We start from the raw sequence: 123004 nt of genomic DNA on the forward strand, positions 1-123004 counted from the left end.
CTCGGGGAAATGAGGAGGATTGTGGGATGAAATGTTAAGCACTCGGAATGGGTGCTAGAACTTTCGAGCACTCTAAATGGGTGCTAGAGCTCTCAAACTGGAGGCAGTGAGCAGGCTATTGACGCATTGAAATGGACTAATGCAACATTGAGATGGAAGTTGTAAAGTGAGGAACATTATGCAACATAGCAACATTATTCAAATTGGATGGAAATCTCAAAAATGAAATTTTCAAGCTTCAAAACATTGCAACCTTATGCAAACTGGATTGAATTTGCAAGAATGAAATTTTCATGCATAGAGAATTTTTGAAAATTTGTATGTCAGTCCTAAATTCAAGCCATGCATGGAAAATTTGAAACTTTGCACATTATTCCAATCCAATGCATGGATGGATTTTTAGAAAAATTTTGAAAACTTTTCAACTTCTTTCCAATGCATAGGAAATTCTCAAACTTTTGAACTTCAATCCATTCTAATGCAAGGAGGGAAAAATTGAAATTGCATATCATCTTAAATGCATGGAAATTATTTTTTATTTTTTATTTAAAAAAAAAAAAAAAACTTTGCAATATCTAATGCATGGAAAAAAAAATGCCAACTTTCAGAACATCGCACAAAGCATGGGTGGATGTAAGAAAATTTTCAAACCTTTGCAACATCACACAATGCATGAATGAAATTTCTGGAGAAAAATTTTTAAACTTGCAAATTCATTCCATTCCAATGCATGGGAAATTGTGAAAGTTTTGTTTTGAAACCTTGCAATTTTTCAACTTTTTAAACATCTCAAATGCATGAAGAATTTTGAGAAAATTTTCAAACTTTTTAGTAAAAATGAGAAAATATGCACATTAGTCGCATTTGAAAAATCAAATGAAATTGCTAGAAAGCGATGGAGACTTCCGGGAATGAAAATTAGAGTTGAGAAGGTCTAAGAAAAATCAAACTTTTGGCTTTTCTAAACCGTTTCCCAGAAATTTTTTTTTTTTTTTTTTTTTTTTAAGGCACGAGCAATTTCAAAGAGAAGGAAGCTTGGAACATCGAAAGAATTTATTCCCTTGCTTTGCTAAATTTAATGTCGATAGCTAGACCAAGCTAGAGCAGGCACTAATCCTCATAAATTGGATCCGTCAAGAGGACTTCCTCAACTTTTCGGGTTAGAATTGTGCCGTCAATGCAAGGCTTAAGCCTTTGGCCATTTACCTTGAAGAGTGATCCACTTGCAGGATCATGAAGTTCGATTGCTCCATGAGAAAAGACGGTAGTGACAATGTATGGACCATCCCATCTTGACCGGAGTTTACCGGGAAAGAGTTTCAAGCGGGAATTGAAAAGCCAGACCTTTTGTCCCGGGGCAAAAGACTTTTTGACGATGTGTTTGTCATGAAAAGTTTTAGTCTTTGCCTTGTAAATTTTTGCGTTTTCATACGCGTCATTACGCAATTCCTCAAGTTCATTTAATTGCAACGCACGATTAGAGCCGGCTTGTTTGAGATCAAAATTGAACCTTTTTATGGCCCAATAAGCACGGTGCTCTAATTCTGCCGGGAGATGACATGCTTTGCCAAAGACAAGTCGATATGGTGACATGCCAATGGGTGTCTTATAAGCTGTCCGGTAAGCCCAAAGTGCATCGTTTAGCCTTAATGACCAATCTTTGCGGTCCGGTCTAACCGTTTTTTCTAAAATGTGCTTAATCTCCCTGTTAGAAATCTCTACTTGACCACTCGTTTGAGGGTGGTAAGGTGTAGCAACCTTATGAATGACTGAGTACTTAGCAAGGACGGATTTGAGATAACGATTTCGGAAATGAGATCCGCCATCACTAATGATTGCTCGGGGCGTACCAAAATGACTAAAGATGTGAGATTGAATGAAATGGATCACGACTTTATGATCATCGGTTTTGGTAGCCGCGGCTTCAACCCATTTAGACACATAATCCACCGCTACAAGGATGTACTCATAGCCATAAGAAGATGGAAATGGTCCCATGAAGTCAATCCCCCACACATCAAAAATTTCAACAATTAAAATGTTGGTGAGGGGCATCATGTCTCTTCGGGACATGGATCCAAGTTTTTGACATCGTTCACACGATTTGCAAAAATTGTATGCATCCCAGAACAAGGTAGGCCAAAAGAATCCGCTTTGAAGGATTTTGTTAGCAGTCTTTTTGGCACTGAAATGGCCTCCACAAGCAAGAGTATGGCAAAAATTTAAAATGCTTGTGGCCTCGGTTTCAGGAATACATCGCCGGATGATTTGGTCCGGGCAATACTTGAATAGTTCCGGATCTTCCCAAAAGAAATGCTTGACTTGGGAGAAAAACCGGTCCCTCTCTTGTTTGGACCAATGAGCTGGAATTTTGCCAACCGCAAGATAATTGACAATATCCGCAAACCATGGAAGAGTAGAATGTGAAACTTGAAGAAGTTGCTCATCCGGAAAGGAATCACGGATGGCTGCAAATTCTGAAGATTTCTCAATAAATAAGCGAGAGAGATGATCGGCGACAACATTGTCGGTCCTTTTTTTGTCCCGGATGTCAATGTCAAACTCTTGAAGTAAGAGGATCCATCGAATTAAGCGGGGTTTTGTCTCTTTTTTCGCTAACAAATGCCTAAGAGCGGCATGATCTGAAAAGACGATGACCTTGGAGCCAAGAAGATAGGAGCGAAATTTATCCAAGGCGTACACCACAGCTAGCAATTCTTTTTCAGTGGTGGTGTAGTTCAATTGGGCATCGCAGAGAGTTTTGCTAGCATAATAAATGACATGCGGAAGTTTATCCACACGTTGGCCCAAAACCGCCCCTAATGCATAGTCGGATGCATCACACATGATCTCAAAGGGAAGAGACCAATTAGGGGGTTTCATGATCGGGGCAGAGGAGAGGAGAATGCGAAGTTTGATGAAAGCTTCCATGCAAGCGTCATCAAAATTGAACGGAACATCCTTGGCTAAGAGATTACACAAGGGCCGTGAGATTTTGCTAAAATCTTTGATGAAGCGACGATAGAATCCGGCATGGCCAAGAAAAGAACGGATTTGACGGACGGAATTCGGAGGAGGAAGATTAGAGATTAACTCAACTTTGGCCTTGTCTACCTCGATTCCCCACTTAGAAATGACATGTCCTAAAACAATGCCTTCTTGGACCATAAAGTGGCTTTTCTCCCAACTTAGAATGAGATTCGTCTCTTTGCATCTTTGGAGCACAAGAGATAAATTTTTGAGACACGAGTCAAAGGAGGAGCCAAATACGGAAAAATCATCCATGAAAACTTCCAAGAACCTTTCAACCATATCGGAGAATATGGACATCATGCACCTTTGGAACGTTGCCGGTGCATTGCATAGACCAAAAGGCATGCGTCGATAGGCAAAAGTACCAAAGGGACATGTGAATGTTGTTTTCTCTTGATCTTGGGGGGCGATGGCCACTTGGTTATAGCCGGAATAACCATCAAGAAAATAATAGAAGCTTTGGCCGGCTAACCTTTCTAGGATTTGATCAATAAATGGGAGTGGGAAATGATCCTTCCTAGTTGATGAGTTGAGTTTACGATAGTCAATGCACACACGCCACCCGGTGGTGGTTCGTTGTGGCACGAGCTCGCCCGCTGAATTTTCAACAACGGTGAGCCCAGATTTCTTGGGGACAACTTGTGTGGGGCTCACCCACTTGCTATCAGAGATAGGATAGATGATTCCCGCATCTAGCAATTTGATCACCTCTTTCATGACCACTTCCTTCATGTTTGGATTTAAACGGCGCTGGACCTCTCTAGTAGGCTTTGCGTCATCCTCCATATGAATGCGGTGCATACAAATGGAGGGGTCAATTCCTTTCAAATCCGCCACTGTCCAACCAATAGCTTCTTTATGCTCTTGGAGCACCGCTAAAAGGTTGGTCTCTTGGTCTTTTTGAAGGTCCGAGGCAATAATGACCGGAAGGGTTTGCTTTGGACCAAAGAACACATACTTGAGATGGGCCGGGAGCGGCTTAAGCTCAAGTTGTGGCGGAGATAACAATGATGGGACCGGAGGAGTGGTGGAAAGTTGGGGAAATGGTTCTTTTGGAATTTTCCAAGGAGGTACATCCATGATAGCATTAATATCAAGCAAGGAATTGACTTCTTGAATGGCTTGATCAACATCAAAGTTTGAGAAGTCAAAATGGGACATGCAAGTTTTAAGGGGATCTTTGCTTAGGATGAAGGGGAGAGATTCTTCGACCACTTCATCAATGACATCCACAAGAAAACAATCATCCTCATTGGAGGGATGTTGAGTTGCATGAAAGATGTGGAGTTTGACTTGCATGTTTCCAAAAGCAATGTCCATCACCCCGGTTCGGCAATTAATTGATGCATTAGCCGTGGCTAAAAATGGCCTACCAAGGATCACGGGAATGTGCTTTTTTGGGTCATGGACTGGTTCCGTATCAAGAACCACAAAATCTACCGGGAAGTAGAATTTGTCCACTTTGATGATAACGTCCTCAAGAATACCTCGTGGATGCTTGACCGATCTATCGGCAAGTTGCAAAACCACGAAAGTCGGCTTAAGATCTCCCAAACCAAGTTGTAGGTAGACCGAGTATGGAATTAAATTCACACTAGCTCCTAAGTCAAGGAGGGCCCTCTCGATTTTGCTGTCACCAATGACGCACGAGATTGTGGGGGCACCCGGATCCTTATACTTCGGGGGAGTGCTGTGCTGAATGATAGCACTAACATTTTCAGTCAACCTTACTTTTTTTGGCAAATGATTTTTAGAAGTGCGCTTTTGAGTGCACAAATCTTTGAGAAATTTTGCATAGGGAGGGATTTGCTTGATAGCATCCAACAGGGGCAAGTTAATCTTCACTTGCTTGAAAACTTCCCACATGTCTTGAATTTTACAATTCTTGTTCCCAAAATGTGTCGACTCTTGAAGACGTTGAGGAAACGGAGCTTTTGGCTCATAAGTAGTTTCCACATTTGGGGAGACATGTGTGGGATTTCCGTGAATGGTATTGGGACAAGAATTTGGATTAGAAGAGCTTGAATTTGGATTTTTCAACGGAGAAACTTCCTCACTTTTGTCTCCATCGACCTTGTTGTCAACCACTCTACCACTCCGAAGGGTGGTGATAGCTTGAACTTGTTCATGAGTCGGCCCATTCGGAGGAGGGATTTCGTCAATCACAAGCATTCCTCTAGGATTTTCAAAAGGTTGAGAGGGAAGCTTGCCCTTGTCCTTTTGAAGCAATTGATTCACCGAGTTAGCTATTTGGCCCACTTGATTTTTGAGATTAGCTATGGATTGAGTATGAGAGTGAACCATTTGGAGAGTAGGCTGCAAGGATGTCAAGAGTTGCTTGTTGGCATCCATTATTTGCTTATTTAATGATTCCATCATTTGCTTGTTTGCAGCTACTATCTCGTCAGTTGGACACACAGGAGGTTGATTGGAGACATTTGGATTGTAAGGAGGACGGTAGCTTGAAGAGGCTTGGAAATGTCTACCTTGATATTGAGAAGAGGGCTGATTTTGCCGCCCTTGGTTTTGGAATTGGGAATTCTGTGGGGCTTGTTGCCGCCACGAGAAATTCGGATGATCTCGCCAACCCGGATTGTAGGTGTTGGAATATGGATTGTTCCCGGGCCGTGAGAACATGGCATTAGCTTGCTCTTAGTTGGGACTAGGAAATTGCTCCGGTGTGGGGCAATCTTCCGAGAGATGGAATGGACTAGTACAGGAAGCACAAACTGAACTTGCCGAATTTTGAGACAATGAAGGAGGAAGATGTGGTGCCATCAATTAGTAGAATTTATGAGCGATGGCATCCACTTGAGATGATTCCTCCCGTATTGACTTTGGTTGACAAGGGTTGGTGTTGTTTGGAGTGGTTGCGGTCGGAGCCCTACGAGAATTGTGTTGAAGTGAATTTTCACTCAAATTCTCAAGTAAGGTCTAAGCCTCATCCGCATTCTTGGACATGAACATCCCACCACAAGAAGAATCAACCATGAATCTATGGGTTTCGGTCAAGCCAGCATAGAAAGCTTGCACTAATTGCCATTTTGGGATCAAATGATGAGGACATTTTCGAAGAAGATCTTGTAGCCTTTCCCAAGTCTCGTGGAGTTGTTCTCCATCAACTTGAGAAAAGCTTAGAATGGAACGCCTCATTTGGTTGGTTTTACTCACCGGATAGTACTTCTTAAGAAATTCTTGTTGCAATTGAGCCCAAGAAGTAATAGAGTTGGGAGCGAGGGAGTTCAACCAATATTTTGCCCTATCCTTTAGGGAGAATGGGAAAAGATGAAGATGAAGTGCATTGTCCGGAAAACCTCTCAACCGGATGGTCGAACAGATTTCAAGGAACTCATCAAGATGCTTATATGGATCTTCATTATCAAAGCCATGAAATGATGGAAGCATTTGAATGGTACTAGACTTGATCTCATATTGAGCTGCATCGATGTTTGGCATCACTATACAAGAAGGAGAAGCATAGGTGGTAGGAATGAAATGATCTCTAAGAGTCATTGGTTCTACATTAGGAATTTCAACGCGTTCATTCCCCGGATTTCCTACGTTATCCCTAATTATATTGAATTCAGTTTCAAGGTCCCTTGTAAGAGTGGGTTCCCTAAGGTTCCGTCTAAGAGTTCTTTCAAGTGAATTTATATCAATAGGCGAGTCAAGTGTGGGAAGAGAGAGTGACCTACGGCCAAACATCAACAATTCACAACAACAGCATCACAACAAATCTTTATCATCAACTCCACATACGATGTTCCCTTTCTCCTCAATTATCAAGACAGAAAATAAATGGCCACGACAAGGACCGATGCTTGAACACAAAATTAAAACAATAATATAGCCTCAACAAGGGCTTGCAAATAAATTAACTACTTCTAAGCTTAACACATGCACAAAATATAACCATGCGAAACTAAAAGGGTCAAGAAGCTTACCTAGGGTCCTCTAGACTTACACTTTGCTAGCGTTCCCACGGCGAGAGTCAAGTCCCTAGAATCTTACAACATAAAAATGGTTAAACCACACGAGAAATATGCACAAAACACAATATTAACAATCACACTAAGTTTAACCCTAGAACTTTGGTCGCTAAACCGTTTGCAGTCCCCGGCAACGGCGCCAAAAATTGATCGGTTGGTCAATCATACATCAACCTTCGCAATAGCACGAATCATTGTAAAATAGGGCTATTGGTCGGGTAAGTCGAACCACTGGGACTGCGCTAGTCTATGGCAACCTAAGTGTCTAGAATTGTTCTTAGAATGATAATGGGTTTATAGAGGGTTTTGGTTGTTTGTCACTTAAACTTAGAACTTAGAATGCATAAAATAGTAGTGCTAGTAAATGAGAGTTAGAGATAATAAAAGGGGAAACTAGAGAAGTGAATCCACCTACGCCCTAAATACATGCTAAATCAAGACTAAATTGGGGATAAACACTATATAAGCAATGATCGAGAATTATGTAGCAACACATAGTTGCTTCATAACCAATAAAAAGTTCATGAGATTAAAACAAGAATGGTCTATCAAAAGACAACACATTTGGACTACCTAGACTAGGGTGTAGTATCAAATACATTAACTTAAGCAAAAGACCATCAAGCATTCAATCAAATGATGAAGCACATGAAAGTAAGAATCAAGCATAGTCCATCAAAGGAGGTACCTAAGCAATGGAATATCAAGTTTCAAAATTAACATGCCTTGAAAACCATTCATAGTTAATATCTTCATTGTCACTATGAAAATAAAAGCAATAAGACTAATGTAAGAATCATCAAGACAAGCTAAATAACTCACATCAATCATTTAAACATGAATGTTCATTACAAGAAGTAATAAGCTCTTAAACTATGAAAAGACCAAAGTTTATACATTATAATCCCCAAAATAGAACCTAATCTAGAACATGAACAAAAGGGGAGGCTTCATCACCTCCCTAGATGAGGTTTAGTTACCCATGAGTGAGCTAGGAGAAGGAAGAAACTTGCCCTTTTCCTCCATTTTCGAGCTCCCTTCCTTTTGCTCCAAAAACCCTCTTCTTCTTGCTCTCTTCTCTCTCCTCTATCTTGCTAAAAAAATGAAGCTCTCTAATGTGTGGCCCTTGGGTAGCTTTTTATGCTCCAACAACACCCTCTCTCCTCCAAGGAACACCTCCAACCACTTCATAAAGAAGGAAGATGGCATTGAGGAAACCAATGTGCAAGTGGGCTGAAATGAGCCATTTCCGAAGGGCATTCTGCCTGATTTTCGAGCACTCGCTTGGTGATCTCGAGCACTCTAACTTAGTGCAATGTGCAACATGCTCCTCTTGCTCAGCGCTGACCTATTTTGGTAAAACTGCTATAACTTTGTGCCCCGAACTCCGAATGATGATCTGTTTGAAGATTTGGAGAGCTGATTCAGTGCTTTAAAAACTTCATGTTTTGATGAAGACCCAATTCTCAAGTCTGTTTGGTCGAAAATGGGGAGAAAGGCAGTACATCAGTGCTGCCAGGCAGTTCTGCGCACCTCTGTTATGAAGATCATAACTCTCTGCTCCGAACTCCGAATGATGAACCACTTGAATATTTGGAAAGCTGATTCAGAGATCTAAATCTTTCATGTTATGATGGAAGTCTAGTTCTTGAGTTTGCTAGGTCGAAAATGGCGACAAAAGTCAGGATCACCGCTGCCAGAAAATCAGAAATGGCATCCTTTTTGTTCAAAATTCCACAAGGCCTCATTTTTGCTTCCTTTTTGCACTTCAACCTGAAAATGCATAAAAAACATGCAAATGGAGTTAATCTACATAAAATAATTAATAACTGAACTTTGTTAATGTAATTTAGGGCGCTTGAATATACAATATTCGGCGCTTATCAAGACCCCCGGATCGACAAGGGGGCACACCTCTGTGCTTTACCCCAAGTTCTGCTCTGATACCATTTGTCACGGGCTTAGAGATTTGGCGCAGCGGCACGGCCCATGCGGTACCAAGGCGTTGCTTCAGCTCGCGCAAGCGCACTGGTCAGCCACCACGACCTGCCCTCCCAAGGATACATGTTGACTGGTTTCGGCCTGCCTTAGCCTCGTCAGGGGAATGGCTCCAGCTCCCGACCAGTTTGTGCAAGGATGGCCAACTCCCTTCTTCATAGTCAAGTTCACGACTAGCGACAAGCACCTCGAACTAAACCGAGTCGACTTGCCTGAACTCTGAAGAGGTACCATCTTGTGGTCCTGCACGCCCCTTTCCTGGAACCATTCCTAGTTAATGAATGTTCTTAGCCAACTAGCATGCGTGTCTTCTATGCTCATGGCGTCGTTAGGAATCAGAACGTGACTCATTACTGTATTTTGTGTGGAATTGTTGTATGCTTGACTTGAGTGGTGGGCCTGTAGGTTTTGATGTTCTCCTGCTTAGGTTCTGTTTGGGTTGGTGTTTTGAGCCTATTCTTTATTTAAGGCTTTTCGGCCTAGGCCGTTTTGTCTTGTTAGGCTCCATTTCTCTCTTAATTACTAGGCTATTTCCCTTGCATTTTTGTTATTTTTCTCCTCTTCAATAATATTTTTATTTATTGTAAAAATGCCAATTGATCAAAGAAAATTGATACTCTCTTCGTTTCAAAATAAATGTTCACTTTAAAAATTGTGACTCACAAAATATTTAGAAAATTGTGACTCACAAGGAAACATCTATTTTAAAATAGAGGAAAAACACATCTTTCGAATTCGAAGTATGTATCATTACTTTCGATAAAAATAAATAAGAAGTTTGACAATAAGTTAAATTCAATAGGATATATTTTATAATCGTGAAGTTCCCGGAGAATATTGTAGTCACTCATTAATTATTAAAACGCTCTGCCTTTTTTAATAAAGTGTATCTAGTATTTTAGATATAATACATGTGGTGCTTGAGGGATTATTATTATTATTTTTTTTCTTTTATAGAGTCCTATTATCACAACTGTGCTTTTAGAGTGGTGCATTTCAATGACTAAAAAGTAGAGTAAAATAGTACGAAGGTGTTATGAAATTTGTACCAAATAATCAAAGTTTTGAAGAGTCTTCAAGCTTATCCACAAATGTCTAATTTTGAAAGGTCTGATTGAAAATTTTAAAGAATTCCATCAACAACAAAATAAGTAACCAATCATATAATCACATTTTGATTTATAGACCATGCTTTCTACTCTCCTTGGCAAACTTCAATACGATTCCGTTGTACACGTATTCTTCACTCAATAATGTGAGTTGTACTTATCCTGAATCATAGTCACACTTTCATTTCACTTTACAAATTCTTGATTTTGAGTGTCTGACCATTACATATATTACCGAGGGTTGAAATTTCAATTAGGATATTACAGTAATACCTATTTATCTAAGAGTTGACTTCGGTCCGTATATATTTTGTTCGTCCAATAATAAATATTTTTAAAAAAAAATTTAATTTTTTTATATAATTATTTTTTATTATATTAATATTTAATGAATTATTAAATTTATTTTTAATAGGTCCTTAGTAATGTGATGGTTTATTTTTTTTAAGTTTAACATAAGAAAATTAAATTGATAATATTAAAAATATATATTAATACATATAAATATTATTTAAAAAATAAAAAAGTGAGTACTTAGATTGTAACTTAGTAATGCTTTCTTGCCTTTCAACCTGGCACGGTGATATTGTACTACTGCTATTGATTGAGTTTAAGGAATCAATCAATATTTGATCTAGTATCAATTTTAGAAAATCTTTATAGCTAATTTGGTTCTAATTTAGCATTCAAAATTGAATTATACAAAAGTGTGTTTGTCCTAATGTGAAGACCATAAATTGTATCTAGTTACTAAAATACCCTTGAACATTTAGAGCTGTCCATTGATAAATGGGGAGTATATATGTAAATCTCTAGTGTGAACAGAGAGCCTAGTCACGGGATACCTTTTTGATGGTGACGTGCGCTCGGATATCTCCACCAGATTCGGATAGATATAAATATTAAATTGATAATATTAAAAATATATATTAATACATATAAATATTATTTAAAAAATAAAAAAGTGAGTACTTAGATTGTAACTTAGTAATGCTTTCTTGCCTTTCAACCTGGCACGGTGATATTGTACTACTGCTATTGATTGAGTTTAAGGAATCAATCAATATTTGATCTAGTATCAATTTTAGAAAATCTTTATAGCTAATTTGGTTCTAATTTAGCATTCAAAATTGAATTATACAAAAGTGTGTTTGTCCTAATGTGAAGACCATAAATTGTATCTAGTTACTAAAATACCCTTGAACATTTAGAGCTGTCCATTGATAAATGGGGAGTATATATGTAAATCTCTAGTGTGAACAGAGAGCCTAGTCACGGGATACCTTTTTGATGGTGACGTGCGCTCGGATATCTCCACCAGATTCGGATAGACACGAGGTCGCCACACGCCAGTACACGCAGATCAATCTGGACCGTCAACGTTGCGATCATCCAACGGTTCATAATGAATCGTGTGCCACCCAGACTCTTGGGCCACCTCTATATCTATAGCTCTAATTCCAACTACTAGTCCTCACAGACCTGACAGGCTCAAACCTTCATTACCATTTTCTTCATCATTTTGCTCAATTCAATCTCCATTTTTCTAAACCTTCTATCTCATATATAAATAAATAAATAAATAAATATATAACAATGTTTGTGAAAGCATTGTCAGCTGTTTCTCTTCCTACAATGCAAGGAGGGGCTAGTCCTGGCCACTTGTTGAGCTCAACATCCTCTGTTTTCCCATGTCCAAGCATGAACTCATTATCATCATCTTCTTCCTTTGGTCTGGCGATTGTGCCAAAAAGACGAGGTAACGGGTTGGTGGTTTCGGCTTCACTGGAAAATTATGTGAATTCGCCGCTGACCGGGGTGGTGTTCCAGCCATTTGAAGAGGTGAAGAGAGAGGCCTTTATGGTGCCAATCTCTCCCCAACATTCGCTTGCTCGTCAAAACTATGCAGATGAGTGTGAAGCAGGAGTCAACGAGCAGATCAAGTGAGTTCTTTTTCACGCTTCAAATTTGTGTAGACTTACACAAATTTGTGTAGACTTGCACGATTTGTTACAGTGAATTACCTAACTAAAAATTTATGATTGATTATTCATGCACAATACAAATAAGTGGTAAGTGGAGGATCTCATTTTTTTTATTTGTTGCATCAAATGAACTAATTAAAATAAATAAATTTGGTAATTCATTGTAACAAATTAGTTTAATAGTTATTTTTCAATTGTTCATTGTAATTTTTAACTAATTTTATGTCTTATGAAAAGTTTAAGCAGCTACCTTGGGATCTGATGCGTAAAGTGCAATAAAAACCTTTCTATATAAAAAATATGTAAAAAACACGTATAAATTCTTTAAAATATATACAAAAGGTCAATTTTGACGATTTTTTTATAAAAGTTCCAAAATATCCTTAATAATTAATTTTATTTTTTATATTTTTAAATTTTATTATTATTATTTTTTTTTGTCTTAAAAGGACATTTTAGTTATTTTAGTTTTTAAATTGAAAAAATGTCCATATTTATTCAATTTTAAGAATACAGGGATTATTTAACACCAGGAATATTTGCACATTCCTTATATAACAGGGTTTTTTTTTTAGCACTTCACCCTTAAAGAAGATATTCAACTATAGTTCTCTTGTTTTTGGAACTCAGCCTAGGATCGCTAATGAATAGAGTTACTAGTTTGTAAATCAGGTTGTGCTACTAAGTACTAATGGAGTCATAAAACATATTGTTTTAATAAATTTTTTAATTTTTCAGATTTTAATACATTTTTATTAGTAAATTAAAATATATATTTTTAACTTATAAAAAGAAACATATTAGACGTGTTCACAAATCAAAAGAGTAAGTCATCTGTTACTCAAGTTTGACAAACTCAGTTTTGATTTGATTATTTAAGGAACTAGTCTTGAACTGGAATCAGGATTCCCTGATCCTATGCCTTCATCTTATGCCTCGGTCTTGGTCTTGTATAGCTAGTTCAACACATTATATCACAGTGTAATAGCTTCATGGCAAATTGTACCGCCATAAAATAATGATAATGATGTATAATGTGAATTATTGCATAAGCGATGTAAAAGATGTAAAAGATTCAGGTTTCTTGAACTTAACCTCCAACAATGAGTCAAACATGATGGTAAGTATAAACTATCACGTGAGCCCTATTTCCTTATTGACTGAGTGATGAGGTAGTCGAACTCCCAATGCCGAACAGAAGATGGGGTGATGGGTCCCATCAGCATTGCTACTTGGAATTTGGGAGTAAAGACCCAAAGCCAATAGGAGAAAGCAAGACTAAGGAGCATTTAAAACTTTTATCATGGCAGTGAGCCACATACATGAAGTTACATAAATTACTAATTTAACTTTAATTTTGAAAACAATAGATAAATATCACAAAATAGGACCGTGGAGAAGCTCTCGTTTCATTTTTCACAGTTGTCTTACAAAATTGGATTGTGAATGAGCCAATTGCTTCTTCTTTTTCAGTTTTTATTTTTATTTTTTATGAATGAACCATTTGTTTTAAAAATAATTTGGAAAACTTCTTTTGATAGAATTTCTTAAAAATAAACATTCGGAAAAAATGTGAAAAACATTAGAATTATTTGATTTTGAGAGTTTCATTTATGTCACACTCCAAGCCTCCAATTCTATACATTTCACTATTTGTTTTCTACTGCAATATGGTATGTATTTAAGTGTTCGGATTCTTTGAGAAAACAGTATGTATGCCCGTAGGTATTCAGGTTCTTTTTTATGAACATGAGTAGTCTTGATTTTCTCTAAAACTGTGTTTCTTTGTTGAATTGCAGTGTGGAGTACAATGTGTCGTATGTGTATCACTCCTTGTATGCCTACTTTGACAGAGACAATGTTGCTCTCAAGGGCCTTGCCAAGTAATCACAAAACAACCCCAAACCATCCTTTATTTATTTATTTTTAAAGTAATTTCTATGAGTTGATTTATAATCTAATCTCTTTGCATTCAGATTTTTCAAAGAGTCAAGTGAAGAAGAAAGAGAACATGCTGAGAAATTTATGGAATACCAGGTATTTCCCAAATATCATATGTTCCCCTTTTCTCTTTTTTACCTCACAACATTTATTTTTATATAATTACTTGTCTTTGACTTAAACATCATATCTTTTCTTTTTCTCTTTTTTCTTTTTTTCGGATGACTATTTAAAAGAACAAACGAGGAGGAAGAGTGAAGCTACACTCAATACTGATGCCCCCTTCAGAATTTGATCATGTTGAGAAGGGTGATGCATTGTATGGTAAGTTTATTCATTATCTTCTAAATTCTGTAAGGTTACATACCAGAGGTAGATAGATGCCCGAGTGTTACATATGGTTTGTGCTCATCTTTTTTCTTTAGTGTGTTTTAATTAATCCAAAATCCGATCTCTAGTAATCTTGTATCACATTATGTCTTGGTTAAATCTCAAATTCAATTACTACCAAGCGGCATGTTTGTGCTTTGGTTTTAACTTTTTAACAGTGATTTCCACTAACGATTGCATAACTAGCTCGATCTGATTGTTTATGATCTCTCGATGTAGCAATGGAACTAGCATTGTCGTTGGAGAAGTTAACAAATGAAAAGCTTCTGTGCTTGCACAAAGTAAAACATCTTTTCCCTCTATACCTGATTTCTTTATTTTGATTTCATTCTCTGAAATGGAGAAATATTCACTAGTGTGATGATCCAAACATTTATTCAATCAACTATAGTTTGATGAATTTGCATCCCCTATCAAATGTATTAATTTGTGGTTTGACATGTTCGGTTTGATGGACAATAGGTGGCCTGTCAGAATAATGATCCTCAAATGGCAGATTTTATCGAGACTGAATTCTTAACTGAGCAGGTAAACTAAGAACATCTTTCCCAAGTCATTTTGGTTTGCACTAGAAAAGAGCATTTGAAGAGGCTTTGTGATACAAATTCCACTTAAAATATGTGCTTCTTGGCTTGATCTTGTCACATTCTGAAACATTTTAGTTCCAAAAATACACATTCAATGAAAAGCACACATTTATTTATTTATTGTTTTTATCGTTTGAAAAAAGTAAAATATGTTCTTCAAAAAGTGACAAGGGCCTAGGGTTAACAGACAACACATGGAAAACACATGAATTGAATGTGTATTTTTGGCTTTAAACTGTTGCTATTTTTACCCTTTGCTAGGTAGATGCCATTAAGAAAATCGCAGACTATGTCACGCAATTGAGACGCGTTGGAAAAGGACATGGTATGAATCAAATTTAAAGTCAAATCTTTCCCCTCATATATATATATGTACATACATACATACATATATATATATATATATATATATATATAGATGCATATTAAATTTATTTTAGCTATTGGCGCTATGACTAATTGGTGGTTGCATCTACAGGAGTGTGGCACTTTGATCAGATGCTCCTACATGAGGGAGATGGAACATTTTGAAGCTTTTCACTGTTTGTTTTATTTCTTTACCGGCCTGTGTTCTTTGTGGCATAAGATAAGAGGTGGTGTTATGTAGCAAATGTGTGTATTATTATTATGAGAATAAACCTAGGATCAGTGGTCATTGTTATTTAGAGAATGCATGTACTATTGTGACGATAATAAAAATGGGCTTATACCCAGAAATATGGAAGTTTGTTCTGCTGAAAACAAAATAATTCTTACATTAGACATGGCTTTTAACAATATTGCTTTCATGGATTATAGCTGGAAGCTATTCTCTCTCACGATTACCTAGGGACGACACTTTTGAACTTGCAACAATCATCAACCATATCTAGGTTTTTATTTTAGGAATCAACTTGACATTACTTGTACATTTAGGATTTATGATAAAGAAGTTAAATCCTCTTGAAATTGGACAAATTTTAAGTTCAAATTTTAAATTGAATTTTCTCCATCTCTAGTTCTAAGGTGCCAATTTGGTTCTTCTAAATGCAGCATAAATATCATCGATTGCAAAGTATCCTTACACCTTGAAGTAGGGAAATTGGGACTTAGTTTTCGATGAAGACTGCATAAAGAGAGTATTACCTTAATGAATCAGAGAAATCTTCTGTATATAATAGTTTATACACTCAGCTGCTTATATTTACTTCATTATAGAGGAGGAATATAGAAGGGAAGTGAGACATTACTAATTGAAGCCAGAAGAATGACAAAAAAATAAAAAAATAAAAAAAACAAAAAACAAAAAAAAGGTGTATCAAACCCATCTAAATTCAGATAATTTGAAAAGGAACAAAAAAAGTTTAGGTTGGCCTAAAACAGAATCTCCTCCATTGAGAAGGCCTCTTACTGCTTCTCTTCTTGTGGGCATTAGGAGGACATGAAGAATGAATCATCTCCCACATCACTTGTATATCTGCATATCCTGCACAAGCTTCCATGTCCTTGTAAAGACTCACCAGCCCCTGCCTATTCTCTGCCATCATTACCACCACAATTTAGAAGAAACGCACTTCAAAATACATTATTAATTCATGCACTACATTTGACCATTTTCTTCTTATGGTACCAAATTCGTGTTCGAATGCAATAAATTGAATTCATATCATATTGTTTACTCTGAAATTTTGTGTGTGGTGTGTGTGTGTGTGTGGACTTAAATCATACCTTTGGCCTTGTTTATGAGGCATGAAGTAACCTTCACTAGTATGCCTTTTGTTGGAAAGAGAGGTGAGCTTTTGAAGTTGATGCAGAGCCAACCCTTCCACCTCCCCATCTACAACATTGCTCTTCCACAGCCTTTACTTCTTTTTATATTTTCTCACTCACTCACTCACTCATGCCCTAGTAAACTAATGCTGCAAACACTAAACAACAAAAAGCATCCAACATAGCAGAAAGCAACATTCATGGAGATGAAAAAAAAAAGGCTTCATATACAGCATTTACACTTTGGTTCGAAAGTAAATGGTCCGTCAACAATAAGAAATCAAAGAGAATAATCTAGATCTTTTAGTGGGATAATTCCAATACACCAATAATCAGCTCCTTGATCAAGTTTAATAATATTCACAAGTATGTCCAAGTCTATGATATCATAAAAATTACCCATTTTTAACCTAAAGTTAAAACTATACTATTAGATCAATTTTGTTTTATAAGGACATATTTTGCATACAGAGATAGTGGGGACAATTGAATTATATACTACCTCTGTCTCAAAAATAGTGTCATGTTTCAGGAATCATGTCAATTCAATTTATGAGAGTCACGGTTCTTCAAAAGTGACACTTTTTATGAGAATTCAAAAACACAGAAATGGACATTGAGCAGGCAGAGTTGCTTTGGACTGGAATGAGAGAGAAGCTTACGAGAAAAATAAAAAAAATTAGAATAAAAAGTGGTCTCATGACCATTTTAAGTGCATGTAGGTCCCACCCAATTTCTTTTTTCTTTTCCCTTTTTCTTTTTGTTTTAAATTACACCACACACACAAATATATACACATATGCACACACACACACACACACATATATATATATATATATATATAGACACAGACATTACATTCTCCCCAACTTTCAAAAGATTTCGTCTCCGAAATCAAGCCATACCTGGGGAAAAAAACAACTCTGGATACTTGGAGCGAACCTCCTGTTCGAGCTCCCAAGTAGCCTCCTCGACTCCGTGGTGTCTCCAAAGGACTTTCACCATTGGTATCGTCTTGTTCCTCAACACTTTTTGTTGTGTGTCAAGAATCTGAACTGGTCCTTCCTCGTAGGAAACATCCTCATCAATGTCTACATCAACCTAACTCAAAATGTGAGATGGATCTGGCTCGTACTTCCGTAACATCGATACATGGAAAACATTGTGGACCCTATCCAACTGTGGTAGCAAAGCAAGTCTGTAGGCAACCTCTCCTACACAGTCCAAAATCTCAAATGGTCCAATGAATCGTGGCGACAACTTGCCACTTTTCCCGAATCTCATCAATCCCTTCCGTGGAGAAACCCGAAGAAAAACGTGGTCTCCCACCTCAAAGGATAACGACCGTCTCCGCTTATCCGCATAACTCTTCTGTCGGCTCTGAGCTGTAAATAACCTCTGTCTTATCAACTTAATCTTCTTAGTAGTCTCGAGCACAATGTCAGGTCCTAAGGCGGCTGTCTCGCCTACCTCAGTCCAACAAATAGGAGACCTACAAGGTCTACCATACAACGCCTCAAATGGAGCCATATGAATGCTCGCCTGATAACTGTTGTTGTAGGCAAATTCAATAAGTGGAAGATGATCCTCCCAACTACCACCCAAGTCAAGCACATATGCCCGAAGCATATCTTCCAAAATCTGGATAGTACGCTCCGACTGACCGTCAGTCTGTGGATGGAATGCCGTACTCAGGTGCAACGCTGAGCCAAACGCTGCTTGAAGTCCTTTCCAGAACCTCGAAGTGAACTTAGCATCCCTATCTGAAACAATGGTTACTGGAACTCCATGCAACCTTACAATCTCCTTCACATAAAAAACACCAAGCTTCTCTGCATCATCTGTTGCCTTAATAGGCAAAAAGTGAGCCGTTTTGGTCAATCTGTCAATGATGACCCATACGGACTCATTGCCCCTTCATGACCTTGGAAGACCTGTCACAAAATCCATAGCAATATGCTCCCATTTCCATTGCGCTACAGGTAATGGTTGCAACAAACCGGCTGGTCTCTGATGCTCGGCCTTCACCTGCTGACAGGTAAGGCATTTAGCCACAAACTGTGCAACATCTTTCTTCATCCCGTTCCACCAATACTGACGTCTCAAATTGTGATACATCTTGGTACCACCTGGATGAACTGCAAAGCGGGAAGTGTGAAACTCCAGTAAGACGTCCTCACGACAAACCGTAAGAACCACCAACAAACCCCTGAACCGTAGACCCCTATCTGCATATAAGGCCCAATTTTTCACTGTCTCACTACTGGAGACCAAAGCGTGAATGGCATCTAAATCCGGGTCCTGTCTCTGTGACTCAATCACTCGTACAACAAGAGTAGGCTGAGCCACAAGACTAAACAAAAATGCTGGCTCACTATCAACATCGTTATCAAAATAATACAATCCTATCTCTGCCAAATCCTTAAGCATCTTCCACTTCCAAATAGCCAGATAGGCCAAAGTTCCACGAGATTTTCGGCTTAAGGCATCTGCTACCACATTTGCCTTACCCGGATGATACTGCAAGTCAAAATTATAATCTTCCAAGAATTCAACCCATCTTCTCTGTCTATTGTTCAAGTCCTTTTGGGAGAAAAGGTACTTGAGACTTTTATGATTCGAGTACACCTCGAATTTTTCACCATATAAGTAGTGTCTCCAACACTTCAAAGCAAATACAACTGCCGCCAACTCCAGATCATGAGTAGGGTAGTTGTACTCATGAGTCTTCAATTATCGAGACCCATAAGCCACTACTCTACCATCCTGTATCAACACACACCCTAAACCATCACGTAAAGCATCATAATAGATCACATAACCCAAGCCACGCTCAGGTATCACCAACACTGGAGCTGTAGTCAATCTTGTCTTCAATTCCTGGAAAGATGACTCACAGGCTTCATTCCATGCAAACTTAATCCCTTTCCGGGTTAAACGGGTTATAGACTTTGCTAAACGGGAGAAACTTTCACAAATCTCCGGTAGTAAACCGCTAGACCAAGAAAACTACGGATCTCAAACACATTCTTGGGTTACTCCCAATTCAAAACAGTTTCAATCTCTGATGGATCAACTGACACTCCGCCTTCTGAAACAACATGTCCCAAAAAATTCACCTTTTATAGCCAAAACTCACATTTCTCATATTTGGCATACAACCGGTGCTCCCGCAAAATCTGTAAAACAATACTTAAATGGATCTCGTGCTCCTCCCGAGATCGTGAATACACAAGAATGTCATCCACGAAAACTACCACAAACTGGTCCAAGTAATCGTGAAAGACGCGGTTCATAAAGTCCATGAATGCCGCTGGAGCATTAATCAAGCCAAAAGGCATAACAAGGAACTCATAGTGTCCATACCGTGTACGGAATGCTGTCTTCGGGATATCCTCATCCCTAACCCACAACTGATAATAGCCAGACCTCAAGTCAATCTTGGAAAAACAACTGGCTCCCCTCAACTGATCAAATAAATCATCTATCATTGGCAAAGGATACTTGTTCTTGATGGTGGCGCGATTCAACTTCCGATAATCGATGCACAACCTCAAAGAACTATCTTTCTTCTTAGCAAACAAGACCGGTGCGCCTCATGGTGACACACTCGGTCGGATGAATCCTTTCATCCTCAAATCATCAAGCTGTCTTTTTAATTCCTCCAATTCAACTGGTGCCATATGATACGGTGCCATAGAAATCGGCGCGGTACCGGGCATCAAGTCAATAGTAAACTCCACTTCTCGGTGTGGAGGCAACTCTGTCAAATCCTCCGGAAACACATTCAGAAAATCACGAACAACTGCAGGATAATATTCTTCCACAACATCATCCTCTTCGGCTATAAGGCTAGCCAAAAAGTAATCACCACGACTCTGTTTATGAATCCCATAAAACGATGAAATGTGGGAATCACTCCAATCTCCCACAAAAAAGAAACAGTCTCCCTTGGGAGTACAAACTGTAACCCTTCCTCTGTAACAGTCGATCGTGGCATGAAAGGAAACTAACCAATCCATCCCGAGAATGACATCAAAGCTAGTCATCTCCAGGAGGATAAGGTCAAACACAAAAGTCCGCCTGACTATTACAATGGAATAGTCCCTCACGACTCGGCTCAAAGACACTGAAACTCCAACTGGCGTATCAACACACAATGCCCGATCCATAAAACTAACCTTTAACCTCGATGCAAGTGCAAATGATGATGAAATGAAAGAATGAGATACACCAGAATCAAACAAAACATGGGCCCAAGAACCAAACACTGGAAATATACCTCGGAGAACTGAAGATCCAGGAGATGCATCAGTTGGTGCAAGGGCAAAGACACGCCCCTGCGGTGTCTGTGCCTGTGAACTACTAATCTGAACACCAGACTGTTATGCCGACACAGTAGGAGTATCCCTCCTAGCTGGTCGTGAACCCTGAGAAGACAAGGCAGGCTGTGGTGGTGGCGGCGGCGGTGGTCTGAAACCTGATTGAACCGTAGCCGACTGTGACGGCCTCTGTCGTGTCCCTCTGCCACTAGTGGTGCCTGCTCCCTGACTCGGACAGTCCCGAATCAAATGGCCCTGCTGGCCACACCCATAACAAGCCTTCGGAGCTGAAGAAACTAAAGTCAATCTCATGGGACAACTGGACTTGTAATGCCCAGGCTGCTGACATTGAAAGCAAACAACTGCACTCCTATCAGACCCAGCTGGCAACGGAGTGGGAGGAGCAGATCGTGCAGACTGCTGTCCCTGAAACTGAGATGGACCGCCCATGTTCCTTTTCCAAAAAGATCATTCTGAAGATGGCCCTGCACCCCTCTTTTGCTTCAATTGCTCTCTTCTTACATCCTTCTTTTTATTATCAGCTTCCAGCATCAAAGCCCTTTCCACTGCTTCAGAGTAAACCTTAATGAATTGTGCTGTGATCAACGGCCTCATCCGATCATTAAGACCAGAAACAAACTTCCGAGTCTTGTTAACTTCATCTTTCACCATTTCTGGAGCAAAGCGAGAAAGTAAAGTGAACTTGTTTTCATATTCTGCCACTGACATGCTCCCTTGGATAAGGTTATGAAACTGGTCTTGTAACTCCCATCTTTTGGAAAGCAGAAAGTACTTTTCATAAAACAATTCCTTAAACTTGTCCCAACTCATCTCTTCTACCTTGTACCGGCTCGTAACCGACTTCCACCATAATTTGGCATCCTTAACAAACTTATAAGTAGCTAGGATGATCTTCAAATGATCCTCCGTCACATCCATAGAAGTCAATTGAGTTTCAACTTGCTCCATGTAGTCATCTGCTATCATTGGACCCGCACCGCCCTCAAACATAACCGGCATCAGGTGAGAAAACCCCTTAATAATCTTGAGACGCTTCTGAGCTGGCGTCTCCTCAACTTGAACTGTAGGTTGTAGTGCTGACTATGACTGAGCAGCAATCGTTGCCCTCACGACATTTTGCAACAAACGATTAAACTCCAGTACCACAGAACCTTCACCCACTTTTACGGGTGCTTCAACATTATCCCTCCTTGTGGGGACAACTCTCGGGGGAATCAAGTCCCTAAGAAGTGTGTCCTCATCATTTAGCTCCTCCGGATTGGAGCTGGAGCTCTCGCCAACATCACCCCTAGTCGGTCTAGGGCCAACTTTCCTGATTTCCTCACGCCGTGACATCGTTCTATAAAAGAAAGGAAACAATTTAATAACGATAACACTAAGGTCCAACCGTGAACAACCCAACGCAAAAAGATACTGTATAAACATTTAGCATGTAATACTATGCAATGAACACATTAATATAAGCATATAAGCACATAAGCACGTAAGCAAGTAAGCAGTTAAGCATGCTTTTTCAAATAGCATAACACTTTTCCAAACAAGGAAATAACAATACAAATGACTTCCCAGATAACCCTAGGTAAGCCTCTACCCGTCGTCCTAATGGTATTCGAACCATTGCTCTGATACCAAATTTGTAACGACCCTAGCTGATGCTAAAATTTAAAAAAAAAAATTCGGCATAACCTCCCCTAAAAATGGGCCTTCAACAACATGTCCCAATACACAAAACACATAATATCATCCAGCATCCCATTCATCCGTTCATTATACCTTAACATAGTTCCTCTCATGGTGGAACATCCACACACCAATTAATCTAAATTATCATAATTACAGTCCCGAAATACAAGATTAATATTTAAAGTCCTTGTCTTACAACGTTACATGATACAGTTGCATGGAAACATATACCATAATTCCATTAGTTTCATTTACATCAAACAAAAGATAAGTTCGTTCTTAAGTTACAAGGCCATGAATACTAACTTAGTTACATTTCCACAACTACGAATATACATAGAACGGTCAAAATACAAAATAGCAAACAACCTTCTAACAACTTTTAAGCTTGAGGTGGATTGTCGTCCACCAGTTCATTTCCAAGATCTGAAAAAAATAATATAAATAGTACGGTGAGCAAATATGCTCAGTAGGTGACGCTTAAGACACTTTTCTTATGTCCTCGTGAATCCATACAAAGAATAGGCCAATAGGAAATGAGGATCATACAATGTCGGGAAATAATACAACATTCCAACTAAACTCAAGTACAACCCACACGATGCCATGAAATGCAAATGCATGCCAATGTCACTCCCCATTTTCTGTTCTCAAACATCACTTTCAAACTGTTAATATAATCCGCCCTTTGGCGACCCCGCAGCGACACGAGAAGAAGTTTGGCTAGTGTCCCTGACCCTTGGCACCCCTGCGGCGTCATTATGGGGCCCAGCTAGCTCAACCACGCTAGGGCAACTCCTTAGTCCCCTCTAGGCTATATTAACCCTCCAGCCCTTTGGTACCCCCGCGGCGACCGGATTTTTTTCAAAACCATTTCATCAAATCATTTTTCCCAAAATCTCATTTTTCATTTCAAACTCATTCTTCCCGTTTCATGCCCAATGTAAGTGCATGAGTGCATCAATACCATGAATTTAATCATCATTTCACATTCAACTCTATTTAAGTAAGCAAGACATAATTTCGCAAGAATTTCTCAAGGGATTCTAACATGCTCTTGTACAACGATGCATCTAGTACAACGAACATATATAAATCATCACATAAGTAAGAATTTTCACACAAAACATTTAAAACAAGTTCTCACATAACCACATACACATGCTATAATTTCTTTAAACTACAACTAGCATAAGTAAACATGTCTAGCATCAAATTAGAAGATGTAATTCATATAGGAGCAAGAAACTTGTGGATTAAGAGCCCCTACCTCAAATTTGCACAAAATCCTTAAAAGTAGGTCTTGAATTTTGAAATCCAAAGGGTGTACAAAAAATGAAATTGATGGTATGGATGCGTAGAGTTCGTCGTGGGCTTCGTTTTGCCTCAAACGGCACTTTAAAATACTAAGAGATGAGGGAGCAATCAAGCCTTGAAGATTGAAACCATAAAAAGAAAAAAAAAAAAAAAAAAAAAAAAAAAAACAGAGAGCTTCTGGAATGAGAGAGAAGCTTACGGGAAAAATTAAAAAAATTAGAACAAAAAGTGGTCTCATGACCATTTTAAGTGCATATGGGTCCCACCCAATTTCCTTTTTCTTTTCCCTTTTTCTTTTTGTTTTAAATTACACCACATACACAAATATATACATATATGCACATATATATATATATATATATATATATATATATATATATATATTGACACAGACATTACACATGTTCCTTGGTTAATTAATTTTGTTTTGTTCGTTTGATATAGATTTTCTGTTAACAAGCACTGTTGGGTGTTCTAAATCTTTATCATCTTGGTGACTCTTGTTATTCCTTGTTTTGATTTTTCCAGATCTGATTTCCTTTCTTTGGTATATTTAGTTCCTTGTTTTGATTTTTCTAGATCTGACTTGTTTTGATTTTTCCTGATCTGAATTCCTTTCTTCGGTATATTTAGTTTTTACTTTGGGTTCAGATATAATATTGTTTTGGAGATATATTATCGTAGTAAGTTAAATGATAAGATTTAAGTTTGTTTTATGCTCAATCCATGGAAACCAATCCGGTCCGATCTGTGAAGTAACGGATCGGTTTGGTTCGGTTTGAAGGCTTCCACGGATCGGTTCGATTTCAATTTTTACCAATCTGTGGGGAACGGTTCGGCTTGAACTTTATCCCCAAACTGATCTGATCCAAACCGTGATCAAGCCTAGATATGTAGAGGTACTTTTATAATAGACATCTGATGTTTATTTATTACTCCCTATTATTTTTTGAGATATCCAGTAATAGAAATTTATTGTGGCTTATTTCACACAATCACATTATAAAGATTTTGTGAACTGAGAGAATACATCAAACTAAATTATAATAGTTGGGGTGAGCTAGCTAGTTAGTCCAGTCGATAGAGTCACTTCCTAAGCCCTTCATTGCCAAGTTAAAAAAAAAAACACTAAATTATAATCGTTCAATGTTACTCTTGAAATTAATCTTAAACAAAAACATTAATATAATATAATGTTAAAACCAGTGAAACCTTAATCAACAAGTGTATTTTCAATTTAGAGTGGTTAGCCCAAAAGGATTGCCTTCACAAAATGATGAAAATCAATATTATATATATAGGATAAAGTGTAAAAAAACCCTCCTGAACTATGGGGAAACTTGCAACTAACCCCCTGAACTATCAAAAATGAAACTAACTTCCTGAACTATACAAAAAAGTTGCAGATCACCCCATCCGGCCTTTAGGTGAATTTTTTTAAAAGACGATACTACCCTTAGAAGCATGAAAGGACAAGAGTACCCTTAATTTTCAAGGGTTAAGACCCCAATATCCCATTCAACAACAAAGTCAAACATGGCCTTAACCAAATTTCCCCAAATCATGAACTCTGCAAACATGAAATAGCATCATCACTTTGGATGAACATCATCTTAGAAAAAGAAAAAAAAAAGGTGGTGGGTCACAAATCACGAACTTTGCAAACATGGAATAATATCATCGCTTTAGATGAACATCATCTTAGAAAAAGAAAGAGGTAGTGGGTCACATTAATATAAAGATGGATCAACAAATTCAGAAAACATGTTTGAATAAAACTGAGTATTTGAAACCCCAATTTGGTATAAAAAATAAAAATACACCACACCACAACTCTTGAGCGAGACTAATAATAATAATAATAATGATAATAATTTAACAAAATCAATGGCAGACACATTGAAGCAGAGACTCAGAAACCCAGTTTCTCATCGGATTCTTCTCTACACCGCCACTGCACCACCCGCCCATTCCAAATGCCGAGCTCGCCGCTGAGCCTCCACGGCTGTCGCCGCCGCCACAACAGCACCATCAAATCCTTAGAACCCTAACCCAATTTCAGAAAAATCCTAAATAATTTTCCAAATCAACTATATACCTCTCAATTGCTCTCAATATCTAAACTGATTTCTGCAATATTTGCATCAATGATACCTAATTTACTTTTCAATTGGTTGAAAATTATACATTGAATTTGTGATGGGATGAGAGCATGCAAGTCGTCTTCTTTAAGGGTCAGTTCACGTCATCTCTCGAGTTGAATCCTCTCACTGCTGCAATCGACTGTTTGAAGCACTATTGAATTAATCACTTCCGATCCCAGCATCTCTGGAACCCATCTCGAACTAAGTAAAGGCTTTTCTTATTCATTGATTGATTGTCTGGTTCGTCTTTCCTATAACCCTCACTCGGTTCTCTCTGGAATTGTTGTTTATTCTTTTCTTTTTTCTTTTTTTTTGCTTTATTTAGTTTTTGGTTTTTTTAATTGTTTGATGCCAAAAGGAGATGACCACATTAGTTAACAAATTATTATTGGTCCATGAGATTACACTATCCACGTCATCCTCCACATCATACTCTTAAGTTTAAACTTATTGAAACTACGTAGTTTTAACAAGGTTAAATATGTCTTTTTTCTTTTCCGGTGGCCTGAGTGGGCAAATTGCAACAAATTGAAAGTTCAGGGAAGTTTTTTGTAGTTCTGGAGGGTTAGTTGCAAAACCCCCATAATTCAGGGGGGTTTTTTGCACTTTACCCTATATATATATATATATATATATATATATATATATATATATATGGGGTAATAACACTTACCTCCCCTGGTGTTAGGGGTAATTACAGGCGATACCCCTTACGTTTAAAAAATTACACCGTCCTCCCTCGAGGTTTGCTCCGTCATAACACTTCGCCCCCTCCGATGAAAGTCACTGCCTGTATCAGCTATTTTTAAACCTTTAATACCACATTTGCTCTTACTATATTTGTAAAGACATTTTAACCCTTATTTTTAAATTGACAATTACTCATATATCCTCAATCATTGGAAAAACAATCACTTTTTATTTTTATGTCAATGGGAAAACAATCTCAATCAACGGAATCGCGCCGGAATCCATGGAAGGCCCATGTTGCCAGAATCCATGGATCCACATAATCGTCGATGATGCAAGTGTGGAGACGATGACAACATTGAATAAGTGAAGATTATATTACCGACAAACCCATGTATATATCCAAAACCACCTATTTTCAAAATTCCTGCAAAAAAACACACTGGTGTTTGTTAAATCATTGAATCGGAAGTAAGTACAAGTAGAATTTGGTTAACTCATTGAAGGATTTATACCCACCACGAACCATATATATGTGCAAAGATGGTATCAATTCCAATTGATTGCGATAATGATTCTAATTGTGAAATCGTTAAAAGAATTGACACAAAAGCTTCAAACAAGAACCCAAATAACAAATTATAAAATCAAATACACTAAAATGGCTTTTATTTAAATGTACTCAGTACCCACCAAGACTGCTAATACTCATTCACTTCCAATTGATTGCAACAATGATTCTAATCATGAAATTGTTAAAGAATTAACACAAAAGCTTTAAACAAAGACCCATATAAAATACCATAACAAATAAAAAATTCAAATATACTAAAAAAAACATCTTTCTCATCGTATTTGGAACTCTATTCAAAATGAAACTCTGTTTAATTGTTGCAATCAACGTGTAAAGGAATCAAGAAATGTATTGCATAAAGCGATCGCAAATGACTTGGGGTTAAAATTTCTTTCTCTCTGCTGGCAGTTGGGTACAAAAGCTTTTACGGTTTGGTCACCGTTCTCAAACTCACCCGTCGGATGAAGGAAACCGCCAGAACTAAAGCACACAGGAACTGAGGTTAAACCGAGAAGAATTGAAACTCACAATTTGGGTATCTAAAGACAGGGAATATTTCTCGAGGTAGTCGATGTAAAGGACGAGGAAGGTTGAGAGGCACGCCGGAGAAGAATTTCTAGATGGCCACGAGTGAGTCGACAAAGGGTGTGAAGGCACGGTGGACCCAGAGGACGAAATCACCGTTGCTGGGGCAGGCGTTGGCGATCTCGGCAGTGAGGAGGGCCTCCAGGATAGACCAGATGAAGGGGAAGAAGAGGAAGCCGAGGATGGTTAGGAGAGGGGCAGCGATTTGGACGGCAGGTTCTTTGCCTGAAAGTTTAGAGGGGGGTAAAAGAGAGAAAAGAGACCCGGTGCTCCACAAGAGGAGGAAAAAGATAGGTTGAGGCAAAGAAGATCAAAGGGTAAGACTGTCATTTGGCAAAATAATTTGTTAATATTTTATATCAATATAACAATAAAGGGTATATTAGTACTTTCATATGGATTTTTACTCAACTTAACGCCGGCCACATTTGGAAGGAGGTCAGTGTAATATTTAAAACATTAGGGGTACTGTCTGTAATTAGACCTAACCTCGAGGGAGGTAAGTGTAATTACCCCATGTATATATATATATAATTTTTCATATTTGGCAAACACGGGTACTTTGTCAATGTTTTTAGTAGCAGGGCATGAAATGCAAGACCAAAGAATATCAATGCCTCCCAGCGCATCATGTACTTGGTATTACTGAGATATTTCAATGTGAAACAGGGCTGTGGCTAGTATATATATTATATATAACTATATATGGTTTATAAAGAAAAAATGAGTTGAATTGTTAGTATATAGGAGTGTATAGTTAATGGAGTTGCGTGCACGATGTTGGTAATAGAGGCCTGAACTTCTGGTGTGTACGAGATGAATGATAATGAAAGAAACAGGAGAGAATTTGGAATGAGCAGAGAAGGCATGGCCATTTCTCAGAAATATCTGCATCAACAACAGTCCGTGTTAGAATTTGACTTAATTTCAAGGGTTGCAAAAACAATGGGCCCTCATTTCATATATGGACACAATGACATTTTATTGTCAATCAATTGCGCCAATGGTGCCAGCCTTTGTCTTTGTGAAAATGAGATTACAGGCTTTTGAAGATTGGAGGAATCTCTGCAAGGTGGCTTGTGGATACCACGCGACCATCGGACTACATTGGCTTTGAAGATAGATGCTGAAAGATGGATCGTGGACACCATACGTTCATGACAACATTATGTCCTCTTGCTTTTTTATTGAATTAAAAGGCAGTGTCCTATTGTCGTGCTAGTGTTATAATGCTGTGACAACCGCTTTTACAGTAAATGCTACCAAACATGTTTCTGTATTTTACTTTGTTACAGTACACTGTTAATAGCTAAAAACAAACACACACACACACAAAAGCAGAAGTGATTACTAATCAGAACCTTAGTTTACCAATTCAATTACTAGTGTTATAACTTTTGATGATATCAGTCTACAACTACTGATGTAAGTATATATATAGTCAAAAAAAGGACTAATTGACTAGCAGGTATGGTAGGAGCTAGTGAATACTATGAACTCCCAACTTTGATAGAAGACGATCTTCCAAGGAGTTTGTGGTCTTTGCATCTTCATATTGGATGGTTCTCGTTCACATGATGATTGAAGCTAGCTTCAATATGCAAGAAAGGGCAGGTACACCCAATTACTACAATTTACAACTAGCAATTATTAATGTTGTTATAGTCTAGTGATGAAATGGTAAAAGTACTTGAGAAAACCCAAATATCTATATATAAATAGTTGCTTCCACTCTTTATATCCTGTTTTTGAGCATCATTTGAGAGGGGAAAATACAAATAAAATAGTATGAACATGTTATATAACTTTGTCCCAACATATATATTCTTCAAGAATCTTCTAACTACTCCAGACACACTAATTTAGTTTAAGAAAAACCCAAAAATTCATTCCATCAATCGACTCATCTCAAGTTCCTTAATTAGTCGGAAAAACCTAAGACTCTGAGCTGGTTCTGGAGTATTTTTGTAAAGAACCACTATTTCTGTAGTTTGGCTGATCGAATGGGCTGCTTTGAAAACAATAAAGGTTACCTTGTCAGTATTTTTACTTGCAAGCTTGTGTGTGTGTGTGTGTGTGGTTTTTTTTTTTTTTTTTTTTTTCATTATGGAACAAGTTGTGACTAGATAATTAATTACTTGTTTGCACTATGGTCTGACCATTCAGTCAGTAGCTATAAAGATCATTAGTTAATGTGATTTTTGTGTTTGTAGGATGTTAGCAACGCAATATAGTATATATTAGGATTTGCAAGCGGATGTTTCTTTCTTTCCAAATTGGGACGGCAATACTACAACATAAATTGTTCAATTAGTACTTCACTTATTAATAATAATAATATTGTGATTTTGATAGTTGAAGATAGGTTTTGAAGGTGGCTTGTGGACAACACGGCTACTTAATTAATGACCACATGATGTTTGACAACAATGCACTCTACTACTAAGATATTCTCAGGCTTTATTCTATATCCTCTGCTATTACATTTTGAAAGCCAAAGTCATGATATGATGTTAATGATAATGCTAGTGATAAAATTGATGTGTTGTGAGTTTTATTTTTATTTATTTATTTATTTATATTGTGTACAAGGACATGCACTCTCAGTCTACCACTATGGCTTGTGGATAACACACTACCTCCTAACCACGCGTCGTTATTTGGCCTCATTCCCCTCTCCCTCTCTCTATGAATGTGAGATCTCCCCTCTTTTGACATGATTTTAGTGAAGGAAGTGTTTCTCATTTTTATTCTCTTTAAAATTTAAAATTTTGTGATGTAGAACGAATTGCAAATAATCTTATAAATCGATTCAATTGCTGAGAGTTTAGAACAATTATGACGATCAAATTTGATCTAGAAAGTTTCATTTCCGATCAGAAATGAGCCTACTTGTAAAAATGGTGGGCTCTTTTACATTGCTTTTGTGCTGAATTTGGTCTTGACTTTGAAATATGCATTTTAAGATTGTTGAATATTTTGAGATTTTTTATTTGTGGTCTAAACAATTTCTATATCTTTTGATTTTTTTTTTCTTTATTTAAATTACAACACTGCCCTTAATGACTATTACTCTATATAAATTTAATATCTTAACAAACAAGATCAAATATTACCTCCTCATTTCTCTTCTATCCAATTAAATGGAGAGGGGAAAAAATATTATTTATTTTCTGAGGTGAATCACTTCTTTTCTCGCTTTCATAAAATTTTATTCCTTTCTAACAAAACCGAAAAAAATAAAAAAAAATTAAAATGACTACACGTTGGTTCCATGACATTATCTTACGGTTTTTTTAATGAATAAATTTGTTCCCCACAAATGATCTTAAATACAAAGTTAGATAAAAAAGAAAAAAAAAATTCAAATTTTTTCTGCCTTAATTAATTTACTTTGATAAATAAGTAAAATTAGTCCACTCAATTAAAAATATAAAAAGGCACATTCAAGAAAAAGAAAAAGAAAAAGAAAAAGTGTATCACACTAACAAAACACTCAAAACAGTTGTGAAATAGAACCAAATTAATTTTTTAAACAAATGTTGAACTGTCCTGATCCAAAAAGAGAAATGAAAAGATCCACACAGTGAATCCTCTACTTGACTCTCCCTCCCTCCCTCTCTGTCTCTGGTATATACGTAAATTGTATGTCCCTTTCTCTCTGTAGATTTTACATATAATAATTCTTGTATATGGCGACAACCCAATTCCTTTCACTCCGAAAGCGATCTCCAAACCCCAATTATCCACTCCCCTTTTTAAACCCCAACCCATTATTCCATATTCCTATTCTTCCACCACAATGGCAACCACCACCTCCGACGCCGATTTCCGAGACTTCCACCCCGAAATCTCCGTATCCCAGTCGCCATCCCACGACGGCCTTGAATTCTGGCAGTTCATGATCGCCGGCTCCATCGCCGGCTCCGTCGAACACATGGCCATGTTCCCAGTTGACACCCTCAAAACCCGCATGCAGGCAATTGGGCCTTCTTCCTGCCCATCTTCATCCCTCACCCTCCGCCAATCCCTCGGCTCCATTCTCAAGCTCGAAGGCCCCGCCGTCCTTTATCGCGGCATCGCCGCCATGGGTCTCGGCGCTGGACCTGCCCACGCCGTCTACTTCTCAGTATACGAATATTCCAAGAAGTTCCTCAGCACGGAGAATCGGAATAACTCGGCCGCGCACGCGGTTTCTGGTGTGTGCGCCACGGTGGTGAGCGACGCCGTGATTACGCCGATGGATATGGTGAAGCAGAGACTGCAATTGAAGAGTAGTCCTTACAAGGGTTTGGGTGATTGTGTGAGGAGGGTGTTGGTGGAGGAGGGAATTGGAGCTTTCTATAAGTCGTATCGGACGACGGTGGTGATGAACGCACCGTTCACGGCGGTTCATTTCGCGACGTATGAGGCGGCGAAGAGGGGGTTGATGGAAGTGTCACCAGAGAGCGCGAGTGAGGATGAGACGCTAGTTGTCCATGCCACTGCTGGTGCTGTTGCTGGGGCATTGGCTGCAGCTGTGACGACTCCACTTGATGTTGTGAAAACTCAGTTGCAGTGTCAGGTATTTGTTTTGAATGAAGTTATTTTATAGTTTGTACTTAGATTATAATATTCTGCTCCTATAGCCAACATAACTTTACCATCTTGTTTGTGTTAGATCGATCACTGAAGCTAAAATAATTCGAAGCATGTCTTCATTGTTTTGAGGTGATGTGGCCTATGATTCAATGGTGGATCTCTAATTTAGACCAAAATGTTGAAGCCAACCTCATTAGTTTGGCGCCGTTATAGTTAATATGTACGTTTAGATGTTTTGCAAAAGATTTCCTTAAAAAAGAACAATCTACCCATATGATTAGTTTTGCAAAATAGTGGCTTGGATTTGGGATTTTGTTGTAGATATTACTTACTATATATATTTAATTTAACACTGCCATTATTAATTCTTATTATATCTTCAATTACACAGGGAGTATGTGGATGTGATCGATTTTCTAGTAGTTCAATCGGCGATGTTGTTCGAAGCATTGTCCAAAAAGATGGATATGGTGGGCTCATGAGGGGCTGGATCCCCAGGATGCTCTTTCATGCACCTGCTGCCGCAATCTGCTGGTCTACCTATGAGGCAGCCAAAACCTTCTTTCAAGAACTCAATGCCAAAAATAGGCCGTTTGAGTAAAACAAGGATACGGAGGTCTTCATCGAATCCGCAGGCATCTCAACCTGGTTGACCAACTTCCAAAAATTGTTTCTGCCATTGTTACTGTAACTGAATCACACGGTAGCATAATTTTCCTAGACCTGGCCACTGTTTATTCTAGTGGTGCTGGTTAGTTCAGGCAGAAATTCTTGGAATATACTATGCAAATTGTGGTGGTAGATCGGGCGTGACCGGTCTCCATATTTTGTACATGTTTATGCACTTTGGTTACTTCGAAATCTGTGTCATTGATGATTTTGAGTTCCTTATACTGAAATTTAAATTCTAGAGCAGTACAACTGGACTTCTTGTCCCTTGCTGCATTTACCACCAATTCTAACATCCATTTCAACTTTTCAACCAAAAAAAAAATTGAATCTTGAAGTAAATCAGTTAACAAGAAGATATGCATGAATACGTTAGTGAGATGATATAGAGAGAGAATCATCCCCGAACACAAAGAAACTTCAAGGAGCTATATGGAGTTTTGTTGAAAAATACACATTACTGAAAAATGGACGCATGCATACAAGTGAGAAGCAAAATTTGTATAATGTTGTGTGTTTTCAGTTCAACATGTTCAATCTAGTTTGAATCTTTCATACTTCCTTGATTTTCTATATTTATCATTTAGGCTTTGTTTGGATGGATGAAATTGGAAGGAAAATACACGAAAATATACAATCCTATCCTTTCTTTTCTTTTCTTTTCTTTTCTCTCTCGTCTATCCAACAGAAGCCTTAAAGTTCCGGGAATTGGTTGACACAAGCTGATAAGCTGCTACATACAGTTTTCTGCAAAATTACCTCTCATTTATCATTCCGTATGCCCTGGACCTCCTGGTCTGGCTCGGTGATTATCTGTCTGAAAACTGAAAACATAGAACCCGGAATTAAGACAATGTTAATATAAAATACAAATAATCCAGGCAACTTGAGAATACCATATGGAACACCAATTTTTAAAATACAAGAATCATAACTACAGGAAGCACAAAGGGTCCAGAAGATCTTAAAAGTCAGTTAGCTACTGCTTATAACAATATAATCAAGCAAGCCATTTCGACCATTCAGAACTTATCAACCGTAAATCCATCTCTAAGAACCTCATAAGCCTCCCTACTTCTACTTTTCTTCAACCCAGCAGCAAATTGAAGCTTTGATCCTTCAGATGATATGGAGGTCACTTTCACCCAAATCATCACCTTCGTTTTGATTCCCTCTATATCAGCTAGCTTTCCTTTCTCCAGATAGCCAGTTACAGTGGTGGAAAAACGCAAGACTGATGAGTCCTTGTACCCCACTTCACAAATTGAGGGTATGAAAACCGTAAGCTTTCCGGTCTCTGCATTAAATTCATAGTTGGTAGCATCACGGGGGAAGATACCTACTGCCATGTCGTACTCCTTTAATAACTCTGGCAATGCCTTCTGCATTTTCCCTGTAAACAGACACATTCAATTGATGAGAGTTCAAGAATTATCTACTACCTTTGTAACACCTAAAAAAATTGTTTGGGGATATCTGCATTTTGTTAATGCAAGGTAAAACTTTCAGAAAAGGATAATGAACTAAACATGCTTTCAACTAAAAAATATCTGCATTTTGTTATTATTTTTATTTATTTCTTATCAAAAAAAATAAAAAATAAAAAAATAATTTATTTATTGTCCAATTAGAGGATTTAACTAGGAATCATACTCATGCTTCCATCAGCAGTCTGATAATAATTTTTCATATGGAATTTTTTTCTTTTTCTTTTTTTTTTTTTTTTCTTTTTGTGGTCATGTTTTATATCTCTTGAAAGTCATCAGTACAAGGCTAAGCGAACTCTTTAAACCCCAGACAGATTAAAAGTTTAGTTTGAGTTGAAGGGAGTCATAATGGTTACAATTTGAGGAAATAAATAGCTGCATTTACAAGCTTTGCTATAATATGCTGCCAATAAACATTGGTCAATTTCTAGCAAACTATAAGAGGACCAAAAAGCTTACGATCACCAATTACCAAGACAGTGAGTAACAAGTGATGATTTAAAAATAATAATACATACGAGCATATGATATATCAGTTTAACATCCAAAGTCAGAGAAAGGGAAGGGTGTGACAGATTATCCAAAAAAAAAACTAACCTTTGATTTTGTTAACCAACCACTTGCTTCCTCCTTCAATACTGTTTGACAAGGACTATTCATTGAAAGAAAAGGGTCAGTAGTAACATGTTGCATAACTCATGCAAAACAAAGCAGTGCAGGCATAGCAAAATATCAATGAGCTGCCACATGTTCACATGCATTGACACATTAAATATGAGAACTGAATAAATAAGGGGTTCATGAGAACTGCCGAAGACGTGAAATGATTCCATAGTTTTTTATTACACGTGATTTCAACTTCAATTAAATTGATACAATTTTCAAGAATGCTTCAAGTGATGCAATATCGTTGCATACTTTCTATGATTTTCTTGAAGTGACAATCTTTGACATTTTTTTATCATTTGACTAATGGCTTCATTTTCTGTAACAAATCCATTAAGAAAGGATTTTTCAAACAGTATATAGAACATGGGAACCCTACCAATGTAGGAATCCTGTTGTAGCATTTCCCCTCTCTATTTGCGCATGGATAGTAGCGCATTTTAAGTCATGTTACCAATCTATTTTCCTTTTTTTTTTTTTTTTTCTTCTAAACAAACAAATTCTCATTCTTCTTGTTACTTAACATCTTAAAAGCAAGAACAATCCCACGAAGGAGTCTGGTCCGTATTGGAAATGTGTTGGACACCAACACTTCATGTACAATCTTGGATTAGTATCTCACACTTCATGGACATGTCCGTAATTTAAAAGAAAAAAAAAAAAATTAATTAGTTTGAACACTTTTTTTTTTCTTTGTTTCTTTTTTTTTTGTTAAGTTAATTAGTTTGAACACTTAGCGGACACATTCCCGACACTTGACTAACACACCCCAGATATAACACATTCACATCTAAGATGAGTCACATATGATAATCTTGAAAATAAGATGAATACACCAAATGTCCAGGCATATTTTCTTTTTCTTTTTCATTTTTGGGTTATGAAAATTAACACTATACACATGGTCACCACAAGTTAAGGATGCAAATGACATTTTCAAATAGTAATATAAATAAATAAAAATTGTAATGACAAATTAGGAAAGTGTTAAGTTGTAATGAGTTGCGTATATAATATAATAATCTTTTATGATATTCACATGTCTTCATATTCTAAATTATGTAATTGTTAGTACAGAAATTAAAAATTAAATAAAGATTTATAATATTATTATTCAATATATGCATATAATTAAAATTTATATATGTGCGTTTGCGTATGTGTGTGTCTCCACGCTGTTTCTTTTTAGGTTTTGATTTGATGGCATTTCCGTGTTGCATTGTATTCGTGTATCGGTTACTTAGCATAGCAGCTCTCTTTGAATCTCATCCCACTATCCCATGATTCTGTCCCTCTCAAGTAACAGACCAGACCACAGAGAACCTCTTGGTAACTGAATCTCCATGACTGCTTATCTTAAAAAGAAATGGGATGCTTCTCATCCTATTCAGGAGTCCAATACGATTTTTGAAGAGAAAATATTAAAAGAACTGCTTCAAATAGAAGACAGAAAAAGAAAGGCTATATTTTTTTTTCAAAGAAGAAGTGGGACAAAGTTATATAAAAGTAGCAGGGAGATTGTCACATGATATATAGAAAGCAGGACTTGTTTCATTGGAAATCCAAGTCTTAAAAATTGATGGTTGTCCCTCTCAATAAAAATATTTTCCCCCCAAGTTTTTGCCACTCCTCAACATAATCAAATAAATGTATCAAGATGTATTAAAATTCTACTCAATATATTATTCAATATGATTCCCATAAAGAGAACAAAGTGGTCGTCTTTTCCAAGCTAAGCTTCATTCAAGTTAATCAACGCATCAAACCATGGAGCTTCTTCTTTTTTCTCTAGCTTGATAAAAGCAACCTATACATATACACAATTATCTGATTTCTAGCAGTATTCAACATCATGTGTTGGTTAATGTCTTAATGATGAGCATTATATCTATACTTTTTGGAAAAATGTTAACCTTGTATCCTGATTTCACATCCATAAACCATCTTGAAAAGAATAATGGCAATTTCATCTGACATTGCTTACGCAGGTTTTTTGGTTTTTTTATTAAAAGATTAATGGATATTAAATTATATATAATAATATAACTCAACCCAATTTAGAAGGCTAAGGGGTTAGAATTATCACATATGAAAATCACCCTTATAAGGTAAATGCAATATATTAATTGAATCTTCTTCTGCATAAACTAAGATAGAAAGGTATTGAAAGAAGACTTATTAGGATGGGATAAGAACGACTAATCCTTAATTCACTTTAAGTAATCATTCTAAATAAATTACATAAAATCCATTACCAAAGGTAATTTCAAATACCATAACTAATTTTATTCCTCAAATTAGGTCTTCAAAAATTCCCAAATTCAATAAACCCTAATTTGGCTCTGGGTCTCAAAATAAAAGGAAAAAGAAATACGCTTTATGATCAGATTGTCATATTCAAAAAAAAAAAAAAAAAAAAGAACAATATGAATTGTGAGATGAAGAAGAGAGATATAGACGTACATTGAAATCATCGCCGACGGAATTGAGTTCCTTGTTGGCTTTATTACTGAACCAGTACGATCCGACCTTGTTCATAATCTGATCCATTTCTGTCTCTCTGTGTATTTCTGCCTGTGAAACAAACAGAGAAATGTTCTAATCTTCTCTCTCTAAAGAGATTGAAGACTTGCTTCTCTCTCTATTTTCACACAAAGAGAGAGGAAGAGAAGTTGTTCCCCGCTGCGACTTTTCAGCGATTCCTATCCTCTCTCTACTATATGTATGTATTCTTATGTACCTATACAATTTATATACGTAATTATATTTTTTATTGATTGACAATAAGTATAAACGGAACATTTTTCTAAAGTTCAAAAGAAATTAAGCCGATTTTTTTTAATTTAAATTTAAATTATATATTATTGAAAGAGTAGTAATTTAAGATAACCAAATTTTGCGGGAAGGGTGGGTTCCATCACTACTGAATTTGGTAATTAATGTTTTATTTTGATAGAAAGGAAGGAAAATGGGCGAAAAGAAAATTAAAAAAAAAAAAAAAACAAACAAACAAACTTTTTATATTTAGTCTCATATTTATATAATTTAAGATTATTTTTTATTCTCTTATAGTAAAATATACAAGTTTTTTTTAATTTACCATTACAAGGACTTAAATCTTCACCGATTAACATCTACTTTAAAATTACAAAATTTTTATTGTACAATAAAATATGCATATTAGTACATTTTTAGTAAAAACTGTATATGTCTGGTGACCAGCATTTGTACTCTTTTTTTTCTCCCTAATTACATCTATTTTTTTAACAATATGTCGTTTTCTTACTTGGTAAATGGTTTACGGTACTATAAAAATATTTGAATAACGTATATTTTATAAGAATAATTTTCTTATCAAAAGTAAGCTGATGAAGATTGTGTTTAATTAATTAGTAATGTGAATTGAAGTATGAACAAGGGTTATTAAGGTGTAAAATGGAAGTTTCTAGGGTCAACACGGTCCCAATAATATAACAGCTAAGCTAAGAAGACAAAGTAGCGAAGCCCAGCCCAATAATTAACTGGATTCCAACTGAACCAATGACTCTAAAAACATTTCGGCCTTGTTTGGCTGAGTCTTCTATAACCTCAAAATGATATAATTAAACATGTTTTCAAATACACTTTATAATTATGGAAATAATTTTTTGTTTTTGAAAAACTAAAAACAAAAAACAGTACAAAAAATCCTGATTGGTTCAGCTTTTTAAAAACCGTTTTTTGAAAATTCAGTTATAAAAAACATGTTTGTAGAGAACAGTCTTTTATAATTATCTGGAAACTGTTCTTTGTTTTCTGAAAATTATTTTTAGAGTTACAAACCAAGCACACACCCGTATTTTTCTTTCAAATAAAAATAAAAACTTAAAACGAAAACGAATGCTAAGAAGGCCCTAGTGTATATATATATCTATATCTATACTATTATTAAATGTGCGAAGTGTTTCAGTATTTCAGTATTTCAGTATTTATTTATTAATTGATATAAATTCTATAAAACTCAAAATTACCTAATAAAATTAAAATTCATTCAAATTCACAAAATATAAAAAGAGTTTAATTCAAATTACAAAGTCCCACATTGAGTTAAAGTAAAAAAGATTACATGAAGACCTCTTATAAGACTATAGAGCTAAAGAAATAATATTTACACCTTATCGGCCTTTTGGCTAAGATCAAGTGTAATACTAAATTTTTTTGGGTCGGCCTTTTAGCTAATCTTTCTTGGTCTTTTGGCTAAGATCAAGTTCAGTATTTCAGTATTTATTTATTAATTGATATAAATTCTATAAAACTCAAAATTACCAAATAAAATTAAAGTTAACTCAAATTAACAAAATATAAAAATAGTTTAATTCAAATTACAAAGTCCCACATTGGTTTTAAGTAAAAATGATTACATGAAAGCCTCTTCTAAAACTATTGAGCTAAAGAAATAATTAAAAAATATTTATTAATTAATACAAAAAGAGAACTCTATCACATATAAGTATATAACCCTTGTATTTTTAATAAAAGAAAATATAATTTTACAAAGATATATCTAAATAAAATAAAATAATTTCTATAAAATTCTACCACAAATTACATATTTAAAGAAAATAAAATATAACCTAGGATCTCTTAAAAAATATTTATTAATTAATACAAAAAGAGAACTCTATCACATATAAGTATATAACCCTTGTATTTATCTATTTTTTATGAGTTTTTTAATAAAAGAAAATCTAATTTTACAAAGATATATCTAAATAAAATAAAATAATTTCTATAAAATTCTACCACAAATTACATATTTAAAGAAAATAAAATATAACCTAGGGTCTTCTAAAAACCACAAACTCCATATAATAAATTTTTATATTAATTTCAATCTAATGTATAATTGAATTTCTATTTTAAAATTTAATTAAAAATTAATATAATTGAATTTCTATTGTAAATTAAAAATTATACTAAATTTCAAATTATCTAATAAAATTCAAATTACAAATTATCTAATAAAATTCAAATTACCTAAAAAAATTTGTTACTTTGCAAAACTCAAATATTTCACTATTAAAATAAAAAATTATTATTTAATAAAAAATAAAATATACATATTTCAGTATTAATATAAAAATATAAAAGAATTTATTAATTTACGAAACTTAAACTCTATCACCAATTTCAAAATATTTTAGTATTTATTTATTAATATAAAATAAATACTAAAATATGAAGACAAAAATTTCAAATATGAAGACAAAAATTTTATAAGTTACAAAAATTTTATAATGTATAATTAGTATAATTGAATTTCTATTTTATAAATTTTGGCTAAAATCAAGTATAATACTAAATTTTTTTGGGTCAGCCTTTTGGCTAACCTTTTTTGGTCTTTTGGCTAAGATCAAGTGTAGTACTACTTTCTTGGCTTTTGTGCAAAGAGTTTCAGTATTTATTTATTAATTGATATAAATTATATAAAACTCAAAATTACCTAATAAAATTCAAATTAATAAAATATAAAAAGAGTTTAATTCACAATAAAGAGTTCTCATTAATTATTATATCCCACGATATATATAATAGTATTTCAGTATTTAAATTATCTAATAAAATTAAAATTAATTCAAATTAACAAATATAAAAAAAGTTTAATTCAAATTACAAAGTCCCACATTGGTTTAAAGTAAAAAAGATTACATGAAAGCCTCTTATAAAATTATAGAGTTAAATAAATAATATTCACACATTCTCAACCTTTTGGCTAAGATCAAGTGTACCCTGTTAAAAGATGCTCATTAGTGAAGAAGAGACAACTAAAAGATTGTATTTTTTTCAAATATCTCAATAAAAACTAGACTCCAATAATTCAAGCAAACAAAAACTAGACTCCAATAATTCAAGCCTACAATTTTATCAGAATCGTTGGAATAAAATCTGAAAAATTAGATATTTTGTTTAAAAAATTGTTCTGTTATATATGGCGCAGTCTCGTACCTAACGCAGTTAACTAACTAAGATCTTTAGGAAAAATCTGTGGACAAAAAGTTCACCATATTTTATATATACATACAAGAAAACAATTTACTTCAAACATGTTTACAATCCATTTGCCGCACAACTAGAATCCTGTAGTTATTATTATTTAAATAGAACTTCTCTTTGATGAAAATTATTGGGTCGGCCTTTTGGCTAACCTTTCTTGGTCTTTTGGCTAAGATCAAGTTCAGTATTTCAGTATTTATTTATTAATTGATATAAATTCTATAAATTTCAAAATTACCTAATTAAATTAAAATTAACTCAAATTAACAAAATATAAAAATAGTTTAATTCAAATTACAAATTCCCACATTGGTTTTAAGTAAAAATGATGACATGAAAGCTTCTTATAAAATTATAGAGCTAAAGAAATAATAATCACACCTTCTCGGCCTTTTGGCTAAAATCAAGTGTAGTACTAAATTTTTTTGGGTCGGCCTTTTGGCTAACCTTTCTTGGTCTTTTGGCTAAGATCAAGTGTAATACTACTTTCTTGACCTTTGTGCAAAGAGTTTCAGTATTTATTTATTAATTGATATAAATTCTATAAAACTCAAAATTACCTAATAAAATTCAAATTAACAAAATATAAAAAAGAGTTTAATTCACAATAAAGAGCTCTCATTAATTATTATATCGTATAGAATAGTATTTCAGTATTTAAATTACCTAATAAAATTAAAATTAATTAAAATTAACAAAATATAAAAAGAGTTTAATTCAAATTACAAAATCCCACATTGGTTTTAAGTAAAAAAGATTACATAAAAACTTCTAATAAAACTATAGAGCTAAAGAAATAATAATCACACCTTCTCGGACTTTTGGTTAAGATCAAGTGTAGCTAACTTTTCTTGGTCTTTTGGCTAAGATCAAGTGTAGTACTACTTTCTCGGCCTTTGTGCAAAGAGTTTCAGTATTTATTTATTAATTGATATAAAATCTACATAATAAAATTTAAATTAACCAATTTATCTATTTATTATTGTGAATTTTTTAATAAAAGAAAATCTAATTAGACAAAATTATTAATATAAAAAATATTTATTAATTGATATATAAAATAAAATAATTTTTATAAAACTCTACCACAAATTAGCTTTTATTATGAGTTTCTTAATAAAATTAAATCTAATTAGACAAGGATATATTTAAAGAAAATAAAATAATTTTTATAAAACTCTATTACAAATTACTTATTTTATTTTCAATAAAACTCTATCAACAAAGATATATTTAAAGAGATTCTATAAAACTCTAACACAAATTACCTATTTATCTATTTATTATGAGTTTTTTAATAAATGAAAACCTAATTAGACAAGAATTATTTAAATAAAAAATATTTATTAATTGATAGAAAAAGAGTTTTTAAAAGAATTTATATTAAATTCTAACACAAATTACCTATTTATTTATTTATTTATTTATTATAAGTTTTTAATAAAATAAAATCTAACAAGACAAGAATTATTATTATAAAAATATTTTTTAATTGATATAAAAAATAAAATAATTTTTCTAAAACTCTACAATAAATTATCTTTTATTATGAGTTTTTTTTTAATAAAAGCTAATCTAATTAGACAGGAATTATTAAAATATAAAAATATTTATTAATTCATATAAAAAGAGTTTTAAAAATATTTTCTATAACACTCTAATACGTATTACGTATTACAATTTTTTAATAAAAGAAAATCTAATTTTCAGAGTAAAATACAGAAGTTCTACCAAAGTGTTTCAGGATTTATTTATTTATATAAAAAATATTTATTAATTGATATAAAAAGAGTTTTTATCTATACTACTATTAAATATTCAAAGAGTTTCAGTATTTAAGTATCTATTTATATTAAAATATATTTATTAATTGATATGAAAAGTGTTTTTCTAAAAAAATAAAAAATAAAAAAACTTTATCAAACTCCAAAATCTATCTAATAAAATTTAAATTAACCTATTTATCTTTTAATTATTACAAATTTTTTAATAAAAGAAAATCTAATTAGACAAGAATTATTAATATATAAAATATTTATTAATTGATATATAAAATAAAATAGTTTTTCTAAAATACCACAAATTAACTTTTATTATGAGTTTCTTAATGAAATTAAATCTAATTAGACAAGGACATATTTAAAGAAAATAAAATATTAAATGCGTAAAAAGTTTCAGTATTTCAGTATTTATTTATTTAAACGAAAAGTATTTATTAATTGATATGAAAAGCGTTTTTATATGTAAAAAAAATAAATAGAAGAAAAAAATACTCTATAAAACTATTAAATCTACCTAATAAAATTAAAATTAACCTATTTATCTATTTATTATTATGGATTTTTTAATAAAAGTAAATCTAAATGTTTCAGTATTTATTTATTTATTTTAAAAATATTTATTAAATGTGTAAAGAGTTTCAGTATTTCAGTATTTATGAATTTATATAAAAAAATATCTATTAATTGGTATGAAAAGAGTTTATATATATATATATATATATAAACTCTATAAAATTCTAAAATCTTTCTAATAAAATTCAAATTAATCTATTTATTATTATGAATTTTTTAATAAAAGAAAATCTAATTTTCACAGTAAAATACAGAAACTCTACCAAGGTGTTTCAGTATTTATTTATTTATATAAAAAAATATTTATCAATTGAAATAAAAAAAAGTTTTTATCTATACTATTATTAAATGTGCAAAGAGTTTCAGTATTTGAATATCTATTTATATACAAAAAAATATTTATTAATTGATATGCAAAGAGTTTTTTAGAAAAAAAAAAAAAAAAAAGTCTATCAAATTCTAAAATCTATCTGATAAAATTTAAATTAACCTATTTATCTATTTATTATTATGAATTTTTTAATAAAAGAAAATCTAATTAGACAAAAAATATTAATATAAAAAATATTTATTATTTGATATATTATAAAATAATTTTTCTAAAACTCTACCACAAATTAACTTTTATTATGAGTTTTTTAATAAAATTAAATCTAATTAGACAATGATATATTTAAAGAAAATAAAACAATTTATATAAAATTCTATCACAAATTACATATTTTATTTTCTATAAAACTCTATCCCACTAGATAAAGATATAATATTTAAATAATTTCTATGAAATTTTAACACAAATTATATATTTATATATTTATTAAGAGTTTTTTAATAAAAGGAAATCTAATTGGACAAGTATTATTAATATAAAAAATTATTTATTAATTGATCTAAAAAGTTGTTTTAAAAGAGTTTCTATAAAACTCTAACACAATTTACCTATATATCTATTTATTATGAGTTTTTTAATAAAAGGAAATTTAATTAGACAAGAATTATTAATATAAAAAATATTCATTTAGAATTATTAATATAAAAATATTTATTAATTGATATAAAAAGTGTTTTTAAAAGAATTTCTATTAAACCCTAAAACAAATTACCTATTTATTTATTTATTATAAGTTTTTTAATAAAAGAAAATCTATTTAGACTAGAATTATTAATGTAAAAAATATTTTTTAATTGATATAAAAAATAAAATAGTTTTTCTTAAAAAAAATTTAGAATTCTAGAAATTGAGTGGGGGCATAGACCAAGAATTGCAGAAGCTCTGCCAAAAAGTTTCTGTATTTATTTATTTATATAAAAAATATTTATTAATTGATATAAAAATAGTTTTTATCTATAAAATACAGAAGCTATGGCAAAAAAGAGTTTTATTATTAAATGTGCAAAGAGTTTCAGTATTTCAGAACTTATTTATTTATATAAAAAAATATTTATTGATTGATATGAAAAGAGTTTTTTTTATTTTATTTGTTTATTTGAAAAAAGAACTTTATAAAACTCTAAAATCTATTTAATAAATTTCAAATTAATCTATTTATCTATTTATTATTATGAATTTTTAAATAAAATAAAATCTAATTAGACAAGAATTATTAATATAAAATATTTATTAATTGATATATAAAATAAAATAATTGTTTTCTAAAACTCTACCGCAAATTAGCTTTTATTATGAGTTTCTTAATAAAATGAAATCTAATTAGATAAGGATATATTTAAAGAAAATAAAATAATTTCTATTAAACTCTATCACAAATTACATATTTTATTTTTATTTTTCTTAATAAAATTAAATCTAATTAGAGAAAGAAATATTCAAAGAAAATAAAATAATTTCTATAAAACTTTATCACAAATTACATATTTTATTTTCAATAAAACTCTATCACATTAGACAAAGATGTATTTAAAGAGTTTCTATAAAACTCTAACACAAATTATCTATTTATCTATTTATATTTAAAGAAAATAAAATATTTTTTTTAAAAGAGTTTGTATAAAACTCTAATACAAATTACCTATTTATGTATTTATTATGAGTTTTTTAATAAAAGAAAATATAATAACTGGACAAGAATTATTAATATAAAAAATAAAATAATTTTCTAAAACTCTACCTCAAATTACCTTTTAGTATGAGTTTTTTAATAAAAGAAAATAAAAAACAAGCTATATATGAATATATTTAAATAAAATAAAATAATTTCTATAAAACTCTACCACAAATGACAAATTATTTTATAAAACTCTACCACAAATTATCTATTTTATTTTCTATAAAACTCTATCACATTAGACAATGATATATTTAAAGAAAATATATAATAATATAATAATACATATAAATAAAGTATAAAAGTGTAAAGATTTTAGCATTTCAGTATTTATTTTTTAATATAAAAAAATTATTAATTAATTTTAAAATAGAACTCTATCACATATATCTAATCGGATAAGGATATATATAAATAAAATAAAATAAAATAATTTCTATAAAATAATTTAAAAATATATAAAAAGAAAAATTTCATAAATTATAAAACATTCATCACGTGCATCGCACATGTCTTTTACTAATATATATATATATATATATTAGCTGCATTAAGGCCGAGAAATTCTCTAGGTAAGATATACATAACAAGGAATAAAAGAAAAGGGTAACGTTACAGCATGATTTCATTGTTTGGTCTTTTTATTCGGTTCGTTATATATATTTATTGGCTTCACAGATATTAATTTTTGACTCCTAAAAGAAGTTTTGGGATGCATATTTATACCATCTTCAACAAGCAGTGTTGGTGCTTACATGTGCTATGTTATTCTTATTATCATCACAAATATGACACAAAGTGAGAAGAGATATCTTGCTAAAACTTGTACTCAAAATTATTAATAATGATGTTAATATTCACAATAACACAGATGTGACACAAAACACAAAGTTCAATTAGGATCACCGTAACGAGCAGAATTTCACCCAATTTATTTATTTACTAAATAATATTATTTATTATAATTTATACCCATGAAATTAAGTATTTTTAATTGAACCATTAACCTATCATATTTTACAAAAAGAATCCAATTAAAATATCATGTATTGGAAAGGTGTGGTGCACTAACTCTGGCATTAGTATGTGATAGGTTATATTTAATGGTTACTGTCTAACTGACAATCACCACCATTAATTAAACATTTTGATTGATCAAAAAAAAAAATTTACTATTATACATTTTGATTGATCAAAAAGACAAAACTATTTCAACCGATATGCTCTTAGGCATGGCCATACATAACATAGAAATCACACTTGGAAAGAGTGGACAATTAACTAAAACAGCGAGTATTATAAAATGATCAAAATAATAATTACTTCTTGTAATTTTTCAAAATATTAACATTAATGAAAGTGATTGTAATTTATCCATATATATGAAATAATTAATTTTTGGGTAAAAATATACGTCTATGAATTCAAAGAAGTGGAGCAGATGGTCAAGAAAAGCAAATGGAATGACGGTTTATGAAGGTGGGGGAAAATGGATCAAATGAGTGTTGGTATCTGTCTATCTCAGTCGAAGGGTTGATTTTAGATATTTGAATGGTTCCAAATGTTGATGATGTCAAGCATGTCATATGAGATAAATTTTGATATAAATTCCAAAACAAAAGACTGGACCATCCATCCGTCTTTGCATGCTCATGGTCCCACTTAAACAAGTTGTTCAAGACCAATACCTCCACCGATCTGCAAATAATTTATGGAGAATTAATTGTACGTATTCTTATTAATGTTAATAATGACTACTCACAATAATTCAGGGATTAGGAGTAGAGAAGACATCTTCAATTTTGACCTAAATTACGGGTCCGGTCCATTATTATTCCTAACCAAAAATTAAACAAATTTTCATAGGACTAGTTCTTTCCCGCATCAAACCCTAGGGGGATTAGCTTGGCGTAGTGACAGAATTTCAAAATAAAAATCTAATAGAAGTTCCAGTTGAAAACCTTAAAATCACATGTTAAAATACCAAAATATAATATTCATTTTGGGTAAACTGTTAAATATTATATGTCCAAAAAATTGTAAAATTGATTACAGACAATTGAGTGTCACATAGCTACGGGTGCCACTCATTGTTCAGACACCGTACTAGTCGTTTGTCTCAAATAACAGGATTAATATTGAGGAACGATCTTTTCTCTCAACATCCTTATAGCTTGAAGGATTATCACCAGTGGCCAAGCCACATTGGGGACCAGTGGGGGCAATTATCGTCATGTGAATTTTCTTTTTGTTTTATTTTTTACACATTAATCCTAATAATTGTTAAAGTGCCTCACTAAACTTTTAAAATATTCATAAAAGACTTTAAGAAAAATTTGCAAAAATCAAAATGATCTCTAATTTTTAAACTCATTTTGCCCAACAAGTTTTTCAAAATCCAAAAAAGCCCTATGTTTAAGAATCAAAATTTAGAAAGACTCCTCATTTACGATTGAATTTCTATTATTTGTATTTTCTACACGCAAATCTTGATAATTATAAAAGTTGTCCAAATTGAGCTCCTAAAAATTCACGAAAGAAAAACATCTAAAATTCACAAAGACCCCTCATTTTCTAACTCATTTACCCAACAAAATTTTCAAAATTCAGAAAAGACCCATGTTCTTTTTCCTCTCATGAGTTCCACAAAATTTTAAAAATCAAAATTCAGAAGAAGAAATAACCCTCCATTTCTATTTATTATTTTGATTCAAAATTTCTTATCATATTAATTCCCACTAAACTAAATTTCTGACTCCGCCATTTATCGTAACTGGGGGTATTAAATGCAAAAAAGAGGTAGAGCCATTTATGAGGATGACAATTGAGCTTTGACAAGAAGAAACTGCACACACAAGTAGAGAATTGGTGGATGGTTGGGGTTGTGTTGGGTAGTATCTTAGTCTAATTTGCAATTTGTTACTTAGTGCAACTACAAAACAACGTGGCAGACTTAACTACATGATCAATTAAAAAGGAGTTGTAGAGGAAAGTTCCTACAAACGACAATATGAAGTTGCTAAGAACAATATATTTGTCCCAGTTGCACAAAACTCTTCTATTTTTTCATTTTCAATCTTTATTCTTAGAATCTTAATAAATAATAGATAACATCAACTGGATGGGGTTTTCTTTTCTTTTTTCAAAAATTAATAGTTACGAACTTTGAATGCAACTTTAAAGGATTTTATTATCAAATTTATATAAATTAGTTTAAAGCGGGAATCTTCAACCCAACAAGCAAAAGAAAAAGTGAGTTGGTGGCTACAGTCAAGTTTTGACACCCATGCAAGAATTATTATATATTAATTTTAGTTCTTGAAGGGGGAAAAAAAAATAATAATAATAATTTAAAATTTCTCTTGATTGAACATAGTTAAAGTAAGATAATTTATATGTTTTCGCCTACCATTTAAAACTGTTTTAAAACCAATTTTCTGTCATTCAGATTATTAATTTCAGTATGGATTTTTTGTGGGATAATTTGCAAATTTCATCATTAATTTCCCTTTTTTTTTTTTTTTTTCTTTCCTTTTACTCTTATTGTTATTTTAAAACGCACCCCCACCCTCTTTGAGGGAGGAATTAATCTCGTCAATAATCCTTAAACCTTACTGACAATAAAAAAAAAAAAAAAAAAAAAAAAAAAGTTACCACATTTGAATTGTATTTAGAAGCATGTTGAACTATTTAAATATTAAATTCACTTTCATTATTGGGTTTTCTTACATTTTGAAAGAATTATTTCATAATTAGACCATAAGATCTTCTAGAATTTCACTTTCATTGTTGGCTTTTCTTAAAATTTGAAAGAATTATGTAAACAATTAGATGTATTCTGGTATAGTAGTCTAATAGTAGTTAAACTAAGCATAAGAGAAAATGGAAAATTCAAAATGAAAACTTGAAGGAACAAAGAATAGTACTAGTAGTAGTCTTAAGCTACAAGTGGGGAGCGTCTCTATTTAGAGCTTTGAATTGTTCATAAGAAGACCATGAAATAGCCTCCAAGTTGTCACCATAAATTAAGGGAAAAAAAGAGGGAAAAGGGCCAATTGCATGTATAAATATGTGATTGCCCTTGCATCATTGACCATCATGCTTTTAGGGATTTTGATGTTTACCCAATCACGCCAAATATTAAGCTCATGCATCACTCGTGAGTGTGTCCAATGCATATCTTGGGCCCAATTGTTCCATGTTTATACACTACTCGTGCTGCAAAGTACAAACCGCGCGTATATATATAATTTGATACATATTTGAGTTTACAGTAGACAATTTGTGAAATGTTACTTGCCAAATAAATAAATAAATAAATTAAATAAATTTATAAGATAGGATGGAATTTTCACTTGGAATATTCATAGTAAATTCTAATGATTATTACTAATGTGTGTGTATGTGTATATATATATATATATATATATATATATATATATACATATACATGTATGTATTTGTTGAGAAGTAATGAGAGAAGAGGACGGGTAAAAGAAGCTCTAAATTTGTCCGACTCTGAATATGGACCTGGACCGTGTGACTGAGAGGGCAGTGGATGCTTATCTTATCCTACGATTTACGCTTCTTCCAGCAACTTGATCTGCCATATGCCTATCTATTTGCAGGGGCTATTGAGCTATTTGTCCCCCTTCTTCAACCACTATTTACATTATCGCCACTTTTATTTTGGTCAGGGGGAATCATTCTTAGGCATGGAATGACTCATTTGCCCCCATTGCAACTATTTATTATTTAAGACAACAAACTGGTAACCCATAATAGGACCTGGATGCACCTAGTAGAGTATGAAACATTTCCATTTCTGAAAGCGGAGAGTTTCAAAAGGTTTCATCAACCACGTCACCGGCCTAAGCCTGCCCACATCATACTACATTTTGGAGCATGCCAAGCAATATGCATTTTTTGTTACATTGCCACTAACAATTGTTATGGTTTTATGTTTTGTACTAAGATATTTTTTAAAATTTTGAGTTATTATATTAATTACACACATTGTCACATATGATTTTTCTTCGTTCTTATCCAAATAATGGTATATGACTTTCAAATGAAGTTATTAATCAAAGAAATAAATATATAATACAACTTTGAAAAGATAAACATAATAAAAGTGATTTAATTATGAACAATCATATATATATATATAAAGCAAAATTATTATCAAAGGTCTTTTCCTCATGTATTTTGCCTACAACTTTTTTAGATTGCATTACAAAAGAATCTACTAAACTAATCTTGTGAATTTATGCTTCAAATCTTCTAGTGAGATTTACTTAAAACAGAGAACAAGAATTATTAAGATCCGTTGGAAGAGGTCAAAATTGTAATTTCAAACATGGGATACTTTGGTAACTTCATTAGACCAACTAGGTCTTATTTTATTACTCTCACATGAAGTTTCATTAAACCCCCCGAGTTGGAAAGTGACTAACCCAACTATACCCTTCTCTCCCTTTCCCAATATATATATATATAATATACACACAAAAACCACACATCCTAAAGTAACTAAACCCCCTAGACCTAAAGCTACAACTCTTTGTTTTTCTCTCTCTCCCTAAAACAGAATCGAAACTCATAAAAAATGCCTGCGAATCCACAAAAATCATCTCTTCTCCTCCACAGAATCAACTATGCCACCACCACTAACACCAGCACTTGCCACAAACAATCCCAACAACAGCAGCCCACCACTCTCCTGAGGCGGAACCCTCTAACGTGCACCACCCCCGTCCCAGACTCCGTCGGTCGCTACCACATCCACACCGTCAGCCCCAACCAGTGCTGCTCCGCCGTCGTCCAACAAATCGCCGCCCCTCTCTCCACCGTGTGGCCCGTCGTCCGCCGCTTCGACAACCCACAAGCCTACAAGCACTTCGTCAAAAGTTGCCACGTCATTTTCGGTGAAGGCGATGTCGGCACCCTCCGCGAGGTACTCATAATTACCATAAACTTAATCTATTGATCAATTACAAGAAAATGTTAAACACCATTTTATCTGATCAATATATGTTCGTCAACATCTTCAGATACATGTTATCTCCGGCCTTCCGGCGGGTCACAGCACCGAGCGGCTCGAGATTCTCGACGACGAGCGCCATGTCATCAGTTTCAGCGTTGTCGGCGGCGATCACCGCCTCGCCAACTACCGATCGGTGACGACTCTTCATCCGACACCGGCCGGCGATGGGACCGTCGTGGTCGAATCGTACGTCGTCGACATACCGCCAGGAAACACGAAGGAGGACGCTTTCGCATTCATTGACACCATCGTCCGATGCAACCTCCAATCGCTAGCTCAGATCGCCGACAACTCGGGGAGACGAAACTCTTTATGAGTATAGAAATAAAAAGAATCAATCAAAACATGAATTTGTCATTGTATATGATGTGGGTTTGGACTCGTCGGGTTTCAATGTTTTGAAGTTGTTCGTTAGTTCTGAAAGTGGCCTGACCGGAGGGGCATGTTTTGAGGCTTTACCATCACCGCCGGCTTATAAATTTATTCATAATTTTATTTTGTTGATCTTTTGTACTTATCAAACAATAATGACATACACCCATTTCTGAAATTCAAATTTCCCTTTATTTTTATCACATGCCATTTTTAATTCACCTGACATATATGGAGAGAGGAATTAAGAAGTATGAATTCACGTTTAAATGGGCGACCTTGATGGTGAAGTTGTTAAGGCGGCTGCGAATGATGCTAATTAAGTAATGTAATAATGCTTTTGAAGTGATGAACACAAGAACATGGAATATTCTCTATCTCATTAGAAGATACTTTGTGTTTGCTTGAGGTTATGAAACTAAAATTAAAATTAATTAGAATACAAACCAACCCTGTTTTTGACCATTTTTAAGATATAGGGCTTCAATCCTTCTTAATGCATCAGTGGTTACACTCAATTAATTAGCATTGACAAGTTGATTCTAAAGGAACGGCTAACTAAAAGATCGGCCCAAATTGCACTGTTGATAATAACTGCATTAATTTTTGGATTGATAATAACTGCATTAATTTTTGGATTAACAACGAATATAGTTTATGCATAATGGTTGTGATTCATGAATTTGTTGTTTCAGAAAATTATATTTTATATTTTTCCAGCTGTAATCAGTACTTATATCAGCAGGGGGAGAGTACTTCTATTCTTAAAATATATGAATAAATGTGTATATATATATATATATATAGATGATTCCTAACAACTGCCCTCTTGCAACTTGACTTTATAATAACACAACTGGCTGTCAAAAGAAAGAGCAACTTGCTGCAACTTGTTTTTTTTGTCTTTTTTTCTCTTTCCAGTACTTTCTCTCTCTAGTCTCTACATGTGTGTGTGTGTGTGTGTATATAAAAGAATATATCTAAATGCAAGTTGTTAGCGCTCACTCTCTCTTTCTAGATGTTTGTGGTGTGTTTTGTTTTTCTTTTGAATAGATGAATGATAAAGGGTTGTTTTATGCAAGTTGTGTGTGCAAGTGGGCTTAATAAGAGGTGCTTTAAATGATCCTCCCCGTGCCGCTCTTGTCTACTTATGAGTGCTTTCACGTTACCCATATGGCCATACCATATCATACCATGCCCTTCTCCTCTTTTATTCTAGTGTGTCCATAATAACATATACATATACCTTGTTTCTGACCTTTTGCTTGAATTGACCACACAACACCTGCACCGCCCTGCAACCAACTTGCTAGCTCATTTTTAGTTTCAGATCCAAATCTCACAAATTCATCTAGATATCAACCCTCTTGAGTCAGAATATATATGTATTATTCGTCATTTACATAGATATGTGCACCGCACAATGCTAGTGTATTAGTAGTCATTCACATGAATAGTTATAGTTCGAGCTTATTTATTATTCATCATTTTTCTCGATCGGCGTATTATTTCATTTATATGAATCCTTATAGTTGTTGAGTTTCTTTATTTTCTTTTTTTTTTTCTTCTCTAATTTAATATTTATAGAATAGATAAATTGGATTGTCAAGATTAAAAAATATATATATTATAGTAAAATTATTGAAAATAGTAAATAATAATTATGGTGAACATTTTGTTTTAACATGGAAAAGAAAGTAGATTTCTTATTATCACAGGACATGATAATTGTTTTTTTTTTTTTTTTTTTTACGTACAATCTTAGAATAATGAGAGGATGGTAGACATTTTATTTAATTTTAATGTGAAAAAGAGAGATTCCTCTTATCACATTAGTAAGTTAGTAACTGGTGACGATTTTTTTTCTAAGATAAATGACTCTTAATTAATTGATTAGTTTAGTATTGAAAACGTTGATCTAACATAATATTAATGGCATTTGATAACCGACGATTAAATATTTCTGGTAATCCAATTATGAATTTTTGATTTTGCAAAGGATTTGGCGGTGGAGAGCTTTCTGACAGTGATGTTCCGGTGATAGAGAAGTTTATACCAAGTGGTATACAAACAAATATATAAATATACACACACAGGTGTTTGTACTCTTCATTAAAGATAATTCAGATTTTTGGTAGCAGAATAAATATCACGAGGGCAGATTAGAATGCCCTTTTAGTCATTGGATTGAATAGACTGCAACTCTCTTATAATTTTATTTTATACTTATATAATCCATATTATTAATTACTTATATATTTGAAAAAATTACATATAAATGGAGTCAAAGTTTCATATTTACTTAGAGGCTGAGTCAAAGTTCCATATTTCTCTAAAATGAATTGCTGAGGTAGCACATGGTTTTTTACTGTTTAGAAATTGTGGTGCCTAAAATACCTTTCCGTGAAGGTACTACTTTTTCTTCGAATGTACTACTTTTTTGAACTGAAGGTACTACTTTTTGGCGTCCAGGTACCATTTTTTTAAACACCCGCGAAGGTACTACTTTTTCTCCAAAGGTACTACTTTTTTGAACTGAAGTACTACTTTTTTATTAGGGAAGGGCATTTTAGGCACCACAATTTTCTAAACAGTAAAAAACCATGTGCCACCTCAGCAATCCATTTTAGAGAAATATGAAATTTTGTCTCTAAATAAATATGAAACTTTAACTCCATTTATATGTAATTTTTCTTATATATTTTTAGTTTTAAAATATTAATTATAAGAATAGTATCAACCATTCTTTAGATCCAAAATTATGTCCAATTTGTAGGCTCAATCGGATGAGGCGTAACTAAAATCCGCAAGCTCTACCCGCCAGCAGACTGATCCAGCTAGTGTGATTGCCCAACCACCAAGCCTGCCCCGCCAACTAGGCTTGCACTTTGCTGTTGTTGACTTTGATGCCACTTTGCTGAAACCTCACAGTAATAATACACGTGTACTCCGTATACATACATGCTTCCTTGTCCTACGTTAGCAGTTCAATTTTTCATTTTAAGGTAGTTTCAAATTGGTTGTCCAATTTAAAATGTCAAAACAAAATAAATGTCATATTTTTTTTTTTTAAATTAATTTTTTAAGAACAAGTTAATAATTTTTAAAAGGAAACTATTAATTACATTTCTTCTTAAACATTTCTAATACTAAAGATGGATTACTAACAAGGAAAGAGAATAATAGTTGGGAGAGAATTGGAAAGGAACATTCACTTGTTACATTAAATTTTATTGGAGTAATTCATTTTTTTTCCCTTGACAAATTAATTTATTCAATCAATACACGGGGAATTTACTTTATAGTATTCCTAACCAATAGACATTCTTGCTTTTCTTTTTTAAAATTTGAATGTGAATTTAACTGGTCCATCCACTGTGATCGTCTAATAATTAGACACATACATGGGTTTTTATGTGGTTACAAAACATGGCCTCACTTGTTGACCGATCAAAGGCCTGACAGGCTGACAGGCCTTGGATGGGCATGGAAGTTACAGGACGATCCAGCCCAAATTGCCTACACTTTCTACAACAGTCAGCTTATGTACATGGAAAACGGTGAAATACGTTTTCTTTTTCGTTCAAGAACGGTGAGATATATATATGTGTCTACACAAGGACCACAACAAAGGACATCACTTTTTACAAAGCAAGTACAGTGATTTCAAACAATTCTAATAACACCAGTCTAAGAACAAAAAAGTTGCACAAAGCGCATCATCTTCTCATCCCATCTCTTCATTTTGTTTCACCAGTCTTTTGGGAAAAAAAAAAAAAAATTCTTTAAAAATATATTCTAACATTATTTATTTAGCAGTTATGAGTATTGGTGATTTTTCAAAGGACACAAATGACTTCCAAATGTGATTTTTAATCCTCACCCTCCTAAAAGGCTAAAAGTCATATTTTCTTATTTAATTTCTAAAACTCAGAATTACCTTAATAAATCAATTGTGCCTATTGGTGGATTTCAAAACATAGGTTGATTTTTTGTTTTGGAATGTGATGTAAGTCATAGGATAATGGACTTGTCCTTTCATCGTCCTGAAAAGTATGTTAATAGAAACTTTATAATATATTTATGAATTAGTAATCATGAATTAGTATTTATAAGCATTGTATAAAAACCTCACTTTACTCTACAACTTTACCTCATCCAAACTAATTTATGATGTCTTGATATGATAGAGTTTTTATTATTATTATTATTATAATAATTTTAACTTGCAATGAAATGCAAGTGAAGTTTTACCAGTAATATAGAAGGGGTCAAAAGCACATTCATAGGGTGAAAAGGACCACACAGGACAATGACCTTGTACACCCGATTCACTCAACTTTCATTCTCTTCGTTTTGTAGTCTTGCAGGTGATAAATATGAATATTTCATTCTGGTATTTTGCTCAATTTTGTTGCTTTTAAGACGTGGAGTTGTCACTAGTTATTCTAATCCTCTGTTTCAAAGCATGCATATTGTTTTTTTTTTTTTTTTTCAGTTATCCCAGACTTATCACAGAACTTCTGTCCATTAAAGTTTTCGGTTAAACAATTAAATCTGAATACATTATGGAAAGATTTCAGCATGGCATCAAGTATGATATATCACTTGCAAAATCAAAGCAAATGATTGGAAATTAATGGCATGTGGTTTATCCATCTTTTGAGGTGTTTGTGCTCTATAAAACTAGGTCACTGCATCAACAAATTAAATGTAGAGGGTATACCTAATGACATCTTCTTTTATTTTTATTTTTTTCTGCGGTATCCGAAGGTTCCATTCTCGCTAATGCGTATGTATGCGTATGAGAGAGAGAGAGAGACTTGACGACAAAGAATTTGGATTCAGAGACATCAACCACCCCCAACTGTTCGATTACCTACTGCTGAGTATTTATACGCTTCCAACAGCTCAGTTGTTACCAACAAAATCTGACAACTTGATTGCTAAAAAGTAAAAAGCTTATATAAGTTTTGTTTAGGTTACCAAAACTACCCTTTACTACTACTTCATCAGCCTACATTACGACGCAATATCCATCAATACTACATACATATGCCAACACCTGTCTTTGTGAAGACACCGTTCCGTTTTGTAGATATTCTAGTGGAGAAAAGTCCAATAAAAAACCTCTGCTTTGTATATATTCTGGGCGGAGCCGGTGTGTGCCCCCTAACCCTACCACTACTATATATAATTATTTTTTAAAATTTTTTTTCGGTGTATATAAAATTTACTATATAATGCCTTAATTTCTGAAACAATCTCTTAAAAAATAAGAGTAGAGAAAAGTCGAATCAAGTACCTTTGCTTTGTTTATATTTATCCTAGGGAATTAAGATGCATTACATACAATTTCCCCAAAATCAGTCAGTACTTAAGTAGTAACTAAGAAAATTTTTTTTTTTCTTGTCATTTTTATATTGCATTTGCTGCAGAATTCAAGGAGGACATACTTGAGATGCAAGTACAAGTCAAATGATTTGAAAGGAAACCTATTTTGGTCAGTTGAATACCAAAACAGATGGAACATCCAACAACCTGTGGATTGCTTTCAGCAAACAACCCACGCCCATAAATTCATTCACTGACTCATCATAACAAATTATGAAAACTGATTATTACCCACCAATTCAAACTTAGAGACGGAAGGAGAAATTAATATGGATAGAGAGTATTCTTATAATTCCCACACACAAAGCAGGGAAAGAGAAGGTGGTGTAATGGCAAAAAAGATCCAAACTAGTACAGTTCCAATCTCTTGGGGAATCAGGTGCAGCTTCCACTCCCTCGCCGCCCTTCTCATCACCGTCTTAGTCATCGGAGCCATTTATTTGACCGGAGAGAGTGAACTCTACTTAGAAGAGCCAGTGACCATTGAAGACGACAATCGCTGCGATTTGTTTTCAGGCAAATGGGTATTTGATAACAATTCTTATCCTTTATACAGAGAGAGAGAATGTAAGTTCATGTCTGATCAGTTGGCTTGTGAGAAGTTTGGAAGAAAGGACTTGACTTATCAGCACTGGAGGTGGCAGCCTCATCATTGTGATCTCCCAAGGTCCCTCTCTCTCCTCTCTCTCTCTCTCTCTATATCTATAGATATATATATTTATAAATTTGTATATGTGCATATATATATATATATATATGGCTATGTGGTTTGAGTTTTGTGGAATGTGTTTTATGGTTAATAAGCTAGGTTCAATGCCACAGCATTACTAGAAAGGCTAAGGAACAAGAGGCTTGTGTATGTTGGAGATTCACTGAATAGAAACCAATGGGTTTCAATGGTGTGCTTGCTCCAAACATCAGTCCCTCCAACACAAAAATATTCCATGCACGCAAATGCGAATGGCTCCTTGATCTCCTTCAAGGCTACTGTAAGTCCAATTTTTCATATATATATATATATATACATATATATATATATATATATATATATATATATATATTGCTTTAAGTGTGTGTTTTCCAGCCTACTCATTACAATAAATGCAATGAAGGAATACAATGCCTCAATTGAGTTCTATTGGGCCCCATTGCAAGTGGACTCTAACTCTGATGATCCGGTGAACCATCGCTTACCGGACCGGATAGTGAGAGTCCAGGCTATCGAAAAGCATGCCAGGCACTGGACAGATGCAGATATACTAGTCTTCAATTCATACCTTTGGTGGAGGAGGCCCAGAATGAAGGTCTTGTAAGTTTCTAACCATATATATTGACATCATTTTCATCAAATATATATTAAACTTTATTATATATATAGGTTATATTAATGGAATGTGTAACAAATGTACATTTTAATTCTAATGAATATGATGATCTGATAATCAGGTGGGGTTCATTTGGAAGCTCTGATGGGATCTACAAAGAAGTCGAGATGCTCCGAGTTTATGAAATGGCTCTAAAGACTTGGTCAGATTGGTTGGAAATTCATGTCAATCGTAACAAAACCAAATTGTTCTTCATCAGCATGTCTCCAACTCATGAAAGGTAAGCTTACTTCCTTTTTTTAAAATTAAATTCTGGGTGGAGGTCACGCGCTCCCAAACTCCATGCACAAATTGATAACGAATTCGTGCCAAATTTGCCACGGTCAAATTTTTATAAAGTGCGAATTCTAGTTTCTGCAACTTGCCCGCAATCCGCGTTTGTGGTGTTTTGTAACTTTTGTTTGCACAAGTAGGCAGTAATTGCAAGGGGCAGAGGGATTGAGCCCACAGCTGGCCCGACCAATATTTCTTTGTAACATAATTCAAAATAGGGTTAATTACACTCACACCTCCGAGGTTTGTTATATTGACAGTCAGATGAAAGTTAACCTCTTTTTGAACAATGACACCCCTTCAATTTTGATAAAGTTAATAAAGACCCCCAAACATCACCTGACGCATCATATATATATATATATATATATATATATATATGATGAAATGACCTATATGTCTTTTGACTTATCAACATAAAGCTTTGAATTATGAAATGACTTAAATGTCCTTCTAACCAATTTTAATCCCCTCTCTCACTGTCTTCTCAAATTCCCAGCACATCACCCCCAAAGTAATTATATATATATATTAACCAATTTTAATCCCCTCTCTCACTGTCTTCTCAAATTCCCGGCACATCACCCCCAAAGTAATTATATATATATATATCGTGTATGTGTGTGTGTGTGTGTGTGTGAGTTCAGCATCAATGGAGATTCAGTATGTAAGAGCGTTAATGGAGATGTCTCTCTTTAAGGACTCTCTTTCCATATATATATATATATAGATATACGTGTGGGTATGCATATATATATATATATGCAATATTGACTATATGAAACATCAAGCTTCAAACAATGAAGCAAGCCAGAATTTAATTGCAAAATCCAGAAACAAAAGTTGAGAAAAAAATTAAAATAATAAACTAAAAATCAATTTACATATAAAGTACAAATACAATATTTACACACGCCAATGAAACTGATTCCCTTCTTGTTGTCAGACATTTCCCAAAATATCAGCATAACGTTGAAGTGAAATTAGGGTTAGAGAAGAGTCACCAATGAGATTTGCAGAGGATTTCTCACAATCCAAAGGTTAGGGAAAAGGTAACAGAGAGTATGGTCTCGCACCCAGCAAATTCACTCTTACCATACCAAAGTTGCAATACCCATTCACGAACCCAAACCATAGCCGCACGATTTGAACCAATCAACAACAACACCCATCGCCAACAATCTCGCCGGAATCTACGACAATCGTTACCCGAATCTTCCTAAGCTTTTGTCCTCATCAACCGTCATCGTCATCGGAGTGTTTTCACTGCTACATCGTCGCCGGAATCTAATACTTTGTCATGGAGTTGTGCTTTACTATTGTCACCGGCAATTATTGTCGCAGTCATGTCAATTTGGTTGTCGCCGGAGCCTTTTGTTGGATCTTTGTCATTAAAATCTTCATTGGAGCTTTGCCCTAATCGCATGATGTGGAAGAAGACATGGATCTGGATCGTCCTTGGGAAAGATGGGAGAGGTGAGAAAAAAATAAAAAGTACAAAATAGTATTCATATTTTAGGGCATTTCGGTCAATTAATGTTTTATATATTTTATATTAAAATTTGATAAGATATTCAAGGGTAAAGTAGATATTTCACATATTTTAAGGGTTTGTTTGGATACAAAATTTGACAGGGAATGTCATTGTTCTAAAAGAGGCTAACTTTTATCTGATTGTCAATAGAGTAAACCTCAGGAGGGGTCACTGTAATTAACCCTTCAAAATATAACTACTACTTCTTAAATTTAAGGGTTAATTTTTAAAAATCCCCACTAATTTTAAAAAATGATCATTAAACCTTTATCAGTTTTAAAAATTCCCAACAATATAACAACGTTATCATTTTATCCCAATTCTGTTAATTGACCGCTAAAAGTATGTGAAATGACTAAATTACCCTTATTATATTTTCTTTTATTTAAAAAACAAAAAAAAAATCATATTTTAGAAATTACAATATTATCCTTTAGCACAAAAGGACTGCGTTTAGGCTTAGTTTGGTAGAATGAAAATGGGAGTAAAGGGAGGAAAGGTGATGGAGGGTGATTAAAAAATTGTGTTTGGGTAAAATGGGTGGAAGAAAAGGAAAGGAGAGGGAAGGGTTTGGAGGGTTATGTATAGCTTTGTACATGATTTGCTTATCCTCCCAAAAAAGGGAGGAAAGGGAAGGAAAGGGAAGACAATGACTGATGCAATATTTGTGATGCCAATTTTACCCTAAAAACAATATACATACAAGTTAGCAGTTGCAGAAAGGATGAGAAACGGCGGGCAGCGGCTGAAGCTTGCGAATGGCAAACCCAAATTGGAACAGCGGCGATGGAAACTATAAGATATTGGTTTTGATTTTCTGAACAATCTGAATTTTTGATTCTTGCAGACAGAAAGATAAACTGAAATATATGGGTTTGGGTTTTGAACTTCTGATTCTTGTAGTGCAGAGAGAGAGATAGAGAGAGAGGGGGCAAGTTTAGAGTTGAGAACCATAATAGAGATGGAGGCAAGATGGTGAAGGCTGAAATGATTTGCCCTAATTTTTTTATTTTTTATTTTTCTTATGGCCCATGGGGACTATATATATATATATATATATATATATATATATAGATGGAAGCGAGATTGGGGAGGCTGAAATGATTTGCCCTATTTTTTTTTTTTTTCTTTTCTTGTGCAGGTATAAGAGACTATATATATATATATATATATATATATATTTATTTATTTATTTATTTTTAAAAATATAAAAGGGTATAATAATCAATTTATTAATATAATTCCCTTTCTTTTCTTTCTCTTTCTTTTCCTAAACATAATTATTATCATTCCCTTTCTTTTTCTTCATTAACCAACCAAACACGATAGGGGGTTAAAATTATCATTCCCTTCTCTTTCCCTCATAACTAATGTTTTCCTCGCCATTCAAACCCACCGTACCATTCTCTTTCCCTCATAACTAATGTTTTCCTCGCCATTCAAACCCACCGTACCAAACATACCCTTAGTGTCAACACACTTGGACATCAAAACCCCGGCGTTTTATTCAAAGCAGCATTTGTATTGGACATTAAAACGCTATCGTTTTGCTTGCTCCTGCCAAAGAAAGCGACGGGATCAACACACGACATAAAGACCCAACTACTCCGATGAGTTTTAGAACGCCGACCATGGGGATTTCTCGATCTCCGGTGAAGTGAAGGGCCAGAGAAGTGGATCTGTTGTTACCGGCGGCGAAGAACATTGACGGAGAGGACGACTTTGAACTGGGTGTGAACAAATTGAAGAGTAACAACTGTAATAGTCATCTCTTCATCAACGAGTAGCGACGCGGTCCGACATCAACCTCTCCCTCCCCGGCGATGCCTTTGATGTCGTCGTACGAGCCAAGACTGCCCTCGATCTCGCCTGCCCTGCCGTCCTCTCCTGCGTCGACATCATCGCCATCGCTGCCCGGGAGCTCGTCACCATAATGGCTCGCCTACCCCACCGTTGTTCCCTTCGCCTAATGCGTCGCCGATCTCTTGGTGGCGGTGTTGTGCTTGTGTATTTAGATGTGTATGTATAAATGTCGCCGCCACCACCACCATCACTGTCCTCTCTCTTTCAATCTCTCTTATCGCAAGCCCCGCTCTTGTCTCAACCACACCAACCACACCATATATGCATACTCTCTCTCTATGCAATTTGGAATTTTGGGATTTCAAGGAGTATGTGACCATTTCGAGTACGTGGACTCGGGATTATCTGCCCGTATGTGGAATTTCGAATTTTAGATGCCATATATATATAATGTTGAAATCCAATTTCGCGAAGAATTCGTACGCCTTGCCATCTGATTTTGCTGCGGCTGTGAGTTTGACCTTTCTTGGGGGCATTTTCGGAATAACACATATAAATATATATCACTTGTTTGACACATGTTACACCAGGAGTATTTTTGTCACAAAAGCCACATAGGCAAAACAACTTTGTAATATTGTTAAGATTTTTTAAAACTGGTGGGAGTTTAATGATCATTTTTTGAAAGTAGTGGAGGTTTTTAGAAATTAACCCTAAATTTAATTAATAAAAGCAACTATATATAAATATCTCATTACTTTTAAATTGTTTTACATTAAAAAAAAAATTTAAAAATATTTGATAAACTAAAATAGTAATGCGTTATGAAATAAATACATTTTTAAGTAAATGTACAAATGTTCTAACATGCTCTCACAATTTAGACTTTAAATACATAGAATGATTTACAATTGACTTGATTAGCTTGACTGATTGGTGTATGAAACATATTAAATAAAATAATTTTATTATATTTTATTGCTGTTTATATATATATATATATATATATATATATATAGGTTTTATTGTGTTTATTACTTTCTTTATCAATAACTAAGCATGGAACTTTTCAAAATTATAAAATAAACCCAACGCGTCCAAACTCAATCCATTTTGTAAAGTAGCTCATGGTATAGAATTAAAAGAATTTGAACTATTCATGAATAACTCAGTTCCTATGACATTGCAGGGGTGAAGAATGGGGCAAGGGTAAGGATCAAAATTGCTACAATGAAGTAGAACCAATTTCAAAAGAAGGATATTGGGGAAGTGGATCAGACCCCAAAATGATGAAAGTAGTGGAGAAGGTGATAGGTGAACTGAAAACAAGAGGTTTGAAAGTAGAGATGCTCAACATAACACAACTTTCAGAGTACAGGAAAGAAGGCCACCCATCAATTAATAGGAAGCAATGGGATGTTCTATCTCAAGACCAACTATCAAACCCTACTACTTATGCAGATTGTATACATTGGTGCCTTCCTGGTGTGCCTGATGTTTGGAATGAGCTCCTCTATGCCTACATTTTTCATCACTGACAAATTCAAAACAATGAGAAAGTTCCAAGGTTTCTTATTCTTAAGCTGCCTCAATTTCCATCAAAACTTAAAAATTTCTCTCGTGACAATGGTTGGCTAAGAAGAGGTTGATTAACAAAATTTATCCATTCCATGATTCCAAACAAGTTTCATTATCATCATTCTTGCCCTCACAGATGGACCATAGAATTGTATGAGAGACGGTGGCTTTAAACAACAAGAATATATGGTGAGGTATTATAAAATATTGAGTGGAAGCATTTTTTAAATTTTAACAAAAATTATAGGTACTTTTGTAAATAAAAAAATTTAGTGGGGGTTGTTGCCCATTATGAGAGCCCTTTAATAGATCCATCTCTAGGGTGACAATATTTGACATGACACGAGATAAGAGGGTTTGGATTTGGGCTAATCGTGTTTGTTTTGTAATTGTGTCGATCAATCCGCTAACTAAACGTATCATATTCGTATTTAACCATATAAACACGATTATGACATGATTAACCCGATTAACTAAACACGTCGTGTTTGTGTAAAAAATAACTTATTTAGCTAAATATATAAAATAAACATATCGTGTTCGTGTCAAAAATGGTTTAAACGTGTTTTTTCGTGTCATGTTTAGTCTTGACCTATTTATTAAATAAGTTACACGTGTCGTGTCGTGTCGTGTCGCGTTACACGTGTAATAATCGTGTCGTGTTCATGTCAACAATCTTAGACACGATTAATTCGTGTTGTATTTATGTCGACCTTAATCATGTTTGTGTGACACAAACACGACACGTCAACACAAATTGCCACCCTTATTTCTTGCTTTCTTTTGTTTCATATAAATTTTCTTTTTTCAAATTTTTTTTTTTTTTTTTTTTTTTTTTTTTCAAACAAGTTTGCGATTGGTCAGAAATAGACATGCCGGCGGACAAGAAAAAAGTGGACATGGAATAAGATTGCCAGGAACTATGATTTGGTATAATGGTAAAATTTAAAATGACAAATGTAAAAACGTAAGTTAATTTTGATTCTAAGATCTAATTTATTCATACCAATGAGATAGTAAGCTATATCACATTCTAATACACTCACTTATGTTGCGTAAGTTTAAAAGAATATGGATACAGGGAATGATTGATATTAAATTTGTAGACCTTTCTTGGGATCCAAAAGTGTAACTTCATCTCTAATTTCTTCACGTTCTCAAATTAAATCACATACAAACAAATTTAGCTTGGTTCGTACCAATTTATATATGCATATTACTATATTTTAATATTATATTGTTCTCATTTTGGTTAGCAATTATCATTATATCGTCCTTGGGAAGAAGAAGATCAAATATAATATTCAAAGTCGCCCTGACAATAGCGAATTTGGCATTGGAATTGCAACCAGTAGAACTAAACGTGCAGTATAAATTGGGCATATAAAAAGTAGAAGATAAGTAAAGTTGCATAACTGTTTAGCTTAAGTTGCAAAACTGTGCCCCAACATCTAAGTGATTCCAAGATCCAATATCTTTTTTTCTTTAAATTTCCAAGATCCAATATCCGTTGACCTTGTTACAATATGAAAGTAATCCAAGTATGAAAGTAATCCAAGGTTGTGCCATTTCTGAGTCCCGGTAGTTAGTTGGGCGAAACTTCAGATACCTTAGTTATTCAAAAAATAAAATAAAATAAAGATTTTTTTGAACATTTGATGAAAAAGATTAATTAAAATTTTTTTTTGGGTAAATTTTTTATTGGTGAGAGCTTCGGGCACAACTGCTTGTTGTGTTCAAATTTCAAAGGCTCGATGGTTCATCGGTGCACAGACACTACTTACACACTTAATTTGTTTATTTATAGACTTAAATTTTTACCATTCACTTTAGAAGGTAAAAGAAGATATTGCTAAACCACAAGATTACTTCTTTTTTTTTTTTTTTTTCTTTTTTCCTTCCTTTAAAGCACGTGTTTCAACCCCACAATATACGCATTATTCAAGTCAAGGGCGCGATTCAAAAACGAAATCTCGAAAACTTATCTTTCGAATTCCCACCAAAGTCGATACACTCCCGGGGACAACCACAAAGTTACTTTGGTGGATTGATTTATATATAAGTAACTTATATGAAAATTTGTTGGTTCCAAGCTCTCACAACTGTTACTCTTCAATCTTTAAATGGTATGATATGAATTTTCAGAATATAATTAATATTCATATCAGGTTACATGAATAAAATATATAGAAATAATTGATAAGGAGATATAGATAAGGAAATTAATTAATTTAAAATTATATTTGATTCTCCGTGACTTGCATTTTAACTACCACAAGTTACCCAACAATCTATCTAAATAATCCTCTTTAAATTTGTTGTTGAGGAATGAATTTAGTTCCTTAACAATAACTTTCCTAAAAAATAGAAAATAGATATACCCCCAGTTTGAGACATGGACTCAACATTGTTTTCATACGCTATCAAAGGCGCCATTGTGGAGTTGTCTCAGCCTTGATCAAAGTCAGGACACTTTGTGTGACCCAATTCTCCCCAACTGCTGATAACCACTTCCTTTTATATTTTCTTCTTATGCACAGTGTACTTCCACATTCTCCCCCATTTTGTAATGAGTTGTGATACAATGTCAAACATATCCGTTTATATATTAATGTGAATGAAAAGAAATCAAATATTAAGGCTCTTTATAATTTTTCTTTATTAATTATAATTCAAAAAAGTTATGAGGAGGATTATCTGGTTATAACACCCACCAAATCTCAAAATTATTTACATGTATTCTTCTTCTTCTTCATTTTTATTTTTTATTTTGATCAAACTGAATCGTCATTTTTTACTATTTTTTCAAAAAATAAGGGAGTGAAATCCTCCACTTACTTGTATTTTGTATAAATAATCATTCAGTTAGACAATTCAATATAACTTTTCGGTCTGAGTATCACTTCTTCTGAATATAAACCTGTGATAATGTGATTTATGTACTCAAAAAGTGTTAATTTAAAGAAAAGTTCAAAACAACTGTGAGAGGCTCATCATAATTATGTTATCAATAATAATAACTCACACTTTCCCATTAAACAAATTTCATCAAGACCAAAAACATGCATCCTTTGCGTCCATAAATACAGTTCAACTCCTCATAATTCATCAGAAGCTAGAAGATCAAAAGACACCACCCAAAAAAAAGAGAGAGTAGGAAATGGGAAAGAAATTACAGCAAATGGTTTCAGGGCCATGGGTGATCAGATGGAGTTTTCATTGCATCCTCATCCTCCTATTTGCAATCATAGTCACTGCAGCCATTTATCAAACCAGATATAACAGCAGAGGGCTTCACTCCGATATTGAACACACAAAGCCAGAGGGTAGTGCGAGTACTGATCATGGCATCAACTCATTATCACACTGTGATTTGTTCTCAGGCCAATGGGTATTTGACAACACGTCTTATCCTTTGTACAAAGATCGAGATTGTTCACTAATGTTTGATGATTTGGCTTGTGAGAAGTATGGAAGGAAGGATTTGAATTATCAGTACTGGAGGTGGCAACCCAATGACTGTGACCTCCCAAGGTCTCTCTCTCTCTCTCTCTCTCTCACACACACACACACACACACACACACACACACACTAGAACTCTCCTAACATATGATCGATGCACATATATGTTTTTTGACATTTTTGCATGTTACATGGTTGAAATGCAAAGGTTCAATGGCAAAGCATTGCTGGAGAGGCTAAGGGGTAAAAGACTTGTGTTTGTGGGCGATTCATTGAACAGAAACCAATGGGTTTCAATGCTGTGCCTGGTGGAGGCATCCATCCCTCAAGGACTCGTTTCCAAGAACTTTCGAGGCCCCTTGTACACCGTCAAGGCCACTGTGAGTTCATATATGTTTCTATATATTGCAAGCATTACAATATTGCATACGTTTCATAACACAAATCTAAATAAAAATTATATCAATACATAATTAAGAGTAATAATATTTCATCTTCGATTTTATGATATTGTGTGGTGTTGCGGAGATCAATTTATTTGTACAAATTACAACAATAAAATAAAATAAAATAATGTATAGCACGGACTATCTGCGTCCCACCTTGTGCAGCTAAGCTTAAGGCCAAAATTTACATTATGATGCAAAGAATTTTTAGTGCACTACTCATACTTGTAACAAATTGTTGTTGAGTTTTTTTCCCGATTAGGTAAGATTAGTTGTGCTTGAGTTGGCTTTTGATTGGCCATTTATGAAGATTTGGTGGTTTTTGAAATGGGCTTAGGTTAACCATCAATTCCTAGCTATGGAGCTTAAGATTCGTCTGGTTCCATTTTATAAAAATGGGATTTTATGATTATGAATATATATTATTGCTGTTTTTAGAGAATTTGCATCGAATGTTTTTTAATGCTTTAACTCTGTTTTTATAAACAAGTTCAAAAATCTTTAACTAAGCAAATTTTTTATGCATCTGTAGATATGTTAGAAAATTATTCAAAATAAAAATAGATCAAATAGGATCTAAGATACCATAAATTTTGAAAATGGGGCAAGGGTTCACTGTAGTTTTTGCTTTTGTATGTTTTATTGTGCTTTTTGATACAAGATCTAAAGTGATTGCTAATTTATGGTTAATGCAATGCAGGAATACAATGCCTCGATTGACTTCTATTGGGCTCCAATGCTAGTCGAATCTAATGGCGATGATCCATCAAACCATCAAATATTTAATCGAATTGTCAGAATCAATTCTATTGAGAAACATGCTAGGCACTGGATTGATGCGGATATACTCGTTTTCAATTCCTATCAATGGTGGAGAATGCCCACATTGAAAGTTTTGTAAGTACTAGAACAACATTTTGATTAATAAAACTTCTCATTTGGGCCGATTTATCCAATTTGAATTCTAATACATATGACTATTGTCAGGAAGGAGGGTTCATTTGAAAATGGAGGCTACAAGGAAGTCAAGTACTTACATTGCTATAAGATGGCACTAAAGACATGGTCAAATTGGTTGGACAGACATGTAAACCGTACTAGGACCAAGATGTTTTGGGTTAGCATGTCTCCTACTCACGTTCGGTATGTTAACCAACCTTAAATCATCTTCAATGTGTGTGTGTATACATATCTTGAATTAGGAAAGTTTGAGCAAAATTTGAACATGCCCAAAAGAAAATTGGATGAAAAAAGTCAAGCGACTCAGCTTATTCATTTATGATCGAGCTCATCTAGAGCTTGTTAACATATTCAGAAATCTAAATTCGATAGTGGTGGAACTTATTATATTTGATCAACTCGAGCTTGTGACATTGCAGGGCTGATGATTGGGGCATGCCTAGAAATCAAAGGTGCTTAAATGAAACGGAGCCAATTTCAAAACATGGATTCTGGGGAAGTGAATCAGATCCGAAAATGATGCGTGTAACGGATGCTGCCATTAGCAAACTGAAATCCAAAGCCGTGGAGGTACAGATGCTCAACATAACCCAACTTTCAGAGTACCGAAAGGACGCTCATCCTTCGATTTACAAGAAGCTATGGCGGCCTCTAACTGCAGAGCAATTGTCTGACCCCAGAAACTATGCAGATTGCACTCACTGGTGTCTTCCTGGTGTTCCAGACGTTTGGAATGAGCTCCTTTATGCCTACATTATGCACCATTAATGATATATTTAACCAAGTTTCTATATTTTTATTTTTTCTAGGAGTTTTAGTAGTGTTGGAAATTGAACTTGTATGTATATTCAACACTGTAGCTTATTGTTGTTCAATTCTCAAAATCTTTGCCATTTTACTTCACACATGCATGTTCAGAAACTATGCACTCTAGTTGGTAATTATCCTTAAAAGTTAGTCATTGTTGAAGTCGCCATAATATTTTAAGAAAAATTATATTTAAGCTGATGAGATAGACCTAAAAGACTTCTCTACCTTAAATTGATTTATTACTTGAAATAAAATTAAAAACTAAGAGATAAAAGTCCTTTCCTATCCAAGTTACTGAATAAACTAGCATTGGTGTTTTATTTAGTGGTGTAACTTGGATAGCCCATTCTAATGTGACCTAAGCCTAGCTAGAGTTTTGACAGGTTTGGACAATTATTTTTATAATTAAGATTGGACTTGAATTGAGGTGTCAACTACCGAAATTTAATCTAAATTCAAATTTTAATATTATTTAAATTACGATCACATTTTTTTTCTTCAATTGATTTGATTTAAATCTTAATTTATTATACATAGTTGTAACCTTTAGAATTAATTTCTTAAAAATTTGTTTGTAATTTTTAAAAATTTGTATTAAAATTTTTAAAGAATTTATGCATAGGAGTAGTCTAATCTAAAACTAACTAAATATCACTTTCAATTTTCAATACAAAAATTAATAATATGAATAACCCTAATCAATCAGAGTTTTTAAACCCAAAATTTCAATTTATATTTAAAAATTCAAAATGGTTTGTACTCTAATGAAGTAGGGAAAATTGAAAGTCCAATTAAAAGTCTGACTTAAAATTGAATATTTTAAACGGCCCAACCAGTCCGAGTGGGGCAGCCCTACTTATATTTTCTTCTCCGTTTTCCCTTCTTTGTCCATGCAGTAAATAAATCAAACAAAACGAACTCTCTTGGATTCATGAACCACTCTCCTTTCGCTCGATTCTTCACCCTTGTGTTCATAGCTGTTCACCTCTGCTCAAAACATCTCTGTACAGTCTGTCCACAACAATGGCAGTAAGTTCTTTAAAAAAAATTTCCCATTTGATATAAATACATTTATGAACACGCATATGTATATGTTACATGTATATACTCCATATGAATGGGCATAGCAATAGCAGTAATTTCAGTCAAGTTCCTTTCAAAAATGGGTTGAATCACATGCTTGAAGGACTAAGGAGTGATTTTTCATCAACCAAATATTTCAAGTTCTTAGTTTAACAAACGTACTTTGCGATCATTGATTCGATATGATGAAAACTCGATTTCGGGGTGACACACACATATAGATGTGTGCGTATGTTGTTTTGTTTGTGCGGCTAAGATATGGTAATGATAAACAATTATATAACTGAGCGCTTAGAATCAAATTTTGGTATAAACTTATTTATATATTTACACATGCATAGATATATGTATATGTAATTTTTATTGTGTGACTAAGATTTGGTAATGATTAGCAATTATAAGACAGAGGAACTGCAAAAGGCAGGCTTCCATATAGTATGAGACAAAAAGAAAGGGGCTATGGGATGGTGATGAAGGAGAAATTGAAAACCCTAATTGAATAGCTTCACCAAATATAACAGATTAATTGGTGTGCTTCATCAAATTGAACCCTCGAAACCTTGATTTAAGCGTAATAGAACAGTAATCAAACCCTAATCAGAGGAGATGAAACCCTCATTCTGCAGTTTTCTAGAAATGGTTTTTCCAGATTCTGTTTGTTTAAGGGGGTTATGCCTCCTTCTGTTTGTAAGGTTTGCTTGGTTTTAATGAAGTTTACATGGATTTTATTTTTTAGTTTTATTATTATTAAAAAAATGTGTATCATGAGCATGTGTTAACACAATTCTTGTAAGAAATAACTTAATGCAGGATCTTGGATTGTGCAGTGAAGTGTACCTCTTCCTCTGATCTCTTTCCATAATAAAGTAAACCATGTGATAAAAGGGACTTAGGATGACCATCTTAATGTCATACTTTAAACAATATCAAGATTAAAGAAACAAAAAACAACTACATATGCCAGCCAATCTTTTCTGGTGCATCATATTTTATCTTTTTTTTCTGGTCAATGAAGTAACAAATGAGTATGATAGTTATAGTAGATTGCCAAAGGATTAAAAATAATACTGTACTTCTAAAGAACAATATCAGACGGTAGATCCCGCTTTGTGTAAAAAAGCATACAATTAGTCATCTCTAATTTCGATTTCATTGTCAAAGCACCATATGATTGCAACAAATTTGATGTGATAACCAATCATAATGCTAGTTTCCCTTTAACAAGATTAAAAGTTTTGCTCTGGGGGCTATTGTATCAGTGAAATTTTATTTGTTTCTGCTAACCATCATAACCTAATGTGATACTTCAACTCACAATCAAATTAGTACTCGTGTTTAGAACTATATAGGAAAACATACTAGTTGCATTACAGCAGCACAAGTTTGACTCTCTGATACAATTATAATTAAACAAATCTTTCATCAGAACTACATAAATATTAACACGTTTTAGTCACACAATCCTTTTTTTATTGCTTAAACTTAGCTAACTATCCACCAATATAATGCAATTCAACTTCTTGTCATTCATCAAAAGATAGATTGCAAGAAGGGGACGAAAATTGTAAATGGCCCACACACAACCAGTAGTTCCCAGAGTGTGGGGAGCTAAATACAGCTTTCATCCCCTCATTGCTTTATTCATCATGGTCTTACTTATAGCTGCCATTTATCTGACAGGATTCGAACGTGGACAGTTGCTAGAAGATCAGACAACAGGGAATAAGTCGTTGTCACGCTGCAATTTGTTTGCGGGCAAATGGGTATTCGATAACAAGTCTTACCCTCTATACAAACAGCAGCAATGCCCATATATGTGGGATCAGTATGCTTGTGAGAAGTATGGGAGAAAGGACTTGAATTATCAGAATTGGAGGTGGCAACCTCACCAGTGTGACCTCCCAAGGTCTCTCTCTCCTCTCTCTCTTTCTCTCTCTCTCTTTCATGCATTACACACACACACATATATATGCTAATGAGATTTTTAGCTGGCTTTTGAATTTTCAAGTTTTATGAAATAATATTATGTCAAAAGGTTCAATGCCACAGCATTGCTGGAGAGGCTAAGGGGGAAGAGGCTTCTATTCGTTGGGGATTCACTGAACAGGAACCATTTGGTTTCACTGGTCTGCTTAGTGGAGTCATCGATCCCTCAAGGGCTCAAATCCATGAATTGGAAATTAAATGCTTCTTTGATGAGCTTCACGGCCACTGTGAGTTAAATTCTCCATTGACCATCCAATACTAGTTTTGTGACTTCCTCTCGATCTAATGGCTGATTGTTAATGTAATTTAGGAATACAATTCCACTATCGATTTCTATTGGTCCCCATTGCTAGTGGAATCTAACTCTGATGATCCAGTACACCATCCGCTACCTGAACTGATTGTCAGAGTCCAGGCAATTGAAAAGCATGCTAGGCACTGGACTGATGCTGATATACTAGTCTTTGATTCCTATGCTTGGTGGCTAAGACCCAAAATGAAGGTTTTGTAAGTTCATTCTTAGAGCATCTTTTATACCATCTGATGGAAGAAGAAACTTCTTATTTGGACTGGTTGTATTAGGTTCTAATCTGATGCATTTCTTCTGATATGACTATGATCAGGTGGGGATCATTTCAAAGCTCTGATGGAATCTACAAAGAAATTGATATAGTACGTAGCTATGAGATGGCTCTAAAGATATGGTCAGATTGGTTGGAAATTCATATCAACCATACCAAGACCAAATTGTTTTTTCTCAGCATGTCACCAGTTCACCAAAGGTAGAGTAGCTTTAACTCCCAGTTTGATTTAGATTTGATTGTTGAGTCTCCATATCAAATTCTGGTTTTCACTAGCAAAACATGAACATAAAAATGCAACGCTATAAAAGCCTGGATATGCAAGCCACTATGTCACTAGACCAATTAGGATTGAGTTGTGTTTGGTCACGTTTTGCCCAATTGGAGCCCTCTATTCAACGGACCAAGTATTTTTGCTGGAAGAGAGAGGGACGGGGATGATAGGAAATGAGAGGGACGGGGATGAGAACATATGAGAGAGAGTGAGAGGGGAGTATGAGATCTTATCCAATATATGAGTTGTTTGGATATGAGCACAAGACTCTATACGAGCCTAGCTGGGTATTACTCGAGCTCGTTTATTTGCTGAACATCCTTAGAAAATGAGCTTGAGCTCTCCTTGTTTTCTAAAATGAACGAGCCTGAATAAACTTTCAACTGAATTGAACCTAAATTGTTCATGAGTAGATCATTTTGTTTATAGCCCCGTATATAGATAATAATGCTACTAAGATTTATAATGATCTTATTACCACTACTAATACTATAGTCATCTGTATCAACTAAATAATTAGATTTATAACATTTTAGGGGTGAAGACTGGGGCGTGGGGACCAATCAGAATTGCTATGGTGAAACAATCCCAATTTTTAAAGAGGGATATCAGGGAAGTGAATCGGATCCTAAAATGATGAGAGCAGTGGAGGCAGCAATCGATGGACTGAAAACCAGAGGCTTGAAGGTACAAATGCTCAACATAACACAACTTTCAGAGTACAGAAAAGAAGGCCACTCATCTATATACAGGAAGTTCTATGTGCCTCTAAGTGAAGAGCAATTGTCAAATCCTAGGAGCTATGCAGGTTGTATACACTGGTGCCTTCCCGGTGTGCCCGACACTTGGAGTGAGCTCCTTTATGCCTACATTCTTCATTATTGATGTATCAAGACCAAACCAACATTCAAGACTTTTTTGGTTGCACATTTTTTGTATTAAAGAGGTTGAAAGCATAGGATACCTCTGAAAAAACTAGAGAGAAAAAGTAACCATTGCAAACAAGAATATTCAATAATTTATAATGAATAGAAAAGTCCAATTTGTTAACCCTTTTATGTTATTTAAATCTGACTTATTTCTAACAAACAAACCTTGAGGTCACGGGTTCAAAGTACGGAGACATCCTTTCCGCATGAGTAGTTAAGGCTGTGTACATCCCCAAACTCGTACTTGTCAAATAAATGATGTCCACTTCTACTATGTGGCATATACTGTGGAATAGGAATCAAATCCTTCATGGTGAAGTTTCATAAAGTGCTATTTAATCAGAGATGTTAGAATATATTAGAATTGTACATTGTATTGTAAATGTGAACAGTACATAAGGTGTATTTTTATAGGAGAGGGTTAAGAGTAGGTGAGTGTTATAATAGTACATGTATAATCTAACATGGTAGAAGTGTTATTTCGGCAATTACTGATACAATTAGAATATATCCGCTGGATATGCTGGACATTATCAGGCCTCGAGGTTATAGTTTGCTGTGGTGGCTTTAAATAAATGAGTGTAATAGTGATGGTAGATTGCTGAAGGATTAAAAATATACTAATATATAAAGAACAATACTGTGGATCCTGCATTTTGTAAACAGCACACAATTTACGCTCAAGAGGATATAAAAATTCTTACTTATTTTTTAAAAAAAACTTAGTAGATAGTGTTTTAGAAGAGAGTACAAAATTATCAGGAAGTCTTTTTAAGTTTAAATATATATATATGTGTGTGTGTGTGTGTTACTAAGTTAAGAGAAATTTGAAAACTTAAAGTATAATTATAAAAATAAAGCATTTGTTTTGCTTTAACTTTTTAAATGGGACAACTAATTTGGAACATCCTTAAAAAATGAACTACTAATATGAGATAAAGAGAGTACATATATATAGTTAATACTATTAAAGAAACTTGTATTGACCAATATAAGCGCGGTTGTATTTATTTGATAATTAATATAATACAAGAAACATGATTAATTCATTAAAATAAATATAAAACTACTATAATGTGATATGGAGCATCAATTGGAGAAGCCTTATGTGACCACTTTAATTGTCTTATGGTTGAACTACCTTGAAAATACATGTAAAAAAAATATCTCCGTCCCATATTAATTGTCCAATTTTGCTATTTAGGACATTTTAAGGGGGATATGCATTGTCCCGTTTTAAATTTACCAAGTTGTACTTTCATGTTTAAATATGTAAATTAATAGGTTTTGAAAACTTACAATGGTAATTATGAAAGAAAACATTTGTTTTGCTTTCACTTTTCAAATTGAACAATTAATTCGGGACAACCATAAATGGAAATGTGGACTATTAATATATGACAGATGGAGTCATACAATGAGATATCGGTCTCGTATCCTATTGGAGTCTTTCAAGTTTAAATGTGTATATTAATAGGTTTTGAAATTTTTTAAAACTTAAAAGTGCAATTATGAAAAATAACATTTGTTTTGCTTTCACTTTTCAAATGAAACAACTAATTTGGGACACACATAAAAATAAATGTGGACTCCTAAAATGGGACAAAGAGAGTAATATAATAATATATATGTCTCTTCTCCTAATGTAATGGCCTATAATAAGATATGCGCTTCTTCTCCTCTTGGAGGCTTTCAAGTTTAAATATATACCTATATTAATAGGTTTTGAAATTTTGTAAAACATAAAAGGTTAATTATGAAAGATAACATTTGTATTGTTTTCACTTTTCAAATGGAATAATTAATTGGGACACCATAAAAGGAAATGTGAATATGAGAGGGAAGGAATAAAATAATGAAATGTTACGCTAACTACCACAACCTTAATACCAATGATCATCACCTGAGATGGTAAGATTCTCTAATCCAAGCCCTGTTTGGAGTAACATACCAAATGTGATACTTCAACTGCTCAGATACAAATTAATACTTGTGTTGAGAACTATATAGAAAAATATACTAGTTGCATCTTTGATACAAGTATAATTAACAGATCATTCATCAGAACTACATAAATATTAACTTGTTTTAGTCACACAATCCAACCCAACTGCCCACCAATATAATGCTGTTCAACTGCTTATCATTCATCAAAGATCAGATTGCACAAAGGGGAAAGGACTGTGATTCATGAATGGCCAACTCACAACAAGAAGTGCTCAGAGTGCGGGGAACTAAATGCAGCTTTCATCCCCACATTGCTTTATTCATCATGGTCTTGCTTATAGCTGCCATTTATCTAACAGGATCGGAACGTGGACTGTTGCTAGAAGATCAGACAACAGGGAAGAACTCAACATCACGCTGCAACTTGTTCGCAGGGAAATGGGTATTTGATAACATGTCTTACCCTCTATACAAAGAGCAGCTATGCCCATATATGTTTGATGGGTTTGCTTGTGAGAAGTATGGGAGAAAGGACTTCAACTATCAGAATTGGAGGTGGCGACCTCACCAGTGTGACCTCCCGAGGTCTCTCTCTCTCTCTCCCTCCCTCTGCCTCCCCCCCTCTCTCTCTCATGCACGCACTACGCACACGATGATGATACTTTTGGGTGGCTATTAAATTTCCAAGTTTTTGTGAAATAATTTTATGTCAAAAGGTTCAATGCCACAGCATTGCTGGAGAGGCTTAAGGGGCAAAAGGCTTGTGTTCGTTGGGGATTCGCTGAACAGGGAACAATGGGTATCACTGGTCTGCTTAGTGGACTCATCAATCCCTCAAGGGCTCAAATCCATGAATAACAAGTTAAATGGTTGTTTGATCACCTTCAAGGCCGCTGTGGGGTAAAATCCCCCGTGACCATCCAGTAGTAGTAGTTTGTGTGCAATGGCTGATCGTTTGTTAATGTAATTTAGGAATACAATGCAAGTATTGATTTCTATTGGTCCCCATTGCTAGTGGAATCTAACGCTGATGATCCAGTAAACCATCGGCTACCTGACCGGATTGTCCAAGTCCAGGCAATTGAAAAGCACGCTAGGCACTGGACTGATGCTGATATACTGGTCTTCAGTTCCTATGTTTGGTGGCCAAGACACAAAATGAAGGTTTTGTAAGTTCATTCTTAGAACACCATTTACAGCTTCTGATGGAAGATGAAACTTCTTATTTGGACTGATTATATAGCTTCTAATCTGATGCATGGTTTTTCAGATGGGGATCATTTCAAAGCTGTGATGGAATCTACAAAGAAATTGATATGATACGTAGCTATGAGATGGCTCTAAAGACATGGTCAGATTGGTTGGAAATTCATATCAACCATACCAAAACCAATTTGTTTTTTGTTAGCGTGTTACCTATGCACCAACGGTAGAGTAGCTTTAACTCCCAGTTTGATTTAGATTTGATTGCTAAGTCTCCATATCAAATAATGGTTTTCAATAGCAAAAAACTGAACATAAAAAATACAATGCTATGCCCTCCCTCTGTTCTTGAGTAGCTTTGTTTTATTTACAGTCCCGCGACTAATATTTATAGTGATGTTGTAATTGCTACTAATACTGTATGACCATCTGTATCAAGAAACTAATGATTAGATTTATAAGATTGCAGTGGTGAAGAGTGGGGCATGGGAACAAATGATAATTGCTACAATGAAACAATGCCAATTTTTAAAGAGGGATATCAGGGAAGCAACTCGAAGCCTGAAATGAGGAGAGCAGTGGAGGCAGCAATCGACGAACTGAAAACAAGAGGGTTGAAGGTAGAAATGCTCAACATAACACAAGTTACAGAAATCCTAGGAGTTATGCAGATTGTACACACTGGTGCCTTCCTGGTGTGCCTCATACTTGGAACGACCTTCTCTATGCCTACATTCTTCATTATTGATGTAGCAAGACCAAACCAACTTTCAACATTTTTTAGGTTGTACGAGTTTTGTATTAAACTGGTCAAAAGCCTATAACAAGAAAATTCAATAATTTATAATGAAGTGAAAAGTCCAATTTGCTAACCCCTTTTCTGTGATTTAAATCTGACTTGGCTCCAACAAACCTCGAAAAATCATACAAAACGAAATCATCATTTGTTTGCTGCTGTTCTTTTCCTTCTGCTATATTTTTTGTATGGTCGCTCTATTCTGCAGTTCCTTAGAATTGGGATTTTCCGATATTCTGTTTGTTCAAGGGTTTCTCTCCTCCAGGGGTTTGGTTGGTTTTAATGAAGTTTACTTGGGCAAATGAAAAAGGGGTTTATATCACAAAAATATTTTCTATTTTTAAATAAAATCGCATAAAATCTCTATTAGAATTAAAAAAAACTTATTGAATTAAAAAATAAAAAAAAGAGTTATCAACAAGTAACTCAAGTTGCACATGTACTGTGCTGGTTGCACTGTGCAATGTTTTTTTTTTTTTTTTTTTTAATCCGGTGTAGAAATTTCAAAATTGACTTTATAATTTAATATTAAATTAAAAACTTATAATGTAATTATTATTTTAAAATTACAAAAATACCCCTGGATCATCTTCCTCTTCACCCTCTCTTTCTATCACTCTCGGCTCTCTCTCTAAAACCAGACCGTGCCTCAGTTCATGCCCACCTACCGCCCACCCAACAGATCACTCCAACCCAACCAATCTGAGCAATCCTACAATATCATTCCATCCACAACATCGACTCCCTCGACCCCACCGTCCTCCGGCGCTTCCGTCGCAAGCTCCTCAAGAACTACAGCTCCTGGTGTTCCTACCTCGGCCACAAGCGTCCACGAACTGCTAGAATGTCCTGTCTGCACTAATCCTCTGTATCCACCAATCCATCAGGTATGTGCTCTACATCTTGTTTCTGGATCTTTACATATATGTATATGTATGTAATTGGGATTTGTATATTCAATTTGGTGATTCCGGAAATGGGGTTGAGTAGAAATTTGATTTGGGTTTTATAAATTTCTTGGATTTTGGTTGAATTTGGGTGAAGAGGCTGCTCAAATTGGGCATGGGTTGAGGGATTGTTAGATTTTGGATCTTCTTCTCTTTTATTTATTTATTTTTATGGACTTGTTTCACTTTTATAAGGTGGAGCACTGTGCTCATGGTGTAATTGTTGGTCTTTTTCCAATCAATGCATAAGAATGGCTGGTACTAGATGCTGATATTAGAAGACTAGAAGGCATGCAGATCCATCAATTAGTCCAATTTAAACTACAAATGAAATGAAAATATTAGTAAACTATTTTTGTTGCTACTAGAACATAATCTGACGCAGTTAGATGAAATAAACCCATAATAAAAGTTGGAACTTTTTAGAAAAAATTGCTCTGATTTTGTTTCCATTTTTTTATGGGGTAGCCACACTTGTACCTCTAAAATCAACTCCGGACCATGATCAATTTTTTTATGAAAACAGGCCTGGAGCAATTGATGAGGTAGACATTAAGGCTAAGCATGTGGGTAAGACCGGGTTTGTGGAGCAGAGGTCATTCCCCGCATCAGCAATTTTAGAGAGAGAAAGGTGAGAGTTTTAGAAAGAGAGGGTGAAGAGGTAGAAGACTCAGGAATAACTTAATTTCAGGATCTTGCATTGTGCAGTAAAACGTACCTGCTTCTCTGATCTCTTTGCATAATTAAATTAAATCATGTGATACAAGGGACTTAGCATGACTCTCTTACTGTCATAGTTTCACCAATATCAAGATTAAAGAAAAAAAAAAATCAATTATGCCAGCCAAACTTTTCTTGTGAAACGTTAATTTTATTATATTTTTTTCTGGTCAATGAAGTAAGAAATGAGTATAATAGTGACAAGGTTACCGAAGGAATGAAAATGCTACTTCTTAAAGATTGTGGATCCTGCATAAATATTAACACGTTTTAGTCATACAATCTTTTTTATATTGCTTAAACTAAGCCAACTGCCCAGCCCACCGATATAATGCAATTCAACTGCTCCTCATTCATCAAAAGATCAGATTGCACAGAGGGGAAGAGGATTGTGAATGGCTAACTCACCACCAATAGTGCCCACAGTGTGGGGAACCAAATGCAGCTTTTATTCCATCATTGCTTTATTCATCACGGTCTTGCTTATAGCTGCCACTTATCTAACAGGAACTGAACGTGGACAGTTGCTAGAAGATCAGACAACAGAGGAGAACACATCGTCACGCTGCAATTTGTTCACGGGAAAATGGGTATTCGATAACAAGTCTTACCCTCTATACAAAGAGAAGCAATGCCCATATATGCGGGATGATTTTGCTTGTGAGAAGTATGGAAGAAAGGACTTAAATTATCAGAGTTGGCGGTGGCAACCTCACCAGTGTGACCTCCCAAGGTTCCTCTCTCTCTCTCTCTCTCTCTCTCTCTCTCATGCATTACACACACATATATCTAATAATTAAACTTTTAGATGGCTTTTGGATTTCTAAGGATGGCTTTTGAATTTCTAAGTTTTGTGAAATAAAATAATGTCAAAAGGTTCAATGCCACAGCATTGCTGGAGATGCTAAGGGGGAAGAGGCTTGTACTCGTTGGGGATTCGATGAACAGGGAACAATGGATTTCACTGGTCTGCTTAGTGGAGTCATCAATTCCTCAAGGGCTTAAATCCATGGATTACAAGTTAAATGGTTCTTTGATCAACTTCATGGCCACGGTGAGTCAAAATCCCCGTTTACCATCCAGTACTAATTTTTTTGATTTCCTCTCCAAAGGCTGATTGTTTGTTAATGTAATTTAGGAATACAATGCCACTATTGATTTCTATTTGTCCCCATTGCTAGTGGAATCTAACTCCGATGATCCAGGAAACAATGGGGTATCTGACCGAATTGTCAGAGTCCAGGCAATTGAAAAGCATGCTAGGCACTGGACTGATGCTGATATACTGGTCTTTGATTCCTATGTTTGGTGGCTGTTAAGAACCAAAATGAATGTTTTGTAACTTCATTCTTAGAGCGTCATTTACAGCATCTGATGGAAGATGAAACTTGTTGTTTGTACTGATTGTATTAGCTTCTAATCTGATGCATTTGTTCCGATATGACAATGATCAGGTGGGGATCATTTCAAAGCTCTGATGGAATCTACAAAGAAATTGATATGATACGTAGCTATGAGATGGCTCTAAAGACATGGTCAGATTGGTTGGAAATCCATATCAACCGTACCAAGACCAAATTGTTTTTTGTTAGCATGTCACCAACGCACCAACGGTAGAGTAGCTTTAACTCCCAGTTTGATTTAGATTTTTTATTGCTGAGTCTTCATATCAAAATTTGATTTTCTATAGCAAAAAATGAACATAAAAATACAGTGCTATAAGTAAGTCATCATGTCACGAGATGAATTAAAATTGAGTTGTGTTTGGTCACATTTAGCCCACATGGAGGCCTCTGTCCACGTGGACCAAGTAATTTTGCAGGAAGAGAGAGGGAAAGGGATGAGAACATACGAGAGAGTGTGAGAGGAGAGGATGAGACCTTATCTAATATTTGAGTTGTTTGGATATGAGAGCAAGAGACTAATATGAGCCTAGCTGGGTACTACTCGAGCTAGCTTGTTAGAAAATGAGCTTGAGCTCTACCTTTTTTTCTAAATGAACCCAAACTGTTCATGAGTAGCTCCGTTGATTTATATATTGATAATAATGCTTCTAATATTTATAGTTTTACTTATTACTACTACTGTCATCATCTTTATCAACAAATTAACTAGATTTATAACATTGCAGGGGTGAAGAATGGGGCATGGGAACAAATCAGAATTGCTACAGTGAAACAATGCCAATTTTTAAAAAGGGATATCAGGGAAGCGGATCGAATCCTAAAATGATGAGAGCAGTGGAGGCAGCAATTGATGAACTGAAAACAAGAGGCTTGAAGGTACAAATGCTCAACATAACTCAACTTTCAGAGTACAGAAAAGAAGGCCACCCATCTATATACAGGAAGCAATGGGTGCCTATAACTGAAGACCAATTATCAAACCCTACGAGTTATGCAGATTGTGTCCACTGGTGCCTTCCTGGTGTGCCTGATACTTGGAATGAGCTCCTCTATGCGTACCTTCTTCATTATTGATGTAGCAAGGCCAAACCAACTTTCAAGACTTTTTAGGTTCTGTATTGAAGAGGTTTATGTTTTAAATCTGACTTGGTTCCAACCAACCTTGTCTATAAAGGTTATGTGATCAAGAACTGATCACAGTTGAAACATAATGCCTAGTACTAAAACCTTTGTTCAAAGATCAAGAGTGTTCACTATTGTTTGTTGATTTTGCTTGTGACAGGACGGACTTGAATTATCAGTACAGGAGGTGGCAACCCAATGATTGTGACCTCCCAAGGTCTCTCTCTCTCTCTCACACACACACACACACATACACATACACATACACACACACACACACATGATAACTCTCCTAACGTGATACATATGATGTGTTTAATTTTTCTTCTTTAGAATTTTCTGTTTACCAACAGACATATATGTATATGATGGAAATTAAGGTCATGTATTGTCTATTTGAGCTAGGCTGTGTTTTTTGACATTTTTGGATTTTTCATGGTTGAAATGCAAGGTTCAATGCCATGGAATTGGTGGAGAGGCTAAGGGGTAAAAGACTTGTGTTTATGGGCAATTCACTGAATCAGAAACGAATGGGATTCAATGGTCTGCCTGGTGGAGACATCCATCGCACAAGGACTCAAATCCAATAACTTTCAAGGCCCCTTGTACACCTTCAAGGCCACCGTGAGTCCATATTTCTATTACGCATACATTTCATAAGACAATCTAAACAAAAATTATACAAATACAAAATTCTATATTTTCTTACTTATAGATACAATAGAATGTTAGAATTTTAGCAATAATAAGGCCAAAATGTACATTAGTTACCAACTTTTCCTTCGTTATGATGCAAAGAAGTTTTAAATGCTCCTGCACTACTCATACTTGTTCCAAGTTGACCTTAGCTTTTGTTTGGTACACTTATATACATTTAGTGGCGTAGGGGTGGAAATCTCCACCAATAAGAGTTCGACACCCAATCAAGGAGCACCACCTATCATTACGCGTCATCAACTCACCCCAATTATGGGCCTGAATCGCGGAAGGCCCAAGTGCTGTATGAGAAAACTTTACAATTCAATCCGAAAGGATAGTCTAAATTGCAAAGCTCTCACCCAATATCAGTTAAAATCTACTTCGTATATTGTAAATAGTACACAAGATTCGGTGCTACATTTTGTGTCTTTTATAACGTGATTTTTGCTAATGTAATGTATTACAACGAAGTAAAATAGCGAAATATGTTTAGTAATATTTGCTGTGCTCTTAAATAGTATCGAAACGCTTTCAAAATTGAGGCAAAAATTAGAAGTATCAAAATAATACTTTTGATAACTTTTGCACTATAACAAAACACTGTTCAAAAAAAATAAAAATAAAAATTCTAAAATAATATTTTTAACTAAGTATTCAAAATTTTCAAACTTACGACACTTTTTACCAAACATGTTTTCATGTTTTGTTTCTAAAATCTTGTAACAAATTTACATTACCAAACAAGTTTCTAAATAATGTTAAACATACTCTAAAAACAGAAACATTTTTCTTTTTCGGGTCAAAGTAAAAGCACAAAGTAACTGTGGTTAAATGGTCCTATTTTCAAGGGCACTACTTGTACTTCTAAAGAGTTGTACTTTATTTTATTTTATTTTATTTTATTTTTATTATTATTAGATTTTATAATTTTGAATATAGGTTATTATTGTTTTTAAAGAATTTAAATTGACTGTTTTGCTTTTAACTCAATTTTTAAAAACAATTTTAAAATCATCAACTAAATAAAATTTTAAAGTATCTGGATATGAGATACCGTAAATTTTGAGGAGGGGACAAGGGTTTACTATAGGGTCCCAATGGTAGTCGAATCTATTGGCGACGATCCATCCATCAAACCATCAAATATGGGATCGAATTGTTAGAATAAATGGTATTTTTTTTTCAAGAATAAATGGTATTGAAAAACATGCTACGCACCGGATAGGATTGATGCAGATATACTCGTATCAATGGAGGAGATTGCCCACATTGAAAGTTCTGTAAGTACTCGATAATATTTTAATATTTTTCATTTTTTTTGTATAGTTTGCTGTGATGGCTTAAACTGGTGTAATGTTTTTTTGGGTGCCTTGCTCAATTGTTTGTTGGTGTTCTTTTCCTTTTGCTCTATTTTTTGTATGGTTGCTCTATTCTGTAGTTTTCTGGAAATGGGTTTTTTCAGTTTCTGTTGTTTTTGAGGGGTAATGGGTTTGCCTCCTCCTGTTTGCAAGGTTTGCTTGGTTTTTAATGTAGTTCACTTGGGGAATTTTTTATTTAAAAAAAAAAAAAAAAAAAAAAGAAGAAGAAGTTGTATCAAGAGCATGCGTTATAAACAATTCTTAACGAACAATTAAATATCAGAATCTTGCATTGTGCAGTGAAGGGTACCTGCTTCTCCGATCTCTTTGCATAATACAAGGGACTTGGCATGATTCTCTTACTGTCATAGTTTAAAACATTATCAAGATTATAAATAAATAAAAATTGCCAATCTTTTCAGGTGAAATGTCAATTTATTTATTTATTTATTTATTTCTGGTCAATGAAGTAACCAATGAGTATAATAGTGATAGTAGGTTGCCAAAGGATTAAAAATAATACAATTAATCATCTCTAATTTCTTTCTAATTGTCAAAGTAAACCATGTGATTGCAACAAACTTGATTTGGCTTTTTAGTGTGATAACCAGTCGTAATGCTAGTTTCCCTTTTACAAGATTAAAAGCTCTTCTTTGGGAGCTGTCGTGACAGTGAAATTGTATTTGGTTAGGCCAACCACCACAACCTAATGTGACACTTTAACTGCTCACATACAAATTATTAGTGTTAAGAATTCTATAAGAAAATATTCGAGTTGCATTACAGCACAAGAAGTTGACTCTTTCATACAAATAATTAACAGATCTTTCATCAGAACTAAAGAATATTTGTGTTCTCCTCGGACAATCCTTGTTAGATTGCTTAAACTAAGCCAACTGCCCACCAATATAATTCAATTCAACTGCTCCTGGGGAAGAGAATGGTGAATGAAAACACACAACAAATGGTGCCCAGAGTGTGCGGAACTAAATGCACCTTTCATCCCTTCATTGCTTTATTCATCATGGCCTTACTTATAGCTGCCATCTATCTCACAGGATATGAACGTGGACAGTTCCTAGAAGATCAGACAACAGGGAAGAACTCATCCTCACGCTGCAATTTGTCCGTGGGCAAATGGGTATTTGATAACAAGTCTTACCCTCTATACAAAGAGAAGCAATGCCCATATATGTGGGATGAGTTTGCTTGCGAGAAATATGGGAGAAAGGACTTGAATTATCAGAATTGGAGATGGCAACCTCACCAGTGTGACCTCCCAAGGTCTCTCTCTCATGCACTACACACACACATGTATGATGATGAGACTTTGAGATGGATTTTGAATTCTCAATTTTTTTGAAATAATACTATGTCAACAGGTTCAATGCCACAGCATTGCTGGAGAGGCTAAGGGGGAAGAGGCTTGTGTTCGTTGGGGATTCGCTGAACAGGGACCAATGGGTTTCACTCGTCTGCTTAGTGGAATCATCGATCCCTCAAGAACTCAAATCCAGGAATTTCAAGTTAAATGGTTCTTTGATGACGTTCAAGGCCACTGTGAGTCAAAATCCCCATTAACCATCCAGTACTAGTTTTTGTGACTTCCTCTCTAATGGCTGATCGGTTGTTAATGTAATTTAGGAATACAATGCAACTGTTGATTTCTATTGGTCCCCATTGCTAGTGGAATCTAACGCTGATGATCCAGTAAACCATCGGCTACCTGACCGGATTGTCCGAGTCCAGGCAATTGAAAAGCACGCTAGGCACTGGACTGATGCTGATATACTAGTCTTCAACTCCTATGTTTGGTGGCTAAGACCCAAAATGAAGGTTTTGTAAGTTCATTCTTAGAACACCATTTACAGCTTCTGATGGAAGATGAAACTTCTTATTTGGACTGATTATATTAGCTTCTAATCTGATGTATTTTTTCAGATGGGGATCATTTCAAAGCTCTGATGGAATCTACAAAGAAATAGAGATGATTCGTAGCTATGAGATGGCTCTAAAGACATGGTCAGATTGGTTGGAAATTCATATCAACCATACCAAGACCAAATTATTTTTTGTTAGCATGTCACCAACTCACTTACGGTAGAGTAGCTTTTACTCCCAGTTTTTTTTTTTTTTCCAAAGTAACTTTTTATTAAGAACAAACCAACGGGGAAAGAACACCACTACAAACAACACAGCTCATTGGAAGAACCACTTCCAGAAACCTTCAAACAACAACAACCAAACAAAACAGAAGGAAACAAGCACCAGAAAATACAAGAGCCAACAGCCCAGCCGCGCATACAATATAACCTACAAGCAGAGCAAAACCAAGAATCATATACTAATTATTTGAGCAGATTGAGCTGCATTATTGGATATTCCTTCATGCAAAACTTGATTCCGATGCCACCAAAAGCGGTAAAAGGGCCTTCATGATCTTAGTTTTAAAAAAATTATGCTTGGTCTGAGTACTAAACCATGTTAAAAGCTGATCAAAACTTTACTCCCAGTTTAATATAGATTTGATTGCTGAGTCTCCGTATCAAATTATGGTTTTCACTTGCAAAACATGAACATAAAAATACAATGCTGTAAAAGCCTGAAATTGTAGGTCATCATGTCACTAGACCAATTAGAATTGAATTGTATTTGGTTACATTTAGCCCAATTGGAGCACTCTATTCAACCAAGTATTTATGCTGGAAGAGAGAGGAAAGGAATGATAGCAGATGAGAGTGATGAGACCTTATCTAATATTTGAGTTGTTTGGATAGGAGAGTGAGAGTCTATGTGAGCCTGGATGGGTACTGCTCGAGCTCGGCTTGTTCACTGAACATCCTTAGAAATTGAGCTTGAGCTCTACTTGTTTTCTAAAAATGTGTGTCTGAATAAACAACTATCCATTGAATTGAACCCAAACTGTTCATGAGTAGCTCAGTTAATTTACTCATACTGATATTTATAGTGTTCTTATTACTGCTACTAATTCTATTATCATCTTTATCACCAAAATAATAAGACTTATAAAATTGCAGGGGTGAAGAATGGGGCAAGGGAACAAATGATAATTGCTACAGTGAAACAATGCCAATTTTCAAAGAGGGATATCAAGGTAGCGGATCGAATCCAAAAATGATGAGAGCAGTGGAGGCAGCAATCGATGAACTGAAAACAAAAGGCTTGAAGGTACAAATGCTCAACATAACTCAACTTTCAGAGTACAGAAAAGAAGGCCACCCCTCTATATACAGGAGGCAATGGGTGCCTCTAACTGAAGAGCAATTATCAAATCCTATTAGTTATGCAGATTGTGCCCACTGGTGCCTTCCTGGTGTTCCTGATACTTGGAATGAACTACTCTATGCCTACTTACTAGATTCAAGATTTTTTTAGGTTGTACAACTTTGTATTTAAGAGTCAAAACTCAAAAGCATAGAATTCCTCTGAAGAAACTAGAGAGAGAAAATTATTTATGGCAAACAAGAAAATTCAATAATTTATAATGAAGTGAGAAGTCCAATTTTTACTAAACCCTTTTCTACTCTGTTATTCCTTAGAAATGACCAATTGCTATGTATTGGTATCACATTGCAGACACCTCAGGTAGTCACCAACACACTTGGGACCTTTTAACAAGTTCTCATGAAAGAATAACTTAATATCTAAATATCAGGATCTTTGCATAATTTAAAGTAAACCATGTGATACAAGGGACTTAGCATGACTCTCTTACTGTCATAGTTAAATCAATATCAAGATTAACAATAAAAAATCAATTATGCCAGCCAATCTTTTATGGGGAAGCACCATTTTTCTTGTTTTTTTCTGGTCATTGAAGTAACAAATGAGTATAATAGTGATATGAGGTTGCGAAAGGATTAACAATAATACTTCTAAAGAACAATACTCCATTAGACTGGATCCTGCTTGGTGTCAAAAAGAATACAATTAATCATCTCTAATTTCGATTTCATTGTCCAAGCACCATGTGATTGCTACAAACTTGATGTGACACTTTAGCGTGATAACCAATCATAATGCTAGTTTTCCTTTGACAAGATTAAAAGTTTTGGTTTTGGGGCATTTGTGACAGTGAAATTGTATTGTTTATGCTAACATCAAAACCTAGTACCTTTTTTTTTTTTTTTTTGAAAGGTATCAAAACAGAAAAATATACTAGTTGCATTACAGCACCTTCAAGTTTGTCTCTTTGTTACAATTATAATTAATACTCTCTCTGTCCCAAAATAAATGTCTCATCTGAAAAGTGGAAGTACTATTTGTTGTAAGATTACCCATTTATCCTTCTTCCATTTGAAATTATAAAAAGTAAACCATCACATCACGTGGACCTATAATGGATAGATTTGGTAATTCATTCACTATCAATATAATAAAAAAAAAATTAAAACTCATCCACTTAAAAAATTAGATTCCCAAAAAGAGACATTTAATTCGGGATGGAGGGAGTAAATCTTTCATAAGAACTACATAAATATTGTTTAAACTAAGCCAACTGCTCACCAATGTAATGGAATTCAACTGCTCCTCATTCATCAAAATATCATATTGCACAAAGGGGAAGAGGATTCTGAATATATGGCGAACACACAACAAATGGTGTCCAGAGTGTGGGGAACTAAATGCAGCTTTCATCCCCTCATTGCTTTATTCATCCTGGTCTTACTTATAGCTGCCATTTATCTAACAGGATCCGAACGTGGACAGTTGCTAGAAGATCAGACAACGGGGAAGAACTCATCGTCACACTGCAATTTGTTTGCAGGCAAATGGGTATTTGATAAGAAGTCCTACCCTCTATACAAGGAGCAGCAATGCCCCCATATATGCGGGATGAGTTTGCTTGTGAGAAGTATGGGAGAAAGGACTTGAATTATCAGAATTAGAGATGGCAACCTCACCAGCGTGACCTCCCAAGGTCTCTCTCTCTCTCTCTCTCATGCATTACACACACACACATTTAATATATATATATATGATTATGAGACTTTTAGCTGTCTTTTGAATTTCCAAGTTTTGGGAAATAATATTGTGTCAAAAGGTTCAATGCCACAGCATTGCTGGAGAGGCTAAGAGGAAAGAGGCTGGTATTCGGGGATTCGCTGAACAGGGACCAATGGGTTTCACTGGTCTGCTTAGTGGAGTCATCCATCCCTCAAGGGCTCAAATCCAGGAATTACAAGTTAAATGGTTCTCTGATAACCTTCAAGGCCACTGTGAGTTAAAATCCCTGCTGACCATCCAGTACTTGTTTTTGTGACTAACTCCCCAGTGGCTGATTGTTTGTTAATGTAATTTAGGAATACAATGCTACTATTGATTTTTATTGGTCCCCATTGCTAGTAGAATCTAACTCCGATGTTCCATTAAACCATCGGCTACCTGACCGGATTGTCAGAGTCCAGGCAATTGAAAAGCATGCTAGGCACTGGACCAATGCTGATATACTAGTCTTTGATTCCTATGTTTGGTGGCTAAGACCCAAAATGAAGGTTTTGTAAGTTCATTCTTAGAGCATCATTTACACCATCTGATGGAAGATGAAACTTTTTATTTGGACTGATGGTATTAGCTTCAAATCTGATGCATTTGTTCTGATATGACAATGATCAGGTGTGGATCATTTCAAAGCTCTGATGGAATCTACAAAGAAATTGATATGATACGTAGCTATGAGATGGCTCTAAAGACATGGTCAGATTGGCTGGAAATTCATATCAACTGTACACCAAGACCAAATTGTTTTTTGTTAGCATGTCACCAATGCACCAATGGTAAAGTAGCTTTTTTATTTAGATTTGATTGCTGGGTCTCCATATCACATTATGGTTTCCAATTAAAATTGAGATGTGTTTGGTCACATTTAAGCCCAAAAAACAATTATTTTTGCTGGAAGAGAGAGGGAAAGGGCTGGTAGCGGATGAGAGGGATGAGAACCTATGAGAGAGAGTAAGAGGAGAGGATGAGATCTTATCTAATGTTTGAATTGTTTGGATATGCGAACCTAGCTGGGTACTACTCAGCTTGTTTACTGAACATCCGTAGAAAATGAATTTGAGCTTTACTTGTTTTCTAAAACGAACGAAGTCTGAATATACTTTCAACTGAATGGAACCCAAACTGTTCATGAGTAGCTCAGTTGATTTATTGTTACTAATATTTAGAGTGTTGTTATTACTGCTACCAATACTATTACCATCTTTATCAACAAAATAATTAGATTTATAACTTTGCAGGGGTAAAGACTGGGGCATGGGAACAAATGATAATTGCTACAGTGAAACAATGCCAATTTTTAAAGATGGATGTCAAGGAAGCGATTCGGATCCTAGACTGATGAGAGCAGTGGAGGCAGCAATCGATGAACTGAAAACAAGAGGCTTGAAGGTACAAATGCTCGACATAACTCAACTTTCAGAGTACAGAAAAGAAGGCCACCCATCTATATACAGGAGGCACTTTACGCCTATAACTGAAGAGCAATTATCGAATCCTAGGAGTTATGCAGATTGCTCCCACTGGTGCCTTCCTGGTGTGCCTGATACTTGGAATGAGCTACTCTATGCCTACATTCAAGAATCTTTTTAGGTTTGTACAACTTCTGTATTCAAGAGTCAAAAGCCTAGATAACTCTGAATAAACTAGAGAGAGAAAAAATATCCATGGCAAACAAGAAAATTCAATAATTTATAATGGTGTGAGAAGTCCAATTTGCTGACCCTTTTCTCTGATTTAAATCTGAATTAGTTCCAACCAACCTTGCCTATAAGAGGTTGGTAATGCTAGCACTACCAGCGCACATGTTGAAGTCATAATTGTTAGCCAGTTGCCTTGTTTTGTTATCACATTGTAGACACCTCAGGTGTCACCTACATACTAGGGGCCTTTCAACAAATTCTCATTACAGGAAAGAAAAGAAAAAAAACAAACAAACAAGCAAACAAATTCTCATTTACATCACTATTGTTTAATTAATAAATTCTCATTTATATTTGTCCTGTTGGCTATTCCCCAAGATACCATTTCATGATTGATTTTTCTCACGACCAATCTAGTGTATGCCCAGAACTACACTCATGCTTTGTCCTTCTGTCACGTTTGTCCTTTTGTAATGTCATCATGTGCAAGGTTTGGATTTCATTGTTAGGTCCTCGTGTCATGCAGCAACACTTGGCCAAGCCAATTGTAACTCAATGCCCATTGCTTGTCCCACCAAGTGTGAGTGACCCCATATGCAGCCACTAATTAATGCTTGAAACTAACACTTGTTGCTATGGAGCCATAAACCACCAAGTGCTACTAACTATTAGCCCTACACAAATTTGGTACACTCTGAGTCACACAGTGGGTGCGGGAGCGAATGCGAAAGCAAGAGTACGAGAGCAGCAAAATTAAAGTCACATGTAGTGTGATCAGGAACAAGAGCAAATCAGGGACGAGAGTAAAAAAACACGCAAAGTAAAAAAGCGACTCCGTTCAAAAGGATTGTGACTTAGATGACACGTGATCCTTATTTCAAAAAACTTTGCCTTTGTCGTGTCCAACCATGGCAATGTACCACAAACATTAACCCACTTAGCATATATAAAAGTGGCATGGATCACTAAAACCATGCCCAACAATGTCTGTTCTCACTAAAACAGTCTGCTCACAAGCTATATGCTTAAGCTTAAGCCATAGCTTGTTGCTAGAAGACCACCCACTATGTATGTGCAAACTGAGATGCCTCATATAGTCATATGCATATATATAAAGAGTCATAAAATTGTGATTTAATTTTAACAAACGTTTTTAAGAATTATATACACAAGCCCACAAAACACACCTACTGGTTGGGCCGACGTCTTTGCATTCTGTTAAAGTCAACTTACCTTCGGCCTGGTCGACGACTTTTTTAGACTTTAATATCATTTTCCTATTGTGTTTGTATTTATGACCTCCACGATCCACCACATGCCAATTTTTTTCCAAAAATATCCTCTAAAACCGAGATTTAACTAACTATATAAAATGTCATTCGATAATAACTAAGCGTCTTAATTCCCAATTGCCCATTTTAGCCGTGACATAATTGGTATCCAAAGGTTGATTCAGGTGGGACCGACAGAAGTCCCAAATTCCCAATATTCTTTGATACCAACAATCAATCAACAACTAAAAAAAAAAAATTACATATACATGAAGTTAAGCTCCCTTTTTACAATTACATGAAGTCAAAAACTTTAAATTTTTAAATTAGACGAATTCTGTAAAATTACTTTGATAAGCATGAACAAAACTGTCTATCTTCATTTGGCCCAAAAGGACATTGAGCTGTCTGTAAAGTTGGTTGGAGTTATGTTTAGAGAAAAAAATAATAAATTTTTTTTTTTTTATTGTTCGTTTTATTCACACAGTTCCAACCTATATGTAATTAAATATTACTTTTATACAATCAGATATCACCTTTAAAAATTTAGGTGCAGTTGCCACTTTTGTTCACTTTAGTCACAAATTATATGCAAATACTATTTTAATGCAAATCAACCTAAACTCATGCACTTAAAAATAAAAATGGCATTATTAAATAACTCAAAATAATGCACAGTTCTTCTTTTATTCCGGTTCACTTCAGTAATTTTGAAATGGACAAATTTTTCAAAACCCCCAAAACTATTAAAAAGTGATCATAAAATCCCAACCAGTTTTAAAAACCCCCAACAATATAACAACGTTATCATTTGAACCGTTAAAGTATGTGAAATGACTAAATTATCCTTATGATATTTCATTTTATTTAAAAAATCAAAAAATCATGTTTTACAAGTTACAATATTATCCTTTTGATTTAATCCAGTAGTGTAATTAACAATTATAATTAATAATTAATTAACAATTAATTATAATTGAGCAATATACACACACATATATATCTCTATATATATACACGGCGGCTACGAATCAGGGTACCACCGGCAGTATCGATGGCTTGTGAGTTGTGGATTGGAGGTGGCGGTGGCCGGATCTCGATGCCAAAATTGCGAAATGGGTCTGTGAAAGGGAATCGATGATATTCGGCGATGCACGAAGTCGGTGAGCAATGGTATCAACACTCTTTGCCTTTTTCAGCCCCTTTTTGTTAAGAATTGGAATGGGGAAGAAGCATGAAAATCCGGCTGTGTCTCCGGCGGGTAACTGGGTTTTCTGGTCTTGGGTCTAAGAATGTGTTAAAATCCGGCGGTATTTTCCGGTGAGGCGTAGACGACGGCGAGGGCTTGTAGGAGTAACTGATTAGGGATTCGAGAGCAAGAAAGAAAAGCCACTGGTTGGTGTAGTTGCCATTCAATCTTGATACCTTTGATTGGTTGAGACTCCAATTCAGAAATCCCAGCGGCGCGTACACCTCCACTAGCTCCGAAACCCACGCCGTGTAGTTATTCTCTGCCATTATGAACCCCGATATGGACGATAAGCGAATTAGCTTCCTCTCTCTATTTGGGTCCACCCCAAATCGAACATTCAACGAAAGCCCGAGACTCACCTCCACATCTTCTTCCTCCACCTCCTGCAGAGAAACATGGTTCCCTCAGCCTCCGCCATTTATTACACAAATAAAGCTAAATTTGGTGAAATTTTGAAATACCCAGATGGGTGTTTTTGGTTAGGAAGTCAATTTCCAGCAGAATCCCTCAGGAAAATAAGAAGGAAAATCTAGTAAAGTTGGAGATTTTGAACGAACAACACAAAAAATCTTATGAGTTCCACACGTTGCATTGAGTTGAAACAAAATTTCAAATACCCAGATGGTTGATTTTTGTTAGGAAGTCAATTTCCAGAATAATTTCTCAGGAAAATCTAGTAAAGTTGCAGATTTTGAATGAAGAACACAAAAAACTTACGAGTTTCCCATTTGCATTGAGTTGAAACAAAATTCAACAAAATCCCCATGAAGCTCAGAGGATGTAATTTCGGATTTTCCTACACTTTCTCGGGAAAAAAAATGGCCGGCGAAACAGAGAAAGGCATGATAGAGAAGAAGAAGAGAGAGACATTGGATGTGGTTTTGAGTTATTCAAGTTTCTCAAGAGTGGGAATCTGATCGCGGCTTGGATTGATTACAAGAATGATAAGAGGGCAATGGATGTGGTTTTGAGTTATTCAAATTTTAAAATGAAAGCTCTGCAAATGTGTGCCGCATTCAAATTACAATCAAGAACAAAATTATTCATTGGTTTCTGTATGTTGTAGTATTTTAATTATAAATTGCCAACCAAAATCAAGAACTTCACTCTAGAAAACTAATAGATCGTAAATGTTGTAATTTTTTAATTATAAATTTTCATCCAAAATCAAGAAAATGGGATGAACTAGGGTTTCCTAAAACTATTTCAAGCATGGAGGAGAGAAGGGATGCTTGGGGGCATTTTCGGAATAACAGATATAAATAAATATCACTTTTTTGGCACATGTGACAACAGGAGTATTTTCGTCACAAAAGTCAATTTGGCAAAGCAATTGCTAACCACGCGCTAGTTAACGGCCTCAATTAACAGAATTGGGGTAAAATGATAATATTGTTATATTATTGGAGGTTTTAAAAACTGGTTGAGATTTTATGATCACTTTTTAATAATTTGGGGGGTTTTGAGAAATTTGCCCTTTTAAAATTTGAAAACTTTGACTCCTTGGACTATAAAAAGAGTCCTAACTTCGTCTATATGTAATTTTTTCAACAGTTAACCTCCGATCAGGATTGCAAGAGCATCGGTCTTAATAGTGCGAGAGGTACTGTATCAACTTATATGGGAATCATAAATGTGAGTATAACTGTATACAAGCGTTACAACTTACGAGAATCACTGTCTGGTGTCCGAATTCAAAAGAGTGATTATCAAAACATGCTTAATAAATCGCATTAGAGTTCAGTCATAGATTCAGTCTTCGTTGAATCTCTTCTCTCTACAATGATGCAGAGATGGCCCAAGAAGAAAACCCAGTTTCCTCTCATAGCACTGGTCTTCTTTGTCTTCATAGGGTCTTCAATCCTCTACAACGAACTTAATATTTCACAAATTCATCAAAACCAAACCCATGATGGTGATGGTGGTGATGATGATCATAGTCAACCTTCGCTCAAGCAAACCTCCCTATTCGAATCTACAGCTCCTCTGAATCATAGCCTCCCAAAGAGACCTCCAGGTTCGTCTCTTTCCCGCAAGGTCACGTGTATATATGTATGTATGTGTTTGGGTAAATTTACACTTAGTTTATTCCAGTACGGGTTGATTTTGATTTAATGAATGTTTGTTGAATCCATTTTCTTGGGATTAGATTTAATGGGTTTCTTTAATATGATGAGTTATGTGGGGATTTGGGATTTTCGAAGTGATATCACAGACTCCAACATATATGTTTGTATTTATACTTATTTTAATTTAGTCCTCTGTTGTCCTTTTTGAAATTAATGAATATGTAGTGTCCATTTTCTTGTGATTTGATTTAATGGGTCTCGTTAATTTTACTTCATTCATTTGATTCAAATGGGGTTTTGGAATTTTTGTAGTGGTTTTGGATAGATTCAGTTCGTGCAGATCCACTGTAAAGTACAGTGGTAAGAAAGCTGGATGGGTTGTTGGTTCATCGGAGTCTGATATCAGGAGAGGTAGTGCGGAAAAATGTGACCTGTTTTCCGGCAGATGGGTGTTTGATAACACTTCTTATCCACTCTATAATGAGTCTGATTGTCCATACATGTCCGACCAATTGGCTTGTCATAAGCATGGAAGGCCAGATTTGGGGTACCAGTACTGGAGATGGCAACCCCATAATTGCAATTTGAAGAGGTATTATGTTTCTAAGCTGCAGTTTGGGGCTTTCTCTTAATTGGGTTTTTTTCATAAATTGTTTTTATGACATGTAGATGGAACGTGACTGAGATGTGGGAGAAGTTGAGGGACAAAAGACTAATGTTTGTAGGGGATTCACTCAATAGAGGACAGTGGATCTCAATGGTGTGTTTGATGCAGTCTGTAATACCGGCAGATAAGAGGTCCATGTCACCAAATGCGCATCTTACCATTTTCAGAGCAGAGGTAATCCAAAATTCATCCTCAATTTATATTACAGTGGCATTGGAAGTATTTACATTATTTAATAAAATATCCTCAATTTATTATATGTGCCTCAAGTTTTTTGTATCCCTTGTGTTTCAGGATATAATGTAGGGTGTAGCTTCATTGATGTTGAAACTCTCATCTTAGATTGCTCAAATTTGATGTGTTTGCTTCGTGTGCAGGAGTACAATGCCACTGTGGAATTCCTCTGGTCCCCACTTCTGGTTGAATCTAATTCTGATGACCCAGTGAATCACAGACTAGATGAACGGATCATGCGTCCAGATTCAGTTCATAGGCATGCATCCCAATGGGAGCATGCTGATATCCTGGTTTTCAATACATATCTGTGGTGGAGACAGGGGTCTGTCAAACTGTTGTATGACTCAATCCAATCTTTTAAGTATAAGAGACACAGTTTCAGATGCAATGAAGAATTGGTCTCTAACTATAAACAGAACCTGTAATTTTTGCAGATGGAGTACTGAAGAGAATGGGGTTTGTGAAGAAATAGATGGGTTAGGAGGCATGGAGCTGGCCATGGAGGCATGGGCAAATTGGGTGGCTTCTAGTGTCGATCACCTGAAGAAGCAGGTTTTTTTCATCACCATGTCCCCTACACACCTCTGGTGAGTAGTGAGCCCTTTCCTGAAAATTTTCTTATATTTCATCATCGTATATGTATTATTACATCTTTGCATGAAATTTTGCAACTCGTGACATTGAAATATATCGGCTTTTTAAGATTTATATAAGGGGTTCCATTAGGCAGTTACTCTTAATTTCTTACAACGTCAACTTTAGGAATGCTTTTGCTTTTCAGTCTCTGAAGCCAAGGTCTAAGAATTTTGGACCTCCAATTAGTGTTACTTTCAATAGTGATTACCGCGTTATTATTTTTTTTCTTAGGTTTGCAAGATGAAACAAGATGTAAGAATTCCTGATGCTTTGATTGAATTAGAAATAAGAGATGTTAATATGAACTATGAAGGCATTTATAAAGAATTAGAAATTGTTTCAAGCATTTCTGACAATTTTGTTGATTAATTGGGCATTTAGGTGTCCTGTTGAAACTGACCGACTCCTTGGTTGAAATGACTTGTATATACGATAACATCTTGCACTTGTATGAAATAACCACATCATAGGAGTACAATGAGTAAACTTCTTTTATTTTTCTTTGGTGGTTGTGGTGATGTAACTGGTGTGTCCATATTGAGCTAGTTAGTTGTTTGTTGGTGCTATGTCCAGGGGTTTTCAGTGTGATATATGATTATGGTAACATTATTTTTTTAAAGTTTGTTGATTACAGTTGATAACTCCAAGAATATCGGAATTGAATCTTTGTTGGGTTGAATTTGAGTTGTCTTTATTTTATTTTTTTTCTACAGATGAAGCAAAAATAAGCATAGATAAGGGGCATGTAAATGACAACTGATTAGTTCAATCTTAGTGGGAAGTCCAACTGCAACCTTAGTTCTGGACAGAAAACCCCAAAACTACCAACCATTGCTCCTACCCATCCGGAGTGGAGCTTCAGAAAGGTGGAGCACTCTTATGTCTTTACGAATCCAACTATTTGCAAATAAAAGATATCTTAAGATCCATTATTTATAATAGCAATAAATATACAGAAGTGGTTCCCATACAGTTAAAGAGTAGCCATGAATTCATAAGAGGTATTATGTCAATGTGATATTTGGCCCCTCATCATTTATAGTAAGATTTTAGGTTTTCCACTTCCTCCTTATAAGAAATTGCCAAAGGTTGAATTTTTGTTGTTGCCATGAAACTAATGAAATGGAGGATGTAGTTTCCATGCCTCTAAGTTACCACGTTACGTTTGTGCCTTCTTGGCCAGTTTTAGCTTGAAATTTTTTAGGCACCATCCCTGCAACAATGATATAGACACTCCAATTTGCAGTTCAACTAAATTTTCCAAAACCTTCTCTCCGGCTTCCCGAAAAATCCTTTCCACGCCTGTAAGCAGGATGATTGGTAGAATAAAAATATCCCATTATTATCCCATCTTCTCAGCCAGTAAAGGCAAATGTGGTTTCTTTAAAATGATAGATTTAATATAAGGTCCATTTTCAATTTTTATATCATATGAAAGGTCTTTAAATAGTTTAATGGGAACAAAATCAACTCTATGTCTCCTGATTGCCACTCTTAAATCTTTTAGCATGCTGAAACTAAAATTCTTCACCTAGTTAAAATCTGTCCAATCTGTTGAACATGTCTTTATATTTCTTCCCTTCTTTTCGTTTTCTTTTGGTTAATTTAGGAGCCGAGAGTGGGAGCCAGGAAGCGAAAGTAATTGTTACGATGAGAAAACCCCCATCAATGATGAGAGCTATTGGGGAAGTGGTTCTGACTTGCCTACAATGCGCATGGTGGAGAAGGTGTTGAGCAGGTTGAAATCAAAGGTTTCTGTTCTCAACATCACTCAGCTCTCAGAGTATCGAAAAGATGGCCATCCATCCATCTACCGCAAGTTTTGGGAGACACTCAGCCCAGAAAAATTATCAAACCCCACGAGTTACTCTGATTGTATACATTGGTGCTTGCCAGGTGTTCCTGATGTATGGAATGAGTTACTATTCCAATTTTTATAAAAGAGAAACTTTTGTTAGGTCTTATGTATTTCTCTGTTGTAACCACAGAGAAAAGGAGCCTAGTGTTTAGAAGAGCATATGCATTGCAGCTTTTTTTTCAGTCATAATTTTGTTAACATTTTTTTATTAGTAAATATGCTTGTTTTAAATGATGAGTTTTAGTTGTCATATAAAAGCGCATTTCTTTTGGATAAATGATGGAACAAATTGTTGGAATGGTGTTGAGCTCATATAAGACATATTTTCTTGCATTGTGCTTTTGGCTAAGGAGGTTTGGAATTGGCTGTTCTCATTCATTACACAAGGGTGGATGCTGCAAATTTGACTGAATTTTGTGTTAAATATTGTAAGAATTCTCATCTGGCCAGATTCAGAAGAATTGTTTTTTGCTGCTACTGTTTGTAACCTCTGAAGAAAAAGGAATTCCAGACTGCATGGTGGTAGAGTTAGGACTGCTCAGCAGATTGCCGCCATTGAGTCAGTCTTTGAGGCTGCTTTAGGCATTGGGTTGTCTTTGTCTCGTCTAATGCCTAGGCCATATTCTACTCCTCACTGCTTCATTTCCTTCCTGTATTGTTTATCTCTTGTTTGTGTGTTTATATTTATAAATATATACTGTAAATAATAATCTCAAAAACTTACCTAACAACTTTAAACTCCCGGTATTGTCCTAGATGACATTTTAAGATTTAAGACTTTCGTCAATTTGTTGTCGATAGTAGGACCGTATTGGTTTGTGTCCTTTAGTGTTTACTGAGGTCATACTTGCACCTTCCACTCACCGGAAGAAGTGAAAAACTTCTGGTCATGCCATGACATTTTTAAGTGCTAATTAATTGACAAACCCATACCGTTTTGCCACATTTTGACCTTCAGGTGCCAGGATTGAATCAATTCTTAAGTACAAACAATTCTTCAAGGGCCATACTTGCATTCATAGTCCGAGCTTTACCCAATCCGTGTAAATGCCTTGCACTGGTCACCTGTGGATTAGCCAGGCAAAACCACAGACACCCCGGTTATCAAAAGAAGAAAAAAAAACCTGAGACCGAAGGCCCTTTGGACTCATTGCTACAACATGAACACAATGCACACACTAATCAACCAGGATTCACGTGGCATATTATTTTGCACCAAAAGTATGTTTAAAATGATACTGATATCGTTTTACATATACACAGTTTAAAATTCATAATGTTATTTGTAGAAGGAAGTCGCAAGAACTTCCATCAAAACCTTGATTTTGTATATATACTTACATGGACCAGGCTTAGGACTATAGTAGCCCCCAAAAACAGAAACACATTCCCTCAAAAATAAAATGAAGAACTAATTACCAGAAGTACTTATGCAGAACATTTTTATACAAGCTGATTTCATGAACTAAATTGCAATGCTGCTTGACATGGTCCAGCTTCACCTTCCCATTTTGAAATAAAATTGCCATCATAAACCAAAACTTGATTCGGGCATTTTAAGTACAGGCCTCTCAGGTTTTGTTTGACAAGGTAATGATACCATCTTGTGAAATGTGTTATTCCTGGATTACACAACAAACTTCAAGCTGCTTTCTGAATGCTGCATGAAAGATTTTAAGAGCTTGGCCTGCAAAACGTATTATAACCATCTATAAGCCCAATTGAGTAGAGGTTTAACTGTCAACCGGACACTGGCTTTATACCTGAGGAAGATGCAGTTCTGGATGACATGTTCCCTCATCCTTGAACTTGCATTGGAACCACCAAACCTAAAAAAATAAAAATAAATAAATAAATAAATAAAAAGGATGAGGTGTAGAATCCAGACAATCTATTATTTTGAAATATAGGAGGTTTTCAGTTTCATTTAGTACGCAAAAATAAATTGCCTTCTATATTTCTTCCCCAATGCTCAACAAAGTGACAATTGTAAAACTACATCAGAACCTTTATGAAAATAGTTATCCAACAAATCCACAAGTCTGATCAAATAAGAGTTGAAACTAACTGTACATATAAACAAATTGAAGAGCATATTAATATTAACTATCTGAAAATTGAAACAAAAGAGAAAGCTGGACAACGAAACAACAAAGTAACGTTGGATTTCGTTAAGAGACCATGCTAACAAGAGGAGATAGATACCCCCTCACAGATGTCAAAGATGCAAATAAGAATAAAGGGTACAAGACGTACTTGTCAGTTCAGACATGCTCCTTCAAAATTTTACCCTCCACAATTACCAATAATAGATAACACTTTCTCCCTGAGCTTCTCGATTTTCTGCATGAAGTGAAACAAGAATGAAAGGGGTATAAACTTGCAAGCACCAAAACAGATGCTATAACCTATAAAAATTTAAAATCATACCAAGCTAGAGGCCTTTGCCCATCTTTCAGTAGAAACTGCAGCAGCTTTTAAGTGTGAACATTGTGCATGATCATAACTTAGAAAATAAGTAGAATTTTCTGTTGCTTCCGCCACCCATAGATGATTCATTTGGTCTTTCGCTCTCTTGATGAGATTAAAAAAGCCAACCTGCAAGAATTTTAATAACAGTAATTTATTGTTAAGAAAATGGTTTTATTTGTTGAGGGTGGGAAGAGGGTATAAAGCTTGTCATGTGAAGAATCAAGTTGAATTTATTTAAAACAAAGCACAAAAAAGCAGAAGTTGCTTGCAAGCACAAGGAATTAAAAGGCCATTTTCGAACAAAATCAACATCTTTTTGGAAGAAAATTAACTTTTAAAGTAATATATATTAAAGCAATGCATAAGGATCTTCCAACACATTAGATTATTTTCTGTGCTCCTTGCACATCAACTTCAAAAACCTTCAAACAAAGGTGTCACATCATAGCATACCACAAGCATCCTACATAAATTTTGATTAAAATATACAACTGATTTTTCTATAACAAAAAGTGTTTGCCACTAGTAGATAAAGGGGTGTTCAACAACAAAAAATCAAATTGCTTTCAGAATATCAGATGTCTTAGTTGACTGTAAACAAAGTAGAATATTCATTGTGAGGCATATTTTACACAAATAAAATACCTACCATAGATCCGGCAAGGTTATAATTGATCGGCACAAATGAATCACAATCAACAGATGGTGAGCAGAAGCTGATGGCAAGCAAAGAATTTGTTGGATCTTCTGAATCTAACTCAGATATGGAGCCATCAGTCACGAACACCCACTGCTTCTTTTGATGAGCAGTTGTGTACACCTCTCCCACATATACTACCAATGCAGCAATATCAAATTCGCTGAATAAAGCCACACTATTAATACAAGTAATGACAATTTGCTCATAAATTCAGAAGCAAAAGCATCAGATGGAAATGGTGAGGTAGAAGGCTTACCTGGAGAGAGGAACTTCACCCAAATTTGACAAGAAGACTGACTTACGAGGACTAAAGAATTGCCTGCAAAAGACAGTTGTGAGATGGATATAAACTTAGTAGATAAACTGAGAAAGCCATCGAGACTTACTCAAAATGTTCAAGTGCTGAGGGAGATAATTGCAGCCATTTGGTGGTACCTCCCCTTGCTTGCAAGTAAAGGGTATCTGAATCAGAGTTTAATGGTATAAGCCCTGCAATCGCATATGCCTGTCCTTCAACTAGCCCTGATTGCTGTAACAGCAATGAGAAATCGACTAAAGATCTTGTTAGGAAACCGAACGATTAAATTAGGAAAGGAACTATGATGTCAAGGCTAAAAGAAACACAGATCTCATGTACATGCAGATGAGAAGGCCCATGTGTGCACACGCTTGGACTCACCTGCTTCTCAGTTGGATTCCAGATTGTTATTAATCCTTCACGCGGGCAGAAGTTCTGTGGATTACTTTTACTAGTTAACCCAACCACTCTTACTCTCATAAATGGGGTGACCTCCCTCTCACTTAGGCCAGCATCTTCAAGAGCTTTCTCAATTGATTTCTGCATGTCTGACTGCCTGATCGCCTAAAATTGGGCCTTGCATGGTTAACAACCTCATTCTAGGTTTGGACCAATCTGTCAAGTACAACATTTGAAACTCACCTGTAGTTTTTCTTGATAAGCAGCAAAATAAGTCAATTGCTCTGAACTCATTTCAGCCATTAATACTTCTGGTTCAGCAGCCGACTCAAGTATCCTTAAAATTTTTGCCCCTTCTTCACTATCATTGTCATTATTAATATTGAAATCTTTGATTCCCCTCTGAAACTCAGACATAATGCCCTCAGCAACAGTTGAGCACCTACATTCAAACAAGAAATCAAGCATCAGATGAAAGGTTTCACTTAAATTTATCATCATAAATTTAGTAGCCCACAAGTGATAGTTGATATTATTGAAGCATAACTGAACCGCTACTTACTGGAATGAAGGGGCAAAGGATAGAATATGGTGACTATTTATTTGCCAGGAAAATAGAGGACGAAGAAAAAAAGGCTAGATTTTCATTGAATCAAAGAGATTGATTACTATTACTTTGGGTCGCACCAGCATTAAATCCTTAAGATTATTATTGCAAGAGGTTTCCCTCCCTGCTACAGAAGTATGATATTGCCTTTGTCATTGTTTGAAAGAAACAGTCCAAAAATGACCATTTCACATAATTTTCAGCGCGAAACATGACGAGTTAGAATAAATTTTTTGTGATAAAAGCTTCTCTTTGGTGGGAAGCAATGTCATTTCCATGTCAACAAAAAAATAGGTTTCCCTCAGCCAAACTACAAGAACTATTGAATAACAAAACAGCAGCAAGGAAGGAATAAGAACAAAAGGGTAACCACGACAGCATCGATTTTTGTGTAATTGTTCTGCCTCCGCTTCAACACAGAAAACCAAAGTACAAGTTCATGTGTTTGACACAATAAACAAGATATTGGAGTTATAGAGACAAGAATTGTAATTGTAAGACCTAATAGGGCAGCAACAAGTCTGATTGGCAATTTTAGAATTTGAAGAAGAAAATAACGGAAATTACTAAAGAAAATTCCAGAATGAACATTACATGAGAGCTGGACCATAACATATTATATGAAAGAGAAGCATAAAACACAAATCCACTCTATCAGCAATAGCTTATCCTAACTTAGTGGTGTCAGGTACAGGAAATCTTCTTTGGCAATTATGCTCTATCTAGACTCTCTCTTTTTTTATAAATAAAAAATAAAAAAAAATGTTGCATTATCCACGTCTTTGCTCACAGCTTCAACTTTTGACATTTTGGCTGTCCTTGGTATCATCTTTTTTGTTTTTTCTGCACATCACCAGACCACCTTAACTGGCTCAAATCTGTCTTTCACTTCAGACTAAGTCCATAATTTTTCACATGGTTTAGAACTTTTTGACTAAAATTACATAGTAATGGCAGACATGATTTGTTATCAGAATCTAAATGGTCTGGATAGCACTTAATTGGTGTTATTTGGTTACAAGACTAAGTATTGTAAACACAAGTTTCATTAGATTTACACTTCAGTGAAACATTTCAATTGTTGTCACAAAACTGTGTCACTGTATTTTGGTACAAAATTACATTTTCAACCCTGAAAGATCAATATAAGTGCAACAAAACACAAATATTGGACAATAATGAAATCAAAGCCTAGAGGGGAAAAACTCAAGGTGGCCACGCAAATATGTTTATCAAGAGTATACTGAATGGTACTTTTAGAATAAGTGTCACCTCTGGTTATACAGTTGCATCATTTTAGCCTCCATCCTCTCCGATCTCACAATAAATCCCCCAGTACTTAATCTGCATGGTAGTAATGAAATAGTCAATATCACACACAAATTATAGGAGTTTCAAGTAAAAACTTCTTTACTTCAGGTTACCTCTCCCTGTACAGAACAGGGTATATCCGTGTAACTCCAACTAATGTGCTAGGAACTGGACCACCCATGCTTTTGATGCACCTAAATGCTAATGGAGCACTATCACCCTTACCTAGAGATGCAGATTTAAATACCAGGAGTGTAAAGGCAATAAGAAAAAAACTGCAAAAAGACAGCCAGATAATAACTACAAGTAGACAATAATGCATATAATTTTAATAAATGCTTACATAATCCCAAACGATCAGCCCAATGAGCTCTATACGTCCCATTAATGTGCAAAAGTAAACTAATCGTCCTTGATGCCTGACACAAGCAAAATTTGAGAAAACCTTATGACTATGAAAGTTCCAAGTACTTTTAACAATTCAATTTAATAACTAAATCTAGCAACAACCTCGAGAGGTGAAACAGGACTAATCCAGCCACATAAACCAGCTCCCCAGATCTTCAGGTTGCAAAAAGAAATGGTAAGTAAAAGCAATATAGACTAAAGACCTCTAATCAAAAAGGTGTTTTTTTTACAAGAAAAGAGATGTAGTACTCTAAGTTTCTGTCCCACAAATATTTTCCCAGTAGCGAGCTCCTTTGACAGCAATCCGTCCAACAGAGCATTCACTGAATACCTGTGAAACAAATAACTTTCAGACACCCAAATATTCAAATTCATAGTCTGAGCACTAAAATTAACATTTCCTTACCACCCATCAGTTAATTCTATTTTTGTGGCGGGACTATTTTCAGCCCCATTTGATGTCAAAGTATGAGTTTCAATCTTCGGATCACGATTTGAATAAATCGATGAAATGCACAGTACCAACATCGTTGAAGGTGGCATATCTCCTTCTAGAATTCTCTTAATTGCAGATCGATGGCCATAATTTACTTCTCTCTCATATCTATTGAAAGACATCAGAAACAGTTTTCATGGTTGTAGTAGAAAGTAGAAACTCAAGTATGAATTTACAACCTGATAAGATTGGATACCTATATTTTAATTCCTCAAGCACATTAGACACTGTCAAAAGCTTCCCAGAAGATTTAGTTGGATAGCATCTCTCATAACATGCAAGTTTCCAAACAATCCACTTGTAGTGATTTGCAACCCAACTACAAAGATAAATAGAGGAAACGAATCAAGTTATTGCTTTTCCACTTCATGAAATTTTTATTAATCAAATTTTAAAAGATATGTATTAAACCAACAAAAAATAATCAAGGAATATCACAGACATCAAACAACACATACGAATATCCAAGAACCATTACACAACACTGGAATTCCAGTTTTGCACAATAAATCAATACCATTAAGTAACATATACTATGTACAGGTGCTGGACAACACAACCAATCAAAATTGTATGTATAGGTGCAACTCACTAAGCCAGCATACACATCCATTCAATTACTCAGTACTTATTCGAGTGTGCTTACATCATTCCCAGAAGTTCAAGTAGCAAAATAGTTAACTAATGGAGAAGTTAAAACAATAGCTCTGAAGACCTTAAAAATTAACACAATATAACTCTGACATTTACTTTTCTAAGATCGATATAATTCATAATATGATCCTTATAATCACTAACTGACAAAAATAAATTTATTTCTGCCATAATGCTATTGCCATGAGCCCAAATGATTTAAACTGAATGGTACAAAACAATACTCTTTAGAAACATATTGCATGGAAGCTCCAGACTCTGCTAACATGTTGCAAAAAGCTTCTGCTCCAATGGAAGCTAAACCATATCCATCACAAAACATGTACTTTTCTGCATTGTCTGGATTCATCCTTCTTAGTTGGTCCGGCAAGTGCTTTGACTGGAATTATGAAGGCACGATATATAGTGTCAGTGGGCAAAAGGGAAAACAATTCTAAAATGACACGAAACACAATATATATGTACCATGTTCTGGTGGGAGGGAGGCATTCCAAAGTGTTCCTTGATATAAATTCGAGGAACCTTAATTGGATATCGAGTGGAAATCCTTCCTTTGTAACAGGAGTCTTCAGGTGCCATAGCAGATGATCCTAATTTAAACAAAGGCCTCAGATGTGCTGAAGATCAAATTTTCAGAAAGAACAGAAACAAGGTTACCCAAAAAATCAAAAGTTACCTTCAGAAACCAACAAAGTTTTGTTGTTCAAAGGGGTGATAAATCTGGAACTGCGGGGCCTCTTGAATGGGGAGATAGAACTTCTCTTTCCAAATCCTCTCTTTTCACCGGTACAAATTTTATCCCTGTTATTCATGCTAATGCTATTTGAAATATCAGTCAGTGGTCTGCCAGATGACCTTCCTCGTGGATTAATTCTTGAACCAATACCATTTGCCAAAGAATCACCAATTACTGCACTAGGCACATGAGGCTTGTTGCTTAAAGGCTTCCGCGGACAAGTAGTGTTTTTAAATGACTTACAAGGACTGTCATAGTCCTCTGCATCAAAACTCTTAATCAAGTTATTGCCTGAATTTACATTCTCTGACATGACCGATGACTGCAGTGGATTAGAAGTTGATTTCATGGGGGATATGAAACTTATGGACATATTTTTGCTCATTACTGTTTCTTGATCAGTCAGAGTAGTAGATTTGTTTTCTTTGACCAAAAGATTATCATCATGTCTTCTTTCTTTGAAAAACGAAAAGACAGGATCATTTGCATCCCCTTCATTTAAGAATGATCCTAGCTCCAGGTCACCAAGAAGGCTTCTTGCACGTTGCAATGCATCAGTAGACACTGATAAAGATCTTCCACCTGCAGTATGGAATTTGATTGGAGGTGGTTTAGGAGCTGAATACAAAAAATCTGGAATGGCATCTCTCCTTGAATCAACTCCTACTGTACTAGTCTTAAAAGTGAATGAAGAGATTGGAACAGATGCAGCATCCTCAAATCCTGCATTATCTACTCCAACGTTCGTTTGCCAACCAAATGGCTCGCTAACCGGTGACTGCTTCCTTGTCTGTTCAAGACCTTGAAAATTCTCTTGCTTATTATTTTCTTCTAAATCTAACAATGTCTTGGCTTTGACAAGGCCAGAAGAAGATATGTTAACCGCTTTCCCTGAACCCGTTTGAAACATTGAATTCATTAAACTCAAACCATTTTCTCTCCCACCAAACAGTTGGCCTGCAAAAACATGTTGATTTTAAAGCATCCTTCTATGAAAGTACAAAAGCAGATGAATCCAATAGAGATCTTATTGCATATCTGAAACAATAAAATCCAAGGAATTCTACTTATCTCTCTTAAGTTACATAGATTTGAATGACTATTGATTGTGCAATGCAATTCAGGTTAATTACAGTTTTCAAAGCCAAAGGCCACAATATTTAACTCATGATAGTTTATTCCAAAAACCAAAACATTCCCAAATTAATTGGCAGTTTGCACTATTTTGCAAGTTCTGCTTTATATATCATTCTCAATAATCAAACAACAGCAATCAATAGCAATTACAAACAATCAGAAGAAAAGTAAGCCGTAACACAAGTACCTGTATGGGCAAAGGCATCACCTTCGTCACCGAGAATAGATAATGCTTTTGATATTGAAGACTGCTTCACTGTAACTGATTTCCCTAATCCACTTCGAAACATCGGAGGGCTCTCGACATGACCGTTGTGATTCTCCAATAGATTTGAACATCCTGAGTGAACAAAATATAAAGAAAAAGAAAAATAAAGCTTTAATTGATCAAATTAAAAAATAAAAATAAATAAATAAACCTCTGAATAGGTACATGTCTTAATGTGTGTGTATAGAGAGAGGGATTATTTATGGGAGACGAAGAGTAGAGTTTTATTGATCAAGTGGTGAACCAAATTTAAAGGGGCAAAAAACTTAATTGATCTGACAATAATATACAGTCAAAGACCTATTTGTTTGTGTGTGTTTTACACACGCATATATATAGAGAGAGAGAGAGAGAAATTGATGTTTTGTGGAGGAATACCTTGAAGCAAGAGATCGTCCATGGACGGGAGACGAGTAGGAGGGGAACTAGTTGGTTCTTCGTCTGGTTTGATATGGAGGTGTTGATTGGGAATCTCCCACCGGAAGTTGTTACTGGCATCGGAGACTATCTGCCACCTCGACATTTTCCGGCGACGGAGAGATTCCGATTACATATATTAGGGCTTTTTAATGCCCGACTCCTTTCGGCTATTCTTTGTTTTAGCTAAGAAATACTCCGTAGAGCTTATTTTTTAGAAGGCGGGAAAGTTGAAAGTAATGGAGGGGAATAGCTGATAGACCAGAAGCACACAATACTGCACTATCACTTCTTTGGTTGCGTTTTGCTTCTTTCTGTTTTTTTGTTTTTGGGCTGGTGGATTTTGGCAACAAACATATATTTGGTGTTACTTTGTTTTATTTTACATAATGTTAAACGGTGACCCAAGTTTAAAATATTAAAAAATTATTTTTTATTTTTTTTTTTACAATTGTTTATGGCCTAAAATCATAACTGTTCGTGTTTCTGTTTCCGACATTTTTACAACAAAACATAATTGTGCTTCTGATTTTTTCCAAAACACTCCTATAACAAAAATATTATTTCTGTTTTAATAAAAAAATAAAACGTCTAAAACAAGACGCTTGCCAAACAGCCACTTAGACTTTGTTTGGTACCGTGAAAAAAATAATAATAATAATTCTTGTAAATGTTAGTAGTAAATATAAGTGTATAAATCCCTCGAAATAATAGTATAGTATTTGTTACCATGTGCTATAGAATATAAGATGAGATGCACATCATTTTACAAATTTTTATATTTTCTTTAAACATTTTTTTTTCAAATTTGTATTGTCAATTTTGACTAACTAAATAGTATAATTTTATTTTTGAATATTTTGATATATTTTTTTTAAACATGATGGTTTAAATATTTTCTTTTTAACATCTTTTACAAATTTTTATTATCACTTCTGACTAGCCAGTATTTTTATTTATTTTTTTGAGTATTTTGATTTTTTTTTTTTTTTATAACATATTAAACACAAACAACTTGATGATATGTTTTATTCATAATTTTTTTATATTTAAAACGTATTAAATTATTAATTTAAAATAGAATTATGGACAATTATCAGGAGATGTGTCACATGATGGTCTTGTTCTGGCACATTTTATGCATGTGAACTTTTATTTTGTAAAAGTTGTAATATAACAAGATGTAGAAGAAATTATTTTATTATATAATATAAATTAAATAGCGTGCAACCTCACATTTTTAGGCCCACGAAGAAAGTGATCGTGACATGCAATCAACAATTTTTTTTGGCATTATTTAGTTGCTTAATTATATTCATTTTTAAGTTTTCTTACCCCTTAGTTTGTAAGGAAAAATGTATATAATATGACTTTCCGAAAAAAAAAAAAAATGTATATAATATATTTGATTTTCTGTTTTCAAAATTATAGCCGTACATAAGAAAAGTTTGCAACACTTTTTTCAATGGACTTTGGAGAAAAAACAAAAAAAAAACTATTAAGTTTACCCGTATTCTTTTTCGTTCTTTCCCATCAAAAGAATTTTTCTCCTTATCTTCCTTTATCTTTTCATTTTTCTCATAACAAAACAAGGTGTGGAGTCATTGAATCATTGATCAAATATAGTCGTATGTGAAAGCAAAAATTTTCTTCGGTGGGGAATGACTTTAAATTACAAGAAGATTAAAAAAATAATAAATAAAAATTGAGCCAAAATAAAGAAAGTAAACATATAAATGTTAAATAATAATGAAAGTAAACATATCAAAGTTAACATGTATTTTTTTGGGCAAAAAAATTTATACAAGAAACACAAGCTATAAGATAAACCTAGCCATTATTAAGTTGCAAAAACGTGCTTCTTCTTCCCCTCATTTTCTTTCTTCGCAGAAAACTTTTAAGACTAATGCATCATTTAGTTAGAAGAAAGAGATACTCAGGGCTGGGATGTGTTTGAATAATTAGCTATATACAGTTTTTGCCTTCTGGTTGGTTCTATTAAGCAGACAATAATCAACATTTGTAGCTAGAAGGGAAAAGGAAAAGAAAAATGATAGTATTAATTATGGAAATTTTTAAACTGAAAATTATAATGTTGACGACTATTTGTGTTTTAATAACTAAGTAGGGAAAAAAATTATATTCTATTTATTATAAAAATACAGACAAAATGAATATTCCCCAATTCTCCTATTACTTTCCTCTATTTCTCACACATATATATATATTTTTTTAAAAAAAGGGCACTATTTAAAGGGTTACTTCTCCCCATTTTCCTTTCCTTTTCCTCTTAATTTTAAACCAAATACAATTTAGATTATCACTTTTTGTTTTCTTCATCGATCATGGAATTATTATTATTATTGTCAACATGGTTGGCTCAAGTATGCGATGAGTTCTTGAATGCTCCCGAAGTAGCAATTACTGAATTCCCTTTCCAGATTCCAATGAAACACCCGAAACTCCTAATCTCACCCACACATTTTAATTGATAAACATATCCCCCCCTTTCCTCACTTTTATTATATAAATGTCTTAAGTGCCCGTTATTCCAATTATCTAATGATGTAAAAATATTTTTCTTGAGGCCAATTTTCGTTGTTATTCCCTTTCGCGCAAGAAATTTGAGTTTTCAATCTACACATGGAAACATTGTTATATTGATTTTTGAAAAAAAAAAAAAAAAAATTAATGGACTCGGAATTTTTTTTTTTTTTTAAGTCACTTTTACTAAAAAAAAGTTAAAGCAATCCCCAAATAAGATATGGATTAATATTACCTGCCAATCTCAGGGCACAGTGGCACACACAATTAAAAGGAGCATAACGTGACATGCCACTCACTTATCATAAAAATGTTTTTTTTTTTTTTTTGGTTTTTTCATCACTATAACGGTAAATTTCGAACTAAACGTCGTAAAAAGAGGTACCATAGATAAATTTAAGTCTAATAGATTATAAAAATTCATAAGACGAACATCAAAGAATCTTTAACACACTGCGCTTTCTTTCCAAAATTTGAAGACAATCAAAGAAAATAATATAAAGTAAATTTTTTATTTTGTCTTTTTTATACCTAACAAATAATTTTTTTTTCTTTTCTTTTATCCTTTCTTTTTCATTTATCTTCTTTTTTCCTTCTTAGTCTTTTAAAAAATAATTAAAAAAAAAATATCAGCACCTCCTTGGTAGTCCAACCTAGGGACTTTCACGTTCATGAATTTAAGCTAAATTACATTTTATAATGGTGCGGCAATCCCTTAAAAGCATGTTCCAGACTCAAAGTAGTGGGTCATGCCTTTTTACAATACAAGTCAACACTCTGACGCATAATCCGCTATCAATTTCCCACAAATTGAGTCAATATTTTCAGACATGAGCACTGTTAATACGCTCAAACTTTTTAACATATGATAATAATGGTGAAAAATTCACTTCAACTGCCCATCCCATAAAGCTTGTAAATGAATTGAGTTAGAGTAAAAAATTAACGACTCTCCCAGTTCACTTTCTTCATTTATGCATGACAAATGTTTTTCATATTTAAATGTTACATAAAAAAAAAAATTAATAAATAAAAAATTACATATGCTGAAAATGAGAGTATACAATATGGCATTATTGTTTAGTAAATATTCAACAAGAATAATTTAATTATTTCACATTTAATTAGTTTGTTTAGTTAATTTTTTATTCAGTTATAGAGGGGTGTTTTAATCTTTTCAGCATTCAGGAATTTGTTTACACCAAAATTAAAATTAAAAACTTTTTATACACTCTACTTACATACCATATGAATATTTTTCAATCGCAACTCTTTCTCGTAGTTATAGGAGAATGTGCATAGTAATACAAGGGAAATTGCGCGTTCTACTTGGGAATCCTGAAACACGGAAATGAGAGTGAGGCCCAAGGTCCCAAGTGTCCCTTGCATTGGGTGAAGGGTGATGGAATTTGGGATTTTTCATAGATGAGCAGTCTCGTTTTTGACAGATAATAGTAGTAATATAGAGCACGATGACTTGTTTTGCTAATTGTAATGATTAGAAAAGCGCTTAATTCAGTAATTATTGTTTAAAGTCAGGAGATTGATATGGTTAGATGAGATTGAATGGATCTCCTCCATTAATAATGGTGTGTAGGTTTTCCATCATAAAATAAAGGTGGGGATATTTGAGGAGTCGGGACAGTGGATCATTTTTTCTTTTGTGATATTGACAAAATTCTGATACCGACACCAACTACCGCGAAATGGTGGAGATTGTAGCTAGTTTTAGTCCCCACCCACATCGTAATCAAGTTTGACGAAGATGATGATAATCGCCCTCAATTTGAGAACTAGTGAGATTTGAGGGAGATTGATTTGGAAAGGTCTTACCTATATAAAAGCCAAATTCAAGTTAAGAACCCCAACCAATTTTATAATCCAGTCAAAATGTACGGCAATTCCTATCTGTATGTATATATACATATACATATACATATACATATATATTATATATTTGTCTTTAAAATCTTTAAAACTTTGGCGTTGCCAATAACTAAATTGGTAAACCACCCCCACCTTCCAAACAGCATATTCGAGTTCCTTTTGAAAAAACAAAAAATCTTAAGTCTGAGTACTGTCACGCTATTTATTTTACTTTTTAAAATGATAATAGAAGACTCAATTAGTTTCAAAAGCAGTGAAGCACTCTTAGTGCTATTTGATAGTTTAAAAACACTAAGCCACTCTTAAAAGTTAAAATGGTGTAAATTATTTAATGGTAGGGACATTCTTTATCACTAAATATTGAACCTGAAAATTTTAAAGGGTATAAAAAAATATTTATTTTCTAATTATCACTTAAAACTTCAACACTTATTATTTAACTCTTAAAATTTTCACTACTTAATTTTGAATTTTATCAAATAACACCTAACTATTTATATTTATTTCAAAAAGTAATTTTACACTATACTTTTAGATAATTATTGTATTATTTTATTGGTAGTGCTATGGATAGTCGCTAATGCGATTGTCCAATTTTTCCTATTTTTATGGAACATTAAAAAGTTTAAACACAAAATTACCCTTTTTAATATATATACACACACACACATATATAAACAGCTACCCTTTGGAATGTATTATTTTCCGTTCCTTTCTTTCTTTTTCTTCTTCTTTTTTATATTTTTTCTATTGCAGTGTCTTTAAGTATATATATATAAACAGCTACCCTTTGGAATGTATTATTTTCCGTTTCTTTCATTCTTTTTCTTCTTCTTTTTTATATTTTTTCTATTGCAGTGTCTTTAAGTGTATATATATATATATATATATATATATATATATATAAACAGCTACCCTTTGAAATGCATTATTTTCCGTTCCTTTCTTTCTTTTTCTTCTTCTTTTTTATATTTTTGCTATTGCAGTGTCTTTAAGTGTATATATATATATATATATATATATATATATATATATATAAACAGCTACCCTTTGAAATGCATTATTTTCCGTTCCTTTCTTTCTTTTTCTTCTTCTTTTTTATATTTTTGCTATTGCAGTGTCTTTAAGTATATATATATAAACAGCTACCCTTTGGAATGCATTATTTTCCGTTCCTTTCTTTCTTTTTCTTCTTCTTTTTATTTTTATTTTTTCTATTGTAGTGTCTTTAAGTATATATATTATATTTATAAATATAAATGCATCATTATCTTTGAATGGTTTATATTTATCAATACTTTAACTCTCCCTCTTTCTTTACAAAACCATCATAAAATTTTACAATTTTAATTCAACTAAAACTCAATTTCATAATTTTACTTTAATTAAAACTCGTCATAAAAAATCACATTTAATATATATATAAAAAAATCCATCCAAAAGTAAGATTTCCGTCCGTCCGTCCGTCCCTCCATATGTTGTCTGTAACCACAGGAGCTTCCCCGCGCGGAGAGAGTGCATATATATATACACATAAATATTTAATGACAATCGAAAAAAATAGAGGACAAGGTTACTTGTTTGTTTATACACACTAATCAAAAGAGAAAAGAGGGTAATTTTGTCTAAAAAAAGTTAAAATTTCAATGGTCATATAATATCCCCGTCCCTACTCTAGCTGACAAAGTATTTACAGCGTACCATGTTTAATTGCCACTTTTATTATTTAATACGAAGTAAAAAAAAAAAATACTAGCCTAATATACCCAGGTCTTAAAAAATATTAAATACTATATATATATATATATAACTATTTAATTTTTAAAGGTAACATATTATAATCGGGGTCGGGGTGGGGGCGAGGCAGGGTGGATTTATCACTAGATCTATGTTTGCTCCAAACTCGCTTTAAATTTTTAATTATCCGCCCCATTAGAAGTGGGTGAGCAGTGCAAAAACCTGTTGGGTTGGGATAAATTGCCTTCACTAATTGAGGATGGACCGTCATTGAGTCTATTTTCTTTATTAAATTAAGATGCAAATATCATAATTTTGAAAAATAAAATAGAAAGTCACTTAATTGGATCAAATGATAATTATCCTTCCTATATTATCATCTGTTTACGGAACATTTCATCTTCTTCGCTTTAAACTTCATGCTATGTTTGGTTTGAGGGATGGATGAATGAAACTTTTCATATTTGGTCAGAGAGAAGGAAAGAGAGGGAGGAAGCAAGAAGGGATGAAACATTCCTTCTTTCTTCTTGTTTTTTTATCCGTCAATTTTGGGGGAAGGAATGAAAGAGAAAATGAATAACTACCTATACATATATAATTTTCAATTTTTACATTTTAAAAAAAGTTCAATGGATACATACCTTTTATTTTATACAATAAGGGTATATTGGTAAATAAATATATAAAAACTCAATTTTCCTTCCTTCTAACAAAAAAAAAGTATCACCGCATCTATCATTTCTATTATTAATTCCATTCAACCAAACAAAAAATGGGAAGACACCTTCTCTTCCCTATGAATTTTTCATCCATTCCTCTCATTATCTCTTTTATCAATTTTTCTATCACTCTAATCAAACGAAGCATTAAAGTCATAATTAGATATTACCTCCGTCCCAAAAAAAAGGTATTGCTTTTTAGAAACCGTGACAGTTTAATTTGTGAAGTCATAATTTTTTAAAAGTGATATTTTTTTATGAAAAAAAAGGGAGTACCATTTTCTTTGCTCTTCTTTCCCTTCCATTCCCATCCCTTCTAACTCCCAATTGATGTTTGTTTGAAGGCATTGTCTAGACTCCAAAGTAAACGGAACAAGGGCCCCACATTGGAGACTTTTTATTTTTAATTTTTAATTTTTAATTTTTAATTTTTTTTGTTGGGTGAATCGCATTGGAGACTTGTTAATTGAAGTTTTAGTGGTTAAGCCCACCATAAAATGTACGAACATCATCATTAAACCAAAGATTAACGAAAATAACAGAGAAAGTAATCATGACAAGAAACGAAAAAGACACTAATATTTTTCATAAGGATACAGTTGTAAAAATGAAGAAATGCATTGCCATTTGCAAGCAGAATTTTCTATATACCATCCAATTGGATTGTATCGGATTGCAAGAGAATGGAAATCAAGTAGTCGGCAGTCATTTAAAAATCATACATTTTCCGAATAAAGAACCTCTTTCCCCCCACTGTCCCAACACGATGGACAACTCATATATACACACACATGTATGTGTATATAATATAAAGTAATGATATCATACACTCTATTTCGTTGTAGTCATGTATAAATATTGAGATCACATCTAATCACTAGACAGAAATTTATGGTCAAAATTTTATATCAAAATTTATTTTTAATATACTTCTATTTCGTTTTAGTCATGTATAAATATTGAGATCACATCTACTCACTAGAGAGAAATTTATGGTCAAAATTTTATATTAAAATTTATTTTTAATATACTCCGTACTATAGAATGAGTCAAACTTTTAACCACTCTTTCTTTTGTCTTCATTTAATTAAATTATACTATTAATTTTAACCATTTTGTATAATTTTATTTTATTATATTTTGAACTGATTTTTTTTTTTCTTTTATTTTTAACGATGAGATTACTTTAATATTGGCCATGTAATTTGTACAATCTTTCTTTTTGTAAAAAATGTACTAATTTAAAGAAGAGCTCATTACAAATATCATGTGGTCAATCTTATAACAGTATTATTCGATTATATATATAATAGAAATGAATATGTTGATATGTATATAATACATATATTTATATATAATAGAAATGAGTTCTTTCCCCCCACTGCCCCAACACGATTGACAACTCATACATATAATAAAAAAATATATTTAGACCATTTTTTATAATTAATATAAATGATATATTGTCCTTTAGAAACAGGCTCCTGCTCCACTTATTAAAAAAAATATCCTTATATTTTAACATTTCATTTCTTAAAAATGCAAGTGGAGAAAATTGAAATGCCATCAATAAAGAAAAATAATACACTTGCACTTCAGTTATATTAAAAAATAAAAATAAAACAATACCCTTTAATAGAACTCTCAATTTCCTAGATTAAAAAATAATAATAATAAAAACTGTAAGTGTACATAAACCAGGCGTGAATATCACATATTATATATATATATATATATATATTTGATAATAAATATAGTACAACTTAGTCAAAGCTTTCTCATGGCTCCATGAGTTGTGAGTTGTGACGTTTGTCTGCCTCCCGCACACCCTTGCTGCTATAAATACTGCTCTCTCTTGAAGCCTTCGCCACCATTAACTCATATGTATATATCACTTTGATCTATAACTTTTATCATATATATATATGTATGAGTTTCTTATTGATGTTTAATATATAGATATAGAAATCTTTATGCAAAAGTATAGAAGAATCTGTAAAGCTCAGGAGGGATAGCGCCATGGATGATGAAGGACTTCCCTTTTTTTTTGTTTTTCGTTTTTTGGCGCTATCCATCCTGAGTTTCATGGCTTCTTCATGCTCTCTCTCGGCTTACATGTGGTGGGTAGCAATGTAAGTTTCTAAACTCATTCATTTCTCCTTTAATCCATAGGGCATTCAAAATACGTATATTCATTGTTGTTCTTTTAATGTTTAGCCATTATTACGTACATATATACATATTTTTATGTAGATATACATGTAGACAGACACCTATATTATTGTGGCCTAATTGATACTTTTCTTGTACTCCCTGTTGATTGATGTTGTTCATCATCATCTTCTTGTTCTTCGATTTATTTATTACTTTTTTTTTGTTTATTAAAATAAAGTTTAAGAAAATGGAACTTTTATTTGTTTTATGGTTGAAGCCCATTGATTCTCTTTCATTTATTTATATTTAGTTTTGGTTAAAGTGCAAAAATAATAATAATAATTAAGGATATATTAGGGGCAATTCCACGTTAATTTCAGCTTTAAGGTATTTAGGATTTCTTATAAAAAGAATTTTGTCAAAATTGACCGTCAGCAGAGATTAGGAAGCAATTTACACATATTTTTAAATATTTTTGAACCTTATAAGGCAAAAGAAACAAAGAAACAAACGGCAAATAATTTAGGGGTTGTTGCTAAATGCTAAGAAGCAAGGACAGGGACACTGCAGAGGGGAAAAAAACACAAAAAATAAAAAGAAAAAAAGAAGACGACGGCAAAGATACAATACAGATTGTTCAAAAAATATTAGTATATTATATTATTTAATTATTTTTTTCTTATTTTATTTACATTATCATGAATATAATTACTAATTCACAACTTGGAGCTTTTTGTTTTGTTTTGTTTTTTTTTTTAAAAAAAATTTAGTATTATTTTTTAGAATAATGCTTAACTACTCACTGGTGAGTAGCTTCACCCTACTCACCCTTGTGTGTTTCAATAACAATTTACCACATTAGTTTTAATAAAAAAATAATTCACATCCTCCTGTATTTTCTGAGATCAACCATTGAATAAATGTGGGTTATTTTTTTATTAAAGTTGATGTGGCAAATTGTTATTGGAACACATAAGAGGTGGGTAAGGTGAAACTACTCACCGGTAAGTAGTTAAGCATTATCCTATTTTTTATGTCTTCAACTTACCTTGAAACTTCATTTTTTATAAAAATAATAGGGACAAGTGTAGAAAGCACCCTAACGTATAACCCACATAACAATTTTACCCTCTGTTGAAAAGAAGTGTGAAAAAAATACCCATATTCTTTTCACATTGTGCGAAAATACCATCAATAAAAAATATGACATAAATTAGTGTAATAATACTCATTTTGCCCTTTTACTCTTTCGAAAATATCGAAGGGAGTATATATGCTACTACTCATAATAGAGGGGTGTTATCTACATATGAAATGCAAGACATATATATTTTTTTGGAATTATTGAATTCTTTATAATTGTTACATTTGCAATTATTTAATTCTAATTCTTTACCAAATTATTGCACATGAAATGTAACAATTAATTATTTATTATTCCGGATATGAAATTTTCAAAAAATTTCTATGATATATATTTTTAAATTTAATCTCATTTGAAATTCTTTTTTAGTTCAACATAAATAATCCTAGCTTAAATACAAAAATCGAGCAAAAATAAATAAATAAATAAATATATATATATATATTGAGGGTATAAATAAAAAAGAATTTATTTATCATTGCATTTCATGTGCAATAATTTTGGTAAAGAATCACAATTCAATAATTCCAAAGGTAACAATTATAAAGAATTCAATAATTTCAAAAAATAATAAATATTGCATTTCATGTGCACATAACACTCATCTACTATGAGATTAGCAGCATATTACTCTCTTAAGGGTTGGTTGCCCAAAGTCCAATATGATGTTTTTTTATATATTTGTTTATAAATTGTTAAAGTAACGACATTTTAGTCTAACTCTACTTTAAATAAATCGATAGGACCTATTTATACAAATTTAATATATTAGAAGTATTTTTTACATGTATAATACATAAGTGATTTATGCACTTGACCCAAAAATAATGTCACATTATCTCATCTCAATCATGAAAGTTCCCCAAATGTGTTCTTGTCATACTTTTGTCCAAGTAAAAAAAGATACTCAAATGTTAGCACTTTTCTTTTCATGCTATACATGTGTTTGTTGTGAGCATGACTACTTTCTAACTTTTTAGCCTTGATGGATGCACCTGAATATCTTTAAGTAGCTTTAAATAGAAAAAACTATTTTGTACATTCTCTAGACCATGGAGCTAAGGCCCCCCTTTCTCTCTCTCAGACTCTTGAAACCTGATTCTTGCTTCCGTCCTATGTACGAAGTGGTCGGTCACATGAATTTTTTTATCTATTGAATTTCATCACAAATTATTACATGTGTATGAACTGGCCTACCATATCAATATGAGAAAAAGAAAATTCTGAAACTACTAATCCAAATTCCTGTTCTTTAAATTTCTTGTGTGTGTTAAAAAAATAAAATAAAAAATTATTGTGTGTTAATGGATGTAAAAGAGACTTCAATTCCAACTCATGGCTGGTGAAATACATACATATATATTATGCTTTTCATGTTGTAACAAAATGATACCCTTGAATACAGAACACATGAGTAATATTGATTTGTTTATCTCTATGCATATAGCTATCAGTTTTTTTTTTTTAGTTGGGACTTACACACACTGCCTCCACTGAAGTTCGAACCCCTGACCTCCTTTTGAAAAGTAAGAATTTTGTACTGCTAGGTCACAGACCTGTTGATTATAGTTATCATATATATATATATAGCTACTGATCAAATTATGTATGATTGTATGTCAAGCTTTGTTCTATGGGTGGGAGGTTGTGTGTTAAGCAAACAAGTGCCGGACGAAAGTGGGAAATGTGACCTGAAGTTACGGATTAGAGAACATATGGAAGATTTTATATGGAGCGAGTTGGTAAGTATGGATTGGAGGTTTGAAACTTTTAATGCATAAACTAAGTCAAACTGTGTCCATATTACGCCAAAGAAAAGAGTTAAAAAATAATGCTGAAAAGTGAGTTAAATAAAACATAGATGGCTTATAGTTTGGTTAAATGGAGATAAGGGGGGAAAAAAACAAAAGAAGGATTTTTTTTAATTTTTTATTTTTTGAGTTTTTGAGAGTTTGGATAGGAGGAATAGGAAAAAATTGTGGTGGTTTGTCACTCAAGAGAATAATTTTTAGGAATTCAAAAAATAGAAAACTATTTTTAGAAAGTCATGAAAGGCAATTATATAAAAACAATTGCTTTTAAAAAACTGTCAATTAAACAAATATTTGTACGGTTTTATAATTTTCAGTTTTATTTTATAAAAAAAAAACTGTTATCAATTTTACAAAAAGTACATGAAAATTTTGTTTTGTTGAGAAAAGTATATGAAATTTCAATTGTATCCATCTTTTTATGATAAGTTTCACACTATTCAAACCATAAAATGGTAATTTTTCATAATTATTTTGAAAAAACTTCATGTTAATCAAAAAGAAGAGAGAAAAGGAAAGAAAAATAGTTTTTTTTTTTTTTTTTTCCTTTCATATATACAGTATTTGGATATATAGTTTTAAATTAAGTCACAGGATAATTGCCATTTTATGATTTGGAAAATAAAAATTTTTATTTTTATTTTTTTTTCTGGTACATAACTTCCACTATCTACTTGCTAGACTCGAATACTCGAATCCTCCACCTTTGGATATGAAATTTATTAGAAATTAGTAAAATAACACATTCCAAGGTTTTCTATAGGAACATTTTGGGCAAAATTGATTCTTTGTTTCTTTTCTTCTTTTTGCCATCCAAATAGATTGTTAAAATGTTGAAAACTTTCCATTTCTGGACATTCCACAACTTTTCCTCTAATCAAACAAATTAAGTCTTAGAGATGTAAATTGGCAAATTTGAAGCTTTCAATTTAATGCAAGCGTCTCTTTAAGAAGAAAAAAATGAAAAAGAACGAGAGAAGTACTTTTCTTTGTCAATCTATCACATTCTTTATCAACACTTGTTGTATATATTACAGTAAACTTGATAGCTCGGTGGATTAGTACTTTAGGTGGATTTTGAAATGTCAGGTTTCGACTCTCTACATTTATTAATCTAACTTTTAACTCTTCTTATCTTGAAAGATTAATGTTGAAATTTTTGGTGACAAGAAAAAAAAGAATAAAGTGCAAAAAAAGTCCTTGCTATATAAAAAAATATGCGAGAAATATCCTTGATTTTAAAAATGTGCATATAAAATTCCTGTATTTTGAAAATTTATTGCAAATTGCCCTCAGTAAACAAAAAAGACCAAAATTTTAATAAAAATCCCAGAATACCCTTTTGGAATTTTAGGTATTTTTAAT

At 34.0% G+C, this 123004-nt stretch overlaps 10 protein-coding genes and 3 pseudogenes across 14 annotated transcripts; 10 read left to right on the forward strand and 3 right to left on the reverse strand.

Annotated features, from left to right (window-relative positions):
* The first annotated feature begins 11608 nt into the window (after nucleotides 1–11608).
* LOC132313349 (ferritin-4, chloroplastic-like) lies at nucleotides 11609–15781 on the forward strand. Its single transcript, XM_059812077.1, has 8 exons — nucleotides 11609–12072; nucleotides 13914–13997; nucleotides 14091–14151; nucleotides 14292–14379; nucleotides 14665–14726; nucleotides 14908–14973; nucleotides 15294–15357; nucleotides 15511–15781. Exons 1-8 carry the CDS (start codon nucleotides 11726–11728, stop codon nucleotides 15561–15563), a joined length of 825 nt encoding a protein of 274 aa, XP_059668060.1. The 5' UTR covers nucleotides 11609–11725; the 3' UTR covers nucleotides 15564–15781.
* A 4035-nt stretch (nucleotides 15782–19816) lies between these two features.
* On the reverse strand, nucleotides 19817–21553 carry LOC132314725 (uncharacterized). Its single transcript, XM_059813548.1, has 3 exons — nucleotides 21272–21553; nucleotides 21064–21151; nucleotides 19817–19872 (listed from the first exon to the last, which is right to left on the reverse strand). The coding sequence occupies exons 1-3, from the start codon at nucleotides 21551–21553 to the stop codon at nucleotides 19817–19819; spliced, it is 426 nt and encodes a 141-aa protein (XP_059669531.1).
* Nucleotides 21554–31781: 10228 nt separating this feature from the next.
* LOC132313350 (uncharacterized) lies at nucleotides 31782–33589 on the forward strand. The gene is made up of 2 exons (XM_059812078.1): nucleotides 31782–32681; nucleotides 33090–33589. The coding sequence occupies exons 1-2, from the start codon at nucleotides 31920–31922 to the stop codon at nucleotides 33297–33299; spliced, it is 972 nt and encodes a 323-aa protein (XP_059668061.1). The 5' UTR covers nucleotides 31782–31919; the 3' UTR covers nucleotides 33300–33589.
* Nucleotides 33590–34212: 623 nt separating this feature from the next.
* LOC132313351 (uncharacterized protein At5g01610) lies at nucleotides 34213–38246 on the reverse strand. The gene is made up of 3 exons (XM_059812079.1): nucleotides 37984–38246; nucleotides 35452–35506; nucleotides 34213–34760 (listed from the first exon to the last, which is right to left on the reverse strand). Exons 1-3 carry the CDS (start codon nucleotides 38068–38070, stop codon nucleotides 34390–34392), a joined length of 513 nt encoding a protein of 170 aa, XP_059668062.1. The 5' UTR covers nucleotides 38071–38246; the 3' UTR covers nucleotides 34213–34389.
* A 13236-nt stretch (nucleotides 38247–51482) lies between these two features.
* LOC132313352 (abscisic acid receptor PYL4-like) lies at nucleotides 51483–52569 on the forward strand. Its single transcript, XM_059812080.1, has 2 exons — nucleotides 51483–51929; nucleotides 52027–52569. The coding sequence occupies exons 1-2, from the start codon at nucleotides 51582–51584 to the stop codon at nucleotides 52333–52335; spliced, it is 657 nt and encodes a 218-aa protein (XP_059668063.1). The 5' UTR covers nucleotides 51483–51581; the 3' UTR covers nucleotides 52336–52569.
* A 5258-nt stretch (nucleotides 52570–57827) lies between these two features.
* On the forward strand, nucleotides 57828–64357 carry LOC132313355 (protein trichome birefringence-like 34). The gene is made up of 5 exons (XM_059812081.1): nucleotides 57828–58452; nucleotides 58594–58774; nucleotides 58898–59094; nucleotides 59232–59390; nucleotides 63970–64357. The coding sequence occupies exons 1-5, from the start codon at nucleotides 58055–58057 to the stop codon at nucleotides 64316–64318; spliced, it is 1284 nt and encodes a 427-aa protein (XP_059668064.1). The 5' UTR covers nucleotides 57828–58054; the 3' UTR covers nucleotides 64319–64357.
* Nucleotides 64358–67566: 3209 nt separating this feature from the next.
* Nucleotides 67567–69995, forward strand: LOC132315071 (protein trichome birefringence-like 34; annotated as a pseudogene).
* A 934-nt stretch (nucleotides 69996–70929) lies between these two features.
* LOC132313356 (protein trichome birefringence-like 34) lies at nucleotides 70930–78788 on the forward strand (annotated as a pseudogene).
* Nucleotides 78789–79466: 678 nt separating this feature from the next.
* Nucleotides 79467–83561, forward strand: LOC132313359 (protein trichome birefringence-like 34). Of its 4 annotated transcripts, XR_009483413.1 has the most exons (8): nucleotides 79467–79723; nucleotides 81011–81236; nucleotides 81380–81557; nucleotides 81642–81841; nucleotides 81958–82116; nucleotides 82635–83019; nucleotides 83192–83248; nucleotides 83483–83561. XR_009483413.1 is itself a non-coding variant. In XM_059812085.1 (7 exons), exons 3-7 carry the CDS (start codon nucleotides 81145–81147, stop codon nucleotides 82981–82983), a joined length of 978 nt encoding a protein of 325 aa, XP_059668068.1. In that variant the 5' UTR covers nucleotides 79467–79723; nucleotides 80310–80414; nucleotides 81011–81144; the 3' UTR covers nucleotides 82984–83185. The 4 variants fall into 4 exon arrangements, 3 of the variants coding, with proteins under 3 accessions (XP_059668068.1, XP_059668067.1, XP_059668069.1); XM_059812085.1 differs by lacking the exons at nucleotides 83192–83248; nucleotides 83483–83561 and adding an exon at nucleotides 80310–80414 and having other exon boundaries at nucleotides 82635–83185; XM_059812084.1 differs by lacking the exons at nucleotides 83192–83248; nucleotides 83483–83561 and having other exon boundaries at nucleotides 82635–83185.
* Nucleotides 83562–83671: 110 nt separating this feature from the next.
* LOC132313357 (protein trichome birefringence-like 34) lies at nucleotides 83672–88622 on the forward strand. Its single transcript, XM_059812082.1, has 5 exons — nucleotides 83672–86372; nucleotides 86471–86648; nucleotides 86733–86929; nucleotides 87030–87188; nucleotides 88127–88622. Exons 1-5 carry the CDS (start codon nucleotides 86029–86031, stop codon nucleotides 88482–88484), a joined length of 1236 nt encoding a protein of 411 aa, XP_059668065.1. The 5' UTR covers nucleotides 83672–86028; the 3' UTR covers nucleotides 88485–88622.
* A 1206-nt stretch (nucleotides 88623–89828) lies between these two features.
* Nucleotides 89829–92142, forward strand: LOC132313358 (protein trichome birefringence-like 34; annotated as a pseudogene).
* A 3697-nt stretch (nucleotides 92143–95839) lies between these two features.
* On the forward strand, nucleotides 95840–99974 carry LOC132313360 (protein trichome birefringence-like 35). 2 transcript variants are annotated; one of them, XM_059812088.1, is made up of 6 exons: nucleotides 95840–96290; nucleotides 96655–96934; nucleotides 97012–97183; nucleotides 97387–97568; nucleotides 97681–97833; nucleotides 99492–99974. In XM_059812088.1, the coding sequence occupies exons 1-6, from the start codon at nucleotides 96056–96058 to the stop codon at nucleotides 99820–99822; spliced, it is 1353 nt and encodes a 450-aa protein (XP_059668071.1). In that variant the 5' UTR covers nucleotides 95840–96055; the 3' UTR covers nucleotides 99823–99974. The 2 variants fall into 2 exon arrangements, with proteins under 2 accessions (XP_059668071.1, XP_059668070.1); XM_059812087.1 differs by having other exon boundaries at nucleotides 95841–96290; nucleotides 97387–97583.
* A 992-nt stretch (nucleotides 99975–100966) lies between these two features.
* Nucleotides 100967–110034, reverse strand: LOC132313361 (protein BREAST CANCER SUSCEPTIBILITY 2 homolog B-like). Its single transcript, XM_059812089.1, has 21 exons — nucleotides 109605–110034; nucleotides 109146–109298; nucleotides 107762–108778; nucleotides 107551–107675; nucleotides 107310–107464; nucleotides 106628–106750; nucleotides 106342–106539; nucleotides 106185–106266; nucleotides 106038–106088; nucleotides 105871–105946; nucleotides 105641–105752; nucleotides 105489–105560; nucleotides 103853–104051; nucleotides 103592–103774; nucleotides 103299–103441; nucleotides 103169–103231; nucleotides 102862–103072; nucleotides 102171–102338; nucleotides 101997–102083; nucleotides 101504–101569; nucleotides 100967–101427 (listed from the first exon to the last, which is right to left on the reverse strand). The coding sequence occupies exons 1-19, from the start codon at nucleotides 109747–109749 to the stop codon at nucleotides 102027–102029; spliced, it is 3333 nt and encodes a 1110-aa protein (XP_059668072.1). The 5' UTR covers nucleotides 109750–110034; the 3' UTR covers nucleotides 100967–101427; nucleotides 101504–101569; nucleotides 101997–102026.
* Between the last annotated feature and the right edge of the window lie 12970 nt (nucleotides 110035–123004).

Source organism: Cornus florida, unplaced genomic scaffold (assembly GCF_030987335.1).
Source record: "Cornus florida cultivar Cherokee Brave unplaced genomic scaffold, ASM3098733v1 CherokeeBrave_3.0.0_Hap2_Chr06, whole genome shotgun sequence".
In the NCBI taxonomy this organism is placed as follows: Eukaryota; Viridiplantae; Streptophyta; class Magnoliopsida; order Cornales; family Cornaceae; genus Cornus; species Cornus florida.

Excerpts from the sequence above, each read along its gene's own strand:
- LOC132313349 (XM_059812077.1), top strand. The coding sequence starts at position 11,726 with ATGTTTGTGAAAGCATTGTCAGCTGTTTCTCTTCCTACAATGCAAGGA. Across the intron at positions 12,073-13,913 it reads GGAGTCAACGAGCAGATCAA|TGTGGAGTACAATGTGTCGT; the intron begins GTGAGTTCTTTT and ends GTTGAATTGCAG. Across the intron at positions 14,380-14,664 it reads GAAGGGTGATGCATTGTATG|CAATGGAACTAGCATTGTCG; the intron begins GTAAGTTTATTC and ends CTCTCGATGTAG.
- LOC132314725 (XM_059813548.1), bottom strand. The coding sequence starts at position 21,553 with ATGGGCGGTCCATCTCAGTTTCAGGGACAGCAGTCTGCACGATCTGCT. Across the intron at positions 21,152-21,271 it reads GGCCGTCACAGTCGGCTACG|ATTAGTAGTTCACAGGCACA; the intron begins GTTCAATCAGGT and ends TCTGGTGTTCAG. Across the intron at positions 19,873-21,063 it reads TGGATCTTCAGTTCTCCGAG|AAGGCGGAGTGTCAGTTGAT; the intron begins GTATATTTCCAG and ends ATGTTGTTTCAG.
- LOC132313350 (XM_059812078.1), top strand. The coding sequence starts at position 31,920 with ATGGCAACCACCACCTCCGACGCCGATTTCCGAGACTTCCACCCCGAA. Across the intron at positions 32,682-33,089 it reads AAACTCAGTTGCAGTGTCAG|GGAGTATGTGGATGTGATCG; the intron begins GTATTTGTTTTG and ends TCAATTACACAG.
- LOC132313351 (XM_059812079.1), bottom strand. The coding sequence starts at position 38,070 with ATGGATCAGATTATGAACAAGGTCGGATCGTACTGGTTCAGTAATAAA. Across the intron at positions 35,507-37,983 it reads CCGTCGGCGATGATTTCAAT|TCCTTGTCAAACAGTATTGA; the intron begins GTACGTCTATAT and ends TTCAATGAATAG. Across the intron at positions 34,761-35,451 it reads GTTGGTTAACAAAATCAAAG|GGAAAATGCAGAAGGCATTG; the intron begins GTTAGTTTTTTT and ends GTCTGTTTACAG.
- LOC132313352 (XM_059812080.1), top strand. The coding sequence starts at position 51,582 with ATGCCTGCGAATCCACAAAAATCATCTCTTCTCCTCCACAGAATCAAC. Across the intron at positions 51,930-52,026 it reads ATGTCGGCACCCTCCGCGAG|ATACATGTTATCTCCGGCCT; the intron begins GTACTCATAATT and ends CAACATCTTCAG.
- LOC132313355 (XM_059812081.1), top strand. The coding sequence starts at position 58,055 with ATGGATAGAGAGTATTCTTATAATTCCCACACACAAAGCAGGGAAAGA. Across the intron at positions 58,453-58,593 it reads CATCATTGTGATCTCCCAAG|GTTCAATGCCACAGCATTAC; the intron begins GTCCCTCTCTCT and ends TTAATAAGCTAG. Across the intron at positions 59,095-59,231 it reads AGGCCCAGAATGAAGGTCTT|GTGGGGTTCATTTGGAAGCT; the intron begins GTAAGTTTCTAA and ends TCTGATAATCAG.
- LOC132313359 (XM_059812085.1), top strand. The coding sequence starts at position 81,145 with ATGCGGGATGATTTTGCTTGTGAGAAGTATGGAAGAAAGGACTTAAAT. Across the intron at positions 81,237-81,379 it reads CACCAGTGTGACCTCCCAAG|GTTCAATGCCACAGCATTGC; the intron begins GTTCCTCTCTCT and ends TAATGTCAAAAG. Across the intron at positions 82,117-82,634 it reads ATGTCACCAACGCACCAACG|GGGTGAAGAATGGGGCATGG; the intron begins GTAGAGTAGCTT and ends ATAACATTGCAG.
- LOC132313357 (XM_059812082.1), top strand. The coding sequence starts at position 86,029 with ATGGTGAATGAAAACACACAACAAATGGTGCCCAGAGTGTGCGGAACT. Across the intron at positions 86,373-86,470 it reads CACCAGTGTGACCTCCCAAG|GTTCAATGCCACAGCATTGC; the intron begins GTCTCTCTCTCA and ends CTATGTCAACAG. Across the intron at positions 87,189-88,126 it reads ATGTCACCAACTCACTTACG|GGGTGAAGAATGGGGCAAGG; the intron begins GTAGAGTAGCTT and ends ATAAAATTGCAG.
- LOC132313360 (XM_059812087.1), top strand. The coding sequence starts at position 96,056 with ATGATGCAGAGATGGCCCAAGAAGAAAACCCAGTTTCCTCTCATAGCA. Across the intron at positions 97,184-97,386 it reads TTACCATTTTCAGAGCAGAG|GAGTACAATGCCACTGTGGA; the intron begins GTAATCCAAAAT and ends CTTCGTGTGCAG. Across the intron at positions 97,584-97,680 it reads CAGGGGTCTGTCAAACTGTT|ATGGAGTACTGAAGAGAATG; the intron begins GTATGACTCAAT and ends TAATTTTTGCAG.
- LOC132313361 (XM_059812089.1), bottom strand. The coding sequence starts at position 109,749 with ATGTCGAGGTGGCAGATAGTCTCCGATGCCAGTAACAACTTCCGGTGG. Across the intron at positions 104,052-105,488 it reads ATGCAACTGTATAACCAGAG|GTGCTCAACTGTTGCTGAGG; the intron begins GTGACACTTATT and ends GTTTGAATGTAG. Across the intron at positions 103,232-103,298 it reads TCAGCACTTGAACATTTTGA|GCAATTCTTTAGTCCTCGTA; the intron begins GTAAGTCTCGAT and ends TGTCTTTTGCAG.